Source organism: Garra rufa, chromosome 1, assembly GCF_049309525.1.
Source record: "Garra rufa chromosome 1, GarRuf1.0, whole genome shotgun sequence".
Lineage (NCBI taxonomy): Eukaryota > Metazoa > Chordata > Actinopteri > Cypriniformes > Cyprinidae > Garra > Garra rufa.
Window position 1 is genome coordinate 83,260,649 of NC_133361.1, and position 144,179 is coordinate 83,404,827.

The window sequence follows — 144,179 nt, forward strand, 5'->3', positions numbered from 1 at the left end:
CTTGTCTGGATTACTGTAACTCTCTGTACGTTGGCCTACCTCAATCTACACTCTCTCGGTTACAGATGGTTCAGAATGCGGCAGCCAGATTCTTAACAGGAACTAAGAAAAGGGATCACATCACCCCTGTCCTCGCCTCATTGCACTGGCTGCCTATAAAATTTAGAGATGATTTTAAGATTCCTCTTTTTGCTTATAAGGCACTGCATAATTCTGCCCCAGAATATATCTGCAAACTAATCACACCCTATGTAGCTTCTAGGTCTTTAAGATCTAATGATCAGTTACTATTATCCGTTCCCCGTTCACGTTGTAAAACAAAGGGTGATCGGGCTTTTTTCAGTAGTTGCCCCAAAACTCTGGAACAGTTTACCATTGCACATCAGAGCTTCTGCATCGTTGGATGTTTTTAAATCGAGCTTAAAGACATATTTTTACTCACTGGCATTTGGGTGATGTTGTGCATGTATCATGAGTAATTAATTAATTAATTAGTGTTAAAATTGTTGTGTTATGAATTTATATTTTAATTGTTCTTATGTGTTTTATCTTTGTTGTAAAGCACTTTGGCTTTGGATCAACTACGGTTGTGTTAAACTTGTGCTCTATAAATAAAATTTGACTTGACTTGACTAAGTAGCATTAATAGATCACCTACACACATTTAAAACACACATTATCTTTGCTTCATTTAACAGAAGCTTTTCCTAATCTAGCCTACTTTGTGACACTGTGGTCTGTCTTCTGGTAAGTTTGAGTTTTTGTTACCCTTTTCAGACCCTTTTTTATTTTGATTTGGGAAAGAAAATTATCAAACTTTTATTTAATTAAATTTTTAACACAAACTAACTCTCTTTCCTGTCTTTTCTTTTACCTGCAACAGCATCTGTCAGGTTTCAAACACACTGACTTGACTGTCATTGACTCATCTTTCCATCTTGGGAAAAGTAAGTTTCAACAATATCATAAATCTTCTTACCATAAAATTATTAATCTAAGTTGAATAACAAGTTATAGAAGATCCTAAAGTCTATTGCAGTGAACCTATCCTCAGATTTTTTTTCTTGCAAACTAAATAACTATAAAACATAGAAATATAATATAATAACAACATACAATAGAAAAATCATTTGTTAGGCAACACATTTGTCTATTTTCTCCCTAGCAAAACGTGAATGTATGTGCCAAAGTAGAATTCATCAGCTTTGGCCTTGGTATCTTGGATCAGCTCATCATCTCTCCATACTCTCTCCACAGTGAAGTCACCCCTAGTATGTGTCACCAGATCACACCAAGCTAAGCCAGTGACCATCAGCTGACCCTGGACTTGCCAGTGGTAGGTGTGTGATTTTCTAAGGTTTGCTTGGCCCCCAACAAATTCAGTGTGTGATGCCTCTCCTATGTCTTTTACATTAGGGCACTTAACTTCTACAAGGCCATAGGGAAGGTCTTCATTTGGGTCTTCCACCTTGCCATCTGGACTAGCACCAAGGTGTGGCGCTTCAGGGTGGATGATGAGACCGCATGGACGAACATTCACACTGAAGGTCTCAGCATAGCGGCGAAGAACCACTGGCTCAAGTTCCACTCCTCGACGCATTGCTTTTGTCTGGGGGGCACCTTTGATGATACGGCCAGCAAGTGTTTTTGCCGTGGATTCTGACCTCACATAATCTGCTTCATAGATCTTGCATGCTGTAAGCCGGAGACGATGCATGCTAAACCAGAGTGGGCTTTTGGATTGATCCCGTGTTCCCTCCTCAATAATCACTGACATTTCAGGTGTCACCTCCAGGCTCTGCATGTGCTTGAGTTCAGCCCAGCTGCCAGGGACAAAATGGTATTGTGGAAGTGTGTATTGCTGGAAAGGTAATGAGGGGAATTCTGGTGCATTTTGGATGGGTAAACACATCCGTCGGATGCACAGCAGGTAAGGCGTTTGCGTATTCTACGCTAGAGCGCGTGCACATGTGACATGACTGATGCCAAACTCGTGCTCATGACAGATGGACGTGGCTGTGTATCAAAGGTAAAAAATGAGATAAATACTCTTCAGTTTGTCACAAAAACCGATCGTTTCGTGTCTTAGGACATCAATGTATCATCACGAGCCGCAGGGTGTAATTTGAATTTGTCTGTGCATGTTTTTGTTCACTTTTAAAGGTTTGGTGCCCATCCACGCCCATGATAAGGCTGGCAGACTGCACCGGTTTTCATTAAAAATCTTTGTTTGTGTTTTTCTGAGGAAACAAAGTCACCTACATCTTGGATGCCCTGGGGGTAAGCAGATAAAAATCAAATTTTCATTTTTGGGTGAACTATCCCTTTAAAAGGACGTTTTTATTATTATTAATAGACCACTTTTAAATTAATCCATAAAAACAACATTGATAATGCGCAAATTAGCTATCATGACAGCTGTCTAATAAATTACACATGCCTTGATAATCAAAAATTAATTGCTCAAAAAAGAATTTATAACCCTTTTTTTCAATTTTGATCGGCTCACATCTCCGTGAAAACTATCAACAAAACCGACAACATCCGCTATTCTATTTGTTGGTACATTTATTAATGACTGGGAAAAAACGAGTTTGCGCTGCATTTTTGTGAATGAATGGCGATCGTAACGGGCGGCAGCGTGACCGGAAGTATCGCTTCCCTACTTCTGTTCGGTGAAATAGGCCTATCGGTCAAAGGTTACCATCTTGTCATCATGTGCCTTGGTGACGTCAGCTGATTGGACTGCTGCCAAGTTTAAGACTACTGTCCCACTGACCCCCTCCTCACATGACCCACTGACAACTCTGCAGCTGCAACAACAAAAACAACAACCACCTAATTTCTAAGGTGAGTTCACTGTTTACTTCTCTCCATTCTCTGTGGTATAATAAAACCCTATTCTGTCAGGATTTGGTCTGAGAAAAAGGGAAATCCTTACTTTACAAGAAATTTGTTCATATATTTTTCTTAATAATCAAAAGTCATTGATAAAATATAATGTGAAGAAAAGATTTACCTCAGATAACAAGCTTTTCTGTCAGGAAGTGGGAGAAGGGCTGTCTTTAGGGTTAGGTTCATTTTATGAATTAAATCTTTACTTCACATGAAATATTAATAACTTTCAATGAATAACTCACTTACATGAATGAAGTGTGAAGTAAAAAAAAATAGAAGACTATTAAACAAAAAAAAAAAAAACTCGACTCGCTTTTTGTGAAGCCAAGAATTACCTCAGAAAATATTTCAAATTGTGACTGGTACTGTCTAAATATACATACTTTGCAGTAAGTATTCTTAAGTATGTTGTGCATTTTTCACTTACCCTTAGGATGGCAACACCAAGTCCATACACACAGCCAGCACCGATTCGTTGCAAGTGTGCTGCAAATAGGTCCACTAAAAAAGCCACCTCATATCATTACGAGGGGGACAAAATAAAAATATAATCATTCTATTTGAAAACGATTACTGCCCAATCTGATGGCACAAACATATATACAACATCATGTCAGGGAACAAGTTCAGAATTTGAGGAGGGGGTGACATATTATCTCAAAAATGTCACAATCACTGCCAAGTGTGGTCGCCAAAATTTAGATTTTGGTCGCACATCAAGCTAATTTAGGGCAGCACCACTTGCTGTGTCGGATGCAATCGAAAAGGCTGCAAAAGACATCCTCTGTCCACCATCCCATCAATGGCGAAGAGGCAGACATCTTTCCTTCACAAAAGATGGTAATACGTTGTGACTAACTTTAACACACTGTGTCAGCAAAAACTGCACATTCACTCATAATTTTACAAGTTCTTCAGTGAGTTTGTTGGAATACATCTTAATATTAAGCCGTTTTATTTAGTCAACTCTGTTGTGTGCCATCAAGCACCTCCCAGCCAAACAGCTCCATTACAGTTGTTCTCATTTATGCAACTGGTTTAACAATTATCAAATCTTTGTGTAACTGCACATTCTGAATGAGTATGTCATGACCTGAATCACTAACCTGTTGGCCTCTTATTCGTCAGGAACAAGAAGTACGAATGACAAGGGTCCAGGAAGGCCATGTCCCCATCTTGGACCTGCACCTTAGATGCGGCCAGAAGGTCCTGGAGGTGTCACTTTGGTGCGATGAGGCCTTGAGTGAGCTCTACGTTGGGGACGAGGTAGAGCTCACTCACCTTAAGGCTTTTCTAAAGGATAACGGAAAAGGAAAATTAAATTCTTCCACATTTTCAACCGTCAAGGTACACAAATAATGCAAAACACATTAGCGGTTTCTCTTAATTTAGGGATGCACAATATTGGACTTTACTTACTCTCACATCATCCAAGATGTCTTTCTTTCTACAATCGCAAAAAAAATTCATAAACTGCAGGAATAAACTGCATGATTTGTCTCTATATTGTGGACTTCAGTAGTGATCAACAGTTTGAATGTTAAAAATGCTTTAAAGGGCTCTAAACAATCACATCCAAGGAATAACGGCTTTATGTAGTGTAACGATCTCTATTTTCTTAATTCTTTTACAATTTATATACAGTTTAACCTCAAATGCTCATCTTCTCTAGCTCTGGTTTGCTCTCCAGTTCAATACAGTTAGTGTATGTCACCTTTAATCGATGAAAAAGTACCGCCCAGTGTTTACAAAGTGAATGTTAAAATAAAAAAACACCCTTTAAAAAAAAAAGAGGTAACAACGACGTAGGACGATTTTGAAAAAAATTAAATGGGATTTTTTTCCGACAGAACCGAACTGTTTTGAACCGGATTACACAGAGTTCACGCAGAGCCACACAAGACAAGCATTTGAGGTAAAATAGTATACAAATTGTACATTTTAATAACTGATCATTTTACTACATATGACCTTTTTTTCTCAGCTGAAATCGTTTAGAGTCATTGAAGCTGCATTGAAACTGCATTTTTTAACCTTCCATCCATTGAGCACAATTTAAGTGTTGTTTAAAGATTTAAATGAACAAAACAAGTGTTGTCAATGTAAACTATGTTCACATGAACAGCAGTAATCTAATTATGGATCTTATTCTGAATAGGACAACATACTGATTTAAGGCATTTACATCAGCTGCTTTTAGAATACACATGTAATTTTCCTGTTTTTATGTTATAGACCTTGGATCAAATAGTGGCACTTCAGCACAGTCACGGCCATGCCGTCCGAGGTTCTCTCCAGACTTTTACGTATAAACATACAGCTTGTTTTTATGGTATCATATGCAGTTTGATATCATATGCACTGTCGTGTGCTTGTGTCTGTGTCCTGTCACAAAATGTGACAAAAGCTCCCACACAACATTAGCACAATTAAGTTGTGTACATGTCTATAATGCACTTCAACAAAGCAACTAAAATAGAATATTAGAAAGTAAACAAATTAAAATTAGACGTGGAGTATAACTGGTTTAAGGTACTCAAAACTCAGTTTACATGGTAGTTTCTTAATCAGAGTATTGTTTTAATCGGGTTATTATTGAAGCAGTCTTATCCATGTAAATGTACTGATAGTCAGAGTTAAGATAAAAGCACCAAATACTTTTGATTAACATATTTCATTTGTAACATTAACCACTTGTTAACCATTATAATGTTGTTTCAAACTTCATTTATGTTTTTTATTGCACTATACTAGTTACATCCCACTGAAATATCAATAAGTTGATACAATCAATGTGCTTTTAAATGAATGTACACTTACAGGAGTGTAAACTGTATTTTTGTTGAAATCCAGATTGCTCAGCAGCAGGTGGAGCCTGTTGTGGTGGAGATTGTGGGGGTGTCAGACCGCAAAGATGACCGGTGATTTTGAAGAGTTCACTGTTCCAGCTGACCTCTACCAAGTCAGTGTTGAAAAGCTAATTGAAAGCCTACCTGTCAGAGTCGAGATTAAACACATATTCAACCGTGTAACAGATGTGTCCTTAGTCCAGTCTTAGTTGTGTTTAGTTTAGTTAAAATTAAGTTAAAACAATTTACTGGTTTAGTTAATTTTAGTTGTAGCCAACAATTAATTTAGTTTATGTAATAGCTATTCACATTTAGTAGTAGTATTTATTTAGTAGTTTATAGTAATTAATTTAGTTGTAGTTCAGTTTGTTTAGATACAGTTTGTATATAGTTTATAGCAAGATTTGTTTTGTTCATTTAAATCTTTTGTTTGCAAATATTTTGTTAATAATGTTAATTTATTCATGTTTTAAATGTATAAATATATTTTCAATTCAAAAAGTTGTTAGTCTGATATTTTCACACACATATACATTTATGAGCGACTAGTATGTTTAACTGTGGAGCACATGCTAACATTAGCATCAACATTTTCAGCCTGTCACAAAAAAGAAAAGAGAGTTTGTTTAAATTTGGTAAATTTTTCATAATTAAGCATTGGCATTCTGTGTATTTTCCCTTTGTGTTTTAGTCTTAGGATGGCAACAGAACATTGTGTATACCATACTGTAGTGTCCTTACCTGTGACTACTTTTCCAGATGCTCTCTAGGATGACAGCCAACCCGGTTTGAACTGGCACTGATTAGCATGTTTGATCAGGGTTAGCGCTAAACTCTGCAGGAAAGTAGATCTCTTTACCCGACTTTGTTACCCACTGAGGAGGAACTTTATGACTTAAAGTAAAAAGAAGGCAAATGTTGACTGTTTATATTGAAGCAGCCTTTTTTGTTTTTAAGAGATTGGTTAGCTGCTGGTTTTAGCTGCAAGTGCACTGCGGGTCATGTGACAAGAACCAACCCATCAGCTTCATCCTTTCCCGTAACAACATTGAAAGTTCGCAAAGATGGAGGAACTGCTCATTTCAGCTGTACAGGGATAAGCATTTTGAAATAAATTTTTAAAACCAGCCTAGGCCACCTTCAGCCGTTTTAGTTTGACGAGCTGCTCAACTTGTGTGGTAAGGACTCTCTCTGCATTATAACTTTACACAGAGCAATCACAGTAATGAAACTAAAATATCCGCGATTCAAAATGGCAGATTCAACAAACCGCATATTAAAAGCGGCGTGAGCTCCTAATTAAATATATATTTTTATCCATGTGCGAGCTATAAATGAGGCTCTGTGAAACAGCCAATCAGAGCAGAGCTCATTAATATTCATGAAGCTTCCAAATAAGGCAAAAACAGAGCATTTCATTCTAGGGACAAATTCTAGGGTTGTAAATGGACCTGTAAAACCATTTCTGGAGATTTTTTGCCCTTTCCTATGCCATATACCTTCTATGTAGATATCAGAGAACAATTTAAAATATTCTCTCAATGCATTCTATGGCACCTTTAGGGTGTACTCACACTAGGCAGTTTGAACCGTGCCCGAGTGTGTTTGACCACCAAAGCGCGGTTGGTTTGACTAGTGTGAGTGCTCCGAACCGTGCCCGAGCGAGGCTCGATTAGCTGGCCCTGGCCCGCTTGGAAGAGGTGTGCCAGAGCACGGTTCAGTTGGACTCGGGCGCGGTTCGCATGCAGTGTGAGCGCTAACTGTGCTGAAGCATGGAAAAGGACGCGTGATGTCACATTTTTGCGAGGTAATCAACGTTTTTTTAGTCCGTAATCAAAGCTGCAAAGTCATTGCTGCACTTCAGCTGGTAATTGAAAACCTCCTCATACGAGCAGCATGATTGCGTGAAAATTTTCGTGCCACAAAGGCGATAGACCTGTTTAACAATAGGCTGTGAGAGGGCTGTGGACCACCACGGATCAAACAATTTAAAATAATTATCCACAAAGTAAACTATTTCGCGTTCAGCGAGAGCGTTGCTCTTCCTGTTTATCCTGAAACCATCGCAACATAATGACGTAAGCTTGCTCCGGCACGAATGCTGAAACCCTATGTGAGTGCAGGCCAGAGGGGGAGTGAGGAGGGGGGACAATCGTACTCGAGCCCGGTTCACGGCAACCGTGCCTAGTGTGAGTACACTAGAGGTCGACCGATGTATCGGTTTTGCCGATTAATCTGCACCGATAGTTGATTGGCCGACCTATCAGTTACCGGCAAAAATCCTTGCCGATAGTTATTCCGGGTTGCGTTCTTTGCTGAAGCGGCTCACGCTCCGCTCCGCTGTCACAGAGTATGAGAGGTTAAGCCTACGAAGTGGTCAAAAATTGTGTCTGACCCTCTCCAATTCTCCCGGCGTATTACCGTCCAATTCATACCACGTCCTTTATGACATTTACAAATTACACAAACTTCTTTCGTAATTAACATATTAAACTGAAACAAAACAAATAATATTTAAACATAAATGTATAACAGAAAATAAATTGTTTCTGAAATGGCTGCAATTAACGATATAGATCGCAATTTCTCTTTCCGTTTGATCTGTTCTTTAATCTATAACCTTTGCCGCTTTTTTATCATTCTTGGAGTAAACATTTGCCCGTTTGGTGATTAAATAAACTGTTTTAGATTTCTGCTTGAACTACACGACGTGTCCTGTGTGTGTTTGATACCTGCAAGTTATCCGTTAACGCAGCGCTGCACTTCCGGTTTCATTAAGGGTGGGTAAAAAAAAGGATTCTCCGATGCATCGCAATCCTCTCCTCAATGAGCTTGTGTTTTCCCCGCATATGGCACGTGTGCGCGCTAGAGACGCGGCGGGCTTCATTGCACAGGATTTGCACTGTGAGCTACATGTGCATTGTTTGACAGTGTGAATTTTCAACCGCAGTTTTTTACTTTAGATATGCCTTCATTTCTGCCGTTTGTAATGCAGTACTATTAGATGCACTAAACTCGCACAGACAGACTTTCACTTGTGCTTTGGGTTTGGGTCCTAAAAAGCTCGATTGCGGATGCGATTAAATGCACTTGCATTTTCGAATACTTTTATACAAAACCGATGTACAGTACACACAGTCAGTTATGTTTTTAGTGCAGGACAAAACATTTGATAAATCAAAATAGATCTGTGCATTCGTTTTAATGCAGCCTGTTAAAGAAGCTACTGTCTACGATCTCATCAGTAATAATCAAATGATAAAGAAAAAGAACACTTATTTTAAATAAGTAATTGTTTAAAAAAGTAGCCTGCTTATATAATGGAAAAATCAATTTGATATAAAATGTAAATGAAAATGTAGCCATGTGCAGTAATATTGAAAACTGAGAATGTGACGCATGGTTATATTTAGTTGATATTGAAAATCGTAATTAAATTGAATCTTAATTTTAAGATGGCAGTAGGCCTACTGACATACAGAGATTCCAAATATAAACAAAAGGCATAAAACCTGCAATTTTACATATTGTTAAAATGTAAAGATTTACACCCCTTTAAAATGAGCCCATTAAAGAAGAGTGTAATTAAATACTAGTCACTATTGGAATAAGCACTAGTATCAAATGAATACAAAAGACAATAGTAGCTAAAGAATAAGTACTAGTAACATGAAAATAGAAACTAGTGCGGGTTATAGATTAAATCTCAAAACGGCTTGCCAGTTGAATAAGCTCCACTCTCACAGAATCTCTGTAGCAGAGTGATATTCGGATCGAATACACGAGTTCGACTGACAGTTTGCGAGCACTTTTACAGTCCGTATAGATAGACATATATTCAATCTGTACTGATTGTACTGACCGAGTGTATCTCATACAGTTTAACTCTCATTTTCTTATTAGCAGAGATTTTTTGATCTGTCTCAATGGAAACCACAGGCGAAATGGCCTCAGAGGTGAGAGAGGTGCGCCTGGAGGTGTATGTGAACGGTGCCTTCCACTCCGCTAACAGTTACTGTGTATTAGACAACATGGATGAGCAGCTGGAGTTTGAGATCACCGACGCCATCTACGACCTTCTCGGCCACAGCTCCTCTCAAGAGATAGATGTGGAGCTGAATCCCGTCTCCATCTATTTCTGCAATTTAGCAGAGATGAAGGTGCAGCTGGCCATTCACGGGAATGACATCTCAGTCTGTGAAGTGGAAGATTTACAGCTGAACATGAACAGAAACGTCTCAGCTGGACCTTCAGTGGAAGCGGCCAGTGATCAGGGTGGCCTGGATGCTGCGGAGAACAACAGCCCAGCAGGTGAACACATGCATATGTTATACTTATGTTTGTTTGTGTGGTTAGAGATGTTTCCAGTTCTAGTTTTCCAAGAGTAACACCTCATAGAGCTTTTAAGTTACAACCACCAAATTTGGTGGTGGCCTTCAGGCTGATCTTTAATTTTGTTGCCATGATGCAACTTAAGGTGCGGTCTCACTGCACTTTTCGTTCCACTGACTTCCATTCATACGCATGCGAATGCGTTAGACCGGAAACGCAAGCCCGTGCGTAACATTTCGCATTTCGCTGCGTTTGAAAGTTCAAGCTTGGTGAACTCTAACCTGCGAAATCGTATCACGTGACTCAGTGTGACCAACAGGAGATCGATACGTCACTTGACCTCTAGCTGAATGAAAATAACCTTAAATTTAAACATTTAAAACTCCAGTACTGCGGTAAAGTGTAGTAGATTGCATGTTTTTACATTTTAAATGTACAATTAGTTGTCATGTGCTGAATTTAACTTTTTAAAAAGACTGCATAGCATGACGTCATATCACGACCGTTGCAGCAGCATCCGAGGGAATTTCGCATGATCAAAGTCTAGTGTGACCGCGGCTTTATCCAATTCTTGTAATGTTAGCTGACTTCGAAACGAGCACAAATTTGCATAGATTTCCATTCAAGGGGGTGAAAACTTTTGCCAGTAAAGACTCATTTAGAGCTTGTCCACCAAATTTAGCAGTGACCTTCAGGCTGGTCTGAATTATGTTGCTTTTTATTTCTAACTGATCCAACTTATAGAATTCATGTGGCTGACTTCTAAACAAGCCCAAACTCTGAGTGAAAACTTATGGTATTAATGATTTGATTTGCTTAGTTTTTATCAACTTTATTGATCTATCCATCTATTGAAATTGTTGGATACGTGTTAGTAACAACTAGTAGAGGACTTGTAGTTGTTTGTAAAGGTCTAACTGTTTGTAAATGTTTTTAATGTGTTTTTTTAGCATTCAGATACCAGATGTATATGAAGATGAGTGCAGGCTTTCAGAAAATTACAATGAATGCGGTTGAAGAACCTGAAGTGGATCTGTTTGTTCCAGAGCAACCATGTATCCCTGAACCCAAAGTGAATCTGGTAGGTTCAAAGGACTCATGTGTCAGTCAAACAGGTAAACAGAGATGCAAACAGAAATGTCTTCTTACAATATAGATTAATTACTAGTGTTAACCTGGTTAGAGATGTTTCTAACACTCTATTATTTGTTTTCTTGCCATAACATACCAAAGAGCTGAAGACTGAGAAAGTTACAGGCTTCACGATGGCCGCAAAAGTAGGGCATGAAAATCTGAAGACTGTGAAGAAAATTACTTTGTCCATTCCTAAGTCGGAACCTGAAGAGGATCTGGTTCCTTCTCCTAAACATGAATGGGATCAGGTTGACTCTGTGGAACTGTGCGCCCCGGGTCCAAGCCATCTTGAGCCTCACCCTGAGGAGGATCTGGAGGATTCTTTTGACGAGGATCTGGAGGATTCATTTGAGGAGGATCTGGATGAACCTCCTGAACGTAAATGGGGTGTGGTTGATTTGCTGGAATTGTACTGGACCCCATTGCCTGATTGGGACATTCTGATTGGTTCTTTAGCTTCAAAGCATTTGGGTTCAAGCGTTTCCGAACCACCACCTGAATTGGATCCGGTTGTTCCAGATGAACCTAAATCAGTTCCTAAAACAGTGGCGTCCCTGCTTTCAAAGTTGGAACACTACGTTCCTGAAAACGTTTCCCAACTGGAGGATCGTTTGAAGAGATGTAGAGTGTGCAAGCAGAGACCAGTCAACCTTGTCTGTCCCATGGTCTACATTGGAGATGAGTAAGTCTGCAACACAACTGTATATCTCTCATTGTTCTGTCATTTATTCTACATGGTGAATCCTCTTTAATCAAAGACTAACACAGGCTGTTGTGTTCTTGTGTAGAGAGATAGTAAACGACCAAGACGAACTGAGGCGCTTGTGCGTCACTCACATCCTCAACGCTGCAGCGCCCAAGAAGAAACTAAAGCACTTCTTTGGAAAGAAACCTGCAGAAGACATAGAAGAAACTGTCATCACAGGGTCCAGAAATTACAATGGGTGGCGCATTAGATACCACGCCATGCCTACAACGGAAAGACACTGTTCCGACATGAGCAGGTGCTTCAAGCCAGCAGCAAAATATATCAAGAAGATCCTGAAACAGCGAAACGGTAAGAGCTAACACACGCAAACACATAAACACACTCCATTCCTCATCTTCTATCAAGTGTTTTACAATCTAAGAATGAGTTATAACCGTCTTTCTTGTTTTTCCTTCTTCAGGTCAGGTGTTGGTTTGCTGCAAGGATGGAGAGAACCATTCTGCGTCTCTTGTTCTGGCGTATCTGATGATTTACTATCAGATGCTTTTGGAGGACGCCATTGATTACATCACACAGGTCAGACGGATCATGCCCTCCAGAGACTTCCTTGAGAAGCTGTTGGTCCTCAACGCTGAGCTCGTGATCAAGCGAAAACGGAAGCTGCAGGACAAAATAGACATAATAGCAGGCAAAAAGAAGAGGAAGAGGACATGGCTGCCAAAAAGAAAAAAGAGTGCATATGCACCAAATAATCTGTAAAAATAGGGCACGTAGTTCAATTGTTATAGAAACAAAATAGAGCACAGATTAAAATAAAAGAGCACAGATAAATATGTTAAAATAAAAGAGCACAGATAAATATGTTAAAATAAAAGAGCACAGATAAATAAGTTAAATTAAAAGAGCACAGATAAATAAGTTAAAATAAAAGAGCACAGATAAATAAGTTAAAATAAAAGAGCACAGTTAAATAAGTTAAAATAAAAGAGCACAGTTAAATATGTTAAAATAAAAGAGCACAGATAAATATGTTAAAATAAAAGAGCACAATTAAATATGTTAAAATAAAAGAGCACAGTTAAATAAGTTAAAATAAAAGAGCACAGATAAATATGTTAAAATAAAAGAGCACAGATAAATATGTTAAAATAAAAGAGCACAGATAAATATGTTAAAATAAAAGAGCACAGTTAAATATGTTAAAATAAAAGAGCACAGTTAAATATGTTAAAATAAAAGAGCACAGATAAATAAGTTAAAATAAAAGAGCACAGATAAATAAGTTAAAATAAAAGAGCACAGTTAAATAAGTTAAAATAAAAGAGCACAAATAAGTTAAAATAAAAGAGCACAGATAAATATGTTAAAATAAAAGAGCAGATAAATAAGTTAAAATAAAAGAGCACAGATAAATAAGTTAAAATAAAAGAGCACAGTTAAATAAGTTAAAATAAAAGAGCACAAATAAATATGTTAAAATAAAAGAGCACAGATAAATGTTAAAATAAAAGAGCACAGTTACATGTTAAAATAAAAGAGCACAGAGATAAGTTAAAATAAAAGAGCACAGATAAATAAGTTAAAATAAAAGAGCACAGTTAAATATGTTAAAATAAAAGAGCACAGTTAAATAAGTTAAAATAAAAGAGCACAAATAAGTTAAATTAAAAGAGCACAGATAAAGTTAAAATAAAAGAGCACAGATAAATAAGTTAAAATAAAAGAGTACAGATAAAATGAAAGTGAAATAAAAATTATAAAAAAAACAAAATGTATATCTAAAAATACAATACATATTATCAAGAAACAACACCTAAAATATTTATATAAGAGTAAAATAAAATTGATATAAAAGAGATAAAATTTACATAAAAAAGTAAAATAAAAAATAACACACAACATGTAAATATAAAAGTAAAATAAAAATGATAATTCCCAAATATACCCATGTATAAAATAATGAGTAAAAATAGGGCAAAGCGTTGCATGTATTTTACCAGCATTTTTGAACATTTACGTGAAAGTGCACCATTTAAACTGAAATTCTTATAATTCATGAACGAATACCAATACATTTTGTAATATGATTTTGAAGTGCCATTTCTAAGGTAATGCAATGTTTAATTTGGCTTTCACAGAAGGAATTTTAAGTTTTTAAGCAGTTATTATATAATTAATGATGATTTCTAAAATGTGAGCAGGACAAAAACCAAACCAAAAAGAGTTTTTGTGACAAAGGTCAGAACTCCTGCTATGATCTACATTTTTGAGGTGCACTCTTGTCTTAAATTAATCTATTATATTTGTAACAGATAACATTTGACAAATATCTATTTAGGAGTCTAAGACCTTTTCAACCAGATATAGTTTGGCACTTATTTGATTAGATTAGCTTTCATTTGGAATGTAAAGTAATGGAAGTAAACATTTTAGTAAGAAAACTAAATGGAAGTAAAGCTGCTTTGCAACGATTTGTATCGTGAAAAGCGCTATACAAATAAACTTGAATTGAATTCAATTGAATTAAAAAAGTCGGTGACAGTTAAGAGATTAAATCAAATATTTATGATCTTTCTTACAGTGGAGACGAGTAAGTGCAGATATTATATACAAATTATCGAAAAATAAAAATATATAAAAGTAAAATAGAAGGAACAGATAGAATGTATACATAATAATAAAAATGCTAAAAAAACATAAAATGTGAAGTAAAAAACTGATAAATAAAGTTAAAACAAAAAACCACAGATCAAATTAAATTAAAAATGATTAAAAAACAAAATAAAAAAAATAACAATATATATATATACACACACACACACACACACACATGCATTCTCCTCTCACACACATGCATTCTCCTCTCACACACATGCAATACATGTGTGTGAGTAAAATAAAAGTAAAAATAAAATAAAAATGATCAAAAAATAACAATTTAACAAAAAAATAACAAAACCTTACTTGGAACAAACACTAACTACTATCTAAAGAACGAGTCCTTATTCGACAGGTAAAGTGAATAATACCACGTTAAGCGTTTTCTCCCTCATAGAAGCCCATTATAAGGAAACAGCGTAACGTGGTTTAACGTATCTTAACAACTAGGGAAAACAAACTTCTGTTAAATTTCAGTTATAATAAATACTTGCTGCTGTCAAACGAATGAAATATCATTCAGCATATAAAGTGAATAATATCACGTTAAGCATTTTATCCCTATATAACTCCATTAAGGAAAAAGCATAACATGGTTTGTTATAATGGACTTCTATGGGGGGCGATTACTTTGTATGCTGAATAAGAGCCCGTTCTTTTGACAGCAGCAAGTATTTATTATAAGTAAAATTTAACGTTAAACCAAGTTAAGCTGTTTCCTTATAATGGGCTTCTATGAGGGAGAAAACGCTTAACGTGATATTATTGAATGTCAAAGTCAAGTGTATTTATATAGCAGAGATAAGAGTAATACATGTGTCAGATAAAACATCCTTTTTAATTAATGGAATTTTGTTTTATTTACAATCATTGGTGGGAATACATAGATGGGGCTGATCGTCCCCCCAGTTATTCCAGGGAAACCGGGTTGGTGTAGTATTTTAAGTTTCTTCCGACCACTTTTGCGAGACGTAGATGCTCTCTTCGTTGAAATGCAAACTGCAAACGAAAGTGCTGCCCCGGAGAATATTAAAAGAAGGCCCCTCATCTCTCTTTATTAATCTCACCCAAGACTTGCGTAGTGTTTCGTCGTAGATCAACCTGGTACGCTTCAAGAACAACTGCTGCCATTGTTGTTATCGTTGCAGTAGCGTTACTAGCAATGACCGGAAGTTCTATTACCCTACTCCGCGTTCCGGAAGCAGGAAGTGAGACATAGGCCTATACCACGACTGAGGTGAGTCCCTTGAGCAAGGCACCGATCCCCCAACTGCTCCCCGGGCGCCGCAGCAATGGCTGTCCACTGCTCTGGGTGTGTGTTCACGGTGTGTGTGTGTGTGTGTGTGTGTGTGTGTGTGTGTGTGTGCACTTGGATGGGTTAAATGCAGAGCACAAATTCCTAGTATGGGTCACCATACTTGGCCTCACTTCACTTCCTTTCCTTTCATTCTAATTACTTACCATCATGTAGTTCCAAACAAGAAAGGCCTTCATTCATCATCAAAACACAAACATATAAGATAAATTGAGATATTTTTGGGATGCTTCGAGAGCTTTCTGACCCTGCATAGACAGCAATGCAACTGAAATGTTCCCAGGGCCAGAAATGTAGTAAGGACATTATTAAAATAGTTAATGTGAACTCAGTGACTCATCTGTATTTTTGCTCAAAGAAAACTAAAATGACGACCATATTCAAAAATGTCTTCTCTTCCACGTCAGTCTGATGTCCTTACTAGCTTCCTGGGCCTGGGAACATTTGCATTGAAGTCTATGCAGAGTCAGAAAGCTCTCGAATTTCTCCAAAATTATCTTAATTTGTGTTCGGATGATGAACAAAGGTCTTGCAGGTTTGGAACAACATGAGGGTAAGTAATTAATGACAGAATTTTTAATTCTGAGTAAACCTTTTCCTTTAATAACTGGTAATGTGCTACAGCAAATTTGTAATAAATAAATAAATATAAATATAAATAAAATAAAAAGTGACTCAATCACATTTCCCATGGCATGAAGTTGATAAAACCTGAAAGTACACCAAAAGGCACTGCTAAGTAGACCTAACAACTTGAGTCATATTTGATGACATGAGATTGGCATTGAACTGGATTGGTGTCATCATCTGTAAGGAGGGCCACAGCAACATCTTCAAACTCATCAGACTTGTCCTAAATAAAAAAACGGAAAAAAGAGAGATACAAATCACACAAAAAAATCCAGTGTCCAAAATGGCATTGAACAATTTAAGATGTTTTTTTTAGACTATCAATGATTTTTTTAAATATTTACAATAGTTTTTGACAATTAATTTAAAAAAGACAGCTAAACTAAGCTAAAGTTTACACAACAATTTAAATTCAATCATTATTAACGTTTATTCCATAGTCTTTCTTTTTGATACCACAAAATGGTATCAAAATTTTGTGTAAATAAATTTTGTGTTATTGACTTATTTTTCTATTTTGGGTGAGTGGTCTGAACAAAAACACAGATATAGTAACAGATGCAATCAAATATTTATACACTGAATGAACAACAGTATGAGCAAAAACACTTTTGTATTTTGATTACATACATAGAGTGTTATTCACAAGGAGACTCGCCTGAAGGTTCTCACAAAGCCAATCACACAGGATGGACAGTGGAATGGCCGGGTGTGTAATTTCTATTAAAAAAGTGTATAAGGTTGACTGTGATGTTACCAGAACAAATGTGATTTTAAATATTCTACTCAGACATATACACAAATAACGTGTTTAATCTAAAAATAGCTAGATCAAAATAGCAAAAACAAACACAAAGTGGACTATTTATAAGGTTAACAATTTTGATTCATTCAAAAACGAAACAATATGAATTCTTTCAAATCGCTCATTCAATTCAATAACAAAACACCTCTGTGCTGTGCAGAGAACAAAAAAACTGCTTTGACTGGTCTTTTTTTAACTATTTTGGTTGGCGAAATACGAGCAGAAACAGATTATTCACAACATTGTTGTTAATACCTTACTCACTGAGTTAAATTATCTGTAAATGTTTGTTCTGGAAGTGAACTTCTCCTTTAAGTTGCTATTTTAAACAGCTAAACAATTAACTTAAACTATAACAACTAACATTTGTATGAACTGAAGTTTAACATTGATTTACCTCAGTTTTTGCCTGTTTCATCGAAGGCTGCGCAAACATATGATGCAGAAAAGTAGAAAAGCTATGTTACAAACATATGAAGCAGAAAAGTATTAAATGTTCAAGAATACAACACATTACAGCTATAAAAACTGAATTCAACATTAAATGTGTAAAAACTAGGCTATCAAGCAAATTTTGCTTACCTTTTCCTCAGCTTACGAGTAGGGTCCGGCTGCGTCCTGCAAGACAGGGGCGTGTCGCGAGCAGGCGTAACTTTAGAAAAAGGCGTGTCTTTACCGTTCTGAAAGTCGATCACACCACAGCCCAGGAGATGGCGGTAGTACACATCGCTTGTGAACTGCCAATGAAAGTCAAAGAAGAAGAAGATTCTGAGGTTTCAGACTGTGGCATCTTTATGCTGATGGTGGGATTTATTTTAATTATTTTAGCTTTACGGTTAGTTCATGTCTTAATAGTTGTTAGACCTAAAGCACTACTGGGGCACAGGCCCCCATTACTCATAAATTCAGTTTTTACATGTAGTTTAATGTCTTTATTTTGGGATTATCATCAATGTAAATTATAACTCAAATTGGAGATCTTACTGGGGCACCGCTTATTTTTACCGGGGCACGTGCCCCAGTAAAAAGGGTCTAGCAACGCCCCATCATTTTATGCTCTTTGTTTTTGTGCTGTCTGCCTTTTACATTGCTCTGGATGCTCCTTTTGACTACACAATTGTAAGGAACTGTTATTTCTATTTGCTTGGGGTAGCTTTTTAAAATATATATTTAAAAACATATTTACTAAAATGTTTTTCTATCTTTGTTTTGTTCAAGAGGATATGCCAGTGCTGAGGAAGTGGTGGTGTGTGATGTTGATGGAAAATTTCCCACTGGACAAGTAAGTCACACGTGTGCATTCAGATATTTAACTGTTCATGGCAGGATTCATGTTATAATGTTTGCATTTCTGATGTGGGGAAAATGAAATAACTACCTCCAAAAACCACATTATCTAGCCATGAAGAAGTGTTCGCTCACTGGACAGAGGCGTCAAGGCAATTGCTGAGCGGCCTTTGACACCCAGTATTTCGCCTGAGGAGGTGAAGACATGAGGAGACGGAGGTAAAAGTTTGTAATTTCAAGGCAGTCATAACAGAAACTCATGGCACAACAAAGTTGTGTTTAACAGTTTAACAGTCGCTGTTTAACTTGGGTTTGTGATTACTTTATTAGGCTGTTGGCGAAGCAAAACGGGGGAAGAATGATCCCTTCATTTTGGATGATGCCATGGTCAGTTTTCAGTCAAGAGCATCACAGTAGCATCACACTAAGATCACAAAGTATTAATGACTTGTTTTTTTTTTTTTTTAGTCAGATTGTCAACATGGATGTATCCATGGTAATACCCACCCTCTCTCATCTGTCATCTTGCCTTTCCTGCATCATCTATTTCTGTTATGCCAGAGCTCCCTGGATGGCTGGACACACACCGTACATTCTCTAGTAACAAAAACAACATGGTAGACCAGGGCAGGGGAGGTGTGTATGTGGGCTCTGCAGGTGTTTCACTGCATACCTCCCCCCTTTCAATGCAAAGAAATCTTAGATGAGGCTTATATCAGTGCTTAGGTTGGACAAAGGCAGTGTGCGGGTGGAGATATAGGCATGTTTTCACCCCTTCACGACACTTCTTTTAATGTAACACACTTCAGATTAAGCACATATTCTTTTAACATCCATTCTAACATAGGACAAGTTTGGGGTATTGAGGGGTTCAAAACATTTCAAACCCCAGCAAAAACCAGCATGCATTTTATTTTATTTTTTTACCCATAGCTAATGACTTGTTTATTTTTTGGTCAGGTTACCGACATGGAAGAACAGGAAACTTCCATAGTAAGATACTTTGGAGACACAGTTTCCTATTTAAAAGCACCAGATATGGTGGGAGCAGACCATAGTCTTTCATGGAGATGTACAGTATGAAGTATTATTGCGAAATAGACAGAAATGTCATCCATAACAGCTGGGTGGATTGCAGGGCAGTGGTTTCCTTTGCATGCACTGCTAATTCCCTGGAATTGCAAATCTAGTTATATTTGATCTCTTCAACAGAACATAGAAAACACGCAAGAAGCCAGCAAGTAGCAGAACCAGTTGAAAGAAGCCAATGCCTTCAAGGGCGAAGTACAGGCCCCACGCTTCCTCACCATGGGGGCCTACGAATGTGAGGAGGCGCTGGAGGAATTCGTCTTGCATGGGAACACCTTCATTGAAGAAGAAAAATATGCAGTCATGGCTCATGGACCCATTTGTTTTTAATTAAAAAATTTTTGATGATGAATTTAGGTTATTTTTTTATGTACATGTATCTATTGCTGGTCATGGGGTGTGAGCGTGTGTGTGTGTGTGTGTGTGTGTGTGTGTGTGTGCATATGTTTGTGTCCATTTTAGGACAGAAGGGGATAAAAGTTCATACGGGTGTCATTAAGGACCAATTTAGGCTATTTTTTATGAACCTGTATCTATTGCTGGTCCTGGCGTGACTGCGAGAGGTGCGAGTATGCGTGCCAGTGAATAAGAGAGAGGGAAAAAGCCATATTTTTTGGTTTGTTTGCCATATTAAAATAAATTCCTTGTTCATGATATAAAGTGTTTGAATAGTTTATATGTTTTTTCACTGGTGCCAGTTTGAAAATAAACTGCTAATTATTAGATTTGCGCCAATTTGAAAATAAACTGTTAGTTCTTCTTTGTCTTAAGTGTATTTTGCAACGCTTAAAAAAAGAATGTCATCTGTCTGCGTCCTCGTCTAGGGGGCGTGTCTTTAGTGGGCGTGTCATGAGCTTTAGGCGTGTTTTCATATGGTGACGTCGCGGCTAAGGGGGCGTGTCTTTAGGGGGCGTGTCTTGAGTTGTGGGCGTGTCTTTAGTGCTGCAGGACGCAGCCAGATACTGATGGAGTTTACAGGGGATGTTGACCGTTATGGTTTGAATGATGCGCGTGCGCAGAGCTCCAACTTGTCCCATCAGAAATTTAAAATATAAATAAGCGTTATAAATATGATTTCGACTAAAAAAATTACCCTTACATCGTGTATACACTGGACACGACAGTTTCCGCGCCGCATCGCAACAGCTAAAGGGGCTGTTCACATATAGTGTCTTTTGCGCGGCGCGCATAAAAGAGTTCGTTATTTCAAATGTACAAGCGCACTATGCGCGCTCATAATGAACCGCGGGTCATGTGACGCGAACCAACCAATCAGCTTCATCCTTTCCCTTAATAACATTGAAAGCACTGCCAAGTTGTAGAAACAGCTTATCATAGTTGTACAGGAATAACCAGTGATTTTTAATGCTGGAAATCCATTTATCCTTTGCTGAATCTTCATTGAATCCATTAAGTGTGCAGGTCATGGTTGCTTGGTATTAGTTAAAATAATAATAACAAGAATTTATTATATTATTGTAATCACACACACACACACACACACTATATATATATAAAATGATATACCTAACTGATGATCAATAAATTATAGGTACAAGCTAATAACAAAGTGTATCGTCAATTTTGCAACAAAGGGACTACTACAGGACCGGAAACAGGAAATGGGAAGTTGAGAAAAACTAAAAGTCAACAAATTATCAGGGTGTGAAGCTAAAAATGTATGTAGCTAACATGTGATCCACATGTTAAAACCAATTATAACACATGAAAAATTTCCACATGTGCTCTATTATGTTGCACATGTGGAAAATTTGTGGACACATGTGAAATTCATGAGGTTTTTCTGTAAGGGTAGTGTTTATTATGTAACATTTGACAGAAATTTGGTTTTCCCCAGTCATTGTTAAGATACGTTAAGCCACGTTAAGTTATTTCCTTATCTATGGGGGACGCTTAATGTGATACATTCACTTTATATGCGGAATAAGAGCTCATTATTTTGACAGCAGAAAGTATTTTTTTATAAGTAAAATTTGACAGAAGATGGTCTTCCCCAGTTGAACCATGTTAAACCATGTTAAGCTTTTTCCTTAATGAAGTTCTATAGGGAGAAAAAGCTTAACGTGATATTATTTACTTTATATGCTGAATGAGATCTCATTCTTTTGACAGCAGCAAGTACTTATTATAAGTAATATTTGACATAAGTTTGGTTTTCCCCAGTCGTTAAGATACGTTAAACCACGTTAAGCTGTTTCCTTATGGAGATCTATATGGGGGACGCTTAACGTGATATATTTACATTTACATTTATTCATTTAGCAGACGCTTTTATCCAAAGCGACTTACAATTGGGAATACAACAAGTGATTCATCCTAAGGAGGCAGATCGACATAGGAAGTGCCATGAATACATGAATGAGTGCCAAAAATACCATATGACAGGCGTTGTTAGATGAGTATGGGCTAGAAAGGGAAGATCAGGAAAGAGAGAAGAATTAAAAAAAAAAAAAAAATTTGAATATATGATTGATGATAAATTGACTGGTTGAATATATTCACTTTATTTGCTGAATGAGATCTCATTCTTTTGACAGCAGCAAGTGTTTATTATATGTAACGTTTGACAGAATTTTTTATTTTTTTTCCCATTGTTTCCCATGTTCCCATTGTTCCCATTGTTAAGCTCCGTTAAAGCGTTTTTTTTTTTTTTTATGAACTTCTAGGGGCGTTGCTAGACCCTTTTTACTGGGGCACGTGCCCCAGTAAAAATATGCTGTGCCCCAGTAAAAGCTCAAATTTGAGTTATAATTTACGTTGATAATTCCAAAATAAAGACATTTAACTACATGCAACAACTGAATTAACGAGTAATGGGGGCCTGTGCCCCAGTAGAGCTTTAGGTCTAGCAACTCCCCTGGGAGGCGATCACTTTATATGCTGAATAAGAGCTCATTCTTTTGACAGCAGCAAGCATTTATTATAAGTAAAATTTGACAGAAGTTTGGTCTTCCCTGGTCTCTGTTCAGGTCAATTAAACCATGTTAAACTGTTTTCTTATAATGGGCTTCTACGGGGGAGAAAACGCTTAACGTGATTTTATTCACTTTATCTGTGGAATAAGGGCTCATTCTTTTGATAGTAGTTAGTGTTTGTTACAAGTGGTTTGACAAAAATTTGGGGATTCCTGGTCGTTTTTTACGTACGTAAGCCACGTTAAGCATTTTAGAACGTCTGGAGCACATTTGCCACCAACTGGACAGGGGTGGGAACTACAGTATTACAATAGATCACCCTCTGTGTGGTGTATTCCGTCAAAGTGACAGACAGCCTTCAGATTTTTCTGTCACTGATTAAAACATTCCGTCAAAGACGGACAATTTTCGGTTAACGTGATCTCTGATGGAGTGTAAACTGATGTTGGGGAAAACTAATTTTCAAAGCAGTTTAACATAACGCTGCAACAAAACAAAATGTGACAAAAATAAAGGGATATGAATACTATTGCAAGGCACTGTATACTTAGGTAGTCTATTAGATTGTAAAAATACTAATAGTCTGATAAACTATTCAATTTTAGCTTTTAAATATTAATATACAATTTGACTCATCTGATTACTGTTTTGGCTGTTTAGGATTTTACTACTCCATATGGAAATCTATATCTGTTCCAAAAAATATTTTTTAGACCTCCGCTAAATACCTCTGACTAGTGACTAATTTACTTTTAAAAGTAATGCATTACACTTTTGCTTTACTCCCTAAAAAAGTATCAAATTACTTTACTTAGTAGTGTTACTTTTACTTATTAAATCTATGCAGGGCTTGCTTGTTTGTTTTTGATATAAAAAGTTTGATTTTTAACAAATGTAAAAGCCCTTTCATACCAAAAAGTGAAATGAATAAGCCTAAGACTGAAGCAAAAGCAAATTCATGTCTGTACAGTAGAACTGCATAAGATGGAAGTTCAACACTCTTCAGCAATGAGAAAAAGTAAGCACGGATGTTAGCTAATCTAAAGTAAGTTTTGCTTATTAGACTGGTTGAATTGGATCAACAAAGGTCAGCAGCAAAGACATTGGTTAATAAAATGGGATCAAATACATAAATGAAAACAAAAAGTAACTGGCGGTACTTTTTTGAAAAAATGGTTTTAGTTTTGGTTAACTATAATAACTCTGATGCATATTTCTAGCAAAATGCATCTTTCTAGAGCTATTTTTTCTTGAAAAATTGATCATTTAAAAACTTTGTTTCATATCAAAAGTAACAAAAAACAAAGTTCATTGTGATTATTGAATGGCAGGTGCTACAAATAATGTTTGTGAAGTTTTGTCCATCAACGGAAAACAGCAAAGATCTTGGAATAATCTTGGAAAAATAAAGCACAAATGTTAGTTAATCTAAAGTAAGTTTTGCTTAATAACATGGTTGAATTGGATCAACATTGGTTAATAAAATGGGATTAAATACATAAAGGAAACAAAAAGTAACTGGCAATACTCTTTTGAAAAAGTAACTTAGATATTTTCTTGTAAATTAAAAAGTAATGCATTACTTTACTAGTTACTTGAAAAAAAAAGCAATCTGATTATGTAACTTGCGTTACCCCAGCACTGAAAAATTCCCAGAAGCATGACACATCACAAATTATTATATTTTATTTTTATTTAAAAAATATATATTCTCATTGTTATTACTAAAGTACATAAAACTTGTTTGACTTGTTTGTTCAGCGATTGGATTGAGATTTGGGGAATTTGGAGGCCAAGTTAACACCTCAAACTTCTTGGGCTCCTAAAACCATTCTCAAACCATTTTTGCTTTGTAGTAGGGCACATTATCCTGCTGAAAGAGGCCACAGCCACCAGGGAATATCGGTTCCATAAAAGGGTGTACATGGTCTGCAACAACGCTTAGGTGCAACCTGGTGCCATGTGTTTCCCAGGTCAGCAACCCATCCAGCCATCCATGTGATGTAAAACAAAACGTGATTCATCAGACCAAGCCACCTTCTTCCATTGATTTGTGGTCCAGTTCTGATGCTCACGTGCCCACTGTTGGCGCTTTCAGTAGTGGACCCTGACTGGTCTACAGCTATGTGGCCCCATATGCAACAATCTGCGATTCACTGACTTCATTAACATAAAAGGTGCCATAGAATGGAAAACTGTTTTTACCTTGGCATTGTTTCCTTGTTATATAAATCTAGTGTTTGCAAAAGACCACTGAAAAAGAGGCCAATTTCAATATAACACAGACTAAGACATTTTAGTCGTTATCATTAATAGTCACGCCCCCAACATTTGCTTCGCCGAATCATCAGATGATCTGCAGGTAGTCTATTGTGAAAAAACAAAGCGAGGACAATAGCGAAAATGGCAGATCACGGAAATAAATGTTATGTTCCAGGATGTGCAGGGGATGTTAAGTGCAGGGATGGGTTGGTGTCTGTACTCAGAAAGCAATGGAAAACACATAATGCTATCTAATAAAATAAGGCAAGCCAATGAAGGGACACGTGACATTGCAGTACACAAGATTTCACTTACCACATATACAGAGTAAGGAGAGTGGTTGTCAAATGTGGTAAGTACTGCAGCTGTAGTATTGTGTTACACAGAGCATGTGGTATCGCCGATCTCAAAAGTGAACCTAAAAAGTTATTGTCCATTCACTATGGCAGCTTCAATGCCCCGCATATTAATAGCGGCTTGAGCTCCGTAATTAAATATAAATTTTCCTCCATGTGTGACAGCTAAATGAGCCAATAATTGAAACAGCCAAAACGAGCAGAGTTCATCTTTATTATTCAAGAACCTTCCAAATAAGGTAATAACAGAGCAAACGTTCACTTGCTGCGTAATATATCCCACCCACTAAGAGACGCCTTAATGAAGAGATAATCAGTGTTATTCATTTCACCTGTCAATGGTCATAATGCTACGCCTGATCAGTTTATGCATAAGTAATATAAAAAAATGTTTCTTCTGCACAGAAATAATTAATTTAATTTTATCTTTTTAAAAAATATTTTGCAAAGTGCATAATGTAGCTATATATTAGTTATTTATAAATAAATATATAATTGCATATAAATATTATTTAAAAAAATATTTCTCAGCACATAAATAATGAGTTAATATAAAGATTTTTTTAATAATATTTTTAGCACATAAATAATGAGTTAATATAAAGATTTTTTAAATAATATTTTTAACACATAAATAATGAGTTCATATAAAGATTTTTTAAATACATTTTTAGCACATAAATAATGAGTTAATATAAAGATTTTTTAAATACATTTTTAGCACATAAATAATGAGTTCATATAAAGATTTTTTAAATACATTTTTAGCACATAAATAATGAGTTCATATAAAGATTTTTAAATAATATTTTTAGCACATAAATAATGAGTTCATATAAAGATTTTTTAAATACATTTTTAGCACATAAATAATGAGTTCATATAAAGATTTTTAAATAATATTTTTAGCACATAAATAATGAGTTCATATAAAGATTTTTAAATAATATTTTTAGCACATAAATAATGAGTTAATATAAAGATTTTTTAAATAATATTTTTAGCACATAAATAATGAATTAATATAAAGATTTTTTAAATACATTTTTAGCACATAAATAATGAGTTAATATAAAGATTTTTTTAATAATATTTTTAGCACATAAATAATGAGTTAATATAAAGATTTTTTAAATACATTTTAGCACATAAATAATGAGTTCATATAAAGATTTTTTAAATACATTTTTAGCACATAAATAATGAGTTAATATAAAGATTTTTTTAATAATATTTTTAGCACATAAATAATGAGTTAATATAAAGATTTTTTAAATACATTTTTAGCACATAAATAATGAGTTAATATAAAGATTTTTTAAATACATTTTTAGCACATAAATAATGAGTTCATATAAAGATTTTTTAAATACATTTTTAGCACATAAATAATGAGTTCATATAAAGATTTTTTAAATACATTTTTAGCACATAAATAATGAGTTCATATAAAGATTTTTAAATAATATTTTTAGCACATAAATAATGAGTTAATATAAAGATTTTTTAAATAATATTTTTAGCACATAAATAATGAATTAATATAAAGATTTTTTAAATACATTTTTAGCACATAAATAATGAGTTCATATAAAGATTTTTTAAATACATGTTTAGCACATAAATAATGAGTTCATATAAAGATTTTTTAAATACATTTTTAGCACATAAATAATGAGTTCATATAAAGATTTTTAAATAATATTTTTAGCACATAAATAATGAGTTCATATAAAGATTTTTAAATAATATTTTTAGCACATAAATAATGAGTTAATATAAAGATTTTTTAAATAATATTTTTAGCACATAAATAATGAATTAATATAAAGATTTTTTAAATACATTTTTAGCACATAAATAATGAGTTCATATAAAGATTTTTTAAATACATTTTGAGCACATAAATAATGAGTTCATATAAAGATTTTTAAATAATATTTTTAGCACATAAATAATGAATTAATATAAAGATTTTTTAAATACATTTTTAGCACATAAATAATGAATTAATATAAAGATTTTTTAAATACATTTTTTAGCACATAATTAATGAGTTAATATAAAGATTTAATAATTTTTTAGCACATAAATAATTAGTTAATATAAAGATTTTTAAATACATTTTTACCACATAAATAATGAATTAATATAAAGATTTTTTAAATAATATTTTTAGCACATAAATAATGAATTAATATAAGGATTTTTTAAATACATTTTTAGCACATAAATAATGAGTTCATATAAAGATTTTTTTAAATACATTTTTAGCACATAAATAATGAGTTCATATAAAGATTTTTTAAATACATTTTTAGCACATAAATAATGAATTAATATAAGGATTTTTTAAATACATTTTTAGCACATAAATAATGAGTTCATATAAAGATTTTTTAAATACATTTTTAGCACATAAATAATGAGTTCATATAAAGATTTTTAAATAATATTTTTAGCACATAAATAACTAGATAAAAAGTTTGTTAGCAAACTTTAAGTTGGCTTGAGAAAGCCTAGCCAGTAAGTTTTAAGTAGTTTTAAAAGCTTTTAGTTTAAAGAAAGTTTAAAGGTTTTCAGTTTGAAATAGTTTTAGTTTGATTGATAAAGTTTGAAGATAGATAGGCTAGATAGATATAAATAGTTTGAAAATAGAAAGATTTATAGATATAAATAGTTAGAAGATCTAGTTTGAATGTGAATAGATAGACATGAGGTTACTAGGGTACCCAGGGTGGTAGCATGATTAGCTAGTTGCTAGCATGATTTTAGTAAGACTAGCAAGTCGCTAGCATGATTTTAGCATGACTAGCAAGTCGCTAGCATGATTTACCAAGATTAGCAAGTCGCTAGCATGATTTTAGCATGACTAGCAAGTCCCTAGCATGATTATAACATGACTAGCAAGTCGTTAGCATGATTCTAGCAGGACTAGCAAGTCACTAGCATGATTATAGCATGACTAGCAAGTCGCTAGCATGATTTTAACAAGACTAGCAAGTCGTTAGCATGATTTTAGCATGACTAGCAAGTCGCTAGCATGATTTTAGCACGACTAGCAAGTCGCTAGCATGATTTTACCACGACTAGCAAGTCGTTCGCATGATTTTAGCATTATGTTAGCATGACTAGCAAGTTGCTAGCATGATTTTAGCATTATTTTAACATGACTAGCAAGTCGCTAGCATTATTTTAGCTTGACTAGCAAGTCACTAGCATGATTTTAGCAAGACTAGCAAGTCCTTAGCATGATTGTAGTATGACTAGCAAGTCGTTAGCATGATTGTAGTATGACTTGTAAGTCGCTAGCATGATTTTTAGCATGATTGTAGTATGACTAGCAAGTCACTAGCATAATTTTAGCACAACTAGCAAGTCGCTAGCAAGATTTTAGCATTATTTTAGCATGACTAGCATGGTTTTAACAAGACTAGCAAGTCGTTAGCATGATTGTAGTATGACTAGCAATTCGCTAGCATGATTTTTAGCATGACTAGCAAGTCACTAGCATGATTTTAGCAAGACTAGCAAGTCACTAGCATGATTTTAGCAAGACTAGCAAGTCGTTAGCAGGATTGTAGTATGACTAGCAAGTCGCTAGCATGATTTTTAGCATGACTAGCAAGTCGCTAGCATGATTTTAGCACGACTAGCAAGTCGCTAGCATGATTTTAGCACGACTAGCATGTCGCTAGCATGATTTTAGCACAACTAGCAAGTAGGGGTGGGTATCGTTTGAAATTTATCGATTTCGATTCCGATTCCGATTCCACTTATCGATTCCGATTCTTTTCGATTCCCAGTTTCGATTCCGATTTAGTAAAAAAAAAAAAAAAACAAACACAAAAGTCAAACATTAATATATTAAACATGTTTATTTTCAGTGCTAGCTTGCAACATATTATTTTATTACAGGGGTTCTCAACCTTTTTTATATCAGGGCCCCCTTCTTCTTGGGTCAGTTTTGCAAGGCCCCCCTATGCCTGACATTTCCTCTAAAGGTGTTTATTTTTTAACCTTTTTTATTAACCTAAACATTAGTTTTGCCTTTTTATTTTCTCCTGCATGTTATTAAAAAAAATCAAGCAAACTTTAAATTAAAGCTATACTTTTGAATTTAAAAGAAAATCCTCTGCTCTAACTTTTTAACATGAATACACACATACAGATTTAAAGCACCTAAATTATTTAATTCAGACATTCTTCACAACTTCAGAGTACTCTTTCTTAAGTGACTGAATATCTACTGTTTGTATTCATTATAAAATAAACATATAAATGAAAAATACAGTAAATACATTGTAAATCTGTTTATGCTGGTGCTCATATGTGCTTAAACACCACTGACCCTTACAAGATCCACCTCTATGGGTAAGCATTCATTATAAAAAACTCACAGGACATTCATTTTGAAAACTATGCAAATATTTTGAAATTTCACGCAAAAATACTAAGGATCAGAGCACCGAAAGCATGAATAGTTTGTGAATCAACAGCGGACTTATGCGTGCCTAATGTACGACTCCGATATACAAGAATGAATACATTAGGCACGCGCGAGTTCGTTACTCTGGTCATCTTTGCCTTTACATTAACGGGAGGGTTTGTTTCATGCAGCCAAGAGATAAAGTAGATACCTGTCTTCCCCCGGGGGTATAAGTGACTTTTATGTGGGCTTTTGCGAGACGAAATAACATATATTCCTTCTGGAGTGGGCGGGCGCAGGACTAAAATCCGTCCCTTGCAGATCTCTAAGATGAAGTTTGCGTGCAGCGGTAGATTTGTCTTCGGTTTTTACAAAGCGTAGACACACTTTTAAACGCTTACCGTGATCCATCTTTTCGACTGATGTTTACATTACCACGTAAAGTCCTGGCAGATTGCACGTGCGGAAGGTCCTGGCAGATCACTAGATGGAAAAAATGCAACCAGGAATCGAAACGAGGAATCAAAATTTTAATATTATAATAAGTATCCGATTCTTTATCTTAAGTATCCGATTCCAGAATCGGAATCGATTTTCGATTCCCAACCCTACTAGCAAGTCGCTAGCATGATTTTAGCATTATTTTAGCATGACTAGCAAGTTGCTAGCATGATTTTAACATTATTTTAACATGACTAGCAAGTCGCTAGCATTATTTTAGCATGACTAGCAAGTCGCTAGCATGATTTTACCAAAACTAGCAAGTCGCTAGCATAATTTTAGCAAGACTAGCAAGTCGCTACCATGATTTTAGCAAGACTAGCAAGTCGTTAGCATGATTGTAGTATGACTAGCAAGTCATTAGCATGATTTTTAACACGACTAGCAAGTCGCTAGCATGATTTTAACATTACTAGCAAGTTGCTAGCATGATTTTAGCACGACTAACAAGTCGCTAGCATGATTTTAGCATTATTTAACATGACTAGCAAGTCGCTAGCATGATTTTAACATGACTAGCAAGTCGCTAGCATGATTTTAGCATTATTTAACAATGACTAGCAAGTCGCTAGCATGATTTTAGCATTACTAGCAAGTCGCTAGCATGATTTTACCAAAACTAGCAAGTCGCTAGCATGATTTTAACATGACTAGCAAGTCGCTAGCATGATTTTAACAGGACTAGCAAGTCGCTAGAATGATTTTAGCATTATTTTAGATTGACTAGCAAAGTCGCTAGCATGATTCTAGCATGACTAGCAAGTCGCTAGTATGATATTAGCATGACTAGCAAGTCGCTAGCATGGTTTTAGCAAGACTAGCAAGTCGCTAGTATTATTTAAGCAAGACTAGCAAGTCGTTAACATGATTTTTAGCATGACTAGCAAGTCGCTAGCATGATTTTACCATGACTAACAAGTCGCTAGCATGATTTTAGCATGACTAGCAAGTCGCTAGCATGACTTTAGCATGACTAACAAGTCGCTAGCATGATTTTAGCACGACTAGCAAGTCGCTAGCATGATTTTAGCATGACTAGCAAGTCGCTAGCATGATTTTAGCATTATTTTAGCATGACTAGCAAAGTCGCTAGCATGATTCTAGCATGACTAGCAAGTCGCTAGCATGATTTTAGCATGACTAGCAAGTCGCTAGCATGATTTTAGCAAGACTAGCAAGTCGCTAGCATTATTTAAGCAAGACTAGCAAGTCGCTAACATGATTTTTAGCATGACTAGCAAGTCACTAGCATTATTTTACCATGACTAACAAGTTGCTAGCATGATTTTAGCATGACTAGCGAGTCACTAGCATGATTTTAGCATGACTAGCAAGTCGCTAGCATGATTTTAGAACGACAGGCAAGTCGCTAGCATGATTTTAGCACGACTAGCAAGTCGCTAGCATGATTTTAGCATTATTTTAGCATGACTAGCAAAGTCGCTAGCATGATTCTAGCATGACTAGCAAGTCGCTAGCATGATTTTAGCATGACTAGCAAGTCGCTAGCATGATTTTAGCAAGACTAGCAAGTCGCTAGCATGATTTTAAACATGACTAGCAAGTCGCTAGCCTGATTTTAGCATGACTAGCAAGTCGCTAGCATGATTTTAACATGATTAGCAAGTCGCTAGCATGATTTTATCATTATTTTAGCATGACTAGCAAGTCGCTAGCATGATTTTAGCATGACTAACAAGTCGCTAGCATGATATTAGCATGACTAGCAAGTCGATAGCATGATTTTACCAAGACTAGCAAGTCGCTAGCATTATTTTAGCAAGACTAGCAAGTTGCTAGCATTATTATAGCATGACTAGCAAGTCGCTAGCATGATTTTAGCATTATTTTAGCATGACTAGCAAAGTCGTTAGCATGATTCTAGCATGACTAGCAAGTCGTTAGCATGATATTAGCATGACTAGCAAGTCGCTAGCATGATTTTAGCAAGACTAGCAAGTCGCTAGCATTATAAGCAAGACTAGCAAGTCGCTAACATGATTTTTAGCATGACTAGCAAGTCGTTAGCATGATTTTACCATGACTAACAAGTCGCTAGCATTATTTTAGCATGACTAGCGAGTCGCTAGCATGATTTTAGCACGAATAGCAAGTCGCTAGCATGATTTTAGCATTATTTTAGCATGACTAGCAAAGTCGCTAGCATGATTCTAGCATGACTAGCAAGTCGCTAGCATGATTTTAGCAAGACTAGCAAGTCGCTAGCATGATTTTAAACATGACTAGCAAGTCGCTAGCATGATTTTATCATTATCTTAGCATGACTTGCGAGTCGCTAGCATGATTTTAGCATTATTTTAGCATGACTAGCAAGTCGCTAGCATGATTTTAGCATGACTAGCAAGTTGCTAGCATGATTTTAGCACCACTAGCAAGTCGCTAGCATGATTTTAGCATTATTTTAGCATGACTAGCAAGTCGCTAGCATGATTTTAGCATGACTAGCAAGTTGCTAGCATGATTTTAGCACCACTAGCAAGTCGCTAGCATGATTTTAGCATTATTTTAGCACGAATAGCAAGTCGCTAGCATGATTTTAGCATGACTAGCAAGTCGCTAGCATGATTTTAGCAAGACTAGCAAGTCGCTAGCATGATTTTAAACATGACTAGCAAGTCGCTAGCCTGATTTAAGCATGACTAGCAAGTCGCTAGCATGATTTTAGCATTATTTTAGCATGACTAGCAAGTCGCTAGCATGATTTTAGCATGACTAACAAGTTGCTAGCTTGATTTCAACAAGACTAGCAAGTCGCTAGCATGATTTCAGAATTATTTTAGCATGACTAGCAAGTCGCTAGCATTATTTTAGCATGACTAGCAAGTCGCTAGAATGATTTTAGCATTATTTTAGATTGACTAGCAAAGTCGCTAGCATGATTCTAGCATGACTAGCAAGTCGCTAGTATGATATTAGCATGACTAGCAAGTCGCTAGCATGATTTTAGCATGACTAGCAAGTTGCTAGCATGATTTTAGCACCACTAGCAAGTCGCTAGCATGATTTTAGCATTATTTTAGCATGACTAGCAAGTCGCTAGCATGATTTTAGCATGACTAGCAAGTTGCTAGCATGATTTTAGCACCACTAGCAAGTCGCTAGCATGATTTTAGCATTATTTTAGCACGAATAGCAAGTCGCTAGCATGATTTTAGCATGACTAGCAAGTCGCTAGCATGATTTTAGCAAGACTAGCAAGTCGCTAGCATGATTTTAAACATGACTAGCAAGTCGCTAGCCTGATTTAAGCATGACTAGCAAGTCGCTAGCATGATTTTATCATTATTTTAGCATGACTTGCGAGTCGCTAGCATGATTTTAGCATTATTTTAGCATGACTAGCAAGTCGCTAGCATGATTCTAGCATGACTAGCAAGTCGCTAGCATGATTTTAGCATGACTAACAAGTTGCTAGCTTGATTTCAACAAGACTAGTCGCTAGCATGATTTCAGAATTATTTTAGCATGACTAGCAAGTCGCTAGCATTATTTTAGCATGACTAGCAAGTCGTTAGCATTATTCTAGCATGACTAGCAAGTCGCTAGCATGATTTTAGCATGACTACCAAGTCGCTAGCATGATTTTAGCATTACTACCAAGTCGCTAGCATGATTTTAGCACGACTAGCAAGTCGCTAGCATGATTTTAGCACGACTAGCAAGTCGCTAACATGATTTTAGCAAGACTAGTAAGTCGCTAGCATGATTTCAGCTAGACTAGCAAGTCGCTAGCATGATTTTTAACATGACTAGCAAGTCGCTAGCATGATTTTAGCACGACTAGCAAGTCGCTAGCATGATTTTAGCACGACTAGCAAGTCGCTAGCATGATTTTAGCACGACTAGCAAGTCGCTAACATGATTTTAGCACGACTAGCAAGTCGCTAACATGATTTTAGCAAGACTAGTAAGTCGCTAGCATGATTTTAGCTAGACTAGCAAGTCGTTAGCATGATTTTTAACATGACTAGCAAGTCGCTAGCATGATTTTAGCACGACTAGCAAGTCGCTAGCATGATTTTAGCACGACTAGCAAGTCGACTAGCAAGTCGCTAGCATGATTTTAGCACGACTAGCAAGTCGCTAGCATGATTTTAGCAAGACTAGTAAGTCGCTAGCATGATTTTAGCTAGACTAGTAAGTCGCTAGCATGATTTTTAACATGACTAGCAAGTTGCTAGCATGATTTTAGCACGACTAGCAAGTCGACTAGCAAGTCGCTAGCATGATTTTAGCACGACTAGCAAGTCACTAGCATGATTTTAGCACGACTAGCAAGTCGCTAGCATGATTTTAGCACGACTAGCAAGTCGCTAGCATGATTTTAGCACGACTAGCAAGTCACTAGCATGATTTTAGCACGACTAGCAAGTCGCTAGCATGATTTTAGCACGACTAACAAGTCGCTAACATGATTTTAGCACGACTAGCAAGTCGAATAGCAAGTCGCTAGCATGATTCTGGCATGACTAGCAGGTCGCTAACATGATTTTAGCATGACTAGTAAGATAGATAGATAGATAGATAGATAAGGTTTGAAGATAGATAGATAGATAGATAGATAGATAAGGTTTGAAGATAGATAGATAGATAGATAGATAGATAGATAGATAGATAGATAGATAGATAGATAGATAAGCTTTGAAGATAGATAGATAGATAGATAGATAGATAAGGTTTGAAGATAGATAGATAGATAGATAGATAGATAGATAGATAGATAGATAGATACCCAGCTAACAGGGAACGTTCCCAGAACATTCACTAACGTTCTTTAAAAGTTGTGTAAATGTTAGTACAAAACGTTATAAAAATAATGTTTTTGGAACATTCTTATAACATTGTTAAGGTTCTTGCAACGTTGAGAGAAAACGTTCTTAGAACAATGTTCTTGGAACCTTTTTAGGACGTTATTAGTAATTGATGAACGTTCTTATAATGTTGATAGAAAACGTTCTTACAATAACGTTCTTGGAACGTCTTTGGGACGTTACTTATACTTAATGAACGTTCTCTTAAATTTGAGAGAAAACGTTCTTACAACAACGTTCTTGGAACGTCTTTGGGACGTTAGTTGTACTTAATGAATGTTCTCTTAAAGTTGATAGAAAACGTTCTTACAACAACGTTCTTAAAACGTCTTTGGGACGTTACTTATACTTAATGAATGTTCTCTTAAGGTTGAAAGAAAACGTTCTTACAACAACGTTCTTAAAACGTCTTTGGGACGTTACTTATACTTAATGAATGTTCTCTTAAGGTTGAAAGAAAACGTTCTTATAACAACGTTCTTGGAACGTCTTTGGGACGTTACTTGTACCTAATGAATGTTCTCTTAAAGTTGAGAGAAAACGTTCTTACAACAACGTTCTTAAAACGTCTTTGGGACGTTACTTGTACTTAATGAATGTTCTCTTAAGGTTGAGAGAAAACGTTCTTACAACAACGTTCTTAAAACGTCTTTGGGACGTTACTTGTACCTAATGAATGTTCTCTTAAAGTTGAGAGAAAACGTTCTTACAACAACGTTCTTAAAACGTCTTTGGGACGTTACTTGTACCTAATGAATGTTCTCTTAAAGTTGAGAGAAAACGTTCTTACAACAATGTTCTTGGAACGTCTTTAGGACGTTAATTGTACCTAATGAATGTTCTCTTAAAGTTGAAAGAAAACGTTCTTACAACAACGTTCTTAAAACGTCTTTGGGACGTTACTTGTACCTAATGAATGTTCTCTTAAAGTTGAGAGAAAACGTTCTTACAACAACGTTCTTAAAATGTCTTTGGGACAATACTTGTACCTAATGAACGTTCTCTTAAAGTTGAGAGAAAACGTTCTTATAACAACATTCTTGGAACGTCTTTGGGACGTTACTTACACTTAATGAACGTTCTCTTAAGGTTCAAAGAAAACGTTCTTACAACAACGTTCTTGGAACGTCTTTGGGACGTTATTTGTACTTAATGAATGTTCTCTTAAAGTTGAGAGAAAACGTTCTTACAACAACGTTCTTAAAACGTCTTTGGGACGTTACTTGTACTAAATGAATGTTCTCTTAAGGTTGAGAGAAAACGTTCTTACAACAATGTTCTTGGAACGTCTTTAGGACGTTAATTGTACCTAATGAATGTTCTCTTAAAGTTGAAAGAAAACGTTCTTACAACAACATTCTTGGAACGTCTTTGGGACGTTACTTGTATTTAATGAATGTTCTCTTAAGGTTGAAAGAAAACGTTCTTACAACAATGTTCTTGGAACGTCTTTGGGACGTTACTTGTACCTAATGAATGTTCTCTTAAAGTTGAAAGAAAACGTTCTTACAACAATGTTCTTGGAACGTCTTTGGGACGTTACTTGTACTTAATGAACGTTCTCTTAAAGTTGAGAGAAAACGTTCTTACAACAACGTTCTTAAAACGTCTTTGGGACGTTACTTGTACTTAATGAATGTTCTCTTAAGGTTGAGAGAAAACGTTCTAACAACAACATTCTTGGAACGTATTTGGGACGTTACTTGTACTTAATGAATGTTCTCTTAAGGTTGAAAGAAAACGTTATTAGAACAATGTTCTTGGAACGTCTTTAGGACATTACTTGAACGTTCTCTTAAAGTTGAGAGAAAACGTTCTTACAACAACGTTCTTAAAACGTCTTTGGGACGTTACTTGTACTTAATGAACGTTCTCTTAAAGTTGAGAGAAAACGTTCTTACAACAACATTCTTGGAACGTCTTTGGGACGTTACTTGTATTTAATGAATGTTCTTTTAAGGTTGAAAGAAAACGTTCTTACAACAATGTTCTTGGAACGTCTTTGGGAAGTTATTTGTACTTAATGAATGTTCTCTTAAAGTTGAGAAAACGTTCTTACAACAACGTTCTTAAAACGTCTTTGGGACGTTACTTATACTTAATGAATGTTCTCGTAAGGTTGAAAGAAAACGTTCTTATAACAACGTTCTTGGAACGTCTTTGGGACGTTACTTGTACCTAATGAATGTTCTCTTAAAGTTGAGAGAAAACGTTCTTACAACAACGTTCTTAAAACGTCTTTGGGACGTTACTTGTATTTAATGAATGTTCTCCTAAGGTTGAGAGAAAACGTTCTTACAACAACGTTCTTGGAACGTCTTTGGGACATTACTTGTACTTAATGAATGTTCTCTTAAGGTTGAAAGAAAACGTTCTTACAACAATGTTCTTGGAACGTCTTTAGGACGTTAATTGTACCTAATGAATGTTCTCTTAAAGTTGAAAGAAAACGTTCTTACAACAATGTTCTTAAAACATCTTTGGGACGTTACTTGTACTTAATGAATGTTCTCTTAAGGTTGAGAGAAAACGTTCTTACAACAACATTCTTGGAACGTCTTTGGGACGTTACTTGTATTTAATGAATGTTCTCTTAAGGTTGGAAGAAAACGTTCTTACAACAATGTTCTTGGAACGTCTTTGGGACGTTACTTGTACCTAATGAATGTTCTCTTAAAGTTGAAAGAAAACGTTCTTACAACAATGTTCTTGGAACGTCTTTGGGACGTTACTTGTACTTAATGAATGTTCTCTTAAGGTTGAGAGAAAACGTTCTTACAACAACATTCTTGGAACGTATGTGGGACGTTACTTGTACTTAATGAATGTTCTCTTAAGGTTGAGAGAAAACGTTCTTACAACAATGTTCTTGGAACGTCTTTAGGACATTACTTGAACGTTCTCTTAAAGTTGAGAGAAAACGTTCTTACAACAACGTTCTTGGAACGTCTTTGGGACGTTACTTGTACTTAATGAATGTTCTCTTAAGGTTGAGAGAAAACGTTCTTACAACAATGTTCTTGGAACGTCTTTGGGACGATACTTGTACTTAATGAATGTTCCAGTAATGTTGAGAGAAAACTCTCTTACAACAATGTTCTTTGAAAATCTTTGGGACATTACTTGTACTTAAGATTATCTATAAGCTAATGTGCTTCAAAACAAGGACAAAATTCACGTTTACAAGACATGGGCATTCAAATCTTTCAGTCTCGTCACTTCCGGCAATATGAATCAACAATTTTGATGATATCACCGTGCACTTCAATTTCTCATCAAACGTTCTGTCCAATCAAATGCTCTCTAGAGTCTGTAGTGTCCCGCCCCTACACTATAAATAGACGCTGAATCTTAGTGATGGGAAGTTCGGATCATTTTACCGACTCGGATCTTTGAGTCTTGTTCAGCAAAATGAACAAATCTTTTTTCGAGTCATTTCCTTCATTTTACCAAAATATAATTTAAGAGCTACGTTTTACTTCCATAACACATGTAATGCTCATACATGTTAATATAACGTTGATCCCACTACAAACAAGACAAAACTATAAGCTATTAGAAATAAAAGATTGATGCATTGTTTACCTAGAGCTTCATGATTAGCTCCCTCACTTCTATCTGTCCCGGTTCGAGTCGTTCGTTCATTACGTGACAACCCCATAAGCTTAACCTATGCTGCCTGAGCCGGAAACAGAATTGATTAGTTCATCTCTCGAGTCTTCGTGTTTGAGTCCTTCGTTCATAGTTGCGCAATTGCGCATGCGCGACTAAACAAATCACTCCCCGAGACGACTCGTTCTTCTCGAGTCACATTAAGATTCGTTCAAAATGAACGAATCGTTCAAGAACGACCCATCACTACTGAATCTGCGGCTGAGATTGTTCACTTGTTCAGTGTAAAGGCGCGGTCACACTGCACTTTTCGTTCCGTTGACTTCCATTCACACGCATGCGAATGCGTTAGACCGGAAACACAAGCCCGTGCGAAACATTTCGAATTTCGCTGCGTTTGAAAGTTCAAGCTGGGTCAACTCTAACCTGCGAAATCATATCACGTGACTCAGTGTGACCAACAGGAGATCGATACGTCACAGCTTGACCTCTAGCTGAATGAAAATAACCTTAAATTTAAACATTTAAAACTCCAGTACTGCGGTAAAGTGTAGTAGATTGCATGTTTTTACATTTGAAATGTACAATTAGTTGTCATGTGCTGAATTTAACTTTTTAAAAAGACTGCATAGCATGACGTCATATCACGACCGTTGCAGCAGGATCCGAGGGAATTTCGCATGATCAAAGTCTAGTGTGACCGCGGCTTAAGTGTTTTCTGTTTGGTGAATGGCATGTGGTGCGCAATGTAGGCGATAGAGAACGATTCAGACTGGTTCTGTCACGCGAACCGCGGCAGCGCGCAGTCTACTCCGGTCTTGGCTCCAGTCCAGAGACGCGATCGCACGAAGCGATCATATGTGCAATCGGCATGTATTAAACTACACAGCCTCAGCATGATTATGATCACTATTTTGTTTTAGAAAAAGTTTCATATTGAATCTGTGGAGTAATTTATTGGACTGTGGCTGTCATAAGCTTACAAATGCGGATATAAATGGAACGCTATCAGGGGCGTGTTTACGTTAGGGGGGGCCCTAAGCAAACCTCCTGGAGGGGGCCAGCGATCAGGTTCCGGGAGAAATCGTGATCGTGATCTGAGGGGGAATCCCCTTCAGGAGATCGCGTTCCCATCTGAAAAAATTACCATCGTGGGAGAAATCGGTCGCGTGGGGACTTGGGGAAAAGTCGCGAGGCCCCCTGGCTCGCGGGGCCCCACGCAATTGCGTGCTTTGCGTGGTGGGTAAACATGCAACTGAACGCTATTAGCTATTCAAAATAAGTGGGCGGGGCTAGGCGATATGTTTTTGTTAAAAGTACGTCACCACATAGAATAACGCTGCGTGTTTCAAGGGACTTCAGTGGATTTTTAATGAATGTTCTCATAATGTTGAGAGAAAACATTTTTAGCAGAACACTCTTAGAATGTTCCTGTTATATTATTAATATAGGCCAAATTATAAAATATATTTAATATATTTAACAATTAAACATCATTATACACAATTATTAATTGTGCTCTTTATAAACAACAGTCTTGCTTGTGATTTTGATCAATTATTCTATAATACAAAAAAATAAGATTTTTTTTATTTATTTAAAATGCAGGTGACATTTTATCACAATATCCATATTTTTTTTTTTTAAATGGCACAACAGTAACAAATGAAACCAAGACTTTTATTTATGTTATGTTATGTGCATGTTTAAACTGCAGTTAATTTTTTTATGCAGTTAAAAAAGTTTAATTAATAACTTATTGAATAAGGAAACATCAAATTCTGCAAAACTGTTCATTAAGCTTTCTATTAAATTTCACATTCAAAAACACATGAAATCTGAAAACAACATAAGATGTATTTCTTATGTTTAAATACATTAAAAAAAATCTTTTTAATGCTAGACTATCCAATATACACATGCGCAGTCATGAGCACGAGCTTTCAAACACTGCCTGTTTCTATAGGAACCGGAGCTTCTAACGGCCGCTGCAGTGACGTGATGAGTTTCCTAATTAACGACTGGCTCATTCATTTAGAAGGCGGGACTAATTCGTCTTTACGGACACGCGTGATGAGCATGAAACAAGTCTTTAGCTGGTCGCCATTTTGTGAGGGTCATTCATTCGCGGTTCAATAACTTCAATCAGTTATGGGGTGATTCTTGAATGATGTCTGTGTCTGTGCAACATAGTCGATTTATTGTGTGTATTTAAATTGTGATGAAAGTCAGCATTTGATCGTCGTCATTCACGGACGCACAAAACAACTTTGAACACACACATCACAAGAAATGGTAAGTGCCAGTGATTTATTTTCGTATTTAATGTTAAGTGTTAGCTTTGTTTAATTACCATTATTTAAAATAGCATATTTAGTCACCATATAATGTATATCTGACCAATTTTTTTAGTATTATAGTATTACTATAGTATTGACAATAAATTGGTGTAATACTGAGGGATTGTTTTGAGGTAAAAAATATATTTTAATTAATTTTAAGACATTTTTAATCTTGCAAATTATAATTTTGTATGTTCCAATTGATTTCTAATGTTCCCGCCCAGTAGTGTCGTCCTAACATTAAACTGGTTGTGGACACTGCTTTCCTGAGAGGGTCCTTTGCAGGAGTTTGGTCGGTTACCGGTAAGTTCAGTTCATTTTGAAAATATATGCATGCCTTAATATAATTAGGAGCAGGACTTGCATGATGCTAAAAATAGGCATAATTATTCAATCTAATAATTTTTAATAAAGGTCTTAGTGAACGACACAGGCCTTAAAACGTGCAACCAAAATGTTATCTCTTTTGTGGTTCAATTATTCCATTTAAATACACTCAAAATTGTATTAAAAGGCTCATTAATAGTGTAATCATGTAAATTAAGTCAGGTTTGTCTTACCTAAACAGTTGTTGAAAACCAAAGTTTGTCAGTTATCTGTGCTTTAGGTTTTAGTGACAGCAGCATAATAATCCTGCTTCTGTCTAAATGTTAGTTTCCTTGCAGTCACCAAATCTATTACTTGAAACTCATCTTTGATGATTAAAATTACATATGTAAACGTTTTTTCCATTTAAATGTATTTCTTTTGTGTGTCTAAATTTTGTTAATTGTTATGGTTATGTCAATCACTGTAATTTTGAGAGCGAATCTATGAATGCATTTATTCAAATTCTTATAGCCTAGACAGTGAGAACACTTCCTTTATAATCACTAAAGCTGTCGCTCATCTGTTATTGTACAACAATCTTGTGTTATAACTGCTATACATTATAAAGTGGTGGCCAACATTACTAGAATAGTTGTAACCAGATGAAACCAAATGATGGTTTTAAATCAGTTATTTCTATCAGTGTCAGCTTGAAATATCAGTTTACATTTCCAAACATTAATTTTCCATTAATTGTAAAAGTCCAATGAGATTTTTGTTTGCTCCACAGACACAGATCTGATCTCATCATCATCCAGTTTGTCTGGAATGACATGAAGAAACAGAACGAACGGAGACAGATTAAATCCAGAAGATCTGCGGCAAAGTCTTTAAGATGTTTCAAGAGACCTATCTGCAAAGGTACAGTACTGTTAAAAGTTTTAGACACTTGTGTGAAAATGTAGTAAAATGAGGATGCTGTCAAAAATAATGTCATAAATAGAAGATTAATAAGAAGAAGTTAATAGAAGATTCTTTATCAATGAACTTCTATTAACTAAATTTAATCAACATTTGGTGTGACTATCCTTTGATTTTAAAGCAGCTTTTGCCCTAGGTGCACTTGTCTAGTTTTCCAGGTAGCTTTGCAGGTAGGATTCTTCAGAATCCAGTTCTGGATTTAGTCTGTCTCAGTTTGTTTTGTTTCTTTTTGTCAGTCAGACAGACCCAATGATGATGAGGTCAGATCTTTGTGTGGAGCACTGACTTTTGTCAGACTCACTGGACTATTACAATTACTAATGTAAACCGATATTTCCAACGGACACACTACAGCAAAAAATAGAAATTACTGACTTAAAACCAAATTAAAATCAATTATCTGCTGAAAATACTTGTGTTCTAATAATTTGGCCACCACTGTATATACATTATATTATATTTTTGTAGGTTTATCACCTAAGCCTCCTTGGAGGCAAAACACCTGAGATGCCATCCGGATGGTGTTGCGAACAGTTGGAACAGTGTCAGTACCGCATTAAAGGAAGGAACGGGGGAAGAGCTGGACATTGCGGCGTGATCATTCGTAAGTATTACATTTCTAACTGACAGAATTAACACAAAGACATTACTCAGACCAAGCATCACCTCTTGTTTTAAGAAATACAGGGCTTAAAGTATTCCGGCACCGTGCCGGATCTCCGGCGTGCGGCCGTGAGGGAAAAAAAAATATATATATATATATATTTTAGAGCCTGCGCATGCGGTTCAATATTTTCGAGACAATTTATTTCACCTACCAATCATATGAGAGGAACGCAGCCTTAACTAACATTACAAGCCTATCAGAAGCAGAGAAGGGCGGGTCCTTGCAACACAGTATGATTGACACCCATACGTCAATGTCACGTTAGCGTTGTCAGAGAAAAAAAAATGGAGCGCAAGTTTATGAAGCCTGGGTGGGGATGATGTCCTAGCAATAGTAAAAGGACTCAAAAATAAATGGCGCTGGGCGTGGATTGAAGAAAGTAGAGATGGCGAGCCTTTTGGCAGTTGGTGCAAGAAACTAAGAGAGCCCGGGGGTTGTTTTCTACACGATTTGCTCGAGGAAGCTACTGTATGCCAGCAGCGGTAAGAAAGTGCTTGCTCGTCATGATTTAGGCTGTATCCGAAATCGCCCCCTATACCCTATTCACTATTCCCTACATTAGTCCACTCATTCAGTTCACTTGAAGGAGTGAAAGAAAACTAGTGAGTGAATTCGGACACTAAGTGCACCGGAAGGACTGCCGCTTTTGCATAGTGTGTTTACTGTTTAATAATCATTTCAAATGGGCAGCTCCAGTAGTAAGATTAAATGATTTATCTTGAACTCTGTCACGGAAATTATGTATAAACCCTAGTCAATTCACAATGAACGTGTAACTGTTGTACGCTGTAATACGCAGTGGACGAGCGCATTGTAAAATGAACGGATGGATGATTCAGCTGCGGGCGCCATCTTCTGGTGAGACGCGGATCGTGAATTCAATCGGCACTTGACTCTCACAGTGCATAATGGCAGTGGTTCTCAATCTTTTTTGGTCGCGCCCCCCTTAAACCTTTAAAAAAAATCTGGCGCCCCCCTCCCAAAAATACCTATCCCACCTAAGACTAATAAATGATTTTACTAAGCTTAATGAAAAATTAATGCTTTCTTAGTTAAAAAAAAAAAAAAAAACAGGATAAAAACACATGCAACACTTGAAATAAAATAGCTTAATTAAAAAAAAATAGCACAGGGAGAATAACTGTTATTATTTTAATTCTCTATGTTATTTATTTATTTATTCATATATATTTTTTGTAGGTTTCATGCTGTCCTAAGGCAAAGCAGGGCTTGAAATTAACTTTTTTACAGTGCTACCACGTAAAAAAGGTTTGAGCACAAAAAAAATATAGGAGCACCCAATTTATTTTTAGTAATGTGTCGATCTTGATTCTTCATGGCTGATTCTGGTTGCAGATGTTTTACAAGCAAATGGGCTGATTCTGAAAGCCTTTTTTATATTTATTTTACGCCTTAAGCAAGGGACAGGAATTAATTAAAATATGAGTACATGAACAAGATATTTATTTTCTCTATTTTTAAAGAATCTACAGTATAAATAGCAAAACATAAACGACACAGTTCTTTCTTAGTTGTGTAGACAATAAATGCAGCTTTGAAGCCCTGCATTGAGCTTTTGAATGACCAGCCCCTGCCTGGGTCTGTGCTAATTCATCTATGGTTTTCTCTTCTCTTTCACACCGATCCATCTCCCGTTCGTTACGTCCTTTGGCTGTTTACGTTTATTTTTCTGCTGATGGACCGCGCCCCCCCTGCAATACTCGTGCGCCCCCCCTGGCAATGCGTTGTGGGATTGAACGAGTGCACTCGAGAGAGCCCCCCCCCCCCCCCCCAAAACATGTTCAGGCTCAGGATTTTTATTTACTTTAACCCCTGGAAATATTTCGGTATTTCAACGAAGCTCGTATTTATAACAAATTATAATGTTATTCTTAAGGCATTATAATGAATGCATAATGCATTTTAAAAAACCTTATAATGTTATATCATCTCATGAGTATTCATAAGATTATAATTTTTACTTATTTGTGGTTACAGCTTTTAAGAGTATGATTACCTGCTCATAGTTATAATGTATTATAAGTCTCATATATTGCCATGTTACTCATTTCACTTTACTTAAAGCATACAAAGACCAATTATAAGTAATTATAATAATATTTCCCAAAAACCCCTAAGATCAGGCATCAGATCAGATGAATGTGTGATGACACATTTGTATTATCAGTTTGATTATTTTGATGGAGTTGCAGAGTTACTTATCAAAAGCTGTCTAAAAGGTACCATGTCCGCTAGCAGTAATCATTATTAGTAGTATACTAAATATATGCTAACACTGTATTTTAATGTTTCTCCAAAAGGTAAACTATTATTTTATAAGTAACTTTGCAAGTACGTGAACCTTCTACCTATAGCCCAACCTTAGCCTAAGTCTACTAATGCTCTAATTGTTAGTTGACATGCAGTTGGAAAGTTTCAGCTTATAGTTAATAAGACTAAGGGGACCATCAAAATAAAATGTAATATAATGTAAAAAATAAATGTAATATGATATAGTCCATTATAAATTAAGTAGATTTAATATGATGTCCATTGTGTGTTATAAATAATCATAATCGTAAAAGTTATAACCTCAAATACTCAAATATTATGAATGAATGAATGAAGCATTTATATAGCGCTTTCATTGTGTATTGCCGTACACCCAAAGCGCTTTACAATCATATGGGGGGGATCTCTCCTCAACCATCACCAGTGTGCAGCATCCACTTGGATGATGCGTCGGCAGCCACAGTACAACGGCGCCGGTGCGCTCAAAACACACCAGCTACAGGTGGAGAGGAGAGAGTGATGGAGCCAATTCAATGAAGGATTTGAAATATTATAATGTATTACAATTGTTTTTGATTATTCATGAGATGATATAACATATTATAAGGTGTTTTTTTTTTACAATGCGTTATGCATTCATTATAAATGCCTTATAAATACCCTTATAATGTATTATAAATAGGGGCTTCATAGAAAGGGGGTCATGAAATAGATATTTTTCTTTGAGGTCCACATAATTTTTCCGCAAATTTGTGAAGTTTTTACTAAACCACGACTTCATTAAGAAATGTCACTTTTAAAAGAAAATACTTGTTACTTACATGTTTCTTAAATTATGCCAAACGTCCTTTTTTAGAGGCTTGCCAAAAGTGCCAGTTAAGGTGTTAGAAGAGTTCATTGCAGACACCTTGAAGTATGCTCCCCATCGGGAGTCAAGGGTGAGTCACACCCCAGAATCATGACACAACTAATAATATAAATGGTTCAACACAAAATGTTTTGTTTAAATAACACATTATCATTAAGGTCTTATTAGGTATACTTGATACTTTCAGGCATTGTTTCATTTTAACGGACAGTTGTACAATCTATGTCTGTACGTGTGAGCACCGACTCACTGCAATTGCCAATACATTTTTGTGCATGTGAAAGATAATGTTTTACAATAATACTGGAACATGAGTGAACTATAAAGCCTTGCCTACATAATAAATAATAGTTTAGAAAACTAGTGTTACATCGCAAATATTAAAACATATGTATTTGTGCTCAATGAGAGATGTATGTTTCACTTGTTTTAAGTAAATTCATTTTGGCTAGATAATTATTTGTCATTTATAATAAATGCCATTTATAATGTGTTTTCATTTGTAATTGTGTAAATAACTTTGTATTGTAGTTTTATAGCTACTTATATTATCTGTTATGTCTTGTTTCAGAATACTGGTACAATTTAAAGGATAACCTAACAACTTATGAATAACTTCCCCTTCCTTTTTTCCTCTTTTCTTTTTGACCCTGGAGATAAAAAAAAAAAAAAATTAATCCATGTAGCATTTTTTTTTTTCTTTTTTTCATTTTCAAATGTTTTATCTCTGAATTTGCTACCCTGATTGAGGTCATGTGATAGTTTATCAGCCAATTACATGTTACAAGGCAACATTTGTTATTTGTTAACTTTATTAATAACTTCTAAAAGTTAATATTTTGAGTGTTTTTTCCTGTTTAAGATTGGTGTAAAATGGAAACTGCATTTGACTTAACTACCCTATTATGACTATATTTCAGTCGTGTGCATGTGTATACAAATCAAGATGAATAAATTGTTAGTTTAAGTTAGGGATGGGGAACGTTGATCCTGGAGGGCCACACTCCTGCAGAGTTTATCTCCAAACTTAGAGAGAGAAAAAACACACCTCACCTGACTGTAGCCCTAGTAATTCTGAAGACCTTGATTAGCTTTTTTAAGTGTGTTTGATTAGGATTGGAGCTAAACTCTGCAGGAGAGTGGCCCTCCAGCATTCCCCACCCCTGATTTAAGATGACTTAAATATAGTTTTTAAATGATGTGATGAAAATGTATTATTTGAATGCTTATTTTTTTTTATATATATATAATTTCATGATGCTTCAGAAGATGTTTTTCTTAATGCTGCTGTTTTAAAAAGTAGTGTATGCCAAGTCAAATGAGTATAAACTCAAATGAGTTTGGCATCTACAGCATTTACCTTATTTTCTGAGTTTTCATTTTGGGGTGTACTCTTTTACAATAGGAACCATCCTATTGTATAACTTTTTTTTGTAAACTGGTTTTGACTTTTGAGTGATTTCATTTTTGTAGAACTTGCAGCACAGATCCTAATAAATTGTTTTGCATAGCCACACTAATTACTTCATAAGCATTTTGTAATAACACAGTTTGTAACATCAGCCAATCTGTTTACTTTACAGATAGAGTGTGAAGAGACAGGCCATGGACCACAGTTCCTGCAGTACTAGTTTTTCAGAACCCACACACAATTCAGAAGTTCTCACTGATTAAATGTTAATATGATAGTTTACATTTACCTGTGAAGTTGTCCTTGTCATGAATATTAAACTAAATGTATTTTTTTTTACATGATCTGCAATTTTCACTGATCTGTTCAATCTGTTAATGAGTTATTTTGAAAGTGTGCATCTTTAATAATTTAAATACCTGAAATGCATGCAATGTGCTTGTATCTGGAGTGTTCTAATAATGATGTTGAAAGATGATGTTGCAACACTGCTAATCTTAAAATAACATTTTATTAAACTATACTTTGTGAAGTTCCAAATAATTGTTTTTAGAACTTTGTATTTTTAATAAAATGTAGGTTGAAGTAATGTAGGAATGTTATGCTAACAGTAAAATAACGTTCTAGTAATGTTAAGCAAACTGGACATTTTAACTTTCCTGGAATGTTTCAAATAAATGTTCATAGAATGTTATATTTTTAATGAAATTTAGGTTGCAAGAACGTTGTAGGAATGTTATGCTAACCATAAAATAACGTTTTAGTAACATTAAGCAAACTGGACATTTTAACGTTCTTGGAATGTTAAAAAAAAAGTTCATATAATGTTATATTTTAATGAAATTTAGGTTGCAAGAACGTTGTAGGAATGTTATGCTGACCATAAAATAACGTTCTAGTAACGTTAAGCAAACTGGACATTTTAACGTTCTTGGAATGTTCCAAATAAACGTTCATAGAATGTTATATTTTAATTAAATTTAGGTTGCTAGAATGTTGTAGGAACGTTATGCTAACCATAAAATAACATTCTAGTAACGTTAAGCAAACTGGACATTTTAACGTTCTTGGAATGTTCCAAATAAACATTCATAGAACGTTATATTTTTAATGAAATTTAGGTTGCTAGAACGTTGTAGGAACGTTATGCTAACCATAAAATAACGTTCTAGTAACGTTAAGCAAACTGGACATTTTAACGTTCTTGCAATGTTCCAAATAAACGTTCATAGAACGTTATAGTTTTAATGAAATTTAGGTTGCTAGAACGTTGTAGGAACGTTATGCTAACCATAAAATAACGTTCTAGTAACGTTAAGCAAACTGGACATTTTAACGTTCTTGGAATGTTCCAAATAAACGTTCATAGAACGTTATATTTTTAATGAAATTTAGGTTGCTAGAACGTTGTAGGAACGTTATGCTAACAATAAAATAACGTTCTAGTAATGTTAAGCAAACTGGACATTTTAACGTTCTTGCAATGTTCCAAATAAACGTTCATAGAACGTTATAGTTTTAATGAAATTTAGGTTGCTAGAACGTTGTAGGAACGTTATGCTAACCATAAAATAACGTTCTAGTAACGTTAAGCAAACTGGACATTTTAACGTTCTTGCAATGTTCCAAATAAACGTTCATAGAACGTTATATTTTTTATGAAATTTAGGTTGCTAGAACGTTGTAGGAACGTTATGCTAACCATAAAATAACGTTCTAGTAACGTTAAGCAAACTGGACATTTTAACGTTCTTGGAATGTTCCAAATAAACGTTCATAGAACGTTATATTTTTAATGAAATTTAGGTTGCTAGAACGTTGTAGGAACGTTATGCTAACCATAAAATAACGTTCTAGTAACGTTAAGCAAACTGGACATTTTAACGTTTTTGGAATGTCCCAAATAAACGTTAATAGAACGTTACATTTTTAGTGAAATTTAGGTTGCAAGAACGTTGTAGAAACGTTATGCTAACCATTAAATCACGTTCTAGTAACGTTAAACAAACTGGATATTTCCACGTTTTTGTAACATTCCAAATAACGTTAGCAAAACGTTCCCAGAACAAAAATTTGTTAGCTGGGTAGTTAATAATAGTTAAGATTAAATCCTAAATCTTTTTTTCTGTAGTAACCCTTTTTTTCTTCACAAGAAAAATAACAACTTTGTTGTTCTCAAGGCAAAGCAAATACTCATCACAACATTATTTCCTTCATTTTTATTAAAATATTTGAAAAGAGAGAAATTAATGCTGCTGTCTTTTATAGTGTTCACTAGCCTAATCACACATTGGTGGATGGAGTTAGTGTTAATAGCCTCTGGCAACAAAGTGTGCTGTTTGCACTTAGTGTAAAGTATAGTGACGCTATACAAAGCTATAAAGCACAACATTAATTAAAACAGCTACAAATGGTGGCAGAACAGTCACTACTCCAATGTTTTATACAATGAAAATTAGTAGCATAAACATATAACGTTATGACTGAGTTTATAATATCAGTTATACAGATTCATAGCTTTTGACACATAGCTGACTCCTGTGCTAATCAGCAGATAACGTTACAATCAAACTCGAGTTCAACAACTCACCAAGATCACCCAATATTGTTGGTTTAGGATGCAGACCAGATAAATGTTATTATTTCGTCATTTTTAGCGTCTTGAAATCAAATTTGAACAAGTTAAACACCGTTAATCACTCGCTGCTTTTCCTCTTCGACCGTTATTTTCAAATGATGAGCGCTACAGTTGCAGAAGCACTACGTTCGGATTTCTTAAAGGGGCCGCGTCAGGACAATACCGTATATAGATGTTCGTGTTTCTGTGAATTCTTAGTCACATGTAATTTGACTAAAGGATTTGAACTCATTTGTACATTATGAAATATCATATTTATTATCTTTGCCTTACTTTAATATTATGAATTTCAATAAATACATATGATGTGTTTATATTTGTTTGTATTCATATAGGCTGCAATTTATTGTGGGTTACAGGTGCACATAAACATGCAGTGTTACTCTAAAAAAGTAAAATGAAAAAGTAATTAATTAACAGAATCAAATGAGATCATACAGGACAAAGTGAAATTTCGTTTAAAAATTACAATGCCCAGTAAGATTCTATGAATCAATAAAAGATCCTACAGGACAAAGTGAAATCCCATTAAATAAAACACTGTCCAATAAGATTCTAAAAATCAAGGAAAATCCTACAGGACAAAATGAAGTTCTATTAAAATAAATTGTAATGTTCAATAGGATTCTAAGAATCCAATAAAATTCTACAGGACAAAATGAAGTTCTATTAAAATAAATTGTAATGTTCAATAGGATTCTAAGAATCCAATAAAATTCTACAGGACAAAATGAAGTTCTATTAAAATAAATTGTAATGTTCAATAGGATTCTAAGAATCCAATAAAATCCTACAGGACAAAGTGAAATTCCATTAAAATAAATCGTAATGTCCAATAGGATTTTAAGAATCCAATAAAATCCTACAGGACAAATGGAAATTCCATTAAAATGAATCAGAATGTCCAATAGGATTCTAAGAATCCACTAAGATCCTAAAGGATAAACTGAAATTCCAATAGGATTTTTTGACAAGGGATATATATATATATATATATATATATATATATATATATATATATATATATATATATATATATATAAAAGATGATGTGTGCTATTTGTAAGTTAATGGGAAGGATTGGCGTATCATATGCACGCAAAATTGGACTTTGGCATATGCATTACACGCTATTGCAAAGTTGTGCTATTTATACGCATTTGTGAACCATTTATACATGAGGGTATGTGTGTCGTGGGTTACATCGTGTCAAAAAGGAGGACAAATGAACGTCCATCACAAGGCTCAAGGCTAGCTGCGCCGGAAGGCGGACAGACCTTTTTAAAAACTGGACTGTCCGTCTTAAAGCCGGACGTATGGCCACCCTACCTTATGGGTCAATCACATGTTAAACATGCCAATTAAAGTCGATAACCAACCACACCGTACCTGCCCGTAAAGTAAAGTAAAGTGCTCACTCCAGGGCCGCCGCTAAGGGGGGGGAAGTTAGGACAATTCTAAGGGCCCACGCACTTTAGGGGCCCCCAGAGATCTGCTTTGTGGTAGGGGGGGGCCCAATCTCATATTTTGTTATAGGGCCCAAAATTGCGAGCGGTGCCCCTGGCTCACTGTTTCGATACATTTCTTCTTCAATGAATTCGCCAAAGTAACGTTAGTAAAATGTTGATTTACGTAGTGCTAGCCGCTGGTAGCCATAGAGCTAACCTTAATTACCAGTACTTAGCAGTTACACTCTTCACCCGGTTATTTAGAGAGGCGTGCAAAAATATGTCCCTAAATAACTTAAAACGCACGTGTGACAAGAACACATGATAAACAACAATAATTCAGCAGATAATGTACATGATCTGTTTGGTCAGGTTGGAAAGGTTTTACCTCAAAGACATTGAAAATGGGTAGATAGCGTTTGCTTACCTTTTCCTGTGTTTACGATCCAGGTGTCTTGTTGATTGATTCTAATTAATTTATTGACAAGAATATCAGACTTTCTTTACTGTTTCAAGCCACCTTTTACATGAAAACTTTGGTCCAGTGAAATACAAACTAAATATGACAAATTATTATAAATTATGCTCATTGTGTCATGATTATGCAAGGACAATTAAGAATACAGTGATACAAGTACAAGTAATAGAGGAATAATAATTTTCGAAGTGTACTAGTTAGGCAATAATTTGAAGTAGCAGGATTTCATTGCATCTCCAGTTTATATCAGAAAATGAAAATACACAATTTATTTGGAATACCTAAGATTTAGGTTTGTTTGTTTACCCACAAATAAAAAAGTAAGTAATTAAGTAATATACCAAAAATTTATTTGCTAACAGTAATCCCTAAAAACTATACAAAAGCCTGCACCTGCTTGTGTGTGAAATCTGAGTAGTTTCCAAGTTTTCACAAGCCATAATTTGTCAGTTCACAAAGAAAACAAACAATCCATGAAGGCACATGTATGCACAAAGCCCTATAAACATTGAAATATTTAGAGAGCATTGTGTTTACTTACATGACATTTTAATCAGAGCTTCCCATGTTCTCAGACTCTGTGTCAGCGCCTACCCTGTTGAAAAAACAGCATTTGCTGGTTAGGTAGGTTTTGGTCCTGGTTTAAGATGGTCCTTTGCTGGTTTATGCTGGTCCTTTTGCTGGTTTATACTGGTCCTTAACCAGCACATGACCAGCTAAGGACCAGCAAAGGATCAGCTTAAACCAGCATCAAAACTACCTAACCAGCATATGCTGTTTTTTTCAACAGGGTAAGTAGCACCTGAATTAATCTCATGGTCAAAACAAGGAAAACTGTCTGGTGTGTGTTGGCTTATGTCCAGTAGTTTGTCAGTGGTGAAAGTGATAGTAAGAGAATGACTAAACACAGAACAAACAAACAAAAACGGTAAAAGAACGGGAGCGTTCCAAACCACAGAACAGCAATGTTTGAACTCCCTAAATCTCTGTAATTCTGGGCCTCTGTTATATACTCATTTAGACTGTTTCTTGTTTTTTGAATGTCATCTACGACATCACAAAGATCAGTATGTATTTTCCTCATCTGAGCAATGGACTTGAGTAAACTTGATTTGACTTTTTTTGGATCGTTCACTTTTCCCTGTCTCATCTGATGAATGTCTATAGCATCCACTGCTATAAAGGCAGCGTCGACAATGACTAGAATTCCACTCAACACCCCTGTAACTGCAGCTACTGCTTCTGCTGCTGCTCGTCCTACTCTGGAAGTTTGAGTAGCAATCCTGCCAACATTTGCCAACAGACCTAAATTCATGAGTTCTTTGGCACACACTACTTTTCTACTGTCTACACTGTGTGATATTTGTACATTGTTAGAAGACTCAATGAAAAAATCGCTGAATATTTGGATGGTTTTCAGTACCTTTATCAATGTATTCAATGAATCGAGAAGTGGTGTCACATCTGTAAACTTCTGCTGTATTATTTCAATGTTCTCACGGAGTGATTTTTGTTGGACTGTATTAAGAATACTGGATGCAGCACCTGTTAAACCACCTGCAACTCCAACTCCAGTACCAACAGCTGTAACAATCAGAGATGCTCCACATGTGAAAGGAGCCAAAATTGCACCAACTAATGCAGTGATTCCACCAGCTGTCCCGATCACTGAGCCTGACAGCGTGCCTATTGTCCATTTATGATGTATCTTCTCTAGTGAATCTGTTGTTTCTCCCCACTCTTCAACTAAAGTCTTAAAATGATTATAGTGCTTACTGTAGGCCTCATTAAATTTACTTAAGGACACCATAAACCTTTGTTCAAGTGCTTGTGGAATTCTCTTGTTTCTCTTCACTGCATCGCTCAGGAATGGTTTAGCTAGAATCTCATTAGCTGAAGGTCTGTCATTAGGGTCACAGCTAAGCATTTCTTTGATTAATTTCTGAAGATCCTTTGAGTATCTTTTTGAGAAGTGAAGGGGATGTCCTATAGCGTGAGAGGCTTGTTGAAAGTGTCGTTTTTTAACATCTGACTGTGGTAGAAAATGGGGGAAAAAAATAAATCTGGTTAACCTTAAGATCCAAGATCAAGAAACACTTATTAAAAAAACAATTTGCTGTGATTAAAAACAGAATCTAGTCACAGCTAGGAATATTGTTGAAATTCAGCTCCTCCCTTTGGGATGATATTAAATGTTATTGAACTGCTAACGTAGAGGCCAATGTACAGACATCACCTGGAAGGTGATGTGTGCACAATATAAGGTACGCTCGTCTGTAACGCATACATTGTGGTCTGCTCATAAATTCATGAACATGCTTGCAGGAAGTGTTACAGAGGTGAAGAAAAAGTTGAATAAAGTCAGTGTTTCATTTCTTTGCACACAAAAAGGGTTCTTGACACTTCATAAAATTAATATTGAACCACTGATGCAAGATGAACTATTTTGACAAGGTATTTCATACTTTTTTGGGCCTTGACAGTGTTACTGTCACAACTGCCGTAGAATGGAGCCAGGAGGAAACTTGCAGGAACCAGAGTTAATATGAAACGGAAATTTATTAAAGAAACATGGAACATAAACCAGAAAGAAACAGGAACTAAGTAACATTAATCACGGACAAGGGGAGGGAGAAACCAAGGACTATAAATACACAGAAACAGGGGAGTGGCAACCTAACGAGCTAATAAGGGGAAGTACAAATATGGGCACGGGGAAACCAAAAACGCTAAACCAAAAGGGGGAGACAATGGAACAAACCAAATTTCTGGAAACACGGGGAAAAACAATAGGAAAACAGAACAGAACATAATACTGACAGTTATTTACTTGACAGTCAGTGGGACAGTTACAAGCCTTCTGGTTTTCATCCAAAATATCTTAAATTAAAAAAAGCTTTTACAGGTTTGGAATAACATGGGGGTAATGATTAGTGACAAAATTTTTATTTTGGGGTGGAGTAACCCTTTAAAACTTGGATGTAGCACCTTGAACTAAGTTTTAATTTGATAACATTTTAGGTGTTACATATTATGAAAATTAAAATGCACAGTAATTTTTTATGGTTTTTGTAAATCTAGGTTCATGTTAATGGGGTGTCATTTTGGACTGAATTTGATTGTATTGATAAAACACATTTTCTTTTTCATTCTTTCCTTTTGAGAAAATATTTAAGACAAAAAATACTCACCCATACATCCAGCATACAGAGATCATAGAGCAACCATCCCAATGACCAAATATCACTTTAAAAAGATACAAAGGATAAATTGAACTGCACTGTTTTAGTCAGCATTCCATCTAAAGGCTTTGCAAGAAATTTCAATATTTAAAACATACCTTTGGGAACTATATTTCTTCTGATAACATTCTGGGCTAGCATAGAACTCTGTACCTAATGCTGAGCTGGAATAAGGATCAGCTCTGAAATAAAATAAAAAATCAGTGAACAAAATCTTCAGTGTAAATAATCTATAAAGTGTAAATAAATATCCAAAATGATCTTATTAGAGATTAACTGAAACATCAGCTGGAAAAAAAATACAGGCAGAAATACAAAAAATTTGAAAGCCACTCACTTTATATTATTTTATGTTCACATTATATATTTTAGTTCCCCTTCAGTCATTTACTATGACGTTACATATGGGAACTCGCTAGAGAGTCCTATCACCTCTGAGCTGAAGAGAAAAGGATTGCGAGAAGGCGAGTGGGATTTGCATGCACAGCCATGTTAGCCTGTTCCAGCAGCACAGGTACAGTCTTCCCCTGTGACTTATGTAAGGGAGCACTACAGTATAGTCTTTGGATTGGGCAGCGAATGCCGCAGCTCTTGCTTCTGTTGAATGGAATTCAGAGCGCCGGCTCCATGCGCTCCTCCCGCAATTATATAAGCAATAAGGAGCTACTTGAGGTAATGACTCATGCAGTGTGACCAAATTAATACAATACTTTCACCTCCTATTATTTATTCTGTACACAAATATGTGTCAGAGTAAGTGGGAAAACAGGACTATTCCAGCCATGGCCTGATTATTGATGACTTTATAAAGTGGTGTGAGGAGTCCTACCTCCAATTAAACTTATCTAAGACAAAAGATATGATTATTGATTTCAGGAAACAAGACCATCCTTATGAAGTAACATCAATTAAAAGTCAGCAAATAGAATCAGTATCTTACAAATATCTTAGGACCATCATTGACTCTAAGTTGAACTTTGAAGCAAATTGTGAAGCAGTGTGTAAAAAGGGTCTGTTTTGTTTAAGGAAACTGCCCCATTTTTACATTGACAAGACTGTGATGAATTTAATTTATTGTGCTTTTATTAAATCGCTTTTTTACATTTTCTTGGGCGTCTTTGTGTGGTAATCCTATATTGTAGAACTAAGTGGTAAAAACTGCGTTGTTCCATCAGCTATCACTCGGCTGAATAAGGATAGGTCTAAGGAACATTATTTTATTTACTTATTGTATTTTTTTTATTTATTGTTTTGAGTCCAGGAGTCCATGTTAGAATTGAAAAGGGTAATTTCCAAACTGTTGCTATAAAATTAGAAGCACACAATTCTTTTAACTTAACTTTAACTTTTTGTTTGTTTGTTTTTGCTCTGTTTACCTTCTATGCACTTTTGAGTATCCAAAATCTCCCAGCTTGATGTAGTCATCTTCAGTCAGAAAAACATTCTACAATGACAACAGATATACCATAAATTATACTCATTTGATTTGGTGACAAATGTTTTATTGAGCTTTATCAGTGTCCACCTGAGGTTTTATGTCTCTGTGAAGAACATTCCTCCTCTCATCATGCAGATACTGAAGGGCCAGACAAATCTGAACAAACCAGTCAAGGATCTGCACAGAGATGATACACATGGAGAAAACAGACAGCATTACTTTCCACTTGGTTTATGTTTTCCCCCTTTGGCTTTTGGCTGCTAGGGTTCTCAAGTGCTTCTCTCCCAAAACCAAAAAAAAGTTTGTATTTCATTTGCCAAATTTGAGAAAGTCTCTATGGTAAATGTTACCTGTGCATGAGGTCATGAACCAATGACAGGTAAGATTCTTCAGTGACCAGAGGGGGAAAACCTAAGGCAGGCTTCACCACCACTGGACACCTGCCACAGGAAGGGAGGTAATATCTGTGTAGCAGGAGTGAGTGTGATGCTTCTTTTGGGCAAATAGCATCAAAGGGGGGCTGTAAGAATTTATAGTTATTCCACAATATATGCTTGATCATGCTCATTTCCTAAAATGTCTTAATTTATTATAGAGATGATGAAAGTCAACAGTTATGTTGTTTTTAAACCATTTGAGAACCACCTCAGACAAAAGGGCATCAGAACTTAATTTACATACAGACTAAAGCTGCAACAACAGAAGCAACTTCATTTACATGACGATTTGGTCACACAAATAATAGTTTTATATAATTCTAAACTGTTAAGTGTATACTTTTGTGTACACTCACAATAACAACAGAACTTTGTGCTTTTTTAAAATAAAGAAAACAAACAGGGTGCTCTCTTCATGCCTTCTCTGTCTTTGTGAACTGCTTTTAAAATGAACCAAAACTCACCAGAACACACGCCATGCAGACAGGAGATATATATATACACACACACACACACACACACACACACACACACACAAATACACATACACATACACATACACATACACACACACACACACACACACACACACACACACACACACACACACACACACACAGTGGGACAAATAAGTATTTGATACACTGCTGATTTTTCAAGTTTTTCCCACTTACATGGAGAGATCTATAATTTTTATTATAGGTACACCTCATCTCTGAGAGACAGAATCTAAAAAATAAATCATCCAGAAAATCACACTGTATGATTTTTAAATCATTAATTTCCATTTTATTGCATGAAAAAAAGTATTTGATGCAATAGAAAAATATAACTTAATATTTGGTACAGAAACCTTTGTTTACAATTACAGAGGTCAGACATTTCCTGTAGTTCTTCACCAGGGGCCTCATGTATCAACGCTGCGTAAGCACAAAAACTTTGCGTACGCCAGATTTCACGCTCATGTTTGGATTTACTATCGATGAAATGAACGTGAGAATGTGCGTTGATCTGCGCCAACTTCATGTCTGGCATACGTGTATTTCTTGCGCGTGTTTGTTTTATTTCCCCTTGGCGACTCCTAGAGGCAATTATATTAAATTGCACACTACAAAGTATCGCACCAACACATGTGAAAAACATTGCTATTAATTTATAATTGATAAAATGGGTTAATTGACACAATATTTTTCTACCAATTATGTGATTTAGAACGTATAAAAGCATTTGCAAATGTATACAACCCTTAGTCTATGGCAATGGCAGTGTTGGCCTTATTAGAGGACATTGTCAATGGCACCTTTTGACGGGCATGTGCTGAAACTGAAAAAAGGGACCCCCCCCCCCCCTCCAACCCCTCCACCCCCTCCACCACCAAAAAAAAATAACACACAATAATATTCTTATATTATATTTAATTAGTATTAATAACTTTTATACAGATAATATATACATATAGAGGGTATCTTACATATCTTATGCACATATATCTTATGTAAACTAATTAAAACAACACTGTGATCCACTGGGATGTCCCTCTCAATGGCTATAGAGGCTATATAATATGATGAAATGTTAATAAATTACATCATGTAATTTACAAGCATCAGCAAATTCAGCAGATAGCCATAAAATCAAAATAGAAATTTCTTATAATATATTTTACCTAGCTGACAAGGATCACTCGGTTGCTCTGTGTCAAACTAAATCACATTATGTCAGCATCACACCGTGTGGTGATGCATTATATGAACCTTTATAGACATAGGCCTACTTTAAGACAACGTTGCACTTATTCAAACAACAATATATTTTACCATTACAAGACTAAGACGTTCATCTGCTTCCGCTCTATGACTGACTGATGTGCTGAAATGTAAGTCGCCGCTGTTCTCCTCTTACCTGCATATTTACATCGGACCATTTCTTTTTTAATTCGTTCACAGTGCAATGTTCAGACCCAACTGCATTAACCGCGTCAGCTAAACTCTCCCACTCTATTTTTTCTATTTATTTTTTTTACAAACTTGCAAATAACATTTTTTTCTCTGGTCTACCTCCGATAGGAGCACCTTAAATTCACATTCTGTGAAGTTTCTCTTGCTTGCTTTTTCGTTTGGTTTTGCCAAAGTGGAGTCATTACCATATTAATACGGGGGAGGAGGCAGGGAGGGGTTTTGCGCTCATGCATGTGCGCTCAATTTCACGTTAATTCAGATGTACAAAGAGATTATGCGTGGAATTCCGCGTACGCAGTGTTTCATACATCTGATTTTTTTTACTGCGTACGCACATTTACAGCTTTGTCTGTACGCAATGTTTTAGTATTAATTCAATGCAAGTCTTTGTACATGAGGCCCCAGGTTTGCACACACTGCAGGAGGGATTTTGGCCCACTCCTCCATACAGGTCTTCTCCAGATCTCTCAGGTTTTGGGGCTGTCGCTGGGCAACACAGTGTTTCAGCTCCCTCCATAGATTATCTTTTGGGTTCAGGTCTGGAGACTAGCTAGGCCACTCCAGAACCTTGATATGCTTCTCACGGAGCCACTCCTTAGTTGCCCTGGCTGTGTGTTTGGGGATATTGTCATGCTGGAAGACCCAGCCACGACCCATCTTCAATGGTCTTACTGAGGGAAGGAGGTTGTTGGCCAAAATCTCGCGATACATGGCCCCATCCATCCTCCCCTCAATACAGTGGACATGTGCTGGCTTGAGCAGGGGGACCTTGTGTATGCTGAAAGATTTTTTTAATCCATGACAGTGTAGTGTGTTACTAATGGTAACTGTTGAGACTGTGGTCCCAGCTCTCAGGTCATTGACCAGGTCCTCCCTTGTAGTTCTAGGCTGATCCCTCACCTTTCTCAGGATCATTGTTTCTCCACAAGGAGAGATCTTGCATGGAGCCCCAGTCCAAGGGAGACTGACAGTCGTCTTGAATTTCTTCCTTTTTCTAACAATTGTGCCAACAGTTATTGCCTTCTCACCAAGCTGTTTGCCTATTGTCCTGTAGCCCATCCCAGCCTTGTGCAGGTCTACAATTTTGTCCCTAGTGTCCTTAGACAGCTCTTTGGTCTTTCCCATAGTGGAGAGGTTGGAGTCTGATTGATTGAGTGTGTGGACAGGTGTCTTTTATACAGGTAACAAGTTCAAACAGGTGCAATTACTACAGGTAATGAGTGGAGGATAGGAGGGCTTCTTAAAGACAAACGAACAGTTCTGTCTCTCACTTTAAAGGTGTATCTATGATGAAAATGGCAGATATCTCCATTCTTTATAAGTGGGAAAACTTGAAAAATCGGCAGTGTGTCAAATACATATTTGCCCCACTGTATATATAAAGCTTAATATCTCTACTTTTAAATAAAGCAAGTCTTATCAAAAACAAATATTATGTGATAAAGCAATCAGTATGAAACCAATGCGATGTATAGTTTTGCAGTCAAAGCTATTTATTTTTAATGCAACCATGCCCACAAGCTACTTTCATAGATCTGTTATTCTGACATAAACTTAGCTGTTTTTTCTCAAACCATGATTCCTGACTAAAATGTTTAAAATTGAATGAAACATTTTGGAAATTATTCATTGTATTGAAATTTATTACGATGTGATGAAATTTTCATGCTCTATATAATATAAAACAAAATACATTATTCCATGGAATGTCCGAATACTGGATTCTGATTGGCTGGCAGGTATGCAGTAAAATCGTATAATGCACAGGTAGTTCTAAGTCAGTTTAATCCCCGTTCTATATTAATAGGCTGCTTTAACTGATGCACGCAAATGCAGAGAGAGAGAGAGCAAGAGGTCGGAGATCGCATTGTGCTGCGCACATACATAAACATATTGTCAACGCTTGCCCGCGATTCTTATTAAAACAGCCTAGATACTAGATCGCTACATTACATTCCTCAGCAACGAGGTGGTAAAACTGCTGTTTTTGAATGAATTCGTTGTTTGTAGAGAGAGACGCACAGCATACAGGCAGGTACGCATATACACACACACACACACACACACACACACACACACAACTGTCATCTCTCTCACCTTCACTCTCTCTCAGTCGATCGATAATTTACTGAAACAAATGTTATAATTCATTTGAATAAATGTGATCTTACCGGGCAGCGAGGCCTGCTCTACGCAGGGGCAAGAGGGGGCGGCACCCCCTCAAATAAATGTCTTGCCCCCTCAAATCAAAACTTTGAAAACTTGAAAAAAGCACATGTTAATATGCTCACAAAATGAATATATTGCAAGTTGACAAAATGATCTGCGGTAGTGGAAAAATCCGCCGAAAAAGGGACACTACACAATACGGTATTAGATTTTACTCATGTCTCTGTCCCTCCACTGTGTGTATTCATTCAAAGGCTGCAGCGCGTGCACGCACACACTCCTTCCCTGAGCACTCGTTAAACATCCAATCACCATCCGCATGCAAATGAGTCAAGACGCAGGCTAACTGAGTGTTGTGTTGGATTTCAGAGCGGTCCCGGACTGAGTGGATAGACTTTAAAGAAGCTGCAGCGTTTTTTCAGTTACAACAATACTGCGATGAGTCCACGTCCGCTGAATTTGACAGACTGAAGACAAATTATCGTTGTCTGACAGACCCCTACGTAAAGCCCCGCCCCACATTGTAGTTCTATACTGCTTTGTTTCAAATAATCGCAGCAGTTTTTACAAAGCCAGCTTACTTACTTTCCACTCCAGCTTTCATCAGCTCACAAAGAGAAAGTTACTTCAGTAATGCATCCATTTTTCAGAGCTTTTAAAAAGTGTAGTGCTGCTCCTACCTATACTAACAGTAGTAGCAATGATACTGCTGCTAGTACATCAGAGACAGCCACTACTAGTAATACTACTACTTCAGCATCAGCAAGCACTGCTTCTCCTGTTCCTCCCCTAACATGTGCTGTCCCAAAGCAGCCTGCTCAGCTACCCAGTGATTTAAAGGTTGTATCAGCGATTTCTAGCCTAAAACATAAAGTGTCAAATTCAGCTGACCTTTATTCACGATCCGCCCGCTGCCTGCCCCATAAATTGTCTGTGAAAAAACCGCGTCTCTCTGGTCAGCCTAGGGTCCGAGATATGCCAAAAAAGCAATCGGCGCTATCAACAATAACCACAGATAAACAAACCGTGTTCCAACCAATCAGCGTCAGGGGGTTCGTGTTGTGGACTTTCCTACTGGTGCAGGGATGTGAGGGAGGCGGAGCGAAAGTCCACAACACCAAACCCCTGACGCTGATTGGTTGGAACAATGTTTGTTTTTGCTGTGGAAAGGTTGGTAGTGCCGATTGTTTTTTTGGCATATCTCGGACCCTAGGCTGACCAGAGAGACGCGGTTTTTTCACAGACAATTTATGGGGCAGGCAGCGAGCGGATCGTGATGAAAGATAAGCTGAATTTTACACATTATGTTTCAGGCTAGAAATCGCTGATACAACCTTTAAATAGCAATGCACCATCTCAGCCAGTTCTGGGTAGCTACCCAAAGCGTGCATTTGCTACAACATTAAGATCATTCAATCCTGCCTGGTACCGCACACGACCATGGCTAGAATACTCTGTTGAGTGAGATGCCTGCTTCTGTTTCCCCTGCTGGAAATATGGAAGCATTGTTAATGAGAGGGATGTTGTTTTTACTTTAACTGGTTTTAACAACTGGAAAGCAGCCCTTTTTCGAGACAAGGGGCTACAGAGGCATGTGTCCAGCCACAACCATGTGCATGCTTCAACTGTATGGACTCAGCACAAAAGCAGAGAGGCTACAGGGAGAACTGTTGACTCCCTGTTGGGTGGTAAAACACAACTTGAAAAAAAACATTACTATTCAAGAGTGTGGACAGTGATGTTAAAGGGATAGTTCGAGCATTTAAGACATGAAGTTGTTTTCAATCCTTATCAGCACTATAGTGTATACACACTGACCCACACTGCGTTCACCTCCCTGGTCAGAGTTCTGGCCGCTGGAAGTTTTTCAAGAAAGTAGTCACGGTTAGTTTCCGGGGCCTCAAAACTGTGCGTTTTTACGTGAAAAAAATATATGCGTTTCAAAGCTTGATTAATTTACATCACAAAAAACACTCCTGACAAAAATCATACCTCAGTTTTAATCGGCACTATTTTCTTTCCGTTTCCATCAATCCGCGCTGCTGTCAGTTCGCACGTTCCGATCAGCTGTTCCATTACACACTCGAATGACAACGACGTAAAAAGTAGAAAATTAACAATGGTGTGAACTTGTAAATTCCCAGGTTGTGACCACAAGAATGTGCAGGGATCGCCGTTCAGATTCCATCGTTTTCCTGTTTCTGATATAGTTATGAGACAGCTTTGGCTGGTTGCCATCGGCTACTCTGCGGGAGCTAAAATATCCAGTATCAAGGATTTTCGTGTGTGCAGTGCTCACTTCAGCGAAGACGATTACATCCCCAACCAAGGAGGAAAAATCAAAAAACGGATTTTAAAGAGTTCTGATGTACCAGTACCACGGGTAAGCTCTATTTACTAACTTTATGTCGCATACGACAGGTTTATTTTGAAGCTAACGTCGGTTTTTAGGCTAACGCTACACTGAGAATATTCTAACCGGGGCATTGATAGCATCGACAATAATCGACTGTCTATGTGGTGAGAAAATCGGCAAATGTCATAACTAATAAATTTAATTGAATCTATATAACACAACAAAATATGATGCTTTGCTATATTTGTTATTGTCTGTAACTATGCGGAACGCGTGTCGGTATCATCGTGTTTATAAGTGTGCTTGAAGTCACATACAGGCAGGTCTAAACCAGGTATCTCCAACTCCAGTCATCGTGAGCTACATTCCTGCAGCTCGATGTTTTCCTATGACAGGACACCTTTCTCAAATGAGACATTCTGTAGCCTGCTAATTACCCGTTGATTTGAGTCAGGTGTGTTGCATCAGAGAAAAACTAATACCAAGACAGTAGCTCACGAGGACTGGAGATCCCATGTCTAAATTGTACAGTAAACAATCTGATGTTTAGACTCCTGTGGAAATCACGTGAAATGAGGTCTAATATAAAAATACATATATCGTCTGTTCCGTCTGACATTGTGCTAAAATTGGTTTCATCATCAGAAGTTTTGTAGTCAGACATGTTGTCAGCGAGTCGCGCTATCAACAGCTGATAGGAACGTGCGAACTGACAGCAGCGCGGATTGATGGAAACGGAAAGAATATAGTGCCGATTAAAACTGAGGTATGATTTTTGTTAGGAGTGTTTTTTGTGATGTAAATTAATCAAGCTTTGAAACGCATATATTTTTTTCACGTAAAAACGCACAGTTTTGAGGCCCCGGAAACTAACCGTGACTACTTTCTTGAAAAACTTCCAGCGGCCAGAACTCTGACCAGGGAGGTGAACGCAGTGTGGGTCAGTGTGTATACACTATAGTGCTGATAAGGATTGAATACAACTTGTCTTAAATGCTCAAACTATCCCTTTAAGTTTCTCTGTGTGAATGAGTTGGGGCTCCGTGGGACTGCAGAAACCTTGAGGCCCAATGAAGCAGGTAATGATGACATCGCTTCAGGTCTCTTTCTGAAACTAATGGAGTATACCTTAGAGAAGGATGAGAAGCTAGCAAGCATTGCTAAGGGTATCCCAAAGAATGCAAAATATACATCTAAGGATATCCAAAATGAAATTATTCAAACAATGGCAGACATGGTGCTTAGAGAGGTCAAGAAAAAATATGAAAATGCTGATTCTGCAGGGTTCTGCCTCAAAAGTGATGGGACCAGGGTGTCACAGCATACAAGGAGGCAGAGACGGAGGTAAGTATAAAAGTATAAAGGTAAGATTATTTACAGGTTGGTAAGTATATTGAAGCAGGTATCTTGGTAAGTATGCTTATCTGAATAGTTGTAAAGTTCATTAGATTCAATCCAACAGGAAACATAGGTCGGCAAAGAGTCCAAATAAGTCCACATGAGAAGGAGCGATCGCAGGGATGTGATCTGTAGATCAGACAACGAGGAGTGAGCCAGTCCGGGTAGTGAAGAGGTAAGTGGATTCAGGTGTGTAATTAGAAGTCAGGTGACTGTGAACGTGCGTGAGTGTCTTCAGTGGGCGTGGCAGGTGGATCTGGCTGTGGTAGAACTCTGACACAGGGACAGGTGCAATGTGGAAAATTTATCTGTGATGATTCGCTTTGTGAGCAATTCCATGCCAGAGTATCTAATTGGGTTGCTTAACTTGCATCAACTTGATGCAGAGTACATCACCTCTAAGATATTGACACACCTTTCTGATGCTGGCTACAGTGCTGACAACATACTTAGCCAGTGTTATGATGGGGCTTCTGTGATTAGTGGGGTAAGAGGTGGTGTACAAGCTCTGCTCCAAAAGAAGCTTTCCTTATATCCACTGCTACAACCACCAACTGCACCAAGTAGTTGTGCATGCCATGTAGAGTGAACCATGTGCAAAAAGATTTTTTCAGCACCACCATGTGTCTGAGAAATATTATGCACCTCATCTTAAAAGGCTGCTTGAAATCCGATGGACAAGCCACTATGAGGTGACAAAGTGCATTGTTGAAAATCAAAACCATATTCTCAGTATCCTATGTGAGATGACAGTGGATGAAGATGCTGCAGTTGACCTGTGCACTGAGGCATCGGGCCTGTTATGTCAAATTAGGAGGCATCACTTCTTTGAGACTGGAGAGTTTCTAGTGCAGGTGCTTGGTGTCTTAAAACCAGCAAATGCAATTCTACAGTCTCAATCTGTGGATATGTGCAGTGCTTCTGAGGTTGTTGGTGCACTGGAGTCCCTAAAAAAACATTCGTAAAAATTAGTATTGGGCAGAGTTATCTGAGGAGATGATTCACATCTTCCAAAGAGAAGAAGAACAATGAGCAAACACCTTGGTCAAAGTGTTGTTCACTCAACTGTGGGCCATTCAGACTCTGATAATCCTACCCTTAATCCCCATCAGTCTCTGAAAAGATCTCTGCTCAACATCCTTGACAGGGCCATTTCAGAAATGGAGACAAGATTTTCACAGAGGAATGTTGACCTGATGAAAGCCATATCTAGTCTTGCACCCAAATCTAGTGCATTTCTAGATAAAACTCAGTTGCAGCCTCTTACTGTGCTGGTTGGCACAGTGACAGACAAAAATGAAATCCTTGTGGCAAAACAGATGTTGCTCAAAAAATGTCCAAATGAAGCAGACCTGTACTCTGTGTGTAAACACCTGCAAGAGTACAAGGAAGCCTTTCCGGAATTACATAAATTGTATTGTAAACAGCCCTGGTAATTGGTGTGTCTTCAGCAGCCTGTGAGAGCTCCTTCTCCACATTGTCACGGGTTCTAACCCCCTATCGTCGCACCATGTCACACAAAAGAAAGCAGAATTTGGTGATCTTGGCCCATGAGAAGTCCATAACAAATAACTTGGACATGGATGAATTTGTTAAAGTTTTTGCAAAGGGAAATAGGAGACTGTTGTTGTAGAGTGGATTGGAGAGAAGAGAGCTGTTCATTTACATAAAAAAAAAAAATAATAATAATAAAATATAAAAAAAACATAATATGATCTTTTCTATGGCCCATTTGCGTTTGCTTAGTTTTTTATTATTCATAAGACAACCTTTCAGTTTTGTAAATATTCTAGTTATAGTGTGTTAAGTCTTACTTTAGGTTAAACGTTTTTAAGAATTAGACCACCCTGCTAAGATAAATGTTATGTCGTTGATTGATAAAATCTGGATTAAGGATATTTTATTTTATTTTGTTTATTTAATTTTTATTTTTCAGTTTCCTCCTACTTCATGGAGGCAACCACCCTCCACTTCGTGTCGGGCAGTTATTAGCCTCCACGTCGTGCATTTAAAATCCTTTAATGCACGGCAAACCGTTGATTATCCCTTACGTATAAAAGTAATATGAGTGTACACTGTAACATGATGAATGCTACGAGTCTAAGAATGTCTAGATCATGTTTATTAATACTCTGTTTGCAAATATATGTTTATAACGATGGCATTTTTTCCACGCGTGATCAGTTGATTGCGCTGAGGCAACCAGTGTTGGAGGTCAGGGAAAAGCATAACATACCTGAGGAGGTAAGGAGGAGATGGCGAGGCTGTAGAGCGGGAGTGAAGCGGCGGATGAAAAGAAGAAGATTTAAACCCTGTATACCTGTAGTTATCATGGGAAATGCTAGATCCTTGGCGAATAAGATGGACGAATTGGAGGTGCTTGTCAGGACACGGAGGGATTATAGAGAGTGCAGTATCATGTGCCTCACAGAAACGTGGCTTCATGAACAGATACCGGACTCAAATGTAACTATTCCAGGCTTCCATACGGTTCGAGATGATAGAGATTTAATTGCGAGTGGTGGGAGGAAAGGAGGGGGGCTCGGATTACTTGTGAATTCGCGATGGTGCAATCCGGGACACATTACCATCAAAGAGCGTGTTTGTAATCGGAATATTGAGATTATGGCTGTCGGATTGCGCCCATATTATCTGCTGAGGGAATTTACAAGTGTGGTCTCCATTATTGTTTACATTCCTCCATCAGGAAACGCGGAATTTGCATGTGACATCATCCTCTCTGTGACAGCGAATATACAAACAAAATATCCTAGTGCTTTTGTTTTGATCACAGGTGATTTTAATCATGTATCTCTTTCCTCCACACTCCCAACTTTTTACCAGTTTGTTAACTGTAAAACGAGAAAATAAGACTCTTGATTTGCTGTATTCAAATATTAATGATGCCTATATTTCTACTGCCCTCCCTCCATAAGGGAGGTCGGATCATAATTTAGTACTGCTCACACCATCATACAGGCCTGTTGTTCAACAGCAACCAGTTATAGTGAGAACTGTGAGGACATGGTCTCATGAAGCTTTGGAGTCACTGCGTTGTGCACTAGAAACCACCGACTGGAATGTCCTGTATGAACCGCATGGTGATGATATTGATGCACTAATTGACTGTGTCTCTGAGTATATCAATTTCTGTGTGGACTGTTCCATCCCTAAGAAGGAAGTCCGCTGTTACCCTAATAATAAACCTTGGGTGAGCAGTGATCTGAAGGCTCTACTTAATGAAGAAGAGAGCTTTTAGGTCAAAAGATAGATTTCAATTAAAGCAAGTACAAGGAGAATTAAAACGAAGAATTTTCCAGATCACTCGCATATTCTTCGTTGTCCTCTACAAACTCTGGCTTCCCTTTCAGTCCAATTATGCCATCTCCATGTCAGACCAGATTATATATATTAGCTGACATGGTGAGAAAAGAATTGGGAAGGTTAAATCAGAGTAAGTCGGCTGGACCGGATGATATTAGTCCACGAGTGTTGAAGACATGTGCTAGCCAGCTGTGTGGAGTACTTCAGCATCTCTTTAATTTGAGTTTAAATCTTCAGAAAGTACCATTGCTATGGAAAACATCATGTCTGGTTCCAGTGCCTAAGAATAGACATCCTAAGGCACTGAATGACTACAGACTAGGGATGGACAATATTTATCGGACAGATAAATTATCGACCGATATGGGTAAAAATGACGTCATTTTTATTGCTCCGATAAATAAATAAAACCCGATCCGATAAAGTACTCTTGCTGGTAAATCAATCAATCAGTCTGGTTTATCTGAGATTCATCTGCTTTCCGAGTGCAAGTGACTGCAGCTGTAAACTGCAGTGACTCTCAGCCTTTGTCGCGTTTAATACGTCATCATCTGTGTCATCATCATCGCCTTCGCAGGTCCGGAAGTTTTTCACGGTGACAGAGGAGGACAATGCTATTGCTATTTGCAACACATGTTTAGCAAGGAATCCTAGAGGAGGTAAAAAGCCGTTAAGTGTTAACAATCTTATATCTCACTTCAGAGGTCGTCATCGCGGTGAATCTGTTTTAGGGGCCGTTCACATGTCGCGCCTAAAACGCGTGGAAAACGCTGAAGCGCCGCCTTCTCTTTCTTTCCAAACCCAAAGTCTTTGCCAAACCGCTCTGTAGTTTGAGCTCCAGTGGTGTCTGCCGTTGCTAATGGCATGACATGCGCTCTCCATAAAGACGCGGTAGTTTCAGCAAAGAATAAATAGATTTTCAGCATTAAAAATCGCTTGCAGTAGCTCTGTTATCAAATTTATTTAAAAATGTTTATTCCTGTACAGCTTTGATAAGCTGTTTCTCCACCTTGCCAGTGCTTTCAGTGTTATTAAGAGAAAGGATAAAGCTGATTGGTTGGTTCATGTCACATGACCTGCGTTGCGCTTGCAGCATTCTGAAAAGTTGAGATGTTTTTATCTCGATTCTGATGTTTTATTCCCCACCTTGTACGATTTGGCTGCTGCACACATTCATAATATGATCAATAAGAATGGACTGCATGTAAGCTTTACCACAGACATTTGGACATCTGACTTTACTCCATGATGCACTTTTCATTTTTTCCAGGTTGACAAAATGTCAAAGCATTTTATTTTATTTAGAATTGTGGTGCCTTACACATAAAAATCAGGACTGTTTGCTATGATTGTTAGACCCAGATATAAAATATAAATTTCATTAGTTCATCTTAGATTTTGTATTCTCCTGTGTGTACAAAATTATCATATAAAAATATGAATGTATTGGTTATCGGTATCGGTATCGGCCAAAAGAAGGACTTAATTATCGGTTATCGGTATCGGTTAGAAATTTTCATATCGTGCATCCCTACTACAGACCCATCGCATTAACCTCTCACTTAATGAAGGTTATGGAGAGATTGGTTTTGGCATACCTCAGACCACTAGTGTATCCATCACTTGACCCTCTGCAGTTTGCTTATCAGCCCCGGGTGGGTGTGGAAGATGCAATTATCTATCTACCGCAGAAGGCATATTGTTCACTGGATAGACCTAACACCATAGTTCGCATCCTGTTTTTTTATTTTTCCAGCACGTTCAATACTATTCAGCCATGATTGTTGAAGGCAAAACTGGACGAGATGCGAGTGGAAGCTTCATCAATCACTTGGATCCATGATTATCTAATGGGCAGGCCTCAGTTTGTGAGACTACAGGGATGTGTGTCTGAACGTTTGACAAGTAATATCGGTGCCCCCCAGGGAACTGTGCTATCTCCTTTTTTGTTTACAATTTACACTGCAGACTTTCAGTACAGTTCTGATTTATGTCATCTGCAAAAATACTTGGATGACACAGCCATAGTAAGCTGTGTGGAGAACCAGGAGGAGGATAATTACAGGGAGTTGGTTGATGGCTTTGTGAGGTGGTGTGGGGTAAATTGCTTGAAGTTAAATGTGGCGAAAACAAAAGAAATGGTCATAGATTTCAGCAGGAATAAGACCCCACCATCTCCAGTTTGCATCGGGGGGACCTATGTGGAACATGTGAAATCATATAAGTACTTGGGAGTTGAGTTGGACAACAAGTTGGCATGGTCTACAAACACCGAAGCTGTTTATAAGAAGGGCCTAAGTCGGCTATATTTCTTGAGGAAGCTAAAGTCTTTCAATGTGTGCAACAGGATACTTAAGATGTTTTATCAGACTGTTGTGGCGAGTACTATCTTCTTTGCTGTGGGGTGTTGGGGTATGGGACTTAAGACAAAGGATGCCAACAGATTAAACAAACTCTGAAACTGTTGTCGGTTCTGAGCTTGGTACTTTGGAGGAAGTGGCTAAGGATAGAATGCTGACAAAGCTGTTAACGATCATCAGCAATGAAACTCATCCTTTCCATAAGATTCTGGACAACCTTAAGAGTAGCTTTAGCAACAGGCTCATTCAGCCTCGTTGCTTGAAGGAGCGTTATAGGAAATCATTTCTACCTAGTGCTATTAGATTGTATAATTTGTCTGTCTAGAGAAGTTTTGTTTACTTTCCTCACATTCTTTGTTACCTGCCTCAAAGTAACAGTCACACAGATGTGCCATTAGGGGAGTGTTCTTTGTCTTTCAGGTGTTAATCACTAAATATTTATGGCCATTGTCACTCCCTGCTTATTCCCTTTATATCACAGAACATGTCTTGGAAACTTTAAATCAATATGTTGTTTTCAGTGAAAGAGTAAAAAGTATAATTTTCACATAATTTTAAAGTAAATATTGTAGCCTACTCACTTTAGCCTTACTCAAAAGTCTTGCTCAGGGCTATTCAAGTATGAGTTTTATGGCCGTATTTTAGCTACATTTATTTTGCCAATATTTACTAACCATGCATAATATATATATATATATATATATATATATATATATATATATATATATATATATATATATATTTAAAAAAAAAAAGTCCATCCATCTTGCTCACATATTATTGTAGCACAGTTTGTGCTGCATACAAAAAATTACATGTTGGCCAATAGTATGTTATAGGTAGCTGAAATAAGCACAAATGTCAGGGCATGTCAAATCATCTAAAGAGCCCCAAAATCACCTCGGACCCCGGAGGGTTAATGGTAGTAAACTGAAAATGTATAAAAGGTTTTAGCTTAGGATGTTCACAAGATGATCCCAAGGTGTACTACATGTACTTTGTCACTGTTATACTGCAATAAACATCTTCATCAAGATCTTCAACATCCTTATCCCTTTTTTTCTTACAAACCCTACTTAAGTTCCAGCCTGTTCAGTGGTCCCTTGGCCACTATTGACCTCATCCCTATGTGTGTCTCCTGCCTGCCCCTTACAGAAAAACCACATGAATTTCACATGTGTTCCAGTTTTCCACATGTGATCACATGTTTTCCACATGTGATCACATGTGTCCACAAATTTTCCACATGTGATCACATGTGTCCACAAATTTTCCACATGTGGTCACATGTTTTCCACATGTGATCACATGTGTCCACAAATTTTCCACATGTGGTCACATGTGTCCACACATTTTTCACATGTGGTCACATGTGTCCACAAATTTTCCACATGTGCAACATAAAATTTTTCATGTGTTAAAATTGGTTTTAACATGTGGATCACATGTTAGCTACATGTAACAAATACATTTTTAGCTTCACACCCTGATAATTTGTTGACTTTTAGTTTTTTCTCAACTTCCCATTTCCTGTTTCCGGTCCTGTAGTAGTCCCTTTGTTGCAAAGTTGACGATACACTTTGTTATTAGCTTGTACCTATAATTTATTGATCATCAGTTAGGTATATCATTTTATTTATATATATATATAGTGTAGACACAATGTAAGGGTAATTTTTTTAATTGAAATCATATTTATAATGCTCATTTATATTTTAAATTTCTGATGGGACAACCCAGCTAGCAATGTTAATGTTTGGGGAATGTTTTCAGCGGCAAGTTTTATTTTAGTTCCCAGAATGTTCTGCTAAACGGTAGGATAACATTCTCTAAAAACATTCTAAAAATGTTTATTAATAACATTGTTAGAACATTATCCTCTAACATTCTAATAAAGCTTCCCATTACACTAGATGAGGACTTTTGGTTGAAAGTGAAAACCCAAACTTTGTTTGATGTCAAGCTCCAGCGTCAAATATCTCCAAAAACTGCATTACCAGCTTCACTTATTATAAACCAGACTGACTTTATTTCTGTCATACATTTACACAAGTTTTTATTGAGATTAACAGAGGTTTAGATGTTGATGTCTATTTGAAAGTAATAGTTTGGTTTGATATCACCATTATGGTGAAAAGCGTTTGCTTTAGTTGGGCAATTTGACACTTGATTCAATGTTGTTCTTTAGCTGCTGTAACTAACGTTATGTTATATGGTAAAAACAGCAAGAAAAAAATTTCATCAGATGGTGTTAGCTACATGCTGATGGCTCAGATGTCATCATTTGGTTTTCTGATTTCAATTAGTCTCATTTGTGGTGTTAACTGCGCATTATTTATTACAGCAATATAATTGTTCTACAGACCAAGATTCACCAGATTTTTAATCAAATCATTTCAAATGTAAAAAAAATAAAAAACTTGTTTGTCACACAGACATCAAGAATCAGTGTATGAATCTCAACAATGGTGACATACTTCATGGCGCAATGTATTCTGGGTGCATCACACAAAACTTATCAGGGGCTCCCAGGATGCATTGCGGCATGAAGTATGTCACCATTGTTGAGATTCATACACTGATTCTTGATGTCTGTGTGTCTAAGCATTCCTTAGTTTCAAGTATTTGTAAACAATATGTCTTAAAAATCTGAGGTAAAAAATACAACTCATATTAGAATACCACTGGATTTTATGCTGTTGCACTGCATTACTACAGTCACAAATGTGAAATGACTAGTATAGATTAGACTCAAAATGAGATCAGCTGAGAAGATCACTACATGATGATATCACTGACAACAGCTAGTAGCCAACAACATCTAAGCACATTTTCTTTTGCTGTTTTCGCCATAACAAACATAGTTACAGCAGCTAAAGAACAACATTGAATCAAGTGTCAAATTGCCCAACTAAAGCAAACGCTTTTCACCATAATGGTGATATCAAACCAAACTATTACTTTCAAATAGACATCAACATCTAAACCTCTGTTAATCTCAATAAAAACTTGTGTAAATGTATGACAGAAATAAAGTCAGTCTGGTTTATAATAAGTGAAGCTGGTAATGCAGTTTTTGGAGATATTTGACGCTGGAGCTTGACATCAAACAAAGTTTGGGTTTTCACTTTCAACCAAAAGTCCTCATCTAGTGTGATGGGAAGCTTTATTAGAATGTTAGAGGATAATGTTCTAACAGTGTTATTAATAAACATTTTTAGAATGTTTTTAGAGAATGTTATCCTACCGTTTAGCAGAACATTCTGGGAACTAAAATAAAACTTGCCGCTGAAAACATTCCCAAAACATTAAACATTGCTAGCTGGGAAGTCGGAGCTCTGTGCACGCGAATCATTCAAACCATAACGGTCAACATCCACTTTAAGCTGAGGAAAAGGTAAGCAAAATTTCAAAGATTTCCTAGTTTTTACACATTTAATGTTGAATTTCAGTTTTTATAGCTGTAATGTGTTGTATTCTAGAACATTTAATACTTTTCTGCTTCATATGTTTGTAACATAGCTTTTCTACTTTTCTGCTTCATATGTTTCCGCACCCTTCGATGAAACAGGCAAAAACTGAGGTAAATCAATGTTAAACTTCATACAAAGTTCATACAAATGTTAGTTGTTATAGTTTAATTGTTTAGTTGTTTAAAATAGCAACTTAAAGGAGAAGTTCACTTCCAGAACGAACATTTACAGATAATTTTAGTCAATAAGTATTGTAGGGTCTGGACCAATCAAACACACAATTGTTCATTAGAAGTAGGAAAAAAAATCACACACTCCTTTTTCTTAGTCCCCAACTGTAGGCTCCGGCAAGTCTCACATGGCCCACAAGGCCCCGGTTGCTATAGTGACCAGGACATCTCTGCCAGACCATAAAAACTTTACGACGCAAAAGAATGTGAATCGCAACTTCCCCAACCAACTCTCTCCTAAACAGACTGCAATAGTAACTGACTTCGTTCATTAATTCTTTAACAAACCTTCCTATGAATGAACACACCAATCCCCAAGTCAGTGTGTATTTCATTGTGGTTTAGGTATCTTGTCTTTTGGTGTAATGTTTTTATGCATGTGTTACTATAGATATGGATGGATGTGTTATGCGGTGTAACCACATGGTCATGTTTGGTATCTCTGAATTCGTATTTTGATGGCCTAAAGGATGATACATATTATATGTCAATACACATGCAACATATTACAGTTGCATGAATCCCTAGTAGATATGAATGAGTACCCACATGCTCTCAGGAAAAGGGTCATAAAAAGCCCCCTTTCTATCCAAACCTCCCGCTTGGAATTTCAGCCTCTCTCATTGGTCAAACCCAGGCTGGGGGGGGCGTCATTCTTCAAGCCTTTAAAGGGCTCCCCCACAGTTCCGCCCTTTTTCTTTTTTTACTCTTCGCTCTTCTCTTGGACTGAAAACACGTCACCCGCGCCCCCCCCCAGATCCATGGGGGAAGGGGGGGGGGTGCTCACCCTGCAATCATGAGGCCTACAAACCCTTCTTCGAAGCCATGCGGTCTCCAAGGACACTCAAGGAACTGAAAAGGACTCTCTGAACTGAACACATACGGAACCAATGCACAACAACAAAAGCTTGCAAGTATCTGTCCTTTCTAACGTAGATAGCTGCGTTTAAGGCGTTTATAAAAACGATTTCAGGTTGTTCAGAACCGTTTCATACCTGTCCAATGCAACTCACTTTCTGTCTCTCTCTCACTCTCTCTCTTACTCTCTCTCTCACGCGTTCTCTGTCTATTTGTGTTTTATGTATGTTTGTCTATGTGCGATCGTTTGTAAATAGTTGAGTTTAATAAACAACCATATATTCACATATAATGATTCTCTGTGCTGAATGCTTACATTACAACAGTCACTTAAACTGTGTCGATCTCACATTGCTACCTTAAAGCCCTATTGTGTTCAAATTGTTTTAACTCCGTTCTGATTCGTAAAGAAAAACGTTGCCGTGACGACGGCCAACGTCAGAGTAATGAGTATCGCTGAGTAATTTGCTGGACAAAGAAACAAGCCGATATCATCATTACTGTTACTGATCAGAAACTGGGAATTGCGTATATTTAATGACGATTATTATACACAATTTCCTGTGAGTTAAACTACTTTCCCTGACCGAAATGTATGTTTTAAATAACTCATTTCATCCTATACATTGGTCGGAAGACCTGGTGGAGTTTTGCAGTGTATATGTGATGAGAGAAACAGTCTCATGCATATACACACATATATTGATCATCTTAAATTCTTTGAGCTAATGACATTCTCTACATATTGGCGTTAGAATGCGGGGCAGTTTTAAACTATGTGATGTGAGCAACTCAGGAATAATTTGTGTGTCTCCATGCTTGTTTATTCAAACTCGGCTTGTGACTCGCGTCTCTTTTGTTTGTGTGTGTGTGTGTGTAAGAACGGTGTGGACCCGCCCACCTTCAACACCTTCACAGATGCTTGAGCCTCTCGCACAGAGAAACTCAACAGCTGTAAAAGATGTAACTTAACTGCAGTTTATATATTGACCCTATAAAACTAAGAAATATTTTATAGCGCGTCCTAAAGCCACCCTAAATTGAGCGTAGAAATCCTCTTTTTAGCGTGAAGAAGCTGATTGAGCGAGTTTCCTCTTTCACTTTAAGGCCTTTATATTTATATTTTGAGTGTAGATAGATTAGCCATTGATGTGCATTCCAAGGCTAATCAGCTATCTTGCTCCTTTGGGTTAAAACCTCAGATTAGCTACCTGATAAAATTAACCCCTTTTGCTCGTCGAATAGATTTAATATAGTAAACAACTTCGCGTCATTACTGTACAAATCTTGATCGAGTGTTATTTATTTGTTTTTGTGCAAAGCACACACAAGTCTTGTGTCAGCAGCCTGACTCAAGATCGACGTGCACGCATAGTAACTAAGCAACCTTTTAATAGTGAACGCATCCTATTAAGATAAGGTTTGCAAACCCACACATGTACCTGTGTTCAGTAAATGGACATAAGAAATATACACCCGCGATAACTCTTCGCCGTGGTAACGGCGCTTAGATGCGCGTTTAAATCCACACAAGGTGGAATCTGAAATCCCGCATAAAAAGGTATTTCCTTCTATTAAAAGCTAGAAGTCTGTCTAAAACCTTTTCCAATACCTATGCATGATTTCATGTTTTTGTTTTCTTTGGGCAAAAACGCTTATGGATAGTCCCAGTCAGTCTCTCCCTTCTCTTTTCCCTTTTGATTTTACATTATTAATTATTGTTATTTGAACCATAATGATAATTAACATAATGTATGTTTTCTTTTTTGTGTGATTTAATTTGAATTATTTCACCGCCTTAGATTCAACTCTCCCTTTAGCAATTATAATTGTATTTGCTCATTTTAAATTTTTGATTAAACAGTCTTGATTAAAATTTAAACTTTGACCAAATCGATCAAGTTGCACTCTCAGTACCCCAAAAAGCTAACTCAGCCCATCCCAGGAGGTCTGTTTTTCTTTCTCAGCTCTGCCATTTCCCAGGTGTGACGACTCCATAGCGCCCCCACCCGGTGGGCCCCGTCACTGACCCCAGGGCTGGCAGTCAGCTCACTTTCTCTCTTTTGCTTTAACCCTTTATACCTCTCTTTCTGGTGGATTTTGTTTTTATTTTTCTCCCTATTAGAGACTGAACCTGTCTGAACATCAGTGAAATCTTTTGGTAACTACACCGATGAACTGAATAGCTCCAAAGTTAATCGCTCATCATTAAGTTTACTCATAGTTTCCTGTGTTTATCCACACAAACTATCTGACCCTTTCTTTACAGCTAGGATAATAAGCGTTTAGTTTGCGTCACCATCTGATGACATCAGTTAAGTGCGCAACACATAGCAACATTTTAGCTCATTAGTTCTGTACGGACTTGCATTGGCTCGTTGTGCTTTGTCTCTCCCTCTCTATTTGTGTCAACATGTCACCATCCAGTCCCGCCATCCAGTCCAGACAAGGCAAAGATGCCATCCTGCCCTGGGTCTAGTGACTACAGCACCTGAGCGGAGAACAGCCGGACGACCACGCACAAAGGCGAATGGATCACGATCCAGCCAAGAGCTGCAGCTGCAGAGAACCAATCAACTCATCTATAGCCCGGATCATCAGTGACCACGCCCTCAACAAGATGGTCTGTCTAAACCCGCAGCGGAGAAAGCTTCAACCACGACGGAACCAGGACAGCGCGCAGAACCGCCCAGACCAGCTGGATGTCCAGGGATAGCGGACGGAGAGGACAAGGACCTACAGGAGGAGAGAGGAGAAAAGCTTCAAGACACGCCTGCAACACCCCCACAGACTGAGCGCAGAGAGCAGTACAGCAGAACACTCCTAAACAGCAGAAGCTCTCTTTACAATGGCCCCAGGCAGACAATGACAATCATGCCACGGCCAAAGCCTATAAAGGCCACCTGCAAGCAGCGTACGCCGAAGTTCAAGCAACGACTCCGCAAAGAAACAAAGTGAGCTGAACCCAGCACACCTTAAAGAACTCAAAGGCTTGCAGATAACAATGTGAACAAACAGGAGAGCTCAACACACAATCTCTCCCGGGCCTAACAGCCCACCGTTCACACCTCACACGCCAGCACGCTGGCCGGGAATCTGACAGCTGTCACCACAAAACGCTGTCTTCCTGAACACTGCAGTAGGCTACAACACACGCCTGTCTGCAAAACATTGACTTTTAAGCAAGAACATTGCCCAGTGTGACCACGAGACAGATCTGCTTAGCTCCACCTCCAGCCAACAGGACCCCAGCCATTTATACCAGCAGTCAAAACTGTCAAAACTGAATACAGCAGCTAAGAACACGACTGCTACGACCAGCATCTGAGCCTACGTGAGACAACACGACAGACACCAAAGGAAGACGGCATCAACGCCAGAACTCTTTCTCCTCAGATATCCACATCACACTGTGAGTCACCACCCAAATGCTACGGCCTTCTTCCGTACAGCGATGGCTCGATTCAGCAGACTCTACGGACAGCCGGAAAACGGCCAAGCACCAGAAGGCAATAAAGATTAGCAAAGTGATTGACCAGCTGCCCCATGCCAAGAGGAACGTCTGACTGACTAAGGTGAACGAACATACAGTGGTGTATGGGAGCTGAACACGCAGCGACATCACTGTGTGGGAGTGATCTGAGATCAGTGCAGACCAACAAATGACAAAAAAAAAAAAAAGGAACAAGGGCTTCTAGGAACAGAAACATTTTGGTGGCATAACTGTTACCAGAGTAGAATAGGAAACGGCGTAAAAAGATTAAGCAAATAGTAGAAGACAGAGCTGTGCTAGCTGGAAAGTGCTACATCTGCCTGAGGGGCAGATTGCAGCATTTGTTTACAGTAAACCATATCACACGGCCCAAAAGATGCAAGCCTGGAGCTCCCACGCACCTGACCATCAACACTAAGTGCATGTACGCACCATGTACAAATCACAGATGGACACGCCCTTTCTTCATCAGCACCAACCTGCTGACTCGTGTTGAAACCACACATTACAAAGATTTGGGCTCAAGTACGGGACCTTAACCAGCCAGCCAACCAGTCAACTCATCTGAAGTTCACTGCCAAGTCACAAAAGACAAGTGTGACATCCCAGCCACTGTTCACACGCTCCCAGATGTTACACTCTGGCGAACGAACTACCTGCATTCACCAAAAAGGGGTCACTGTTCGGCTCAAAAACACAGTGTGGCCAAAACCCTAACGGTGCACACACATTCAATGGAATACGTGAAGCAGTGCCCACTCTAGAAGCCACACCCCCTTTCTGAAAAGTAATCTTTTGCAGTGTACATACCATACAGGTACTTCAAAGACTTTAACACTTCCATCATAAAGAGCCTAATAAAAAATGGCCACTCCAAAGTGGACGACATGACATCACACCAAGCCTACCTGCATCCAGGGCTACACAGAAACCACCTACAAGATTGGAAAACTGTGAAAAGAACTGCCCACTCAGGTAAACAAGCGCGCAAGACAGTGTCACAAACACCAAAATGACACCTGCGCTACACCAAATCCCTAAGTTGCACACACTGAAGGGGATATCATCTGCCATCCACTACCTCCACCCTGGTCCACACTGACAGCGCGGCCAGAAGGGGGGTGGATTAGACATGCAGCGGCTCTCAGCAGAGCCCAGCACCCAGATGACAACAGCTGCGCTGCACAAGCCATCCAGCGATATGTCAAGCACACCAGAAGACAAAGGGAATCACAGAGACCTGCCACCACTGTGTGATGTTTATAACTGTCAATGCCTGCAGACCAAGGATCCCACACACACAAACCCATGTGCCCATAGACCCAAGAGCGAGGCAAGACACGCCCAGAGCAGGTATCTAGTGGAAAACGACAAGCCTGTCCCACTGCAACACCTTAAGCCGGGCCACCTGACATCACAGCACGAGTGACGGCAATCGGATCAACCCTTGTGTCACAGCAAGTCGCAAGAACTCCCTCTGAAAATTACTAACCTGCATAGACTCAAAGTAGGCTAAGCTCAGTTTCAAACAACACCACTCAGTTTCAAACAGACGAGCATCAACAACTGTTCCAGACAAGCATTGCCATCACAATAAGAACATTACATGCTATTCGTGGAAAAACAGTGAAAGGCCCAGGAAAAAACTGAGGGATTTTGTGGCTGCCTAAGGTTTTCAACAACAAAAACCCACCCACCCAACCCAAGCATCGCTTCTAAGCCACAAGCAAACACCTCACGCTGCTACGCCGCCTGCATCAAACCCATGCACACTGGCTCCATCTACAAAATAGCTCTGCTAAAGCAGCCTCCACTGCTCACAAGCAATGCTGACACCTAGCCTTGCACTGTCCGACCACACTGAGGCACTAAGCCAAAAACAACTCAGTGATGTCTCACACATTCTGCATCTAGCTGACAACATCTTCACATTTGTTCCTGATAACCAAACATCGCTACAGCTCCCAGCTTTTCAGGAACAAAAGGGGGGTCAATATGGTGATCTGAGCAATGCCTCTCATTTCACTGATTTAAGGCCTAATTATGTATTATGTATCAGTGTATTCACATCGATCCGCTCATGTGAAACATTTACGTCAAATAAATGTTGTTATTCTAGTGTAGCTGACTAATAATTCACCACTGTCTGTGAAGCGAACATGTTTTTTGTTTTTTTTTATTTGTGAAAGAGTTGCATGTGACGTCATGACTGAGCACACCTCATCTGACCACATATGAGTTCCTGTGCTTGCTCACAGCACGGACCAATCACTGCTCTCCTTGGGCGGTGTTATGAGCTTGCATTGGTCTCTTAGCAACACATGACCCCGGAAATGTGAGCAGACACTTCTGGGTTAATCTGATAACGGCACCACCCAATTCACAGACCTTAGGGTAAACTAACAACCGCGTATAGCTAAAGCTAGCTCTGTAGCAGCCCTAAACGCATGCAAGTTAAAGCCCTCCACCTCAACTGATAGCTATTAGCACTCAGCTAACACTTAGACACGTGTGAGTGGGGAGTGTAACATTTAACCCAAAGAATACAGACTTTGGAACATTTTAGACTAAGGGACTTTGATTTTAACTAGTGATGGGAGAGGCAAAGCTGCTTGAGGTTTGAATCGAACAATTCATTTGTGCCACAAATGATTCACTGTTGCGAAACGCCCCGTGCTGGAAACCCCTGCTGGTCAAGACAGGGAAACTGTAGTGAAAATGTAACTCAATGAAACACCCTACCAAACCAATAAACAATGATTTATTGAAGGTGTAATTAATTAAAGGTGATCAACGATCCCTAATACTTTTAAAAAATAAGGGTCTTTTAATGAGTTATATTTCAGTAAACGAATGAAAGCTTTGCCAATCAGACCAATATGAGACTTTAAAGTATGCCTCCTGCCTTTAAATGTGTCACTAAATGTGTACAATATATAGAGTTGATCCAAGATTGAATATAAATCTTAGACATTGGTTCATGAGACCTAGCATCGAACGGCTGAAATTTCAATTCAATTTGAAAAGCCATGGTGTAAGAAGCCTCGTTTACTGAAATCACCATGCACTCCGAATCATGGATTCGAGAAATAAGGAATTGACTGAGGGCCCAAACCTCTACAAAGTATGCTCAAAGACCCCATCACTAGTTTAAACAATTTAGCTCCCCCTTTCTCTTGGATTCATTTCCTGCTTGGCTGTCACCCTCTATGTAGGATCAGTCAGGGTAGCCCCTCTTCACATACTTTGGTTTTGACCATGTTATCTTTATTTTGACTTCATTCTGCCTCTCTTTTATTTGGTTTAATTTACTAACCTTTATTTAGCTTGAATGTAACAAATTAAGCTAAGATGATTTAAATTAAATTAGAAATTTGATTAAATCAATTTATTCACTTCTCTCTTGTGTTCTCTAAAGCTATTAGGACACTTTCATTAAGCTTTCACCTTAGTTAAGTTTGTCCGACCATCACCATCATCTCTGCCCCGGTATAGGATTATAGCAGTTCCAGAAACTGCTGCCCCCTTAACGAACCAAGCAGGTTATTGGCAGACTAATTCCTGTCCCTCTCTATACCCCTCCTTACATAGATGTTTGATGTGTCTCTGCTAGCCGAGCTAACAGCCCCTAGGTTTAATGACACTCCTGCAGCATTCCTCTGAACGAGTGACAACTGCTAGGTCGTATCTTAGACTTAAACTAAATAAGGAAAGCCCTTCTTTCTCCCACTGTCTCTTTACGATTTTATTTCGGTTTGTTTTATTCAATACCTTCCTAGTGACCCAACCTGAGAACCATCAGTGCATTGAGTAAAAATGTGACCACATGTACAGCATGGTCAGTAGCTGACCCTTGCTTTCATCCTGTTTTAAAGTTACTCAAACCACTCCCTTTGTGCTCACCTGCACAGAATCTCAGGGTCCAATCTCACTAGCTCCCCAACGACAGCTATCCACACCTTACCTGGCCTACAGAGCCAATCACCATAAAGATAGCTTAGCACCTCTGTTTTGTGTTTGTACTTGCATTTGCCTTCTGCCTCTCTCTCTCGTGTCTCCACAAGTTAACCAGCGTGTCTCAGACAGCCAGCCCTGCCAACCACCAGGACCAACTGGAGACTCGGCAGAGTGCTGTGAGGGACATCCTTTAGCCTAAAGCAGCCAACAGCCTGCAACGGCAGAGAAAGGAACAGCGGGACTGCAACATGGTCGCCTCACATCCAGCCTGGACAAGCAGGAGCTGACCAGCATCATCATCTCCTTGGCCCACACCCTCAAGGGTCTCAGACAGGAGGTAAATGAACTGAACCTGCAAGTCACAGAGTTCCAAAGGGAACCGACACTCGCTGGAAAAGAGAAGGAACCGACAGACGCAAGGAACCTGACAGAGCAATGGAAGGAAATCACCAGTCTTTACGAAGGCTTTAACAGCTGCCAGACACAGGGAGCAGCTTGAAAATGCCACCAGACAAGACTTAAACAGAGAACTGTTCCACACAAAGTCACTGTTAAAACAGTGCACACAGAACTTAATAACAGAGACACAAGAGCCAAGGCCGTAGAAGGCCTCCTGCATGCAGCCAGAGCTGAAGTCCAAACCTTAACTCAGCAATTCTGCAACCTTAAAGAGGAGCTCAACACGGTCCAGAAGGACTTGGAAAAGTCCTACGGACTGCAGATGGACTAGACAAATAACATACACCCTGCTGCACATCACACAGCCGGCAGTGCAGACCCCCTTATCCCGGTACACAGATACAAGAGGGGAAGGGGCAAAACCCTCTGCTCGACACAAGTCGACTTCCTGAAAACTTCTGCAGTGTCAGAAGGAAAAGGACTCATTCAGGTGAGTCCTGAAACAGCACATGAAGTGACATGATCTCAATCGAATGGACACAGACATCCCTGCATTCACACCAGAACTTGTAGGAGACAACGATGTCCATGCCTACCTGTGAGACATTTGACTTTCACCTGTAGTCTTGGACCAGTGTGAATCACCAAGATAGACTCCGTCTGCTCTGGGTCACCTCTAGCCCAGAGGTCCAACGCTTCCTGGCTCGACACCCAGGACCCATTCAATCAGACTACCAGCAGCTAAGACAAGCTATCATTAAGTAATTCTCAGACTCGGAGTCTGAACATGGACTGAACGCTGACCTAGCCACTCAACAGGGCTATAATGAAACTCCCTTTGCTTACTGTCATAGACCTCAATGAGCTTACTTCGGAGCTTGCAAGGGCTTACTTCAAGAGCCTTTTCATCCAAAACCTCCAACCTATTGCAAGTCACCATTTAGGCATGCTGGCCTGCCTCCACTCAATGCCTTTAACAACTGTGTCACCTGGCACAGAAAGCCTTTAACAAACACACACAAGGCCTGCTCAGAAAGGTTCTTAAGACCCCACTGACTGTGATCTACAAACCCAGAGGATAAAGTTGGCACCAGAAGGCACCCCGGTATGGCTTCAGCGCAAGACCCTCCTATAAAGATTCCTAGTCAGCCTAAGACTCACAACATGAAAACATGTGCTCAAGGGAAGCAAGAGTCTCCATTAACAGATTTTGGATTTGGCTGCCTGAAAGGAAATCTTAAATGGACATCTAAGCCTTACATGTCAACAGACTATGCACGGCCCTCTTGAAACCTACAGACACTTGCTACAAGCAATTTGAATGGACACTGCTGCATATTTCCACAACAATGACTTGTCACAGGAACACTGCCTCCAGAGAGCACAAATGGCATGACAACAGACTGTAAGCAAATCACCTGTGCCATTTAAGCTGACGATACCTTGCAACCCTAAGTTAGCTAATGACGTCAGTAGCTAGCAGTTAGCATCATTCATTCGAAGCCCTTAACTACAGCTCGTGGGCATGCAGTGCAAAGTGATCCAACCCAATGTCATTTAACCATATTTCTGGCTCCTGATTTCTTAAACTTTTGTTTTTCCCTTACTTTGAGGTCTCCTCAGCCACTTTCGCCATCACTATTTTAGGTGTATTCCCTCCTGGTTCAACTAAATTTGCAGTTACTTAGTTAAATTTAAATATTTAATTACATGTTAACTGTTCAGTTAGAGGAGAATTTTCCTTTTGGAGATATTTCATGTTGGGAACTACTCAATAGCACGTTGGCTAAAAACCTTAAGGAAGGAAACACCCATGATGTGGTCTTGAACACGCAGCAGCAGTGAGCCACTTTGGTATGATGATCAAAGCAAACTTAATGGTCGATCCAGATTGCTATTGAGTATTCCCAATTCCAGGTCACCCTGTGGTGCTAATAACTTAGCAGTCAGCTATTCACTTATTTATTTCCATCTGTTTGATGTAGTTACGCTAATCCCTTTCGTTCGAGTGTGGTTTCATATCTCCATAGAGCTGTAAGGAACCAGAGAAACTTCATTTGTGATTCTGCTTGTTCTCAACGAGTGCACCAAGTACCATGACCCTCCTACATGAGTAATCTAAATGATTACAAGGGCATAACGATAGTCATGCACACTGGTAACAAGCATTATTTGAAGAGGAAAGCTGTCCTCCTTCCTTTCCCTCCTTTCCTTTACTTTTTAAGAGATCTAGCCTGAGGCGAGCCATCAGGAGATTCTGAGAAATACTTTGACCATAAGAACCATCTTAAGTCATTTATTAAATCTCGGCTTAAGCCCTTAAAAGAAAAACTCCCAGAATCACACAAATCTTAGCATCCAAAGCTAAGATATTGATCATAGAAGACACTCCACTTGCAAGCCATGCCCCGAAACAATGAGCTGTAGGTTACATCGCTAGCTGACCTATTAAACCCTAACCGGGTCCGTCTGAAACTTTCTTTACACTACAAAATCTTTATGACAATTCTCTGCGAACACTGGAACTACCCGCCATCTCACAAGTCAGAGTCCAACCAGCGATTCCAGACTGCAGGGACCACAGATACTAGATAACAACCACCTGACACAGACCAACTTGGGTCAGGATGACAAGTGACAGTGCCTCGACACCTGCCGCACGAGTTCGAGGACTCATACCTTGCCACCGTCTACATTTTCACACCTGATAACATTGACCACGGCACCACAGCCACTCCTTGAAGCACCAACCTCCAGAGAGCCACCTCTCTCTTCCAGCCGTGAGTGCCGGGTGCATGTCTGACTGTTCCGCACCTTTGACGTCGCCCGCTGTTGTCTGTTGGACGGACAACAACGTTCGAAAGAGGGGATATGTAGGGTCTGGACCAATCAAACACACAATTGTTCATTAGAAGTAGGAAAAAAAATCACACACTCCTTTTTCTTAGTCCCCAACTGTAGGCTCCGGCAAGTCTCACATGGCCCACAAGGCCCCGGTTGCTATAGTGACCAGGACATCTCTGCCAGACCATAAAAACTTTACGACGCAAAAGAATGTGAATCGCAACTTCCCCAACCAACTCTCTCCTAAACAGACTGCAATAGTAACTGACTTCGTTCATTAATTCTTTAACAAACCTTCCTATGAATGAACACACCAATCCCCAAGTCAGTGTGTATTTCATTGTGGTTTAGGTATCTTGTCTTTTGGTGTAATGTTTTTATGCATGTGTTACTATAGATATGGATGGATGTGTTATGCGGTGTAACCACATGGTCATGTTTGGTATCTCTGAATTCGTATTTTGATGGCCTAAAGGATGATACATATTATATGTCAATACACATGCAACATATTACAGTTGCATGAATCCCTAGTAGATATGAATGAGTACCCACATGCTCTCAGGAAAAGGGTCATAAAAAGCCCCCTTTCTATCCAAACCTCCCGCTTGGAATTTCAGCCTCTCTCATTGGTCAAACCCAGGCTGGGGGGGGGCGTCATTCTTCAAGCCTTTAAAGGGCTCCCCCACAGTTCCGCCCTTTTTCTTTTTTTACTCTTCGCTCTTCTCTTGGACTGAAAACACGTCACCCGCGCCCCCCCCCAGATCCATGGGGGAAGGGGGGGGGGTGCTCACCCTGCAATCATGAGGCCTACAAACCCTTCTTCGAAGCCATGCGGTCTCCAAGGACACTCAAGGAACTGAAAAGGACTCTCTGAACTGAACACATACGGAACCAATGCACAACAACAAAAGCTTGCAAGTATCTGTCCTTTCTAACGTAGATAGCTGCGTTTAAGGCGTTTATAAAAACGATTTCAGGTTGTTCAGAACCGTTTCATACCTGTCCAATGCAACTCACTTTCTGTCTCTCTCTCACTCTCTCTCTTACTCTCTCTCTCACGCGTTCTCTGTCTATTTGTGTTTTATGTATGTTTGTCTATGTGCGATCGTTTGTAAATAGTTGAGTTTAATAAACAACCATATATTCACATATAATGATTCTCTGTGCTGAATGCTTACATTACAACAGTCACTTAAACTGTGTCGATCTCACATTGCTACCTTAAAGCCCTATTGTGTTCAAATTGTTTTAACTCCGTTCTGATTCGTAAAGAAAAACGTTGCCGTGACGACGGCCAACGTCAGAGTAATGAGTATCGCTGAGTAATTTGCTGGACAAAGAAACAAGCCGATATCATCATTACTGTTACTGATCAGAAACTGGGAATTGCGTATATTTAATGACGATTATTATACACAATTTCCTGTGAGTTAAACTACTTTCCCTGACCGAAATGTATGTTTTAAATAACTCATTTCATCCTATACATTGGTCGGAAGACCTGGTGGAGTTTTGCAGTGTATATGTGATGAGAGAAACAGTCTCATGCATATACACACATATATTGATCATCTTAAATTCTTTGAGCTAATGACATTCTCTACAGTATTAACAACAGTGAATAATCTGTTTCTGCTCTTATTTCGCCAACCAAAATAGTTAAAAAAGACCAGTCAAGGCAGTTTTTTGTTCTCTGCACAGCACAGAGGTGTTTTGTTATTGAATTTGAATGAGCAATTTTAAAGAATTTCTTGTTTCGTTTTTGAATGAATCAAAATTGTTAACCTTATAAATAGTCCACTTTGTGTTTGTTTTTGCTATTTTGATTTAGCTATGTTTAGATTAAACACATTGTGTATATGTCTGGGTAGAATATTTAAAATCACGTTTGTTCTGGTAACATCACAGTCAACCTTATACACTTGTTTTAATAGGAATTACACACCCGGCCATTCCTCTGTCCATCCTGTGTGATTGGCTTTTTGAGAACCTTCAGGTGAGTCTCCTTGTGAATAACACTCTATGTATGTAATCAAAATACAAAAGTGTTTTTGCTCACACTGTTGTTCATTCAGTGTATAAATATTTGATTGCATCTGTTACTATATCTGTGTTTTTGTTCAGACACTCACCCAAAATACAAAAATCAGTCAATACACACAAAATTTTTAATATATATATTATACCATTTTGTGGTATCAAAAAGAAAGGCTATGGAATAAACGTAAATAATGATTGAATTTAAATTGTTGTGTAAACTTTAGCTTAGTTTAGCTGTCTTTTTAAAACTAATTGTCAAAAATTATTGTAAATATTTAAAAAAATCATTGATAGTTTAAAAAAAACATCTTAAATTGTTCAATGCCATTTTGGACACTGGATTTTTTTGTGATTTGTATCTCTCTTTTTTCCATTTTTTTATTTAGGACAAGTCTGATGAGTTTGAAGATGTTGCTGTGGCCCTCTTTACAGATGATGACACCAATCCAGTTCATTGCCAATCTCATGTCATCAAATATGACTCAAGTTGTTAGGTCTACTTAGCAGTGCCTTTTGGTGTACTTTCAGGTTTTATCAACTTCATGCCGTAGGAAATGTGATTGAGTCACTTTTTTTTATTTAAGAACAAATTTGCTGTAGCACATTACCAGTTATTAAAGGAAAAGGTTTACTCAGAATAAAAAATTCTGTCATTAATTACATACGCTCATGTCGTTCCAAACCTGCAAGACCGTTGTTCATCATCAGAACACAAATTTAGATAATTTTGGAGAAATTCGAGAGCTTTCAAACCCTGCATAGACATCAATGCAAATGTTCCCAGGCCCAGGAAGCTAGTAAGGACATCAGACTGACATGGAAGAGAAGACATTTTTGAATATGGTCGTCATTTTAGTTTTCTTTGAGCAAAAATACAGATGACTCATTGATGTCACATTAACTATTTTAATAATGTCCTTACTACATTTCTGGCCCTGGGAACATTTCAGTTGCATTGCTGCAGAGTCAGAAAGCTCTCGAAGCATCCCAAAAATATCTCAATTTATCTTATATGTTTGTGTTTTGATGATGAATGAAGGCCTTACTTGTTTGGAACTACATGAGGGTATAATGGCATAATTTTCATTTTTGGTTGAACCATCCCTTAAAGATTTATATAAATACTTTAGATTGTAGTTATTCATTTGAAATCTTCATAATATGGATAGTGTGTAAGGATTGCTAAATAAAACTTAATGGAATTTTTCTATATAATTGAATTGAACAAACAATATTAAATATTTTTGAGTGTACATTGTGCATGAATAAAATATTGACAGTTGACAGATGTGAGTCATTTCACTATCACAACATTGTAACACAAGCAGGTTTATAATATACATGTTTTACATGGGAATACACATGTTTTTCACATGTGATCACAAGGGTTTCACATGGGATTCACATGTGATCTCTAGGGTTTCACAATGGGATTCACATGTGATCTCTAGGGTTTCACATGGGATTCACATGTGATCTCTAGGGTTTCACATGGGATTCACATGTGATCTCTAGGGTTTCACATGGAATTCACATGTGATCACAAGGGTTTCACATGGGATTTCACACAGAATGCACATGAAAGTGTTCCAAAAGCACACGTTTGCACATGGGTTTCACATGGGAATCACATGTGAAAGCACATGTCACATGTGATTTTCACATGTGTCACGTGATTTTCACATGTGTCACATGTGAGTGTCACATGTGATTTTCACATGTGTCACATGTGCAAGCACACGTTTTCACATGTGAAATAACATGTGACCACATGTGCTTTTGCACATGTGAAATTCTTGTGGTTTTTCTGTAAGGGGCCTGTGTATGGATTTTACCCTCTAGTGGATTAATTCAGAATTTGGATTAATAAGACTCTTCTTTTTTATGCTTTTATTATTCACTGTAGTGTGACAGAACTGGGGCTCCACTAAAACAGCTAACAATTTAACCCCCTCCCCAATGTTCAAACCAAAACTATGCCCTTGGGAAAATTACATGTAAACTTATACAGTCCTAATTACTAAGCTCAAATGAGTTAATATGTTTCTTATACCAGTTAAAATGTAGTCTTTTTCTTTATATTTATTAAAAAACAATAATTAATTTTTAATTTAGAGATATTAATGCTTCAAAGAGCAATTCTAGATTGTAATGTTCTAATATTCTGCTAATATCCATAAAAGGCACAACCGTCATTTAACCAGAAAGAGAGGCTGGATGGCTAGAAATTGTAAAATAAAAAAAGTAAACAATAACAAAAAAAAATTATTAGAAGAACTCAGCTTAGCCTGACAGTTAGCGCACAGTTTCCCAGCATAATTTGCCAAAGTGACTGAGGTTGATCTATGTTAAATTTTCTTTATGGAACCAAATCATTTGACAATGAGTTAGAATAACTGTAAAAATACTGGCTTATTTGGTAAAATTGTTTCATGAAACAGGCCTCAAGGCTTAAGAAGCCAGACTTAAGTTAATTTATAATTTGCTGTCTGAAACAAAGGATTAAAAACGATTATATTATTTCTGTTGAATCGTATTGCATCGAATCGCAATGTGTTGGTAGCTGCTTCATATGTATCTTTAATTAATCGTGACGTTGGCTATGCATTAAGATGCATATCACATTGGACTCAGTTATGGAGATGCATATCTCTACAAAAGTAGCACTGGGTAAATGCGGCCATTAGTATTAGTTATTTACCAAAGAAGCTATGTATAACATGTACATTAATATTTCTGTTCATTAAAATGATGTACATTTGCCGAGAGTATGTACAGTATGTCTACATAAGACACTCACCTGTTGTTCTTTAAAAAAGCCTTTCTTTGCCTGTGTTTGCATTCTCTTGTAAAGATCTCCTCCTGCACAATACTCCATCACAATAAAAAAGAGTCCAGTTGCTTTATCTAAATAAAGAAATACCCCATCAAATATGAGTACAACTAATAATGTAATAAATTCATTTTACAGCGAACAACTGCAGATTGTTTTGTTAATTTTGTTATATTTCTTTAACTTATAAATAGTATGTGTTTATTAATGGTTGTTCTATATAGTTTTGGGAGAAAATAAACAGAAATAATTACTTTTTATATGTTCTTATATCTAAATGAACACACCTTCAAATGATTCCACATAAGAAACAATATATCCATAGTTCATTCTCTTTAAGATCATTACTTCCACTTGGACTTTGTTCAGCTCCATACTCTGAGGGGAAGAATTGTTGTTTTGTTTGTTTTTAACAACAACAACAACAAATTTTTTAAACTTTTAAACCTGACTTTTACAGCAACTGAAAACAGCTGAAAAATGTAATGGCTTTTTAATACCAAACAAAAGGCACAATTAATATGGTAAATTATTGACTTAGTACAGACTTGTTTGTACTTACATTTCTGGAATTCATTTGTTTGATCACATAAGAATCTCCAGCCTTATTGGTTACCAGATACACTATTCCTGAAATCCCTTGTCCAAGTTGTTCTTTTTTGGTGTATCCATGTTCTTCAAACACTCCTACAATCAACATTTTAGAGAAATTCCCACAAATACTGTAATCACACTACCATTTTCATTAGAGGAAAATAGGCGTAATTATTTTTATACTGTGCTAACTGTATTTTCTATCGCCCTACATCAACACCAATACATTTCACATAAAATATGTTAGCATATAGTCTACAAGAGAAAATAGCTCAATAAATCATGTTCAAAAGTTCAAATACACTTGATTCCTAAAGGGGTCCTGTTATGCTTTTTCACTTGTGTGTGGAGTGTATGTTTGGGCATAAAAAACATCTACAAAGTTACAAATCTCAAAGTCCACTCCAAAGAGAAATAGTTAAAAAAAAATCAATTTTCAAGAACTACAACGAAGGGCTCATTTGGACTACAGCATTTGTTTTCCGAATGCTATGATGTCACAACTTAAATCCCGCCTACGGAAATTCAAATAGTGGACGAGGTGTGGGATTCGCCCAACTTTAGCGATGTAGCATGGACTCCAACAGCTGTTTCTGGGATGCAAGGCGGCTCATATAAATGTGAGCATTGACTAAATTGTTCACACACTGCTCAAGTAGTCATGCTGGAGCCGCACCATTAACGTGTGCGGTACAGAGGGTCGAAACACACAGGGAGCCGCAGGTGATGTCAACACAAGCATAGAGTGATGAATGATCATCGGTGTCTGTGTCGGAGCTGGGCCATAGACGTAAGACATTTATTCATCATACAGTGTAGATAGCTTCACTAGCCTTATGCTGGAGCTGGTTTCGGGCAAGTAATTAAATAAACTAGCACAATAATGATACTATCATATATCGGTGATCTCACAGGCTGACATAGGACCAACACTATTGTAGCATATTATTTACTCACCCTCTATGCATCCTAGGTGTAAATGACTTCATTCTTTCAGAGGAATGCTATCGGAGCTATATTAAAATAATCCTGGCAATCCCAAGTTTTAGAACGACATAGACTGAATGGCATAGACAAGTTTCTCCTGTTTCTCTCCATCAGTCCAAAAAAAGTCGATCTATAATGAAAAGTGCCTCACATGGCTCCAATCACCACCATGGTTCACGAATCGCAATGCAGTGGAACTGCTAACCAATCACAATACATTCCATTTTTGGAAGGCGGGCGTTCATCAAACCCGGAACTTATCAAGCCATTTGTGCCAGCCTGGGGAGAAAACTATTGTAGTAATGTCAATTATGTGAAAAATATTGCGTTTTTCGAACCACCAAGCATGAGAGCATGTTCTAGTGCACCCCCAAAACAAAATAAAAACTTTGTAAAAGAGCATAATTGTCACGATCAGGCGGGTTGAGGAGTGGAGATGGAGGGGGAGAACCGGAGTAAACGAATATATATATAAGTTTATTAAATAAAACACTGAAAATGATACAAACAAACAAAAACCAGGAGCATAAAACGAGAACATGTATAATAGTAACATTAACCGACAAATGGGGAGTGCAAACACAGCCTCTTAAATACACTGAAACGGGGGTGTGGTCACAAACAAGATAACAGGATAACGAGGGGGAAATACAAATATGGGCATGAACAAACCAAGTGGAAACGAAACTAGAGGGGAAGACAAGGACTAAACCATTAGAACTGGAAACATAGGGGGGGAAACACTAGGAGAACAGAATGGAACAGAATAAGACACAATCCTGACATTAATAGGATGCTTTTAATATGTTGTTACCTGAATGATCCACAGCTGTGTTTTTTGTTTAGTGATAGTTGTTTGTCCTGAACGGTTAAACTGCCACCTGTTTCTTAAAAAAAACCTTCAGATCCAATAAATGCTTTGGTTATCCAGCATTTTTGTGTATTTAAACCTTCTCCAAAATGACTGTTAAAAAAAATTTTGGAATTTGAAGATCAGGGTAAATTTATTTTGTCCTCTGGAAAACAAGTAATTATCTTCTAGCTTCTTATATATTTTAAAATAAAAATAATAAAAATGTATGCATCTTCATTCTGTTTAAATGTTTTTACCCCAGGCTCTTAATGCATTCTTTTTTCCTTCTGAGCAAAATTCTGAAGGATTTTTCTGACTACCACTAAACAAAAAAACAGCTGTAGATCATTCAGGTATCTTTATTGTGAAATATCTTATTCAGGTCAGTACTAAATAAACAATAACATGCAATTTGTATGATCCCTCTTATTTTGCTAAAATAATGAAAATTTTGGAGATTCTGGAAGGTGTATGCAAACTTTTGATTTCAACTTTTTGTATGTATGAGCAATATCACACTCATAGGCATGCAGTGTGGCCGTTTATCGGCACGTCTGTGATTCAGCTAGGTAATCACAGTGTGCCGATATACAGTCATATCACATGGCTATGAGTATGATATTGAGTTTATATAAAAGTTTGACGAGTGAGTAAATACATGAAAAACAATAACCGAGTGTCTTTAAAAACCATTCTTTTGCATTAACTATGTCCTCCTGCCCCAGTTGAGCCCAAGTTTACTGGGTTGAGACATGCTGAAGTTGTTTGGATTCATTGTGTATCACGTACCTTGTCAGTTTCTTGCACTTGCTTGGCCCTTTGTTGTGTTCAGCAGAATTCAATTACAGTTTGTCAGGCGGGAATAAAAATGTTTAGTATACCATGGCAGTGGTCACGGAAGCCCTTGTGTGAAAACCGAATAGTATACACACCAGCTCTACCTGTGTGACTCTACCAAGCAAGGACACTGGTAAGGCACATAAGCATTGCTTTTTCTGTCCTCTTTCCTGCAAATTATTTTACTTCTGCTTCAGTTTTTATGACCGATTTATTTACTTTGTGTTTTCATATCTCTACTGTTACCAACAATTACAAATGATGCATCACACACTGTATGCCGCACAATGCTGACAACCTGCACATTTTGGCTGTGTATATTAATATATTACTTTCTTTTTATACTGGTCTCTGGAATTGCCCTCTCAGCTATCTGCTACAGTCATACTGACACTCTGTGCTTCACTCTGATATCTTGTTTAGACACAGTCTGCCCCCTTTCTGTCAGGCCAGCCCATACCTACTAGAGTGCGGATCGGGCCGCATTTTTCATTTTTTCGTCCGACAGAGCAGTAACCGAACCCGACCCGAGCCTGACAAGCATTGAGATATTTATGTCCGAGCCCGATCCCAGCCCGACACAGTTAAAATCTCTTTTTTTCTCATACTAATGACGCATGCACTTTTTTTGTGTGGAAAGCCCGCTTTTATTAAGCAACTGAAGGAAAGCGTTCGGAAATGTCAACAGATGAGAGCATCAGTGCACACTGGGCAAAAAGCGCCGTTATAACACAGGCGCACTATCGTGCTGATGTGACCGAGCCCGACCCGAACATCCTTTCTAAATATCTGTCCGAACCCGGCCCGGCCCGTCGGGTTCCGTCGAAATCACATATGTGACCCTGGACCACAAAACCAGTCATAAGGTTAAATTTGACAAAACTGAGATTTATACATCATATGAAAGCTCAATAAATAAGCTTTCTATTGATGTATGGTTTGTTAGGATAGGACAATATTTGGCTGAGATACATCTATTTGAAATCAGAAATCTGAGGATGCAAAAAAATCAAAAAGACTGAGAAAATCACCTTTAAAGTTGTCCAAATTAGGTTCTTAACAATGCATATTACAAATCAAAAATTACATTTTGATATGTTTACAGAAGGAATTTTACAAAAAATCTTCATGGAACATGAACTTTACTTAATTTCTTAATGATTTTTGGCATAAAAGAAAAATCTAAAATTTTGACCCATGCAATGTATTTTTGGCTATTGCTACAAATATACCCCAGCGACTTAAGACTGGTTTTGTGGTCCAGGGTCACATATTACTGACAAAGTCACGCAAAAGTAAATGCACTTTGCATGCTTTCATTACATGCCAGTGTTTAGTTTGCGAACCGCCGTTAATAGAAGACAATGGAACGTAAATAGGGTGTGAACATTGTTTTTCAGAGGCATGCTCTGCCCTAAATTTGACACTCCCCAAAGCAGTGGCATTGCCAGCGGCACTGAGCGTGGATTTGACGCTGTAGTGTGAACGCAACGTAAAGCAGAAGTCTCCAAACTCATCCTTTTTAATCATCCTACTACTTGTCCACTGGATCCAATTCCATCTCCATCAAGCCATTTCCTCTTCAGTTGTACCTGCACTCACTCACATTATTAACACAACTATTCCCACTGGTGTCTTTTCCTCAGCATTTAAGCAGGCTCAGATAACTCCACTGCTTAAAAATCCCACTCTTAACACAGCGCTTTTAGAGAACTTTAGACTGGTATACCTTTTTCAATCATTGCAAAAACAATAATTGAATGAGTTGTGTTCAACCAAGTCAAGAGCAGCTTTTAAATCTTCAATAATTATCTTGCTGCATATGTCCGCTGCTTTTGACATGGTTAACCACTAGGGTTGTCGATAGATGATAGTATCGTGTATCGATGATAGTCAGAGATATCGCCTGTTGCTGATGCCTTTGGCAATAGTAAGACGATTATTATTAATATCCTGCAAAAAGGTGCCTAACTTTAGCGATGCAGAGTGGTTCTAGGATGTCTCAGAAACGTGCCGCGGTATAAACACGCATAGAGTGTGTGCAGTGAAAATAGGTAAGATATTTCTTCACCATACAGTGTACATAGATTAAGTGTAGACTTGTAGACAGTCATTAGGATAACAGAGATAGTAAAATGTGGTTTAGGCTGAATTAAATACGATCTCTCAGAATCTGATTGTATATAGTAAACAAACATTCACCTCACTAACAACTGTATGTGTTAACTACAATTACGATGGGATAAAATGGCGTTAAACATATGCACGTGAATTACACACACACATCGCTTCTCCACATTCTATATGAACATGAACTGATGACAAAGATCAGACATAGAGCGGTAACATTATCGCAATATGGCGGGTAAAGAAAGATACATTCATGTGCGAACATTTTCCACTCCCTGAAGATAGCAGAGAATGAAACCGAAAATAAACTGGAACCTCTCTGACAGAACTACATTACCGTCAGTGCTCTGTACACGCACTACTATGTCTCAAGTCACAAGTCCAATAACAAGGCTACAAAACAAAACAAATAAGGAATTTATTACATAAATTATTAAATAACTTAGCACGATAGTATCGTGTATCGTCGATCTCCTAGGCTGACGATATGAAAATTGAGCATATCACCCAACACTATTAACTACCAGATCAGTCCCTCCAGAAAAACGCGATTATGCGATCGCATGATTCCATGCATAATCAGCCAAAGTCCGCATATTTATGCGGGGGACGCATTTTTTCAAATACGCCGCACTTTCGCCGCATAAATTGCAGATTTCCGCGCGCAAAATATGCGGGCTTGCATGATTTCATAATCCCATTTCCGTTTGGGTCTTTGTCTTCGTTCTTTCGAGTACTATTGTGGTCGCGCGTTGCCGCGACGTTCTGTCTTGCCTCACTTCATTTTCGCGAGCCTGACCAGTCCACATCTAGTGTATTGGACATCGAGAGATTGTGAGACCCGAATATTAATCCGTGTGGCCGTTTGGCCACCCCCGCACTGTTTCAACTGGAGGACTGTGTTTGTGGGGTTCGTATGGTACCATTAGATTGTTGTGTGGATGAAATTATAAGTTGATGTGAGTGGTTTGAGTGTGGTCTGTTTGTTTATTGTTGGAAGCGTGTGCGAGTGTGTATAAGTGTGTGAGCGTGAGAAATCGGTACTAAGGGTTGTGAGTTTGCGTGATCTTATGGAGTAAATTTTGTTGTGTGTATATTGTTGATGGACCAGGTGTAAAGTGATTGCATCTGTTATTTTGTTGCTTTTCTATTTTTGTTGATCAATTTTTTTTTTTTTTTTATTGATTTGATTTGATTTATGGTCATTTGATTTTTTGTTTTTTTTGTTTTTCGTGTTTAGATGATTTTGACCTATGACTATTTGATTGTATTCTTTTTGTGTGTGTGTGTGTGTGTGTGTGTGTTTATTGATTTGTGTAAATTTGATGTTGATTTTGTTGGACGGGCTAAGGAGTGCTGACCACTCTAGGTCCATGTTAATGGGTACCCTTGTTCACTGAGTGATTTTGTTCTTCTGATTTTTACACGTGTCATCTGAATACACGTGTGTTTGTGGTGAAATGAGTACATTAGTGTACGTTTGAAGTGCGTAGTGAAGTGGAATTGGGGTAGGTTGGTTATTTCTCCTTGCCATCTGATGTGTTACTTTTGATTTGTCTAATTTGTTTATTTTTTTGTTTTGATTTGGAAGCCATATTAACCCCTTGTGTCCTAAATTGTGTCTCTGTGTTTAGCTTTTATCCCAGTAATAATAAAATATTGTATCTTTTTTTCTATATTCACGTCTATGCTCTATTCTTGTGGGAACAGACCTGGGTGTCTTTGACCATTATTTCCCTGGGAGAGATTCCCAGGGTGGAGTAGTCGATGTTATAATTATAATTGAGTCCAGAATAACGAAATTCACCCCTTACGGTGCTACATCTGGCAATAAGTGTGTTGGGGGAATCACTTTTTTCTCTCTTTTTCACCAAACCGCAGTTTTTGCAAGTTCCCGCAGTTTTTGCAAGTTCCCGCAGTTTTTGCAAGTTCCCGCAATTTCATCGCATAAAATTGCATAAATATCCCGCATATTCAATCGCATTTTTTAAGAAAACGTGCCGCATAATCAAGGATTTTTGCCCGCAACAATCACAAAAAAACGCCGCGTTTTTCTGGAGGGACTGCCAGATCCTCCTGTCAGCCCTATTGGTAATGGGCATCTCAGGAACTGCACTCCAGTGGTTAAAGTCTTACCTCTCAGAAGGTATCTTGGAGGTGTGAGGTGCCCAAGTCACAACATCTAGCTACTGGGGTGCCTCAGGTCTCAACTCTTGGACCATTTATCTTCTCTGTCTACATGGCATCACTAGGTTCTGTTATTCAGAAACATGGCTTTTCATATCACTGCTATGCTGATGACACTCAACTTTATCTCTCGTTCCATCCTGATGATCCAATGATAGCTACTCACATCTCAGCAGGTCTAACAGACATTTCTTGCTGGATGAAGGACCATCATCTTCAGCTCAGCCTTGCCAAGACAGGACTGCTTGTGGTTCCATTAAACCTGTAGTTTCATCACAATTTAGGCATCCAGCTAGGCACATCAAGCATAACTCCTTCAAAAATAGCCAGAAACATTGGAGTTGTGATTGATGATCAGCTGAATTTCACAGAGCTCATTGCTAAAACGGTCCTGTAGGTTTGCGTTATACAACATTAGGGAAAAAAAACAGCACATTGTACTGCCATCCCAAAATAGCACAAAATCATATTCACAGACTTTTAAGTTAACTGTTGCCTTTGGGTGGAATGACCTGCCTGAAGAATGATGACAATACGATTCCGGTTGAATAACTTTAATACTTTACTGAGAAACTTTATGTCTATTACAGGCTAGTGTATATCACTTGCTCCTGTATGCATCCGGGCTTCTACGAACAATCTGACTACGGATGCACCTCTAGTACAAATGCGATTCACATAACCAAGAACATTTAATCAGTGTTCTACATCCCCTTTCTTTAGTAGTCTCTTGTCAAATAGTAATAACAAATATCCACATTAACTCAAAATCAAAATGTGTATAACTGAATATGCTGTTAATACTTTAACTTTAGAATTTCACTGACTTGTTATTAGTTTCACTCAAGATCTTAACATATTCCAAACAGCTTAACTAAATATACTTTGGGTTTGGTCTTGAGATTCTGCCTGATCAAGTCACATAAAGCTTTTTTTCTGGTTCTTTGATAGGCACTTTGATGGCTGACGAGGCTTCAGTGTTAGGTGACATCTTCGGTGTACTTGAGTAATCAGAAAGAGTTGTTTGGTATTGTCTTGGCGTACAAACTTGAGTGTGATCTGCAGGATTGTACTCAACACTTTGGGGTTGCAAAGTTTCAGGGACAGGTAAAATGTGTCTTCGATTCCTTCTGTAATCCCTTCCCTCTGATTCCACCACGTACGATCTTGGCTCCTTGCAGATGTCTTTGATAGTTCCCACTTTATTGTAACCTTGAGGTGTTTGTAACCTGACCACTTCACCTTTAAGCAGGGGATGGAGGGGTTTGCTGGTTTTGTCGTAATACACCTTCTGTTGATGACGCTTGTATTCAAGTCGTTTTGTGACCTTGAGGTGTCTTTTGGTAGAAGGGACTAGAAACTTTTTGTCGACTGGAAGGGTTGACCTCGTTTGTCTTGACATGAGTCTTTCCGCTGGTGATCCGAGAATTCCATCACGAGGGACGTTTCTCAAATTGAGTAAATCAAGAAAGACATCTGTTCCATCTCGCTTTGATTTTTCCATCAGCTCTTTTGCGCTTCGCACTGCTCGTTCTGCCAATCCGTTAGATTGCGGATATTCTGGGCTGCTTGTTACATGTATGAAGTCCCAGGTCTTTGCGAAGTTCTTGAATTGTTGACTGGAAAACTGTGTTCCGTTGTCTGTGATCACTTTTTGAGGACTGCCATGTACTGAAAAGTGTCTCTTTAGTTTTGTAATCACAGCAATTGATGTTAGATTGTGAAGAAGATCTACCTCTAACCATCCTGAGTACGAGTCGACCAGAACGAGATAGTGTTGGCCATTCCATTCGAATAGATCAGTCGCAACAACTGACCAGGGAAGCTCTGGAGTATCATGCTGTCTTAATGGTTCTTTCTGTTGGTGCTGTTTCATACTATTACAGACAGAGCATGAAGTGCATCTTTCCTCAATGTCCTTGTTCAATGAAGGCCAGAACACTACACCTCGTGCTCTGCGTTTTGTTGATTCTACTCCAGGATGTCCTCTATGAAGAATGGTGGTATATTCTTCTTGCAGTGACTTGGGAATCACAGCTTTTTGGCCCTTTATCACAATTCCATCCTTTGTTGTCAGTTCATCTCGGTATGGGTAATACTGACGGAGTTGGAGAGGCAGTTTTGCCTGCCGATCTGGCCAGCCCTGGTGTATTATTCTGCAAAGCTGCCGCAATATTGGATCTGTGGCTGTCTGCTCTTTTAACTCAACAAGCCTTGATGATGAGATGCGTTCTACAGACATTACCTCAAACTCAGTCTTTTCACTGGCTTGAATCTCTGCATTCTTCAATGGGGCACGTGAAAGAGTATCAGCCAGATACATTTGTTTTCCTTTTTTGTAGCTGATCACGAAATCATATTTCTGTAATCTCAACATCATTCGTTGTAATCGTGCTGGTGCCATGTGCAGTGGCTTAAGAATTGTCACCAATGGCTGATGATCTGTTTCGATGAGAATTTTCTTTCCATAGATGTAGTCGTGAAACTTAGCAATTGCAAACACCACTGCGAGAAGCTCCTTTTCAATTTGAGCATATTGTTTCTCTGTCTGTGTCAGGGTGCGTGAGGCATATGCTATGGGAGCATTCTCCTGAAGGCATGCCGCACCAAGTCCAAACTGTGAAGCGTCGCATGTCAGAGTGACAGGCTTTTGTACATCGTAATATCTCAATGTTGGCGGACTTGTGATGCACTCTTTCAGCTTATTGAATGTGTCTTGGTGTTGTTCCAACCAGCACCATCTTTGTGAGTCAGCTCTCTTAAAGGTGCTGATAGGTCGCTGAAACTTGGAATGAATTTTCCTAGATAGTTAACCATCCCTAGAAAGCGCTGTAGGGCTGTTACATTCTCTGGCACTTCCATCTCTGTAATTGCCTTAATCTTTGAAGGGTCTGGTTTTAGTCCTTCATTTGTGAACACATGTCCCACATAGCATACCTCTGACAGTCGAAACTTGCATTTGAGGGGGTTAAGTCTGAGGTTTACTCTTCGTGCACGATCCAGAACTTTCTTGAGATTTTCGTCATGTTCTTTCACATCCTTTCCTCCCACGAGTATATCATCTACTATAACAGCACATGGATATCCTGCAAATATTTGCTCCATGGCCCTCTGGAACACCTCACTTGCGGTAGTGATTCCGAATGGCATTCGTAAAAATCGGAATCTCCCAAACGGGGAGTTGAATGTTGTCAGCATTGATGATTTTTCATCAAGGGAGATTTGCCAGAAGGAAGTTTTCGCATCCAAAACATAGAAGACAGAGGAGTTTGGCATTTGAGATGCGACTTCTTCTGCAGTTCGCATCGGATGATGTGGACGTAGGAGGGCTTTATTAAGGTCCCTTGGGTCGATGCATATTCTTATCTCTTCTGAATTCTTTTTGTGCGTAGCTACCATTGACGATACCCATTCCGTGGGCTCTGAGACTGGAATTAGAACACCCTTACTGACCATTCTTTGTATTTCTGCTTCAACCTTTTCGTGCATGGCTGCCGGGATTTTGCGTGCAGGTTTTACAACTGGGTGCACTGCTGGGTCCAGTTTCATTGAATATGTTACTGGAAGTTTGCCGATCTCATCCTGGAAAAGGTCTGAATATTCTGAATGGATCTGGTTTGCGAAACTTGGATCCTCATCTGACACATAGTGAATGTCTTTGTTGAACGAGACCAGTTTCATCTGTAAACAGTCTGGTAGTCCGATCAATGGTTGCACATTTCGCTTTACCGCATAGAATGAGAGGTTAAAAACCCTTTCGGATGATTGGCAGGTGAAAGTGACAAAACCTGCTGTAGGTATCTCCGAACCTCCATAAGCAACGAGCTTAGTGTTGTTTGATGGGCATAATTCCTCTCCGCTCTTTATTTCCTTGAACAAAGCTTCGGAAATTACATTACATTTAGCACCTGTGTCGACTTTAAAATCTACAGAGTGTTCATTGATTTGCACCGTGCAAATTAATTCTGTCTTTTGGGGAGGTTTTATCGCTACTGTTTGAACAGCAGCTTTCTTAACTGACACACCATCCATATAGTAGGATTCGTCCACGCTGGCTGTGGCCATTTCTTCTGGTTTGAGCTGGTCTACTGCTTTTCTCCATCTATTTGGTATGTGCTTTGGTGTAGTTTTACAGCACTTTTTGAAATGATTCCACTTTTTACATTTATGGCACTGCTGACCATAAGCTAGACACTTTTCTTTTCTTGCTTCATGCTTTCCTCCACAACTACCACAGTTTATTATAGTCTGTGAGGCTGTGCGATCAGAAATGGATCTTTTTGACATTTTAACTTTAGTCTTGTGATACACGCTGTCTACATTAGTGTTGCTTTTAGGCACTGCCAGAGTTCTTGTGTGCTGATCAGTCAGCTCGTGGATTTGACACAATTCAATTGCTTTAGCTAGTGTAAGCTCACTGTCTCTCAGTAGAATTTTTCTCATGCCATCATTGGTCACGCCACATACGAGTCTGTCTCTTATGAGCTCATCTGTCAGGTCGCCAAATCTGCAAGTCTTTGCTTTATTCCTTAAATCACTCACATATGCTTCTATGGTTTCACCGGTTTTCTGGTTTCTCATATTAAATTTGCCACGTTCCATTGTTACGTTTGTTTGTGGATTACACAACTCACGGAATTTCCGTTTTAAACATTCCGGGTTCTCTCGGGATTCAGCCTCCACGATCATCCGTCTTTGATCTCCTTCTCCTGTGTACACAGCTGGTGCGTACACAAATGCGCACTCTCGCTCGATGGCTTCTGAGCCAGCCAAATTAAGGAGAATGAATGCTTGCGTCCTCGCATCTTTGTCTGAGTGAGCGGCTGCTATGTATATATCGTATTCTTGCTCGAATACTCGCCAGTTCTCACCAATGTTACCATCAAACACTATGGGTTCGGGTCGTCTGAAGCCTTCCGCCATGTTGAGGTACGCAAACTTTTTCGTTTCAAGTCTTACAATGAAACTTGATTGTATTCTTGATCTTCGAAGGCGTCTGTTTTCCGAGAACCGTCTTCTGACACCATGAAGAATGATGACAATACGATTCCGGTTGAATAACTTTAATACTTTACTGAGAAACTTTATGTCTATTACAGGCTAGTGTATATCACTTGCTCCTGTATGCATCCGGGCTTCTACGAACAATCTGACTACGGATGCACCTCTAGTACAAATGTGATTCACATAACCAAGAACATTTAATCAGTGTTCTACACTGCCCAACACAAACCAAACAACTCCTTAGCCATCTTCAAGACACAGGTAAAAACACATAGCTTCCATTTACTCTTGGCCCTCTTTTACTAACATTCTCCATTCCAGTGGTCGGCATCAGGCAGCCTGCGGGCCAAAATTGACCTGCCAGCAATAACGCGCTCACAGACGGATTATTTTGATAGCCGCTGGTTCTGAAATAGATCCATCATGACAACAACAGTTAGTCACAATCACTTCGTCTTTAGTGATTTTGTGTTCAAAATAAAAGTATGAAAACATTTTTGCAGCAATGATATATTTTGAGATGAACTGAGAGCTTTTAAATTGAAAAGTTCTGAAAGACATTCAAAAGAGTCTATGGATCACTAAAATATTAGTAGACTTAGATAAAGGTTAGGCTAGGTAAAAGCAGTGGTGTCAAAAGTATTCACATTCATTACTCAGGTAGAAGTATAGATACTAGGGTTTAAAAAGACTTCTGTAGAAGTTGAAGTATCAACTCAAGCTTTTTTCTCAAATAAACGTGTAAAAGTATAGTTTTTAAAACAACTTTAAAGGAAAGGATGTGACGTGTGGCCAAGTAGGGTGACCCATACTTGGAATTTGTGCTCTGCACACATACACACAGTGGGCAGCCCCAAGTCTGACTCTCTAACCATTAGTCCACAGCTGCCCCTTAAAGTATAAAAGTAATGTAAGGACAAAAGCTTAGGCCGCACCACAGGGGCCTATTGTGCACTACCCCACCTCCTCAAAAAAACATTTTTCTAAAGGCCATAATGACTATAATGTTATTAATAAATGTTATGTTGTTGTATTAAAATGTTAATGTTGAAAAATTTGGGATGCACTAGGCTACCTGTTTCAGCCGCATATATGTCCACTGAAAATGAATGCATTTTAGTACAATGCAAATACATTAAAGAACCATATATGTGTAGCTCCTACTGAGCATTAATGTGTTTCATGTAACGGAAGATATTATTATTATTTATTATTATTTATTTATTTTGTCATTGTACAAGTATATACAACGAAATTTATTCTTCCTCCCAGTACAAAGTGACATGTGCACACATACAAACAGTGCAATACATGAAACATGTATGAAAAATATTGCCATTAAATATATTCAAAATGACAAATAAAGTGCAATGAGGCTACGAATATATATAAAAGAAAAATGTCATATTCAAGTTCAGTTCTTTAATGGCACGTGGATAGAAACGTGATAGTTCCCCAGTCTGACAGTCTGTGTACGGCTCGTAAGAAGGTCCTTAATCCAGAGGCATACACTCAAAAAAATAATTCGGTCTAAAAATAAACTTTATGTAATTCAATTAAATGCTAATTTTCCATGTATTTGGATTACATAGTTTTAATATAAACATATTAATAAACTTAATGTGATTCATATGCATCAGTGATACGTGAATGAAACAGGTAAGGTTTATGTAATTATTCCCAGTGTTAAACAAGCACTGCTCAGTGTTCATGTGTTTCCACACTACAGAGTGTTCAAGTAGCATTGACACAGTGTTGGAGTTAATGAGATCATTATGTGATGATTGATCATTAATGATGAACACCTGCTGAATCATCAATGGAAAGAGAAACACAAGAACTACAGCTGACTTCAACCACAGCCTTAGAGGAAATCAACTCAAATAAAACAATACATTAAACCTCTCAAGATCTGATTCAACAACTCCACAAACAGATTGACCAGCTTCACTCATTACTAATCAGATTGACTTCTGTCAGACTTCTAGAGAAGCTCTTATTGAGAACTAACAAATGTGTAGATGTTTTGTTTCATGTGAAATCACCATCAATGAGACCAGGGTTTCCTTTGGTTGGGATCTTGACCCGTCACATGCTGGGGTCAGTGGTGGTAGCTTTAATTGTGTAAATATAAAACACATGAAGCTTGGCCACCAAAGTCAAAGAAGAAATAAAGTTAATCAATCCTCCAGATTCTTTCAAAGTCCTGATTTGATGGGTGTTGTGTTGTTATAGCAGTCTCTATAGCTTCATAAGTAACTGTTTTTCATAAGTCACGAAGATTAGATACTTTGTATTTCATTTTGTGCTCAAAAAGTTTTCATCTGTATCACCTTCAAATCCAAAAACATCAAGAATCTGTATATGAATCTCAACAATGGTGACGGTCAACAATATGTGTCATGTTGCAATGCATGCTGGGTACAAGTTTGGTAAAAGACCCTCCATGTATCCCAGCATGCATTGCAACATGAATAAACAATGCAGTGGAATTGTCAGATTATTTTTATTTTACTCTTAATAATTGTTTTTATGCTTCCTTTTTTGTTGAGACTTTTTAATAGCTTGTTTTAAGATGTTCAGAGATGTATCTGAACATTTTGTTGATTATCACCATTGTTGAGATTCATATGCTGATTCATTATGTCTGTGGTCTTTAGAAAGAAACAGATGAAAACCTTTAGCAAACAAAGTATGATAAAATGATTCAGCTAATATGATTTATACAACACATAAATGTAAAGCTGTAAGTAGGCCTAATATTAAAGTAATACAACATCCATCTATGCAACAAATAAACTACAAAAGAAATTAACACACTAACAGATCCCCCTACTTTTTTTTTTTTTACACTTTGTTGACCTAGCTCAACATGTTTGATTTAAGTACAACAAAAGCTATCAGCACAACATTAAACCTAGCATGTGACGGGTCAAGAGCCCAACCAAAGGAAACCCTGCTCTCATTGATGGTGATTTCACATGAAACAAAACATCTACACGTCTATTAGTTCTCAATAAGAGCTTCTCTAGAAGTCTGACAGAAGACAATCTGGTTAGTAATGAGTGAAGCTGGTCAATCTGTTTGTGGAGTTGTTGAATCAGATCTTGAGAGGTTTAATGTATTGTTTTATTTGAGTTGATTTCCTCTAAGGCTGTGGTTGAAGTCAGCTGTAGTTCTTGTGTTTCTCTTTCCATTGATGATTCAGCAGGTGTTCATCATTAATGATCAATCATCACATAATGATCTCATTAACTCCAACACTGTGTCAATGCTACTTGAACACTCTGTAGTGTGGAAACACATGAACACTGAGCAGTGCTTGTTTAACACTGGGAATAATTACATAAACCTTACCTGTTTCATTCACGTATCACTGATGCATATGAATCACATTAAGTTTATTAATATGTTTATATTAAAACTATGTAATCCAAATACATGGAAAATTAGCATTTAATTGAATTACATAAAGTTTATTTTTAGACCGAATTATTTTTTTGAGTGTATGTGCACACTGATTCCTAGGTTAAGCAGTTTGGTAAACCATTCTGCTGGGGATGATGGTAATAAAAGCAGAGCTAAAGTCTACAAACAGCATTCTCACATATGTTCTTGGATGCTCAAGATGATTCAGTATAATATAGAGAGCTGTATTGATGGCGTCATCATATGACCTATTTGCTCTATACGCAAACTGATGTTGATCCAAGGACGGGGAAAGTGATGCTTTAATGTATTTGAGTATGACCCTCTCGAGGCACTTCATCACAGTAGAGGTGAGAGCCACAGGTCTGTTATCATTAAGGCTGCTGATAGCGGATATTTTGGGGATAGGCACAATTGTGGCAGACTTAAGGCATTTAGGAACAGTGCATGTTGAAAGGGATAGGTTAAGAATGTTGCAAAAAACCTCTGCCAGCTGATCTGCACAGTCTCTTAGCGCCCTCCCTGGAATACCGTCTGGCCCCGCCGCCTTCCTAGGATTGACCCAATGGAGCACGCTTCATCTCATCCGCATTGACTTCAAATCGGGCAAAGAAGTGATTCAGTTCTTCTGCCAGTGAATCACTGGTGCTGAAGTTTCTTAAATCCATGCTGCCTTTGTAATTAGTGAAGCGCTGAATACCATGCCATACATGCCATGGATCCCCATTTCTGAAGTGGCTTTCAATTTTCTATCTGTAGGCTGCTTTTGCTTTTTTGATGCTCTTCTTCAAGTTATGATGTCTAGTTGCTGCTTATGAGTATTGTGTTATCACAACATTGTCAATCAGGTTGTCAATCGCAAACGCTAATTTATTCAAATGTCTCTCTACCGAACTACAGTGGCGAGCAGTGACTTTTTTAACCAGGTATGCTAAGCCCCCCTCCCCGTTGGCTTTAAAGGTCCACTGAAGTGCCTTGAAACATGCAGCGTTATTCTATGTGGTGACAAAATTTTAACTGAAACAGGAACATATCGTGCAGCCCCGCCCACTTCTATTGAATACCCAATAGCGTTCCATTTATATCTTCTTGGGCCACAGCCGTTGAGCTTAGTAATGCCACATTTGTAAGCTTATGACAGCCACAGTCTAATAAATTACCCCTAGATTCAATATGAAACTCTTACTAAAACAAACTAGTGATCATATTCACGCTGAGGCTGTGTAGTTTAATACATGGCGACCCGTGCATATGATCTGCTTCATGCTATCGCATCTCTGGCCCGGAGCCAAATCCGGAGTAGACTGTGCGCGCTGCCGCGGTAAAACCAGACCTCATTTGCCCCAATGGAAAGCAAATTTACACTGTCTGAATCATTCTCTATCACCTACATTATGCATAACATACCATTCATCATACAGAAAACACTAACACTGTAAACAAGTGACCGATCTCAGCGCAGATTCAGCATCTATTTATAGTGTAGGTGGCGGGACGCTACGGACTCTCGAGAGCATTTGATTGGACAAAACGTTTGATGAGAAGCTGTTTGATGTCTCTACTGTCTGCTTCGACTGAATGATTTTTATTTTTTTTTAATTAATTTCCAGTGAAGAGGAGTTAAACCTCCCACCACATGATACTACGACCATGCAAATGCCAATAATAATAATATCTTTAAAATATTGGCAAGTAATGTTGCAAACAACAATACAATCAGAGAACAAATCAGATTTTATTTCCTCTTTTTTCCTGATGTTTGTTAATATGTGACCCTGGACCACAAAACCAGTCTTAAGTCGCTGGGGTATATTTGTAGCAATAGCCAAAAATACATTGCATGGGTCAAAATTTTTTATTTTTATTTTATTCCAAAAATCATTAAGAAATTAAGTAAAGTTCATGTTCCATGAAGATTTTTTGTAAAACATATCAAAATGTAATTTTTGATTTGTAATATGCATTGTTAAGAACCTAATTTGGACAACTTTAAAGGTGATTTTCTCAGTCTTTTTGATTTTTTTGCATCCTCAGATTTCTGATTTCAAATAAATGTATCTCCGTCAAATATTGTCCTATCCTAACAAACCATACATCAATAGAAAGCTTATTTATTGAGCTTTCATACGATGTATAAATCTCAGTTTTGTCAAATTTAACCTTATGACTGGTTTTGTGGTCCAGGGTCACATATGTATAATAGTATACATTTTATAACTTTTTTTATTTAAATTGACCATTTCGGCATGTCGACGATAACATCTTCCACACTGTCTATGATATGTTTTCAGTTGACTTTTAAAATTAGCTTTGCTTGAGAAAGGGCTCTGGCCCTGCCATCCAAGCCACTAAAGGAAGCATCTCACTTGAATGGTAGGGCATACATGGCAGCAGGTCGGCTGGTTCTGCCTTGCACACAGTGGCAAGTCTAATGGCTGGTACCTGGACTGGTTTTAAAATGTATGTATGTAGACCTCCATGCTTAAGAGCTCCTCTACCAGGACTGATCGTGATTAGGTTTCCTCTCATTCAAGAGAGTCATCCTGTGGAAGCTCCCGCTCTTCAGAGCTCTGCCTTTGGCAGTATTGTAAGGCTGTAGGTTCTATTGAGCCTCACCAACTACCTCTGGCGTGGAGTGTAGTTAGGTCTCCTCTTGCTTAAAGAGCTGTTGTGCCGAGACCTCCACTCTTAAGAGTTTCCCTATCAGATTAGAGTGTTGTTAGGCTTCCTCTCATTTTAGAGAGTCATTCTGCTGAAGCCTACGCTCTCCAGAGCTCCGCTTCTAGTATGCAGGCTCTTTGTGAGCATTGCTACCTTTGTAGCTTGTAGGCTCCTCTTTGAGCCTCGTTAACTACCTTTGGCGTTGAGTGTAGTTAGGTCTTTTCTAGCTTAGAGAGCGATTGTGCTGAGACCTCCACTTACCAGGACCGAGTGTTGTTAGGTTTCCTGTCATTTAGAGATTCATTCTGCTGAGACCTCCACTCCACAGAGCTCTGCTTTCAGTATGTAGGCTCTTCTGTGAGTTTTGCTACTTCTCTAGCGTTGAGTGTAGTCAGGTCTCCTCTCGTTTACAGAGTCGTTATGCTGAGACTTACACTCTTAAGAGCTCCTTGACTAGCTCTAAAGATCTGTTTAGGCAGTACTTTTAGTGTGTGGGCTCGCTTTGAGCCTCACTAACTGCCTCTGGGGCTTAGTGTAGCTAGGTGTTCTCTAATTTTAGAGAGTTGTTGTGCCGAGACCTCCACTCCTAAGGTCTCCCTGCCAGGATTGAGTGTTGTTAGGCTTCCTCTCGTTTTTAAGAGTCACCCTGCCGAAGCCTCCGCTCTCCAGAGCTCCACTCAGGTAGTTCTAGCATGTAGGCTATTTTCTTGAGCCTCACTGACTGCCTCTGGTGTTGAGTGTAGCTAGGTCTCCTCTCGCTTAGAGAGTTGTTATGCTGAGACCTCCACTCTTAAGATGAGTGCTGTTAGGATTCCTTTTGTTTAAGAGAGTCCTCTTGCTGAAGCCTCCGCTCTCCGGAGCTCCACTCAGGTAGTTCTAACGTGTAGGCTGTTATTGAGCCTCACTAACTGCCTCTGATGTTGAGTGTAGCTAGGTCTCCTCTCGCTTAGAGAGTCGTTATGCTGAGAACTCCATTCCTAAGGGTTTCCCCTACCAGGATTGAGTGTTGTTAGGCTTCCTCTCATTTTTGAGAGTCAGTCTGCTGAAGCCTCTGCTCTCCAGAACTCCGCTTTTAGTATAAAAGTTCTATTTTGAGCCTCACTTCTGTCTCTAGCATTGAGTGTAGCTAGGTCTCCTCTCGCTTAGAGAGTCGTTATGCTGAGGCCTCCACTCTTAACCCTTTCAGTGGTGAGTTTAAAATATTCTAGCGGACCACCGAAAGAGTTTTTTTAACCGACCGTTATTTTCGAACGTTCGCCCTTATTGTTTCCATGGCGACGCGTCATGCTTGTCACGTGACACAACACAGACAAAATAACACTGTATGACAGATAGATCGCTTTTATTTCGTTTTTCCTTTTTTATCCAGAATACTCACAAACTTGCTTACCATGCCATGAACTATCTAATATTCTGATTCACAAATATGTGTGAATTAGTATGTTTTGTCATTTAAAACCCTATATAAATGATCTGGATCATAATCTGTAATGTGAGATGGGCGCGGCCATGTTTGTTTGCGCTGCGGTTCAGAGAGTCCTGTCAGCCGCATCTACAGCACGTACATTCATCTGTTTCTCCCGAAATACATGCAAGTAAGTGGCTGGTGAACTAGAAGAGGAATAGAGTCTAACTTTTTAGTTACTTAGCCTATGTGTATGTGATATGAATAAAACACATCTGCAAATTATATTTGAATAGATTGTTATTTGCTGCTTCCATTGACCTATGTGTTTATTTCACAAACTCTAAATGTCTTGTTTTACTAGTACTTATGTGTATTTAAATGTCTGAAACCTAAAATAAGCGTTATGTGGTTAAAAACACTGCATAGTTGTGATTATATGACAAGCGCAGAGCTCGTCCGTCTCTCGCTCAGCGCCAGCCAGCGCGCCAAAGCGCAGTTTCAATCTGTCAGTTGCGTGACGTCACCGGACGTTCTAAATCCCACATGTGGGACCGTACTCCCAGGGGCACAGAAATTAGAATCCCATATGTGGGACTATACCGCTCAAAAGGTTAAGAGTTCCATGCTTGGTGGGTCAGCTAGCTATGATGTGACAAGCTCTGAGCTGGCCTGGAAAGGTTTGTAGCTTGGGCTCTGGCCACAGCGATTTCACTAGGGCAAGGATGATGTTTCTTTTGACTCCTCAATACAGTCATTTGAGCACTCATCCCTCAGCATGGCAGCGTTGGTATATCGTTCCCCAGGCCTCTTCCAGAGTACGCAGCATGAGTTCCCTTCGAAAATGAATGTCTCAGGTTTGGAATGTAACCATAGATAGAACTGGGAACGAGACACTGTGTCTCCTAGCCATGCTTCTGGCTTCCTGTTTGTGTCTCCTTCAGACAAAGAAGAGGATGACTTATTCCACAGTTGCCCTTTTATACGGGCAGTCGCCTTATTGGTTACATCATATGCTGCCACCTGCCAATGTCAAGTTCATTGTTGTTTTTCCATTCATGCTTCAGAACCAGTCATGCTAAAGGCAGTTCCCGAAGCGTCCTCCAGGGGACGCAGTGTCTTGTTTCTGTTCTCAGGGATATAAGGAGTATATATAAATATAAGGATATAAGTAAAAAGTCGAAAAATAATTACTCCAGTAAAGTAGAGATACTCAAAATTTCTACTTAAGTAAGGTAACAAAGTATTTGTACTTCACTTTTTTGTACACTGAATTGATTTCCTTATTTAAGAATATTCTCAGAAATATTCACATTGAATGCATTGAATGAGTTTACATTCAACAGTCATTTGACAATAAATAATTTTCAAGAGAATACACTGTGGCAACGAAACAAAGCGCCATTACAACCTTCAATTTAGGGTTGTACTGATAGACAATAGTATTGTGTATCTAGGATAGTCAGATACATTGCCTGTCTTTGATGCCAACAGAAGGACGTTTATTATCCATCAAAATCTTTGCAATGTGCCACTGACATGTGCAGTGTAAGTAAGGGGAAAGAGATTTATTCATCACACAGTGCAAATAGGGAGTGTTTTTATAGAGCTTAATACTCATGCTAGACCTAAGTCTATGATGTTCTTTGGTAATGTAAATGTCCTTTGATTTTGAATTACAGAGGAAATAACAATAACGATAATAACAATTGATTGAGTAACCATTTGATCAAACATTTCAAAAACATTCTGCCTTTCCTGAAAAATTCTTGCATGTCTGTCTCCACAGTGCCATCACAAGCACCTACTGGCAACTCCTAACCACTTGAGAGACCTCTGGAGCTGTATTAAATAACTGGGAGAGTAAGAGTGATTTATTAGCTTTTAGAAATTTTAGAAACTTGCTTTTAACCTTAAGATTGAACGTAGGAGTAAATTTCATGAATTCTCAGCACTTGAGACTAAAATGGCACTTTGAAAAGCTTGATAAATATGGGCCCAGGGCTACATCTGTGTTGTCAGTGCTCTTATTAATGGCTAGGGAAAAGTAGTTGGCCTGATTGAGACCACCGATAATAACTTCCTGCACAGCATCTGACAGTGCATCTATGCAGTGGGTAGCAGACCTCGCAGACAGGGGTAACAGTTTCACAGAGGCAGTAATAACATTCATCGACTAGCCACCAGTTCTTCCAAAAGTGTCACCATATTGAAAACCTCTGATCAGTGAATCGACGGTTGTGTCGTACGAGCACCCAAGACGTTTTTAGGGATGCACTTGTTACTTTCTGTTGATCTGTAAGGTCTCACACTAAGAACCTGCTGCTATGTGCATTTATTATACATTATTTTTTATACAGTTTAGTATGTGAGGATGTCAAAGAATAATTCTGAGAGTAACAGTAGGCTACGTCAAATAATTATTATAATAAGTTAGGCTCCATTGTGTAGCAAGCAAATTAAAATATAACATTTATTATTCACAATATGGAAAGAGGAAATAAAAACAAAAGTTTGTTAAGAGCATGACTCAGCATGACAATCATACCATTAATGAGCTTATTCAAGTCATTTCAAGTTTTTTTTTTTTTGTTATTTTTATCCATTCTGCATCTTCCACATATGTGTTTTAGCAAGGCAATCTGTGTTGCAAGTTGGTGAATTAAGATTCTTGCCAGGTTACATATCACTACTTTGCTTTATTTATACAGCGAAAACCACCACCACACAAAAGTGGCTTATTGTTAATGACTGTCCTACTACAGGATTTCACACAGAGTAACAGCTCACTACCAATTACAAAAGACACTGTAACAGTCTTTCACAGGCAATACTTTACAATAAGGTTCTTTAGTTAACATTAGTTAACCACATTAGTTAACATGAACTAATAATGAACTGCACTTATACAGCATCTATTAATCTTTGTTAATGTTAATTTCAACATTTACTAATACATTATTAAAATCTTGTTAACATTAGTTAATGCAGTGTGAACTAACATGAACAAACAATGAACAACCGTATTTTCTTTAACATTAATGAATATTAGTAAATACAGTAACAAATGTGTTTCCCATGGTTAGTTCATGTTAGTTAGTACATTAACTAATGTTTAACTAATGAACCTTATTACCAATTAAGTGTTACCAATTTTCCTTTAATCTATGTTCTGGCCCGCCATCTAGTGGAAATTATATTTATTGCCTGACGACAAACTTACTTGCCGATCCCTGCTCTATTCTATTTCTGTTTTATCTACTTGTTTTATTTAGATTTAAAAACTATCTAACACTAGCATTCTCTATTATTTTTCTTTTCCATCTTTTTATTTAAAAAAACCCCTTTCTTCTTTTGGACCAGTCCCCTTTCCCTTCCGGGATGCCCCACCGTGGTCATGACAGTCAATATCTAATTGATCCCACTAGCACGGGCTGGGGCCTTGGTTATAGCTTCCCAGCCCGTCTCGGTGGTTGATCCAGACGTTATGTCTCTGCTATGTGGTTCAGTTCGCGAGGAGTCTGCCCAGGTTCAAAGGCATCCTCTTCACAACTGTCCGCTCAGACTCGGATGCCTCTGTCCTGCGTGCCGAGATTGTAGTCCTCCTGGCAAAGGATGCAATTGAGCCGGTCCTTCTAGCCGAGATAAAGTCAGAGTTTTACAGAACAGTTTGACAGACCCCACAAAAAGCAGTGGGTTACAACCAATGCTGGACCTACGTGTTCTGGACAGGTCCCTTCACAAGCTACCATTAAAGATGCTTACCTCGAAGCGCATCCTTTCATGCATTTGTCACCAGGATTGGTTCACAGCCATCGACCTGAAGGACACATACTTTCACGTCTCGATTCTGCCTCGACACAGACCATTTCCTTGGTTTGCTTTCGATGGTCAGGCTTATCAGTACAAGGTCCTCCCATTTGGCCTGTCCCTGTCTTCCCGCATGTTCACTAAACTCCGAGAGGGTGCCCTGACCCCTCTTTGGCAGAAGGGCATCTGCATCCTCAACTATCTCAACAACTGGCTCATCATAGCTCACTTGCAAGATCTGTTGTGCGAACACAGGGACCTGGTGCTTCAGCACCTCAGCCATCTGGGGCTTCGGGTCAACCGAGAGAAGAGAAAACTCTCCCCTGTGCAGAGCATCTCTTTTCTTGGCATGGAGCTGGATTCGGTCAACATGACGGTGCGCCTCACTAACGAGCGTGCGCAGTCTGTGCTGAACTGTCTGAAACTATTCAGACACAAGACAGCGGTCCCTCTAAAAATCTTTCAGAGCCTTCTGGGGCATATGGCAGCCGCAGTTCTCGGCTTGCTTTATATGAGACCGCTTCAGCGCTGGCTACACGACCGAGTCCCGAGATTGGCATGGTACTGTGGCACCCTCCAGATTGGCATTTCCCCTGAGTGTCGCCGCCTTTTTAGGCAGATCCGAAATTTTATGGCTGAGTTATAACAACTTCTATGTCCATGGCGAAACATCAAACTTTGTCACACTGCCACAGACATGCCCTATAATGAAAACTCAAGATCTTCACAATTTAACATCTCTAAGACCTTTAGATTAGACTGACCAAATATAATGTTGATATCATTAAAACTCTAGGAGGAGTTTGCTACAAGTCATTTCCTGTTGCCAACAGGTGGCGCTATGATTATGAGAGAATATTGGCCTTCAGATGTGTTCAGGCCAGGACTTTTATTGAACGTGTGAAGTTTGAGGCAGACTGGACATTTTATGGCTGAGTTATAACAAGTTTTATATCAATGGCGAAACATCGAAGTTTGGCAGGCCGCCACGGACACGCCCTTCAACAAAAACTCAAGATCTTTAACGTCACAAGGGGCTTTAGATTAGACGTAAATTTTCGCCAGGTTTGATGTGTGTGCAAAGTTTCATGAGATTTCGGGCATGTTTAGGCCCTCAAAAAAGCAATTCATTTTGGAGAAGAATAATAACTAGATAAAAAGTTTGTTAGCAAACTTTAAGTTGGCTTGAGAAAGCCTAGCCAGTAAGTTTTAAGTAGTTTTAAAAGCTTTTAGTTTAAAGAAAGTTTAAAGGTTTTCAGTTTGAAATAGTTTTAGTTTGATTAATAAAGTTTGAAGATAGATAGGCTAGATAGATATAAATAGTTTGAAAATAGATAGATTTATAGATATAAATAGTTAGAAGATATAAATAGTTTGAATGTGAATAGATGCTAAGGTGTTGCTATGCTGTTGCTAAGGTACCCAGGGTGGTTGCTAAGGTGTTGCTATGCGGTTGCTAGCATTATTTAAGCAAGACTAGCAAGTTGTTAACATGATTTTAGCACCACTAGCAAGTCGCTAGCATGATTTTAGCACGACTAGCAAGTCGCTAGAATGATTTTAGCATTATTTTAGCATGACTAGCAAAGTCGCTTGCATGATTCTAGCATGACTAGCAAGTCGCTAGTATGATATTAGCATGACTAGCAAGTCGTTAGCATGGTTTAAGCAAGACTAGCAAGTCGCTAGCATGATTTAAGCAAGACTAGCAAGTCGCTAACATGATTTTTAGCATGACTAGCAAGTCGCTAGCATGATTTTACCATGACTAACAAGTCGCTAGCATGATTTTAGCATGACTAGCAAGTCGCTAGCATGACTTTAGCATGACTAGCAAGTCGCTAGCATGATTTTAGCACGACTAGCAAGTCGCTAGCATGATTTTAGCATGACTTTAGCATGACTAGCAAGTCGCTAGCATGATTTTAGCACGACTAGCAAGTCACTAGCATGATTTTAGCATGACTTTAGCATGACTAGCAAGTCACTAGCATGATTTTAGCATGACTTTAGCATGACTAGCAAGTCACTAGCATGATTTTAGCACGACTAGCAAGTCGCTAGCATGATTTTAGCATGACTAGCAAGTCGCTAGCATGATTTTAGCATTATTTTAGCATGACTAGCAAAGTCGCTAGCATGATTCTAGCATGACTAGAAAATCACTAGCATGATATTAGCATGACTAGCAAGTCGCTAGCATGATTTTAGCAAGACTAGCAAGTCGCTAGCCTGATTTTAGCATGACTAGCAAGTCGCTAGCATGATTTTAGCATGACTAGCAAGTCGCTAGCATGATTTTAGCATGACTAGCAAGTCGCTAGCATGATTTTAGCATTATTTTAGCATGACTAGCAAGTCGCTAGCATGATTTTAGCATTATTTTAGCATGACTAGCAAGTCGCTAGCATGATTTTAGCATGACTAGCAAGTCGCTAGCATGATTCTAGCATGACTAGCAAGTCGCTAGCATGATATTAGCATGACTAGCAAGTCGCTAGCATGATTTTAGCAAGACTAGCAAGTCACTAGCATTATTTTAGCAAGACTAGCAAGTCGCTAGCATGATTTTAGCATTATTTTAGCATGACTAGCAAAGTCGCTTGCATGATTCTAGCATGACTAGCAAGTCGCTAGTATGATATTAGCATGACTAGCAAGTCGTTAGCATGGTTTTAGCAAGACTAGCAAGTCGCTAGCATGATTTAAGCAAGACTAGCAAGTCGCTAACATGATTTTTAGCATGACTAGCAAGTCGCTAGCATGATTTTAGCAAGACTAGCAAGTCACTAGCATTATTTTAGCAAGACTAGCAAGTTGCTAGCATTATTTTAGCATGACTAGCAAGTCGCTAGCATGATTTTAGCATTATTTTAGCATAACTAGCAAGTCGCTAGCATGATTTTAGCATTATTTTAGCATAACTAGCAAAGTTGCTAGCATGATTCTAGCATGACTAGCAAGTCGCTAGCATGCTATTAGCATGACTAGCAAGTCGCTAGCATGATTTTAGCATTATTTTAGCATGACTAGCAAGTTGCTAGCATGATTTTAACATTATTTTAACATGACTAGCAAGTCGCTAGCATTATTTTAGCAAAACTAGCAAGTCGCTAGCATAATTTTAGCAAGACTAGCTAGTCGCTAGCATGATTTTAGCAAGACTAGCAGGTCGTTAGCATGATTTTAACATTACTAGCAAGTCGCTAGCATGATTTTAGCATTATTTTAGCATGACTAGCAAGTCGCTAGCATGATTTTAGCATTATTTTAGCATGACTAGCAAGTCGCTAGCATGATTTTAGCATGACTAGCAAGTCGCTAGCATGATTCTAGCATGACTAGCAAGTCGCTAGCATGATATTAGCATGACTAGCAAGTCGCTAGCATGATTTTAGCAAGACTAGCAAGTCACTAGCATTATTTTAGCAAGACTAGCAAGTTGCTAGCATTATTTTAGCATGACTAGCAAGTCGCTAGCATGATTTTAGCAAGACTAGCAAGTCACTAGCATTATTTTAGCAAGACTAGCAAGTTGCTAGCATTATTTTAGCATGACTAGCAAGTCGGTAGCATGATTTTAGCATTATTTTAGCATAACTAGCAAAGTCGCTAGCATGATTCTAGCATGACTAGCAAGTCGCTAGCATGATATTAGCATGACTAGCAAGTCGCTAGCATGATTTTAGCATTATTTTAGCATGACTAGCAAGTTGTTAGCATGATTTTAGCATTATTTTAACATGACTAGCAAGTCGCTAGCATTATTTTAGCAAAACTAGCAAGTCGCTAGCATGATTTTAGCAAGACTAGCAGGTCGTTAGCATGATTTTAACATTACTAACAAGTCGCTAGCATGATTTTAGCAGATAGATAGATAGATAGATAGATAGATAGATAGATAGATAGATAAGGTTTAAAGATAGATAGATAGATAGATAGATAGATAGATAGATAGATAGATAAGGTTTGAAGATAGATAGATAGACTGATAGATAGATAGACTGATAGATAGATAGATAGATAGATAGATAGATAGATAGATAGATAGATAGATAGATAGATAGATAGATAGATAGATAGATAGATAAGGTTTGAAGATAGATAGATAGATAGATAGATAGATAGATAGATAGATAGATAGACTGATAGATAGACTGATAGATAGATAGATAGATAGATAGATAGATAGATAGATAGATAGATAGATAGATAAGGTTTGAAGATAGATAGATAGATAGATAGATAGATAGATAGATAAGGTTTGAAGATAGATAGATAGATAGATAGATAGATAGATAGATAGATAGATAGATAGATAGCTTAAAGCTTAATTGAGTATCAATGGCTTCTAGCAGTTTACATTAAACATAGTTCAAACAGACATGGACTTTTGGTCAATGAAAGTCTATGGGACCTTTTTATGATTTTTAATATTAATTTTTAAGAAAACCATAACTCAAAACAGTCTGAAAAGATATAGCACACTAAGTCTGAACAGTATGAAGATCTGACCCGAGTTTGGAGTATGTAGCTTGAACTGTCTAGGAGGAGTAGGAGTCCAAAAATTTTCCGCTCAGAAAAAGAAGAAGAAGAAGAAGAACTAGATAAAAAGTTTGTTAGCAAACTTTAAGTTGGCTTGAGAAAGCCTAGCCAGTAAGTTTTAAGTAGTTTTAAAAGCTTTTAGTTTAGAAAGTTTAAAGGTTTTCAGTTTGAAATAGTTAGCATAGCATGATTTTAGCATTATTTTAGCATGACTAGCAAAGTCGCTAGCATGATTCTAGCATGACTAGCAAGTCGCTAGCATGATTTTAGCAAGACTAGCAAGTCGCTAGCATGATTTTAGCAAGACTAGCAAGTCGCTAGCATGATTTTAGCATGACTTGCAAGTCGCTAGCATGATTTTAGCACGACTAGCAAGTCGCTAGCATGATTTTAGCATTATTTTAGCATGACTAGCAAAGTCGCTAGCATGATTCTAGCATGACTAGCAAGTCGCTAGCATGATTTTAGCATGACTAGCAAGTCATTAGCATGATTTTAGCATTATTTTAGCATGACTAGCAAGTCGCTAGCATGATTTTAGCAAGACTAGCAAGTCGCTAGCATGATTTTAGCAAGACTAGCAAGTCGCTAGCATGATTTTAGCAAAGACTAGCAAGTCGCTAGTATTATTTAATCAAGACTAGCAAGTCGCTAACATGATTTTTAGCATGACTAGCAAGTCGCTAGCATGATTTTACCATGACTAACAAGTCGCTAGCATGATTTTAGCATGACTAGCAAGTCGCTAGCATGATTTTAGCATGACTTGCAAGTCGCTAGCATGATTTTAGCACGACTAGCAAGTCGCTAGCATGATTTTAGCATTATTTTAGCATGACTAGCAAAGTCGCTAGCATGATTTTAGCATGACTAGCAAGTGGCTAGCATGATTTTAGCATTATTTTAGCATGACTAGCAAAGTCGCTAGCATGATTCTAGCATGACTAGCAAGTCGCTAGCATGATTTTAGCAAGACTAGCAAGTCGCTAGCATGATTTTAGCAAGACTAGCAAGTCGCTAGTATTATTTAATCAAGACTAGCAAGTCGCTAACATGATTTTTAGCATGACTAGCAAGTCGCTAGCATGATTTTACCATGACTAACAAGTTGCTAGCATGATTTTAGCATGACTAGCAAGTCGCTAGCATGATTTTAGCATGACTTGCAAGTCGCTAGCATGATTTTAGCACGACTAGCAAGTCGCTAGCATTATTTTAGCATTATTTTAGCATGACTAGCAAAGTCGCTAGCATGATTCTAGCATGACTATCAAGTCGCTAGCATGATTTTAGCATGACTAGCAAGTCGCTAGCATGATTTTAGCATGACTAGCAAGTCATTAGCATGATTTTAGCATTATTTTAGCATGACTAGCAAGTCTCTAGCATGATTCTAGCATGACTAGCAAGTCGCTAACATGATTTTAGCATGACTAGCAAGTCGTTAGCATGATTTTAACATGATTTTAGCACGACTAGCAAGTCTCTAGCATGATTTTAGCACGACTAGCAAGTCGCTAGCATGATTTTAGCATTATTTTAACATAACTAGCAAATCGCTAGCATGATTTTAGCATTACTAGCAAGTCGCTAGCATGATTTTAGCAGATAGATAGATAGATAGATAGATAGATAAGGTTTGAAGATAGATAGATAGATAGATAGATAGATAGATAGATAGATAGATAGATAGATAGATAGATAGATAGATAAGTTATTAGTTAGAAGGAACATAGATAGCTTAAAGCTTAATTGAGTATCAATGGCTTCTAGCAGTTTACATTAAACATAGTTCAAACAGACATGGACTTTTGGTCAATGAAAGTCTATGGGACCTTTTTATGATATTTAATATTGATTTTTAAGAAAACCATAACTCAAACCAGTCTGAAAAGATATAGCACACTAAGTCTGAACAGTATGAAGATCTGACCCGAGTTTGGAGTATGTAGCTTGAACGGTCTAGGAGGAGTTAGTGTCTAAATATTTTTCGGTAAAAAAAATAAGAATAATAATAAGTTTAAATAGGATTTCAGTAAGTTGGCTTTCCCAAGCCAACTTAACTAGATAAAAAGTTTGTTAGCAAACTTTAAGTTGGCTTGAGAAAGCCTAGCCAATAAGTTTTAAGTAGTTTTAAAAGCTTTTAGTTTAAAGAAAGTTTAAAGGTTTTCAGTTTGAAATAGTTTTAGTTTGATTAATAAAGTTTGAAGATAGATAGGCTAGATAGATATAAATAGTTTGAAAATAGATAGATTTATAGATATAAATAGTTAGAAGATATAAATAGTTTGAATGTGAATAGATGCTAAGGTGTTGCTATGCGGTTGCTAAGGTACCCAGGGTGGTTGCTAAGGTGTTGCTATGCGGTTGCTAGCATTATTTAAGCAAGACTAGCAAGTTGTTAACATGATTTTTAGCATGACTAGCAAGTCGCTAGCATGATTTTAGCATGACTAGCAAGTCGCTAGCATGATTTTAGCATGACTAGCAAGTCGCTAGCATGATTTTAGCACCACTAGCAAGTCGCTAGCATGATTTTAGCACGACTAGCAAGTCGCTAGCATGATTTTAGCACGACTAGCAAGTCGCTAGCATGATTTTAGCATAATTTTAGCATGACTACCAAGTCGCTAGCATGATTTTACCATGATTAACAAGTCGCTAGCATGATTTTAGCATGACTAGCAAGTCGCTAGCATGATTTTAGCATGACTACCAATTCGCTAGCATGATTTTAGCATGACTAGCAAGTCGCTAGCATGATTTTAGCATTATTTCAGCATGACTAGCAAAGTCGCTTGCATGATTCTAGCATGACTAGCAAGTCGCTAGTATGATATTAGCATGACTAGCAAGTCGTTAGCATGGTTTTAGCAAGACTAGCAAGTCGCTAGCATGATTTAAGCAAGACTAGCAAGTCGCTAACATGATTTTTAGCATGACTAGCAAGTCGCTAGCATGATTTTAGCAAGACTAGCAAGTCACTAGCATTATTTTAGCAAGACTAGCAAGTTGCTAGCATTATTTTAGCATGACTAGCAAGTCGCTAGCATGATTTTAGCATTATTTTAGCATAACTAGCAAGTCGCTAGCATGATTTTAGCATTATTTTAGCATAACTAGCAAAGTTGCTAGCATGATTCTAGCATGACTAGCAAGTCGCTAGCATGCTATTAGCATGACTAGCAAGTCGCTAGCATGATTTTAGCATTATTTTAGCATGACTAGCAAGTTGCTAGCATGATTTTAACATTATTTTAACATGACTAGCAAGTCGCTAGCATTATTTTAGCAAAACTAGCAAGTCGCTAGCATAATTTTAGCAAGACTAGCTAGTCGCTAGCATGATTTTAGCAAGACTAGCAGGTCGTTAGCATGATTTTAACATTACTAGCAAGTCGCTAGCATGATTTTAGCATTATTTTAGCATGACTAGCAAGTCGCTAGCATGATTTTAGCATTATTTTAGCATGACTAGCAAGTCGCTAGCATGATTTTAGCATGACTAGCAAGTCGCTAGCATGATTCTAGCATGACTAGCAAGTCGCTAGCATGATATTAGCATGACTAGCAAGTCGCTAGCATGATTTTAGCAAGACTAGCAAGTCACTAGCATTATTTTAGCAAGACTAGCAAGTTGCTAGCATTATTTTAGCATGACTAGCAAGTCGGTAGCATGATTTTAGCATTATTTTAGCATAACTAGCAAAGTCGCTAGCATGATTCTAGCATGACTAGCAAGTCGCTAGCATGATATTAGCATGACTAGCAAGTCGCTAGCATGATTTTAGCATTATTTTAGCATGACTAGCAAGTTGTTAGCATGATTTTAGCATTATTTTAACATGACTAGCAAGTCGCTAGCATTATTTTAGCAAAACTAGCAAGTCGCTAGCATGATTTTAGCAAGACTAGCAGGTCGTTAGCATGATTTTAACATTACTAACAAGTCGCTAGCATGATTTTAGCAGATAGATAGATAGATAGATAGATAGATAGATAGATAGATAGATAGATAAGGTTTAAAGATAGATAGATAGATAGATAGATAGATAGATAGATAGATAGATAAGGTTTGAAGATAGATAGATAGACTGATAGATAGATAGACTGATAGATAGATAGATAGATAGATAGATAGATAGATAGATAGATAGATATATAGATAGATAGATAGATAGATAGATAGATAGATAGATAGATAGATAGATAAGGTTTGAAGATAGATAGATAGATAGATAGATAGATAGATAGATAGATAGATAGATAGATAGATAGATAGACTGATAGATAGACTGATAGATAGATAGATAGATAGATAGATAGATAGATAGATAGATAGATAGATAGATAGATAGATAGATAGATAGATAGATAGATAAGGTTTGAAGATAGATAGATAGATAGATAGATAGATAGATAGATAGATAGATAGATAGATAGATAGATAGATAGATAGATAGATAGATAGCTTAAAGCTTAATTGAGTATCAATGGCTTCTAGCAGTTTACATTAAACATAGTTCAAACAGACATGGACTTTTGGTCAATGAAAGTCTATGGGACCTTTTTATGATTTTTAATATTAATTTTTAAGAAAACCATAACTCAAAACAGTCTGAAAAGATATAGCACACTAAGTCTGAACAGTATGAAGATCTGACCCGAGTTTGGAGTATGTAGCTTGAACTGTCTAGGAGGAGTAGGAGTCCAAAAATTTTCCGCTCAGAAAAAGAAGAAGAAGAAGAAGAACTAGATAAAAAGTTTGTTAGCAAACTTTAAGTTGGCTTGAGAAAGCCTAGCCAGTAAGTTTTAAGTAGTTTTAAAAGCTTTTAGTTTAGAAAGTTTAAAGGTTTTCAGTTTGAAATAGTTAGCATAGCATGATTTTAGCATTATTTTAGCATGACTAGCAAAGTCGCTAGCATGATTCTAGCATGACTAGCAAGTCGCTAGCATGATTTTAGCAAGACTAGCAAGTCGCTAGCATGATTTTAGCAAGACTAGCAAGTCGCTAGCATGATTTTAGCATGACTTGCAAGTCGCTAGCATGATTTTAGCACGACTAGCAAGTCGCTAGCATGATTTTAGCATTATTTTAGCATGACTAGCAAAGTCGCTAGCATGATTCTAGCATGACTAGCAAGTCGCTAGCATGATTTTAGCATGACTAGCAAGTCATTAGCATGATTTTAGCATTATTTTAGCATGACTAGCAAGTCGCTAGCATGATTTTAGCAAGACTAGCAAGTCGCTAGCATGATTTTAGCAAGACTAGCAAGTCGCTAGCATGATTTTAGCAAAGACTAGCAAGTCGCTAGTATTATTTAATCAAGACTAGCAAGTCGCTAACATGATTTTTAGCATGACTAGCAAGTCGCTAGCATGATTTTACCATGACTAACAAGTCGCTAGCATGATTTTAGCATGACTAGCAAGTCGCTAGCATGATTTTAGCATGACTTGCAAGTCGCTAGCATGATTTTAGCACGACTAGCAAGTCGCTAGCATGATTTTAGCATTATTTTAGCATGACTAGCAAAGTCGCTAGCATGATTTTAGCATGACTAGCAAGTGGCTAGCATGATTTTAGCATTATTTTAGCATGACTAGCAAAGTCGCTAGCATGATTCTAGCATGACTAGCAAGTCGCTAGCATGATTTTAGCAAGACTAGCAAGTCGCTAGCATGATTTTAGCAAGACTAGCAAGTCGCTAGTATTATTTAATCAAGACTAGCAAGTCGCTAACATGATTTTTAGCATGACTAGCAAGTCGCTAGCATGATTTTACCATGACTAACAAGTTGCTAGCATGATTTTAGCATGACTAGCAAGTCGCTAGCATGATTTTAGCATGACTTGCAAGTCGCTAGCATGATTTTAGCACGACTAGCAAGTCGCTAGCATTATTTTAGCATTATTTTAGCATGACTAGCAAAGTCGCTAGCATGATTCTAGCATGACTATCAAGTCGCTAGCATGATTTTAGCATGACTAGCAAGTCGCTAGCATGATTTTAGCATGACTAGCAAGTCATTAGCATGATTTTAGCATTATTTTAGCATGACTAGCAAGTCTCTAGCATGATTCTAGCATGACTAGCAAGTCGCTAACATGATTTTAGCATGACTAGCAAGTCGTTAGCATGATTTTAACATGATTTTAGCACGACTAGCAAGTCTCTAGCATGATTTTAGCACGACTAGCAAGTCGCTAGCATGATTTTAGCATTATTTTAACATAACTAGCAAATCGCTAGCATGATTTTAGCATTACTAGCAAGTCGCTAGCATGATTTTAGCAGATAGATAGATAGATAGATAGATAGATAGATAGATAAGGTTTGAAGATAGATAGATAGATAGATAGATAGATAGATAGATAGATAAGTTATTAGTTAGAAGGAACATAGATAGCTTAAAGCTTAATTGAGTATCAATGGCTTCTAGCAGTTTACATTAAACATAGTTCAAACAGACATGGACTTTTGGTCAATGAAAGTCTATGGGACCTTTTTATGATATTTAATATTGATTTTTAAGAAAACCATAACTCAAACCAGTCTGAAAAGATATAGCACACTAAGTCTGAACAGTATGAAGATCTGACCCGAGTTTGGAGTATGTAGCTTGAACGGTCTAGGAGGAGTTAGTGTCTAAATATTTTTCGGTAAAAAAAATAAGAATAATAATAAGTTTAAATAGGATTTCAGTAAGTTGGCTTTCCCAAGCCAACTTAACTAGATAAAAAGTTTGTTAGCAAACTTTAAGTTGGCTTGAGAAAGCCTAGCCAATAAGTTTTAAGTAGTTTTAAAAGCTTTTAGTTTAAAGAAAGTTTAAAGGTTTTCAGTTTGAAATAGTTTTAGTTTGATTAATAAAGTTTGAAGATAGATAGGCTAGATAGATATAAATAGTTTGAAAATAGATAGATTTATAGATATAAATAGTTAGAAGATATAAATAGTTTGAATGTGAATAGATGCTAAGGTGTTGCTATGCGGTTGCTAAGGTACCCAGGGTGGTTGCTAAGGTGTTGCTATGCGGTTGCTAGCATTATTTAAGCAAGACTAGCAAGTTGTTAACATGATTTTTAGCATGACTAGCAAGTCGCTAGCATGATTTTAGCATGACTAGCAAGTCGCTAGCATGATTTTAGCATGACTAGCAAGTCGCTAGCATGATTTTAGCACCACTAGCAAGTCGCTAGCATGATTTTAGCACGACTAGCAAGTCGCTAGCATGATTTTAGCACGACTAGCAAGTCGCTAGCATGATTTTAGCATAATTTTAGCATGACTACCAAGTCGCTAGCATGATTTTACCATGATTAACAAGTCGCTAGCATGATTTTAGCATGACTAGCAAGTCGCTAGCATGATTTTAGCATGACTACCAATTCGCTAGCATGATTTCAGCATGACTAGCAAAGTCGCTAGCATGATTCTAGCATGACTAGCAAGTCGCTAGCATGATTTTAGCATGACTAGCAAGTTGCTAGCATGATTTTAGCAAGACTAGCAAGTCGCTAGCATGATTTTAAACATGACTAGCAAGTCGCTAGCCTGATTTTAGCATGACTAGCAAGTCGCTAGCATGACTTTAGCATGACTAGCAATTCGCTAGCATGATTTTATCATTATTTTAGCATGACTAGCAAGTCCCTAGCATGATTTTAGCATGATTTTAGCATGACTAGCAAGTCACTAGCATGATTTTAGCATGACTAGTAAGTCGCTAGCATGATTTTAACACGACTAGCAAGTCGCTAGCATGATTTTAGCATTATTTTAGCATGACTAGCAAAGTCGCTAGCATGATTCTAGCATGACTAGCAAGTCGCTAGCTTGATTTTAGCACGACTAGCAAGTCGCTAGCATGATTTTAGCATTTTTTTAACATGACTAGCAAGTCGCTAGCCTGATTTTAGCATGACTAGCAAGTCGCTAGCATGACTTTAGCATGACTAGCAATTCGTTAGCATGATTTTATCATTATTTTAGCATGACTAGCAAGTCGCTAGCATGATTTTAGCATGATTTTAGCATGACTAGCAAGTCACTAGCATGATTTTAGCATGACTAGTAAGTCGCTAGCATGATTTTAGCACGACTAGCAAGTCGCTAGCATGATTTTAGCATGACTAGCAAGTCGCTAGCATGATTTTAGCATTATTTTAGCATGACTAGCAAAGTCGCTAGCATGATTCTAGCATGACTAGCAAGTCGCTAGCTTGATTTTAGCACGACTAGCAAGTCGCTAGCATGATTTTAGCATTTTTTTAACATGACTAGCAAGTCGCTAGTATGATTTTAGCCTGACTAGCAAGTCGCTAGCATGATTTTAGCATGACTAGCAAGTCGCTAGCATGATTCTAGCATGACTAGCAAGTCGCTAGCATGAGTTTTAGATAGATAGATAGATAGATTGATAGATAGTTTAAAGCTTAATTGAGTATCAATGGCTTCTAGCAGTTTACATTAAACATAGTTCAAACAGACATGGACTTTTGGTCAATGAAAGTCTATGGGACCTTTTTATGATTTTTAATATTAATTTTTAAGAAAACCATAACTCAAACCAGTCTGAAAAGATATAGCACACTAAGTCTGAACAGTATGAAGATCTGACCTGAGTTTGGAGTATGTAGCTTGAACGGTCTAGGAGGAGATAGTGTCTAAATATTTTCCGCTCAGAAAAATAAGAAGAAGAAGAACTAGATAAAAAGTTTGTTAGCAAACTTTAAGTTGGCTTGAGAAAGCCTAGCCAGTAAGTTTTAAGTAGTTTTAAAAGCTTTTAGTTTAAAGAAAGTTTAAAGGTTTTCAGTTTAAAATAGTTTTAGTTTGATTGATAAAGTTTGAAGATAGATAGGCTGGATAGATATAAATAGTTTGAAAATAGAAAGATTTATAGATATAAATAGTTAGAAGATATAGTTTGAATGTGAATAGATAGATATGAGGTTACTAGGGTACCCAGGGTGGTACCATGATTAGCTAGTTGCTAGCATGATTTTAGCATGACTAGCAAGTCGTTAGCATGATTTTAACAAGACTAGCAAGTCGCTAGCATGATTTTAGCATGACTAGCAAGTCGCTAGCATGATTTTAGAATGACTAGCAAGTCGCTAGCATGATTATAACATGACTAGCAAGTCGCTAGTATGATTTTTGGCATTACTAGCAAGTCGCTAGCATGATTTTAGCATTACTAGCAAGTCGCTAGCATGATTTTAGCATGAATAGCAAGTCGCTAGCATGATTTTAGCATGACTAGCAAGTCGCTAGCATGATTTTATCATTATTTTAGCATGACTAGCAAAGTCGCTAGCATGATTCTAGCATGACTAGCAAGTCGCTAGCTTGATTTTAGCACGACTAGCAAGTCGCTAGCATGATTTTAGCATTTTTTTAACATGACTAGCAAGTCGCTAGCATGATTTTATCGTTATTTTAGTATTACAAGCAAAGTCGCTAACATGATTTTAGCACGACTAGCAAGTCGCTAGCATGATTTTAGCACGACTAGCAAGTCACTAGCATGATTTTAGCACGACTAGCAAGTCGCTAGCATGATTTTAGCATTTTTTTAGCATGACTAGCAAGTCGCTAGCATGATTTTAGCACGACTAGCAAGTCGCTAGCATGATTTTAGCATTTTTTTAGCATGACTAGCAAGTCGCTAGCATGATTTTAGCATGACTAGCAAGTCGCTAGCGTGATTTTAGCAAGACTAGCAAGTCGCTAGCATGATTTTAGCATTTCTAGCAAGTCGCTAGCATGATTTTAGCATTATTTTAGCATGAAGAAGAAGAATTTAGCATGATTTTAGCATGACTAGCAAAGTCGCTAGCATGATTCTAGCATGACTAGCAAGTCGCTAGCTAGTCACTAGCATGATTTTAGCACGACTAGCAAGTCGCTAGCATGATTTTAGCATTTTTTTAGCATGACTAGCAAGTCGCTAGCATGATTTTAGCATTTTTTTAGCACGACTAGCAAGTCGTTAGCATGATTTTAGCATTTTTTTAACATGACTAGCAAGTCGCTAGTATGATTTTAGCCTGACTAGCAAGTCGCTAGCATGATTTTAGCCTGACTAGCAAGTCGCTAGCATGATTTTAGCATGACTAGCAAGTCGCTAGCATGATTCTAGCATGACTAGCAAGTCGCTAGCATGAGTTTTAGATAGATAGATAGATAGATTGATAGATAGTTTAAAGCTTAATTGAGTATCAATGGCTTCTAGCAGTTTACATTAAACATAGTTCAAACAGACATGGACTTTTGGTCAATGAAAGTCTATGGGACCTTTTTATGATTTTTAATATTAATTTTTAAGAAAACCATAACTCAAACCAGTCTGAAAAGATATAGCACACTAAGTCTGAACAGTATGAAGATCTGACCTGAGTTTGGAGTATGTAGCTTGAACGGTCTAGGAGGAGATAGTGTCTAAATATTTTCCGCTCAGAAAAATAAGAAGAAGAAGAACTAGATAAAAAGTTTGTTAGCAAACTTTAAGTTGGCTTGAGAAAGCCTAGCCAGTAAGTTTTAAGTAGTTTTAAAAGCTTTTAGTTTAAAGAAAGTTTAAAGGTTTTCAGTTTAAAATAGTTTTAGTTTGATTGATAAAGTTTGAAGATAGATAGGCTGGATAGATATAAATAGTTTGAAAATAGAAAGATTTATAGATATAAATAGTTAGAAGATATAGTTTGAATGTGAATAGATAGATATGAGGTTACTAGGGTACCCAGGGTGGTACCATGATTAGCTAGTTGCTAGCATGATTTTAGCATGACTAGCAAGTCGTTAGCATGATTTTAACAAGACTAGCAAGTCGCTAGCATGATTTTAGCATGACTAGCAAGTCGCTAGCATGATTATAACATGACTAGCAAGTCGCTAGTATGATTTTTGGCATTACTAGCAAGTCGCTAGCATGATTTTAGCATTACTAGCAAGTTGCTAGCATGATTTTAGCATGACTAGCAAGTCGCTAGCATGATTTTATCATTATTTTAGTATTACTAGCAAAGTCGCTAACATGATTTTAGCACGACTAGCAAGTCGCTAGCATGATTTTAGCACGACTAGCAAGTCGCTAGCATGATTTTAGCACGACTAGCAAGTCGCTAGCATGATTTTAGCATTTTTTTAGCATGACTAGCAAGTCGCTAGCATGATTTTAGCACGACTAGCAAGTCGCTAGCATGATTTTAGCATTTTTTTAGCATGACTAGCAAGTCGCTAGCATGATTTTAGCATGACTAGCAAGTCGCTAGCATGATTTTATCGTTATTTTAGTATTACAAGCAAAGTCGCTAACATGATTTTAGCACGACTAGCAAGTCGCTAGCATGATTTTAGCACGACTAGCAAGTCACTAGCATGATTTTAGCACGACTAGCAAGTCGCTAACATGATTTTAGCATTTTTTAGCATGGCTAGCATGATTTTAGCATTTTTTTAGCATGACTAGCAAGTCGCTAGCGTGATTTTAGCAAGACTAGCAAGTCGCTAGCATGATTTTAACATTTCTAGCAAGTCGCTAGCATGATTTTAGCATTATTTTAGCATGACTAGCAAAGTCGCTAGCATGATTTTAGCATGACTAGCAAGTCGCTAGCATGATTTTAGCATGACTAGCAAGTCGCTAGCATGATTTTAGCATGACTAGCAAGTCGCTAGCATGATTTTAGCATGACTAGCAAGTCGCTAGCATGATTTTAGCAAGACTAGCAAGTCGCTAGCATGATTTTAAACATGACTAGCAAGTCGCTAGCATGATTTTAGCATGACTAGCAAGTCGCTAGCATGATTCTAGCATGACTAGCAAGTCGCTAGCATGATTTTAGCATGACTAGCAAGTCGCTAGCATGATTTTAGCAAGACTAGCAAGTCGCTAGCATGATTTTAAACATGACTAGCAAGTCGCTAGCATGATTTTAGCATGACTAGCAAGTCGCTAGCATGATTTTATCATTATTTTAGCATGACTAGCAAGTCGCTAGCATGATTTTAGCATTATTTAAGCATGACTAGCAAAGTCGCTAGCATGATTTTAGCACGACTAGCAAGTCGCTAGCATGATTTTAGCACGACTAGCAAGTCGCTAGCATGATTTTAGCATTTTTTTAGCATGACTAGCAAGTCGCTAGCATGATTTTAGCATTTTTTTAGCATGACTAGCAAGTCGCTAGCATGATTTTAGCACGACTAGCAAGTCGCTAGCATGATTTTAGCATTTTTTTAGCATGACTAGCAAAGTCGCTAGCATGATTTTAGCATGACTAGCAAGTCGCTAGCATGATTTTAGCATGACTAGCAAAGTCGCTAGCATGATTCTAGCATGACTAGCAAGTCGCTAGCATGATTTTAGCATGACTAGCAAGTTGCTAGCATGATTTTAGCAAGACTAGCAAGTCGCTAGCATGATTTTAAACATGACTAGCAAAGTCGCTAGCATGATTCTAGCATGACTAGCAAGTCGCTAGCATGATTTTAGCATGACTAGCAAGTCGCTAGCATGATTTTAGCATGACTAGCAAGTCGCTAGCATGATTTTAGCAAGACTAGCAAGTCGCTAGCATGATTTTAAACATGACTAGCAAGTCGCTAGCATGATTTTAGCATGACTAGCAAGTCGCTAGCATGATTCTAGCATGACTAGCAAGTCGCTAGCATGATTTTAGCACGACTAGCAAGTCGCTAGCATGATTTTAGCATTATTTTAGCATGACTAGCAAAGTCGCTAACATGATTCTAGCATGACTAGCAAGTCGCTAACATGATTTTATCAAGACTAGCAAGTCGCTAGCATTATTTAAGTAAGACTAGCAAGTCGTTAACATGATATTTAGCATGACTAGCAAGTCGCTAGCATGATTTTACCATGACTGACAAGTTGCTAGCATGATTTTAGCATGACTAGCAAGTCGCTAGCATGATTTTAGCATGACTAGCAAGTTGCTAGCATGATTTTAGCACGACTAGCAAGTCGCTAGCATGATTTTAGCATGACTAGCAAGTCGCTAGCATGATTTTAGCATTATTTTAACATGACTAGCAATGTCGCTAGCATGATTCTAGCATGACTAACAAGTCGCTAACATGATATTAGCATGACTAGCAAGTCGCTAGCATGATTTTAGCAAGACTAGCAAGTCTCTAGCATTATTTAAGCAAGACTAGCAAGTCGCTAACATGATTTTTAGCATGACTAGCAAGTCGCTAGCATGATTTTTCCATGACTAACAAGTCGTTAGCATGATTTTAGTATGACTAGCAAGTCGCTAGCATGATTTTAGCACGACAAGCAAGTCGTTAGCATGATTTTAAACATGACTAGCAAGTCGCTAGCATGATTTTAAACATGACTAGCAAGTCGCTAGCCTGATTTTAGCATGACTAGTAAGTCGCTAGCATGATTTTAGCATGACTAGCAAGTCGCTAGCATGATTTTATCATTATTTTAGCATGACTAGAAAGTCGCTAGCATGATTTTTCCATGACTAACAAGTCGCTAGCATGATTTTAGCACGACAAGCAAGTCGTTAGCATGATTTTAAACATGACTAGCAAGTCGCTAGCATGATTTTAAACATGACTAGCAAGTCGCTACCATGATTTTAGCATGACTAGTAAGATAGATAGATAGATAAGGTTTGAAGATAGATAGATAGATAGATAGATAGATAGATAGACAGACAGATAGATAGATAGATAGATAGATAGATAGATAGATAGATAGATAGATAGATAGATAGATGATAGATAGATAGATAGATAGATAGATAGATAGATAGATAGATAGATAGATAGACAGATAGATAGATGATAGATAGATAGATAGATAGATAGATAGATAGATAGATAGATAGATAGATAGACTGATAGATAGATAGATAGATAGATAAGGTTTGAAGATAGATAGATAGATAGATAGATAGATAGATAGATAGATAGATAGATAAGGTTTGAAGATAGATAGATAGATAGATAGATAGATAGATAGATAGATAGATAGATAGATAGATAAGGTTTGAAGATAGATAGATAGATAGATAGATAGATAGATAGATAGATAGATAGATAGATAGATAGACTGATAGATAAACTGATAGATAGATAGACTGATAGATAGATAGACTGATAGATAGATAGATAGATAGATAGATAGATAGATAGATAGATAGATAGATAGATAGATAGATAGATAGATAGATAGATAGATAGATAGTTTAAAGCTTAATTGAGTATCAATGGCTTCTAGCAGTTTACATTAAACATAGTTCAAACAGACATGGACTTAGTCAATGAAAGTCTATGGGACCTTTTTATGATTTTTAATATTAATTTTTAAGAAAACCATAACTCAAACCAGTCTGAAAAGATATAGCACACTAAGTCTGAACAGTATGAAGATCTGACCCGAGTTTGGAGTATGTAGCTTGAACGGTCTAGGAGGAGTAGGTGTCTAAATATTTTCCGCTCAGAAAAATAAGAATAACTAGAAGCTAAAGTTCGATGACAAACTTTAAATGTTGGCTTGGAGAAGCAAACCGGGCAGCATTGGGGCAAAAGGGCCAGCCCAGAACACTTAGAGCTCTCTAATTTAATTGTTGATAGTAAAAATGGCAGTATGACAAGAAATGCTTAGTTTATTTTAGGCTAAAACATCTTGCCATAGAGGATCGTGTGTGGATTTTAGGTTAAAAGAGCTTGCCATACTGGAATATGCGAAGAGCGCCTGCTTCAAAGCCGCGTCGCGTTGCCGTGCGGTTGAGCCGAAAAGCAGAAATATTCAAGCATTTAACCTTTTTATTATATCACTGTACTATTATTGTGTTGAATCGCTGGAGTGTTTGTATTAAAATACCTTTAAAAGAAGTGAAAATGATGTCTTTGTTAACAGACACATAAATGCAGCCGTGCATCTCATGTTAGTTAGTTAATTTGCACTCAATGTAGGTCTTTAAAATATTCTTCTATATTTATTGTGTGCAATCGCTGGAGTGTTTGTATTTAAATGCCTTTAAAAGACGTGCAGTCATGTATAATTGTCAGTCGGACATCTCGGAGCTGTCTAACACACTGCTAAACACATCGCTCTCTGTATGAATACAAAATGCTCACAAACAACTGCATTTAGCTGTTGATATTTTCTAATGGGTGGACTGAATTAAATCGCTGCAATATATTAATTTTAAAGGCGTTCTAATTCGTGCAAATTATGTCGTTCATCTCCATGTATACTCGTTGAAAGCAATCTGTACGCGGTGAAGGAAATGCTTAGGGTTTTGAATAAATTCGCTCAAACAGCTGAATTCAGGTCTTGATGTGTTCTAATGGGTATTTACAATTAAATGGCTGGAATATTGTAATTTTAAAGGCGTTATTTATATGCATTTTCCACCGAAGTCAAAGTGAAAGTATAGGTCACAGCTCGGTAACATGGTCGTTAGTGAAACTGAATAGCTCATTTGCAGCTAATGTTGTTCTTTAAAATATTCTTCTATATTTATTGTGTTGGATCGCTAGAGTGTTTTTATTTAAATGCTTTTAAAAGACGTGCAGTCATAATTCTCAGTCGAGAAAGTTAGCTCCGACCCGTGAAAGCTCGTCTGTATAACACATTTGCTGAAGACAGTGCTTTAACTTTGAAATAAAACAGATCACAAAAGGCTGATTTGTTGATGTGTTCTAATGGGTATTTACAAATAAATCGCTGAAATATATTAATTTTAAAGGCGTTCTAATTCGTGCAAATTATGTTGTTTATGAGCACATACAGAGAGAGTACATGCCGACGGCTTGTATAAGCGCTGACGGGTGCGAGCTTTTCTTTTACAAGAAATACTCACAAACCACTGAATTTAGCTGTTGATATGTTCTAATGGGTATTTAGAGTTAAATCGCTGTAATATTTACATTTTTAAGGCGGTATTTATTTCTATTTCCACCGTTTTCAGAGTGACTGTAAGTAAGAGGTTTGAATCCCGCCTCTTCAGTCGAGAGGTATTACTGTTAGAGGGCGCATTTTTTCTCAGCCCATGTAATTCATTGGGAAATTTGTCATATTCAAAAATTAATAATAAATAAACTGTACATCTGATCAGTCCAAATAGATATAGCATATCTTTCGGGACAAGGGCCCAGGTCTCTGCCAAGTTTGGGCCTTGTGGCTTCAAAGGCCTCGGAGGAGTAGCTGTCAGAAATTTCTTTAGGTCATAAGAATAATAATAACTAGAAGCTAAAGTTTGATGACAAACTTTAAATGTTGGCTTGGAGAGCCAAATTGGGCAGCCTTCGGGCAAAAGGGCCAGCCCAGAACACCATAGTGGATTAATATGTGTATTTTAGGTTAAAATGGCTTGCCATACTGGAATAAGTGATGAGCGCCTGCTTCAAAGCCGCGTCGCGTTGCCATGCGGTTGAGCCGAAAAGCAGAAATAAGCAAGCATTTAAACTTTTTATTATATGACTGAACTATTATTGTGTTGAATCGCTGGAGTGTTTGTATTAAAATACCTTTAAAAGACTTTCAAATGATGTCTTTGTTAACAGACACATAAATGCAGCAGTGCATCTCATGTTAGTTAGTTAAGCCTATGAAAAACGTCATTTGCACCCAATGCAGGTCTTTAAAATATTCTTCTATATTTATTGTGTTGAATCGCTGGAGTGTTTTTATTTAAATGCCTTTAAAAGACGTGCAGTCATGTATAATTCTCAGACGGACATCTCGGAGCTCATGTCTAACACACTGCTGAATGCAGCGCTCTCTGTATGAAAACAAAATGCTCACAAACAACTGCATTTAGCTGTTGATATTTTCTAATGGGTGGACTGAATTAAATCGCTGCAATATTGTAATTTTAAAGGCGTTCTAATTCGTGCAAATTATGTCGTTCGTCTCCATGTATACTCGTTGAAAGCAATCTGTAGGCGGTGAAGGAAATGCTTAGGGGTTTCAATAAATTCGCTCAAACAGCTGAATTCAGGTCTTGATGTGTTCTAATGGGTATTTACAATTAAATGGCTGGAATATTGTAATTTTAAAGGCATTATTTATATGCATTTTCCACCAAATTCAAAGTGAAAGTAAGTCACAGCTCGGTAACATGTTCGTTAGTGAAACTGAACAGCTTATTTGCAGCTAATGTAGTTCTTTAAAATATTCTTGTATATTGATTGTGTTGGATCGCTGGAGTGTTTTTATTTAAATGCTTTTAAAAGACGTGCAGTCATGTATAATTCTCAGTCGGGTAAGTTAGCTCCGAGCCTGAAAGCTCGTCTGTATAACACATTTGCTGAAGACAGTGCTTTAACTTTGAAATAAAACAGATCACAAAAGGCTGATTTGTTGATGTGTTCTAATGGGTATTTACAAATAAATCGCTGAAATATATTAATTTTAAAGGCGTTCTAATTCGTGCAAATTATGTTGTTTATGAGCACATACAGAGAGAGTACATGCCGACGGCTTGTATAAGCGCTGACGGGTGCGAGCTTTTCTTTTACAAGAAATACTCACAAACCACTGAATTTAGCTGTTGATATGTTCTAATGGGTATTTAGAGTTAAATCGCTGTAATATTTACATTTTTAAGGCGGTATTTATTTCTATTTCCACCGTTTTCAGAGTGACTGTAAGTAAGAGGTTTGAATCCCGCCTCTTCAGTCGAGAGGTATTACTGTTAGAGGGCGCATTTTTTCTCAGCCCATGTAATTCATTGGGAAATTTGTCATATTCAAAAATTAATAATAAATCAACTGTACATCTGATCAGTCCAAATAGATATAGCATATCTTTCGGGACAAGGGCCCAGGTCTCTGCCAAGTTTGGGCCTTGTGGCTTCAAAGGCCTCGGAGGAGTAGCTGTCAGAAATTTTCTTAGGTCATAAGAATAATAACTATAATAATAACTAGAAGCTAAAGTTCGATGACAAACTTTAAATGTTGGCTTGGAGAGCCAAATTGGGCAGCCTTCGGGCAAAAGGGCCAGCCCAGAACACCATAGTGGATTAATATGTGTATTTTAGGTTAAAACGGCTTGCCATACTGGAATAAGTGATGAGCGCCTGCTTCAAAGCCGCGTCGCGTTGCCGTGCGGTTGAGCCGAAAAGCAGAAATAAGCAAGCATTTAAACTTTTTATTATATGACTGAACTATTATTGTGTTGAATCGCTGGAGTGTTTGTATTAAAATACCTTTAAAAGACGTGCAAATGATGTCTTTGTTAACAGACACATAAATGCAGCCTTGCATCTCATGTTAAAGTTAAGCCTATGAAAAACGTAATTTGCACCCAGTGCAGGTCTTTAAAAATATTCTTCTATATTTATTGTGTTGAATCGCTGGAGTGTTTTTATTTAAATGCCTTTAAAAGACGTGCAGTCATGTATAATTCTCAGACGGACATCTCGGAGCTCATGTCTAACACACTGCTGAACGCAGCGCTCTCTGAAAACAAAATGCTCACAAACAACTGCATTTAGCTGTTGATATTTTCTAATGGGTGGACTGAATTAAATCGCTGCAATATTGTAATTTTAAAGGCGTTCTAATTCGTGCAAATTATGTCGTTCGTCTCCATGTATACTCGTTGAAAGCAATCTGTATGCGGTGAAGGAAATGCTTAGGGTTTTCAATAAATTCGCTCAAACAGCTGAATTCAGGTCTTGATGTGTTCTAATGGGTATTTACAATTAAATGGCTGGAATATTGTAATTTTAAAGGCATTATTTATATGCATTTTCCACCAAATTCAAAGTGAAAGTAAGTCACAGCTCGGTAACATGTTCGTTAGTGAAACGTATTGAAAAGCTCATTTGCAGCTAATGTAGTTCTTTAAAATATTCTTGTATATTGATTGTGTTGGATCGCTGGAGTGTTTTTATTTAAATGCTTTTAAAAGACGTGCAGTCATGTTTAATTCTCAGTCGGGTAAGTTAGCTCCGAGCCGTGAAAGCTCGTCTGTATAACACATTTGCTGAAGACAGTGCTTTAACTTTGAAATAAAACAGATCACAAAAGGCTGATTTGTTGATGTGTTCTAATGGGTATTTACAAATAAATCGCTGAAATATATTAATTTTAAAGGCGTTCTAATTCGTGCAAGTTATGTTGTTTATGAGCACATACGGAGAGAGTTCGTGCTGACGGCTTGTATACTCGCTGAAGGGTGCGAGCTTTTCTTTTACAAGAACTACTCACAAACCACTGAACTTAGCTGTTGATATGTTCTAATGGGTTTTTAGAGTTAAATCGCTGTAATATTTACATTTTTAAGGCGGTATTTATTTGTATTTCCACCGATTTCAGAGTGACTGTAAGTAAGAGGTTTGAGTCCCGCCTCTTCAGTCGAGAGGTATTACTGCTAGAGGGCGCATTTTTTCTCAGCCCATGTAATTCATTGGGAAATATGTCATTTTCAAAAATTAATAATAAATCAACTGTACATCTGATCAGTCCAAATAGATATAGCAACTCTTTCGGGACAAGGGCCCAGGTCTCTGCCAAGTTTGGGCCTTGTGGCTTCAAAGGCCTCGGAGGAGTAGCTGTCAGAAATTTTCTTAGGTCATAAGAATAATAACATATAACTAGAAGCTAAAGTTCGATGACAAACTTTAAATGTTGGCTTGGAGAAGCAAACCGGGCAGCCTTCGGGCAAAAGGTCCAGCCCAGAACACTTAGAGCTCTCTGATTGAATTGTTGCTAGTAAAAATGCTATTACGATAAGTAATGCTTAGTATATTTTAGGTTAAAACAGCTTGCCATAGTGGATTTATGTGTATTTTAGGTTAAAACGGCTTGCCATACAACAAGTGTGCAGCGCGTGCTTGAAAGCGTTGCTGTGCGGTTGAGCCTAAAAGCAGAAATAAGCAAGCATTTAAGCTGTGTAATATATTACTCTACAATTATTGTGTTTAATCGCTGGAGTGTTTGTATTTAAATACCTTTAAAAGACGTGCAAATGATGTCTTTGATGATGAAGATGAAGACTGAGCAGTGCATCTCATGTTAGTTAGTTAAGCCTATGAAAAAAGTAATTTGCACCCAATGCAGGTCTTTAAAATATTCTTCTATATTTATTGTGTTGAATCGCTGGAGTGTTTTTATTTAAATGCCTTTAAAAGACGTGCAGTCATGTATAATTCTCAGTCGGACATCTCGGAGCTCATGTCTAACACAATGCAGCGCTCTCTGTATGAAAAAACAAAATGCAACAACTGCATGTAGCTGTTGATATTTTCTAATGGGTGGACTGAATTAAATCGCTGCAATATTGTAATTTTAAAGGCGTTCTAATTCGTGCAAATTATGTCGTTCGTCTCCATGTATACTCGTTGAAAGCAATCTGTACGCGGTGAAGGAATTGCTTAGGGTTTTCAATAAATTCGCTCAAACAGCTGAATTCAGGTCTTGATGTGTTCTAATGGGTATTTACAATTGAATGGCTGGAATATTGTAATTATAAAGGCATTATTTATATGCATTTTCCACCAAATTCAAAGTGAAAGTAAGTCACAGCTCGGTAACATGTTCGTTAGTGAAACGTATTGAAAAGCTCATTTGCAGCTAATGTAGTTCTTTAAAATATTCTTGTATATTGATTGTGTTGGATCGCTGGAGTGTTTTTATTTAAATGCTTTTAAAAGACGTGCAGTCATGTTTAATTCTCAGTCGAGTAAGTTAGCTCCGAGCCTGAAAGCTTGTCTGTATAACACATTTGCTGAAGACAGTGCTTTAACTTTGAAATAAAACAGATCACAAAAGGCTGATTTGTTGATGTGTTCTAATGGGTATTTACAAATAAATCGCTGAAATATATTAATTTTAAAGGCGTTCTAATTCGTGCAAATTATGTTGTTTATGAGCACATACAGAGAGAGTTCGTGCTGACGGCTTCTATACTCGCTGAAGGGTGCGAGCTTTTCTTTTACAAGAACTACTCACAAACCACTGAATTTAGCTGTTGATATGTTCTAATGGGTTTTTAGAGTTAAATCGCTGTAATATTTAAATTTTTAAGGCGGTATTTATTTTTATTTCCACCGATTTCAGAGTGACTGTAAGTAAGAGGTTTGAGTCCCGCCTCTTCAGTCGAGAGGTATTACTGTTAGAGGGCGCATTTTTTCTCAGCCCATGTATTTCATTGGGAAATTTGTCATATTCAAAAATTTATAATAAATCAACTGTACATCTGATCAGTCCAAATAGATATAGCAACTCTTTCGGGACAAGGGCCCAGGTCTCTGCCAAGTTTGGGCCTTGTGGCTTCAAAGGCCTCGGAGGAGTAGCTGTCAGAAATTTCTTTAGGTCATAAGAATAATAATAATAATAAGTTTAAATAGCATAACAATATGTTGGCTTCTCCAAGCCAACATAATAACTAGAAGCTAAAGTTCGATGACAAACTTTAAATGTTGGCTTGGAGAGCCAAATTGGGCAGCCTTGGGGCAAAAGGGCCAGCCCAGAACACTTAGAGCTCTGTAATTGAATTGTTGCTAGTAAAAATGCTATTACGATAAGTAATGCTTAGTATATTTTAGGCTAAAACAGCTTGCCATAGTGGATTAATATGTGTATTTTAGGTTAAAACGGCTTGCCATACGAGATTCGTGCAGCGCTTGCTTCAAAGCCACGACGCGTTGCTGTGCGGTTGAGGCGAAAAGCAGAAATAAGCAAGCATTTAACCTTTTTATTATATGACTGTACTATTATTGTGTTGAATCGCTGGAGTGTTTGTATTAAAATACCTTTAAAAGTCGTGCAAATGATGTCTTTGTTAACAGACAAATAAATGCAGCCGTGCATCTCATGTTCGTTAGTGAAACGTTTGAAATAGCTCATTTACACTCAATGCAGCTCTTTAAAATATTCTTCTATATTTATTGTGTGCAATCGCTGGAATGTTTTTATTTGATTACCTTTAAAAGACGTGCAAATGAATTCTTTGTTGACACAGACGTGCATCTCATGTTCGTTAGTAAAAACCTTTGAAACAGGTCATTTGCATTCAATGCGGCTCTTTAAAATATTGTTCTATATTTATTGTGTGCAATCGCTGGAGTGTTTTTATTTAAATGCCTTTAAAAGACGTGCAAATTATGTATTTGTTGACAGACTGATAATGCAGCCGTACATCTCATGTTCGTTAGTAAAACGTTTGAAATAGCTCATTTACACCCAATGTAGCTCTTTAAAATATTCTTCTATATTTATTGTGTACAATCGCTGGAGTGTTTTTATTTAAATGCTTTTAAAAGACGTGCAGTCATGTATAATTCTCAGTCGGGTAACGTAAGTTAGCTCCGAGCCGTGAAGCTCGTCTGTGTAATACATTTGCTGAAGACACTGCTTCAACTTTGAAATAAAACAGATCACAAACTGATTTAGCTGTTGATGTGTTGTAATGGGTATTTAGAGTTAAATCGCTGTAATATTTTAATTTTAAAGGCGTTCTAATTCGAGCAAATTAGGTCGTTTGTGAGCAGATATACAGAGAGAGTACGCGCTGAAGCTGTACACGGTGAAGGAAATGCTTAGAGTTTTGAATAAATTAGCTCAAATAGCTGAATTCAGGTCTTGGTGTGTTCTAATGGGTATTTACAATTAAATCGCTGGAATATTTTAATTTTAAAGGCGTTATTTATTTGCATTTTCCACCTAAGTCAAAGTGAAAGTAGGTCAGAGCTCAGCGATCTCCTGTTGAGTAGAGAGGATTTACTCCTTTAGAGGGCGCCTTTTTCTCAGCCCATTCAATTCTATGGGACATATTTCCATTCAGTGGAGAGGTATTGCTCCATTAGAGGGCGAAATTTTAAGAATTTTTAATATAAAAAAATTAATATTAAATCAACTGTAAGTCTGATCATTCCAAAAAGATATAGCAACACTTTCGTGACCAGGGCCCAGGGCTCCGCCGAGTTTGGGGCTTGTAGGCTTAAAGCTCTAGGAGGAGTAGCGTATAGAATTTTAGTCTCAGAAGAATTTTAATAATAACTAGAAGCTAAAGTTCGATGACAAACTTTAAATGTTGGCTTGGAGAAGCAAACCGGGCAGGCTTCGGGCAAAAGGGCCAGCCCAGAACACCATATTGGATTAATATGTGTATTTTAGGTTAAAACGGCTTGCCATACTGGAATAAGTGATGCCTGCTTCAAAGCCGCGTTGCGTTGCCGTGCGGTTGAGCCGAAAAGCAGAAATAAGCAAGCATTTAAACTTTTTATTATATGACTGAACTATTATTGTGTTGAATCGCCGGAGTGTTTGTATTAAAATACCTTTAAAAGACGTGCAAATGATGTCTTTGTTAACAGACACATAAATGCAGCCGTGCATCTCATGTTAGTTAAGCCTATGAAAAACGTCATTTGCACCCAATGCAGGTCTTTAAAATATTCTTCTATATTTATTGTGTTGAATCGCTGGAGTGTTTTTATTTAAATGCCTTTAAAAGACGTGCAGTCATGTATAATTCTCAGTCGGACATCTCGGAGCTCATGTCTAACACACTGCTGAATGCAGCGCTCTCTGTATGAAAACAAAATGCTCACAAACAACCGCATTTAGCTGTTGATATTTTCTAATGGGTGGACTGAATTAAATCGCTGCATTATTGTAATTTTAAAGGCGGTCAAATTTGTGCAAATTTTGTCGTTCGTATCCATGTAAACTCGTTGAAAGCAATCTGTGCGCGGTGAAGGAAATGCTTAGGGGTTTCAATAAATTCGCTCAAACAGCTGAATTCAGGTCTTGATGTGTTTCTAATGGGTATTTACTATTAAATGGCTGGAATATTGTAATTTTAAAGGCGTTATTTATATGCATTTTCCACCGAAATCAAAGTGAAAGTAAGTCTCAGCTCGGTAACATCTAGTGAAACCTATTGAACAGCTCATTTGCAGCTAATGTAGTTCTTTAAAATATTCTTGTATATTGATTGTGTTGGATCGCTGGAGTGTTTTTATTTAAATGCTTTTAAAAGACGTGCAGTCATGTATAATTCTCAGTCAGGTTAGCTCCGATCCGTGAAAGCTCGTCTGTATAACACATTTGCTGAAGACAGTGCTTTAACTTTGAAATAAAACAGATCTCAAAAGGCATGATTTGTTGATGTGTTCTAATGGGTATTTACAAACAAATCGCTGAAATATATTTACTTTAAAGGCGTTCTAATTCGTGCAATTTATGTTGTTTGTGAGCACATGTCGAGAGAGAGAAGCCTAGTGCTGACGGCTTGTATAAGCGCTGAAGGGTGCGAGCTTTTCTCTTACAAGAACTACTCACAAACCACTGAATTTAGCTGTTGATATGTTCTAATGGGTATTTAGAGTTAAATCGCTTTAATATTTGAATTTTTAAGGCGGTATTTATTTGTATTTCCACCGATTTCAGAGTGACTGTAAGTAAGAGGTTTGAATCCCGCCTCTTCAGTGGAGAGGTATTGCGCCTTTAGATGGCGCATTTTTTCTCAGCCCATTGAAATCCCATAGAAATTTTTCATGTAAAAAAATTAATATTAAATCAACTGTAAGTCTGATCATTCCAAAAAGATATAGCAACACTTTGGTGACCAGGGCCCAGGGCTCCGCCGAGTTTGGGGCTTGTAGCCTTAAAGCTCTAGGAGGAGTAGCGTATAGAATTTTAGTCTCAGAAGAATTTTAATAATAATAATAATAATAATAATAATAATAAGTTTAAATAGCATAACAATATGTTGGCTTCTCCAAGCCAACATAATAATAAGTTTAAATAGCATAACAATATGTTGGCTCTCCAAGCCAACATAACTAGAAGCTAAAGTTCGATGACAAACTTTAAATGTTGGCTTGGAGAGCCAAATTGGGCAGC

General features: G+C 37.6%; 1 protein-coding gene across 1 annotated transcript; it reads right to left on the minus strand.

Moving 5' to 3' along the window:
• Positions 1–16,630: 16,630 nt before the first annotated feature.
• Positions 16,631–91,580, minus strand: LOC141342745 (uncharacterized). Its single transcript, XM_073847275.1, has 10 exons — positions 91,443–91,580; positions 91,168–91,258; positions 90,848–90,954; positions 56,836–56,925; positions 56,687–56,754; positions 55,409–55,492; positions 55,260–55,314; positions 53,030–54,100; positions 17,913–18,067; positions 16,631–16,748 (listed from the first exon to the last, which is right to left on the minus strand). The coding sequence occupies exons 1-10, from the start codon at positions 91,578–91,580 to the stop codon at positions 16,631–16,633; spliced, it is 1,977 nt and encodes a 658-aa protein (XP_073703376.1).
• Positions 91,581–144,179: the final 52,599 nt, after the last annotated feature.

Coding starts and splice junctions, on each gene's coding strand:
- LOC141342745 (XM_073847275.1), bottom strand. CDS start 91,580: ATGTTGATTGTAGGAGTGTTTGAAGAACATGGATACACCAAAAAAGAA. Junction 90,955..91,167: donor TTATGTGGAATCATTTGAAG/GTGTGTTCATTT, acceptor TTCTTTATTTAG/ATAAAGCAACTGGACTCTTT. Junction 16,749..17,912: donor ACTCGTAAGCTGAGGAAAAG/GTAAGCAAAATT, acceptor TTTTTTATTTAG/GACAAGTCTGATGAGTTTGA.